The following is a 129767-nucleotide window of genomic DNA, read 5'->3' as shown; positions in this document are numbered from 1 at the left end:
AGCATTCTGCCATAATTAACTCAAAAAATGGCATGTAGTGCAAGACTTGCAGCGCAACATTTGTTCTTTGGTATGTATTTCATGTGTAAGTTATTTATTAAGAATAAAAAATAATGACATTTTCTGCCTGCTTTGGGATTTACTTTAGCAGTTATCTTCTAAGAACTGACAAAAATAAAATGTTTTGCAGATCTTGCAAGATCATAGTCCAAGAGTGAAAGCTGCCTGTCACAGTAATTTCAATGCTACTTATAGATAGATATGCTATGGGTGATATTGTCTTCTCTACTTGTGTCCTTTAAGTAGGATCCTTCTTACAGATTCTGTGACCTTGGGTATCAGCAGCTTGAAAAGAATACACAAGAAATGTAATATGAACTACATCTATTTGCTAAAGTAAAAGTGAAACCTACAAGGTCATGAGTGGAGCACAGGTCTTACAAGGAGTGGCTGAGGGAACTGGAGTTGTTTAGTCTGGAGAAGAGGAGGCTGAGGGGAGACCTCATCGCCCTCTACAACTACCTGAAAGGAGGTTGCAGAGAGCTGGGGATGAGTCTCTTGAACCAAGTAACAAGCAATAGGACAAGAGGTAATGGCCTCAGGTTGCACCAGGGATGGTTTAGACTGGATATTAGGAAGTATTTCTTTATAGAACAGGTTGTTAGGAGTTGGAATGGGCTGCCCAGGGAGGTGGTGGAGTCCCCATCCCTGGAGGTGTTTAAAAGTAAGGTTGACTTAGCATTTAGGGATATGGTGTAGTTGGGAACTGTCAGTGTTAGGTTAATGGTTGGACTAGATGATTTTCAAGGTCTTTTCCAACCTAGATGATTCTGTGATTCTGTGAACTTTGCTTGGTCTTAGCTAGCTAAATTTAAATTAGACCTGTTGCTGTTAGAATACAAAAATGAGGTACTTTAGGTTGTGATTGTCAAAGAAAGTGATAAATCCATAAAAGATACATTCTATCATTATCATTAATGTGGATGTTGAAACTATGTTTATGGGGTTTTTATTTGTTCATTGCTGATATTTGTCAAAAGGAAACTTAATTAGATTCAGCCTAGATAGCCTAAACCATCTGTCATCCTTGTAAGAGTTGACCTGAATCCTGAAGTAATGCCATGTAACTTTTGTGTCAGTCTGGTGCAGCCATGTGGAACTTCTGGTTCATTTTAGAACTGTAGGTTTTCTTGGGTTACATAATAAAGTCAGTACAAAGTTAACTGTATTATTTGGTTTTCAATATATTCAGTATATGTTACGTTGTGCTTCACTTTTTAGTGTGGTGCAGAATTTTATACTGGAAACAAGTAACTGCGGCATTGATTTGTGCAGGTGAATAAATCTGACCTGCAAACGGGGCTGCATTTGTATCAAGAAGAACTAGAAGTACACAGCTGCAAAATCTCTCTGCTACTGTAGAGAGCCGGTGCTAGCTTAGACCCTTGGACTGAAGTCATCCGGGACGGGACTGGGTCCTCACTGTTGTTGACTTTCAAGAAGGCAAGTACACTATTTTCATTCCCTTTCCATTCACTTTTATATTTTTTCCTTATTCTGTGTTTTATTTTATCCCTGACACAATCATGTGTCGCGAAGTTTCAGGAGATGGAAGGGTTCTGGAAGGAGGAACCTTTCAGTACCCCAACAGGTAATTTAGGTACAATTCTTTATGCCCATCACTTAAAGTGATCAAACCACAAAGAGTGTGTCCTTGAAAAGGACTTATAAAACAGTATTAATAGAGTATCATAAGAAGGTAAGTTCACAACTATACAGTACCTGGAAGGAGAAGGTGGTCTGAGCTTGTATTTTAGCAGTGTTCCTGCTTTAACTTTTTTGGTTACACAAATGTAACATGGGGAGCTGAGGGCGTACACAGATTCCTCTGTCAACCACTATTGTGTTTCAGAAGGAGATCTACCAGTGTTCAGGTGCTGCCATTCAGGGAGCATAACAACACTGCAGTCACCACTGGGACTTGCCTACTGCAGCTGATTAGCATAGTCTTCAAACACTCCCAAGAATCTAAATAAGCACTTGGGAAATTAGTTAATGTTGAGTTATGCTTAGCCATAGTTACACTGCTTCAAACATCTAAACTAGCTATTTTGAAGTCCGTGCAGCTATATTAACCAAGCTTTGCCATAGTGGGATTGCAGCATAAACTTGCAGTAATAGTTCAGTCACCACTAGCATGGGAATTTTTGTTACTTTAGAACAAGAAATATTAAAAGGTTTACTGTACTATTTGTTTTGTTTCATGCAAAGTTGTATACAAGAATTTATAGTTAGGAAGAGGTCTGTGGCCAGCATGGGCAAATAATGTATTGGGCTAACAAGAGGTTTGTGGGCTGGGTTTTTTTTCCTTTTTTTGCTTTCTTTTTTTTTCTTTTCTCTTTTTTCTTTTCCCTTTTTTCTTCTTTTTTCTTTTTTCCTTTTTTCCTTTTCATTCTTTTTTCTTTTCCCTTCTCCCCTTTCCCTTCTCCCTTTTCCCTTCTCCCTTTTCCCTTCTTCCCTCTTTCTTCTCTTTCTTCTCTCCTCTTTCTTCTCTCCTCTTTCTTTGCTTTTATTTTTCTTGGACATTTTTCCAAGTCACCATGTACAGTTTGTAAATTTTATTGGGGGTGCCCAAAAAATTTCTGTATGTTCTAAAGTGTAGAAACATGGCCATGTTCTTGGCTGATCAATATTAGGAGTGTTGTAGTTTGCACTGGCAATGTTTTGAGCAAAGTCGGCACCGAGATGTTTATTTAGTGTGATAGCTGGTGAGCTATATATGCAGGTGTTTCAGTGGACATTCAGTTATACCATTTTGTTTTTCAGCTTGTCTGTTCTAGAGAGATTCTGCTAATGTAGCTGTGTGGGTATGGTTACACAGGTAGACTTTTCTGTGGAGGTGCAGTGTATCTTGCAAAAAGAAGCTTTTCTGGTGATGCATAGGAAAGTATAGATTGATGCAAAACATAATTAACTAAGCTGACAACAGCACTCCCCTGCTAACTTAGCTACGCTCACACCAGAAGGATTTGCTGATAAAGTCATGTAAGCAAGGGAGTGTGCTTTTTCATGCTTATCCTTACATCGCTGTGTCAGCAACACACTCTAATGTAGATGCAACTGCAAGGTGTGGTTTAAACTGACTTATTCTACAAGCTAACAGGACTACATTCTCTATATGCAATTTTTTGTTTGCTTTAATCAATAAGGAAAAAAAATTAAACTGAATTCAAATGAGGCACTTCCATGTTGAAGCATTAGTTTCTGCACATGTTTTTACTGCTTTAACAAATTGGTGGAAGTGCTTCTGAATGTAGCACACAGGACTTTATATGGTGGCTAATCGATTACTGTTTCTGCTTGGTCCATGTACGTGCCTTTCTACCAAGCCATTGTATCCATATGCTTTATTATAAATATCATGGAAGAAGCAGTTCTTTAAAATAAAATTTAGCAAAGGGAGTGAAGTTGCCAAGCAAGCTAACCCAAAACCAGCATTCTGCACAAAAAAAAAAAAAAAAAGAAGTAGTAGAAACAGAGAGTGCCACTTATGTAGGGAAGACAACAATCCCAGAGGGTACAGTGCTTGGTGACAAAAAGATACGGGGCAAGGTAAGATAAATGGGAGAAGTAGTCATGTAGAACCATGGAAGAAAGAACAAAGAGATATTAAAGAAGAGGGATAGCCAGTAGCTAGATTGAAAGAGGTTAGACATGGTCCAGCAAATCGCAGAGTCACAACAGCTCTTTCAGTGCAGTGCAATTTTTCTCCAGAAAATTGGAGAGGAAAACAGGAGGAAGGAATCAACATGAAAGAGTCATGGCCAGAAGGAGTCATCATTGCAGACAAGCAGTCATCATAACATTTTGTAACTTTTTCTGTATAACTGGCATTACCTATTGCACATGAATTCAACAAGATTTTGAAAATAAGAGTGGACTTGCCAAAATATACTTACACTGGTAGTGCATATGTATGGAATTGTGCACACTCACATTGTATTCAGTAACAGTGAAAGAAGACTTGGCTTTTTTTTTAAAGTATCACCTGTAATTAACTGGAATGCAAAACCAGATTTGGGCATGTAATATGGGAGTGAGTAGGGCTCTGAGATCCCTTAGGTTTCTTTTTGGAACAGCCATACTCATCTTGCTAAGTGGCCTCACTTTTTTTCTTCTTTTCAAAGTTTTTATTACTGAATTTTTCAGAGAAAGTACCCGAAACTGTGTCTTGTAACTCTAACAAGGAATTTAACAGCAGATTTAGGTGCTTTGGTTCAGCCTCTCAGTTTTGGTCATTTTGGTTTTAATGGAAAACTTCTCAAATTTAGGAAATGCACCAGGCGTGGAGCGAAGTATTTCTCAGCATTATTTACTTTTTGGTTATCCTGCTTCTGTGACTGCTGATACTGACCTACTCTGACCTGTGGTTTGTAACAACCTCTGATTAACTTGTATGTAGATCCTTGAGCCTTCTTCAGTACTGGAAACCTCCAGACCTATAAAAGGCTATAAAAGACATGTTCCCTTTAGTTCATTCCTTGCCCAGTCTGTGCTTCTTCTCCTGTTTGATCCATAGTTCTCAGAAGATGTATGCAGCATGAAGACATTGCATTTGGCATGCCACTAGCATCAATCATGTCTTTGCCCCATTCCAGTTTTTGGTCAAAAAAAAGCTATCTAGAAGTGAATCTTTAACTCCTCCCATGTAAGAAGAATGGAGACATAATACTACACTGAAATTTTTATGGATTATATTCAGAAGATATTTTCAGGTGTTAGAAAGCATAAAGCTGTGTGTTAATCAGCATCTACAGTTTATCCTGAGAGCATACGTTTATTCTCTGACAATATTCATGACTGACTGACGCAGGGTTTGGTTGGTTTTTTTTTTCCTCTAGTCTTGTCTTTGACCATCCAGCTCCATCACCAGTGTTTTTTGAAATTCCATTTGTGGTTTCTCCCTGAATCTGTACATCTAATTTAAGTCTACCACTAACTTCTCTTTTCATGCCTCAAAACCACCGTTAGTGCCTTTTTCATGTCATTCATGTCTGTGTGAGGGATTAGTCTTTGCTGGTGTTTCTTGAGGACAGCAAAACCTTACCGTGCTATTCAACCCCATTTCTCTCTTAATTAATTCCTCTTTGATCCAAATGTATATTAGAAGGTAATTAAGTTTCACTGTTTGCTTTTTAATCTGTTTCTGAGTTTATCTGTATAGCAGTTAAAATGCACACTTAAACTGAAAACAGCCTTCTTCCCTTTTTTAGTGTTCCACATATTTTCAGTATTGAAATCCTATTAATACAAATTCTCTAGAAAAGGATTAGTGGTAGAGTTCAGGTAGTGTAAGGTGAATGACAAGTACAGGATGGACTATAAATTCACAGTTGGTCTTGCAGTGTGTTGCATAGATATAATTTCCAAAATTATCTTCAGTATAATACATTATAGTTATTATTCAAGTCAAAGCTATGTTTTCTTTTTTTCTTAAAGAGGAATGGAATTTGTTACTTTAGAGGTATGTCTATATCAGGTCTCATTAACTGTTCTTTATTACTTGAATTTTTATTGCTGTTCTTGTGGTTTGTGTATGCTCTTGTTTGAATGAGAGCATATGTAAACATGAGCGATGAGTCTAATGAAGCTATTGCAGTTGGAATTCTAGTAACAGGATCCTTCCAGCATGACTTTCAGTAGAAAAGAGTTACTGAGTGCTTCTGCAGTAATGCTGTTGACTGAGCTGCCCATTTTACTAGTGAAAGTGTTGAGGAGTCTTATGGTTTAGCAACAGAGGGACTAAGAGCTTAGTGAAAGAGACATAAGCAAAATTATATTGCAAAGAAAATGAGAGTAACTCCAGATATTTGAGTGAAAAGATATGATAAAGGTAACAAAGTATTATATAATTTACTTTAAAGCATTGCTGCTCCTTATCCAAGAGGTATACTCTGTTAGTGAATTGGATTTACAAAGTCCTCATTAGCTGAAGAGGATAAATGTTTTCCCAAATTTAAGAATGTTTGTGGAATTGGAAAAAAATCAAAACCTGCATAGTTTTGTTCTTTTTAGACCTTTCTTTTTTTACGTTTGAGAAAGGTGCAGGAATAGTACAAGTTTTTCAGCTAAGGGGAAAAAAGAAAACTCAGACTAAAAAGTGAGAATGAAGCATTTTGCTATTCATATCACTTTCTTGTATAACACAGCATGTAGCATCAGGTTTTAAAGTAATAAAAGAAAGAACAGCTTAGCTTCTAAACCTTGAAATGAAAATTTGCAATTTCACTTGAATGGTCTTGACAGTTGTTTCAGGACTGGCAATCTTAGTGCAAGAAATGAACTAAGAATACTGACATAAAACCACCAGAGAGTCCCTGAGTATTGAAGAGAAAATGATAAGGCAATCACAGGCAGCTCCTCAGAAGTTAAAGCCATTTTAAATAGAAAGAGCTCAAAGGATTAATCTCTTCTACTTGAAATCCTGAAGTATAGTGGTAATAATTCTAGTATGCATGGTCATTAAAATAAGATTTCACAAGTAGTCAGAGGAAATAAATACGTTATGCATTATTTTTCAAAAATCTCTCGTAACTCTGAAAATCAGCCATGGGCTACAGAACAGGAACAATATTGAAATACCAATGAAGCTTGAAAATTTCTGTGTTTTCTCTTTTTTGGCTTTGTTTTGTGAGATGAAAGATTTGCTCAAGGAGATAGTATCCTACACTAGACTAACTAATGTAGCCAAAGGAAGAATAGATAGGTTTCTACCAGACACACTCTTAAAAAAACCCCAAGAATTTCTTTGATACTGAAAAATAAAGCATAACAAAAACTTTAAATTCATAGTTCATGTCATGCTGTATTCTTGTTCCCACATTAATGATGCTATAATTATTAATATTATTAATATCAAGCTGATCCCATACCATCTTTGTTGTCTATTATTTATATTAATTTGTATGTGGTACCCTTCTGTTTGTACCAGTTCTCAGATTAGCCAACATTCTTACTAATGCTCTAAAAATTCAAAATCACCGGTGCTGTGCATTTGCAGGTGGCAAAAATTAAGAGTTGCAAATAATGATAATGGCAAACACTACTAAAGAACGTAGCAGTCATAACATGATGTAATGGTTGGAAATGAATATTAGAAGAAGTTAAGGGGAAATACTATCTAAAGAGTGAAGATAAGCAATTGCATCATTGAGTAGGGGATGTAGGAGCTTCTTCGTAAGTTTAGTTCTTTAAATTAAGACAGGATGTCTTACTGAAAAATATGCTGTACTTCAGCTACAAGTCATTGGGCTTGATTGAGGTTTTTACTGTGTGACAAATCTTTGTTCTTTGTGCAGAAAATCAGAGGAGATGATCATAACAGTCCTTTGGGCTGTACAACATATGAATTGCTCTCAAAGCTATTCCCTTTTGAATTTCTTCCTATTATTCATATCTCTTTTGGCTTGTATTACTTAAACTCTCTACAATAGAGAAACAGTTACATTACAATGTTTTAGGCATGGCATATGTATATATGTATATATATGAATGCACATTAGATACAGATGCTTAATCGTATATAGAAATCAAATTAAAATGTGGCTTTGTTAGAGTATCACTAAGAATAGTGGGCTTTTCTTCTTTGTGGCAAGAGGAGATTTAATGGAACAAATTTATTTAAGCTGATGTGTCTAAAAATCATCTTTCCTATGTTTGTATAGATGAAGAAAGGGGGCCGCCTATGCGTAGTCTTTAGTCCAGCTAAAATCTAAACTGCTGTCTGGAAATGTGCTCTGTCTCTCTTCAGTGAAAAGTCGGGAGAATTGGCTCCTTCTGTAACATGGCTAATGAGATGGGATCTTTATCGGGGCCTTTTACTTAGGAAAAAGTAACTCAGGCAATTTCTTCATAGCTCTTAAATAATTAGCCAGTTGAAGTGTGAACATATGGGAGCAGTGAAGGAATAAATCACCACAGCAGCAGCTATACGAGCTTTTTATAGTATTCCAATTTTCTGTCTGTTACACACTGCACAATAGAAGAAAATGTCCACTTTATTTCAGTGTTAATAGTTGGCAGTATGCTCAAAACCAGTAAAATTAATGAGAAAATTATTATGGTAGAGAAATAGCAGTCAGTTTTCATCTAGTGCTTAGAAATGATGGATCTAGGATAAAACTGCCTTCAGTAGGCTTTGAGTTTGGCCATGATGTTTTTCATAGCACCCTTGTTGTTCAGTAATCTTTCAGTATCTCACTTAGCTTAGGAAATTTTCTGTTGTGTTTTATAAGCTGGGTTGAAGCTTGAAGTTTATGTGCTTTTGTTTTTACTCATCTCAAAATGTGAAAGAAGCTTTTATGTTAATAAATCCTTGTTTGCATTCAGGTTCTCCTTTCTTGAAGGCAAAGGACTATTCATCAGCACTCTGCATCTCATTGCTCTTTTCAATGTGCTCAAGCGTGTCTGGAGAGGGGCTGAGGTGCCCTTGGCTCCACTGGAAACATTATGTCATCATCTCAACAAGATGTTGTAATGCCAGGAAAGAATCAATACTTTGATGAGGAGCTGCTGGCTCAAAACCACGTTGTTATTTGATAAAGGACCACTTGGAACACTTTCCAAAGCATTTCCCATGGTATGAAGCTCTAGGGACTTGATTTGTCTCTCTGCCTAGGAAACGGAGTTGATTCATCTGTAAATACGTGTCTGCCAACCTCAGATAACAAGAAAAATTGCACCTTCTGCCCACGTTAGGCTTCAGCCTTTCATCCATTTCAATAGTGAAGGAAGTACTTCACATACCAACAATTCATTCAGTGGGGAAGGGAGGAAAAGGTTTTAGCTTTTTTCCTGCTGCCGACACCAGGCAAGTCTAGTATTTAGTCTGTATGGCCTCACAGCCCTGGGAGCGCTGCACTGCAGGGCGCAGGGGCTGGCAGCCCCACGGGAGGGTCAGGTGCTGCCGCCCTTCCATCTGGCCGCAGCCGGCTTCCCTGCTGGGTAGCAGTGCCAGTGCTGTCAACCCTGTCCGCCTCAGCATCTCCAGCTGAGACAAACCAGGACAGCCGTGTGCCTCTGGGTGAATGTGTTGTGAAAGGCAGGACAGCTAGAGCTGAAGTGCTCTCCTTTGAGAAACAAGTCTCGGAAGAGATTAGAGTTGTTCAGGGTGCTAAACCAACATCTCTTTGGATAATATCACTAGTACACAACAATCAAGGATTATGAAACTGGTGAGTGAAATGGATTAAAAAAAACCAAACAACCATTTAGACTTTTTGTATCCTCTTCATGCAGTCAGAGATGGCTTTAGCAGAAATGCTGTATGGAAGTCCCATAGCTCCTTATGAACAGCCTGTCATCTGAGGGGAAAGCACTATCTTGCTAGATATTGCAGCTGACACATTTAACCCTCCTGTTGGCTCAAGTCCTAAGTAACCCAATTTGAGGATTTATATGCCCAAAGACAAGGAATTATTTTGTGAAGGTTTTTTTCTTTTTTTCATTGAAGACGAAAATAATGACTCAACCTTAAGAAATATGGAAGAGGAAAAAGGGAGGACTCAATATCTTTTCATGATATATAGATGTACGTATGACTTTTTATGTTAATTGTTTATACTATGGTTGATAAAAACTCAGTACCTAGTGCATTTTTGAATGATTTTGAATTGTTTTAATAGAGAAAAGTTTCTCACTGGTGTTATCATAGTAAACAGGTATTTACCTTGACAGAAGGTAAGCTTAATAATGTCAAATCATTCTATCATAACTTGTTCAGGTCTAATTGGATAAAAATGCTCCTTCTTTTTTCCTTGTGTTCTGGGGTGCTGAAAATCTTGAAGAATTCATGTCCATTCTAGCTCAATTTAACTGTTATATATCACTACTGAAATGTTGCTTGTAACATCGGGATTGTAAGAGCTTCAGAATTATTGACAAAAACATTGCTTCATCTTACTTTCTTCAAACCTAAACAATGCAGAACCTGCTTTTCACACAGAAACAATGGGATTCTCTACATCTGGAAGGCAAGAGGCCTGAATACTTCACCTTAAAAGAATTGCTCTGTGTTTATTCATTATTTTGTTTCTTTCAACGGTGAAGCCATATAATCTTTTCCTCTAGGGGAAGAAACAGGCAAGCAACTTTGTCAGTGCTGTTGTGAAAAGCCTTTCATAGAATATATCAGCTCCCGCAAAGTTCAGTGGGATTGTTCATCTCTTTGATACCAAGAAAAAAGGATCAATATCTGAGAGTTCTTCTGTAGGCCTAGAAGTCCTGGAGAAATCAGTCAGCAATAGGCATCTGTGGTTCTCTGAACGTTTATTCTTCCATGCAGTCTTTTTTTTTGTTGTTGTTGTCACCTGCTCATCTAACCTGCATTGCTATAGATTTTTTTCCCTGACAGGTAGGCGTCAGTATACACATATGCAATGCCTGGGAGAAACTGAGCCTAGTTGGTAAGGTTTCATGCTGCTCTGAGAAATGCTGATTTTTATAAACAGCCCAGATACAGATATTATGGTTTCTAAGGATTGTAACCTTGAACAAAGACATTTTTTTCTCTGAAATATTCTGAGAACTTTTATAGCAGCCACAAGAAAGAAGAACCTTGTGTGCTTTTGAGAGAGGACTGGGCTTCATGACTTTTCTGTTACAAATAGTCTACTTCATTTGTCCTCTATTGTGCAATAAAACGAACTTATTGTAGCATCACTGTGTAAGTAGCTCTCACTATAATTTCATACAGGATCAATGCTTTTTCCCATCTATGCAGGCAAAAATAAAAATTCCACTTACTACGCCTCATATAAAATTATCATCAAAGCCCACTGACTTGGTTTCAGTTCTCTGTTGACCAAGTATTGGACTTTCACTGTACAATTCTTCCTATCAAAGGAAGCACATAGCTCAGGAGCATCTTTCCATTAGCAGAGGAGGACCCAGGGAATACTTTCCTTGTCACCGACATTTCCATCCTGTACACTACGATAAATGGAGTTTTGCAGTTACTGGTAATTCCTCTTTGAGACAGAGCAAGCAGTTTCCTCTGAGGTTGCTATTAATACCTCATTATGAGATTATGATAAGAGGTCTCCCTGGAGTCTGCCAGCAAACCAGCTGTTGGAGTAGATGTGTTGGTACTGCTCAGTGTTGTAATGATTTGGTAATCTCATTCTTCAAGATCAGTTATCATTTGCAGCATGTCCAGGTGTCAGTCAGCGGAAGACCAAAGAGTTCTGGCATGATGTTTGAACCTGGCCTTTTTCATCTCAGCATGACCACTGGGCTGCTAATGTGAATCTGCATTTTTGGAACCTACCTACTTTGATAGTAACATTAGTGTATTAGGAGGCAAAGTCTGTATAGTACAGTAACTGCAACATTGACAACATTATTATTGAAAAATGTTAATATGGAAAAGGAGAAAAACAGTCCTTCCTGAAGTTTAAAGAGCACATCCTACTCTACCCCACAATCAGAACTGTTGCCCTTATATATAGATGGGTGATTGGAGGGGGGATTTCTGCTTGAGACAAGTGAAAAATTCTGTATGTTTGTTTATCTATTTTTAAGAGGGTGTTTGTCAATTCATATCTTCCCTACACATGCTTTCCAGAGATTTAGCAAAAGAATATTGACTTAAAAAAGGATTCTTTCTAATTCCATTGCTGTGATAGCTGTGCCCATACAAACCCATACGAAAGCTGCTTGAGCAGCAGTAGTAAAAACTGTGCCAAATATATTCAGCTGTTTACTTTCGAGCTAAGCAGTGCTACAGGGATCTTGGCATATGGCCCCCACTATTTGAAATCTGAGGAAATTCCCACTGGGCTGGAGACCAAACACTTTCCTGCAGCCATTTGGTGGGCTTTTACTACTGCAGTGTTTTAAAAGGCTGATGGTTAGCAGCTTCTCACTGCTCATGAATCCAGCTGAGATGCTTCACAGAGTGCTGTTCAGCTTGCCTTGGTTGCAAACACAATTCAGCCACTCCCAGCTGTGTTCTGCCCACTTACAGCAATGATTAATTTCTTCCCAAGACTTCAATATAAAAGTCATCTGCTCTGAGTGATGTGCAGCGCTTCTGTTCCTCTTTGCTACATTTTTTAATATCAGGGCGGTGAATGATTGTCTTTTCACATTAGAATTTTCAGAAATATCATCTCTTACATTCCCGTTATTATTCTAGTGTCCCTACAGAAGGAGGCTGAAGACAAATCTGTAACTGAAAATTGTACTTTTATGTAAGAGGCAACTTTTAATCTCTTTAAACAGTACATACTACATATAATTTAATACATAATTAATACATATTAATACAAAAGTGTTCATAAAGTCTGAGTAAAAACTGCCTTCCTTTCTGTTTATTCATTTTTCACCAGTTTGGTGTTTCTAATACGTGTTTCTTCTAAGTTGGGTTCAGGCCATTATAGGGGTTAACACATGATAATGCCAATAAAGGGTAGAGAAGTTGATTGTACACCATAAAGTTGATAGGCCAAACACTTTGTACATTTATTCAGAATAATTACAGGTGCCAAAGGTAGTATCCCCATAACTTCTCATGGCAACTGCAGTGCTGAAGTTCAGACTTGTGCCCAACTGCATAGAGAGGTCAACTGCACTGCAACCCAAGGAATGAAGAAGTAGAAAAATTAAAAGACATTCATGCCAAGTCTCCTAGAATATTGTAATAAAATAAAGCAAGCTTCTGTAATTGAAATATGTTCCAACAACCCATCGAACTATTCTTACAACTGCATCATTTTGCATCCGAGAGAAAAATCTTATAATCTGTTGAATATCCATTTATTTGATGAAAGATCTTGACCTCTCAGAAATAGACTGAATTTCAAAGCATGATGGAAGGTCCTGGCTGCCTGAGAGAGCTTCCCTCAGGTGCTGTAAAGGTCAACAGAATTCCAAGCCAACCATTTCTCTGCAACAAATAGTAGCAAGTGAGATTGCATCTTAGGGACTGCATTGTTCGTGCTATTTTGTGTATTTGTGCTATGCAGTGCCCTAAAACAACCAACAGCGTTTACTTCTGAACTATTCCAGGCTACAAAAACTCATGTAGGATTTGATCATTCACTAGTAGCCTGCTCTAAACAAGATATCATTTGCAGTCTGATTTTCTGCTTCTACTATCAGCTTTCAAATACTGATGACTCCAGGGAAACAAAAGATTATATGCTGAAGAGGAAAATACATTATGCCTTCCAAATTCATTGGTAGAAATAAACTTGAAATTTTATATGTATATGCAGTTCAGCTATTGCATCAGAGTGAAAGTAGCTTCTTCACCAAATTAAAGTGACACAGTACTTCTGTGCTTACCATGCTCCTGTATGAGTCAGAGATTTTGCATAGAAGATGTATCCACCCATGGATTCCCACTTGTGGAAAACTGCCATGGGAGGATTCTGTGTACCTGCTCTTAATGAAATTGTATGACACCCTTTTGGTTTTGGTCGGATTGATTGAATTCTTATTGAGCCACTAATAACAATGTCCCAGCAGCACTGGGTAGTAGATGTGGTTTGGATAGACTATACATAAGTGACCAAGCAATTCCTGTACAGTAAGCTGAAACACGTGAAAAGGAGGATGGATGGTAAGATAACACTTCAAAGATATCCTAGAAGCAAATTTGACTGAACACACCCTGACAGCTAATGCTTCTGGATTCCTAAACCAAAGAGTCTTCAACACAGGGTTAAAAGTGGCTACAGGTGTTAGCATGTTAACACCTACCTCCTTATGGCAACAGCATCTTTCACTCTGAGACCATGATAATGGTCAACATGATTCTGATTTCACAGAACTGCCATTTCACTAGTTGTCCATTACATCTTTCAATGAAAAATAGATACGAAAGGAATTAGAGATTCTATACTATTTATATAAGGTGCTGTAGAATATGATTTGTAGAAGTGGACAAATAAGCAGTATTACTGGTGGACTGGGGAAGAACAAATCATGAGGTAAGTTACACAGCCAAATACTGATGCTGTAGGGATGTCTCTATTGATTCAATCCCAGATGGGTTAATACAAGATTTACTTAGGCATGATAATAGCTTCACCATTGCAAAACTGTTAAAAACCTGGATATTTTAATTTGGTGTTTAACAAACGGTTTCTACATTAGCTGCTCTGTCTTGATGGTACCGAGATATCAATTTAAGGCCATTATAATTCAGCCAGCATTTTGCTTGAAACCTGTTTGGTTCTTTGAATATCTGTACTGTAGCAGGAACTTGAAATGCAGTCATGAAACTATGAAAGATCAGGTAGTGGCCATCAACTCTGAGTTGCCCTAACCCCTCTGATACAAAGGAGGTATCTTTTGCTGGTTGCCAATGGAGATTTGGAGCCTGGAAATTCCTCAGGTGATGTACAAAGACAAGTAGTCAGGAGAGGGGTTTTTTTAAAAGATAATGTTTTCTAAACCATGGAAGCTATTTCACCAAGCAGTGAAGCTGATAAAACAATAAAAGTGGTCTGGCCTAGTAGCCCTGTGCCAAATCTAAGTTTTGAATGTACAGTGTAACCAGGTCTACATTAGAGACTTGGGTCAGAGCAGTAATGCAGTTTTGAAGCAAATCCCTTGATTATCTCCATGTGCTGTGTATTAGTTCTGAGGACAGTTGTGGTACCCATGAAACAAATTCTCTTTGGAAGGAAACTAAATCAGAAAGGTCACTCCAGAAGTGTTGCAGTGCTCTTCAGGAACAATAGGTTCCTAACTTATTTGGGGACTATACCAACACAAGGTCTTCCAGTTTGTGGCTATCACTTTTCCCTGAACATTGAACCACCTACATAGGGGAGATGTTTGACCCGGGAACCTAGCCAACATCTAAATCAGGGTGAGCATCCTGAGCTTCATATAACAGAGGTGTAAGTAGCCTTAGCATCAATCACTTTGATCTGCTCATTGCACTTCTAGTAGGGGACAACATGTGTCTAAATTATTAGAAGTAACCTTGGCTAAGACATTAATCCCAGGATTAAGGAGACAAAACTCTTGAAGTCTCCCTGCTAGAGAGTGTTATCAGACATAGGGAGTGATACTCCATTGCACAAACCTAGGCATTTAGTGCTATTTTAGATGTAGAGTAGCTGTAGGGTATCCACCCCAGATACCAGCTGCTGCTTCAGAGCATGTGGCTCTTTTCTGAGGCCCTGTGTCATATCTGCCCATCCCAGGCAGACCTCTTGGCCACCCGAAGGCTTCTTGATTGGCATTAGGCACTTTGGTTTAGGTAGTGAGATCACAATTGGGTTCAGCACCCAGGTGTGTGCCAAACAAAAAAATCTGAGAAAAATCTAGAGCTTTGAACAATGGAACTCCACAAATAAGACCAGGTTAGAAATCCAGTAGCTCCCATGACTTGGGTCCAAGCACACACAGCATTTTGGGTTCTGTCGAGGAAGAAGGATAGGGGTAGAGAGTGATGGTGAGGGCTTTCATTTTAAGTCTGCTTTACCCACATGTGTTTATGCCTTTCCAAAGAGCAAGCCACTTATTCATACATTTGAAACTAATTTTAGGAGGCAATACTCTAACACTCTCATTAGGCTGTATCTCACTTTCTGTGAAGCAAGCATTATTTATTCCCATATATCATACTCTCTGTACAGCTAATTAGATTACCAGAGAGAAGAACACAGGAAGGGGAAACTTTTAAGATTTTTAGGATTAGCAAATTAAGTTTCAAAGGTAAAGAAGTCTAGCTGCATTATATTTTCATTACTCTGAAGTGTAAAGTAGTGGGTGAGGTTTTAGCATCATTATTACCCAGTGAATTTGAAGATTCAGGTAAATGTTTTTTCACCTGGCTGTACATGCATACCTGCATGCATACCCATGCACTTTGTAGTCATAGTGTCTTCAGAGAGTGAAGGGAATTAATGTCTTTCTTCAGAGTTATTTTGTCATTACTCTCGTTGCTTTTCATATGAGAGTTTTCAGAGAGCCACACTAACATTGATTCAGTTACGTAGGAACACTCTGTGTGTTTTAACCCAACTTCAAACTATGTTGCTGTCAACCATGCAATGTGTGTTTCTCTAATCAACCGCATGCAACATTGCTTGTCTTCTGAAACAGTGCATTGTAAATAGGGTTTTCTGTTGGTAAAAAAGGGAAGATGTAGGTTTTTATCTCCTCCTACTCTCATCCTGTCTGTAGTTGGGTACTGTCAGCTTCTGTTAAGGCTATAGTTGTGCTTCTGTTTTTTACTGAGAAAGTCCATAGCACACTTCTCTATTTCTCTCTCCCCACTTCATGTTCTATCCCACAGTGTTTCAAAACACATTCTTCCAAAACCAGAACATTTGTGATGTTGAGATTATCAACCACATGATATAGCAAGTCACACGTTTTCTCAGTAGCCAGTGATTGCTGACTGTGAAAGATACACATAGCATTGCATTAGTTTCTGTCCTATGAATTCTAGTCACAGTCTCAAAATTTGCTAAAAAAAGCAAGAGGAATGAAATGTTGTACAAGTTCATTTTAGACTGAATATTTATTTCAACTCAATATTACTTCTCTCATTTCTATTATAGTTGCTGTTCTGGCCCTTCATACGTTTATTGTACACCGACCCTACTGTGACGGAGGAGGAAGTTTCTCACAGCTAAATCTAGTATGAATGTGTTAATAGTTCGAGTTTCATTATTGCATTTCCTTTTCTAATCAAGGCAAAGAATCTGCTGTTAACATGTAATCTCTTTTCCTGTTGACTTGCTCTTATAGATACAACCATAAAAGCAATTGGTTTGAATGGCTCCTTTGCACTCAGGTTCTTTTTCAAAACACTGATTACTCCTAATTGTCGTTTCTTAGCCACAGTGATTTAAAACTATGTCTTTCAGAGTCATGATTCTCACAAAACTATTTGTATTAGACTGTCTGGAGATAGTTTGGAGGTGATTGATTTTTCAAAGCGTTGCAGTGAAGTTTGATTCATAGTTCTGACTAAATGAGCTGGTTGACTAAAACCCTGTGCAATCTTTTGAAAATGAATCACTTTCATCAAAACCTACAATTTCTATAAATTGTATTTAGAATGACATGTAGACTAGTCAGCTCTAAATAAGTTTCCAATAAAATGGTGTGCTCCAAATTAATTTGTCAGCCATTGCCACCTGACAAGACAAAGAGATTACAAATGTTTATCAGGTTACTCCTCAGTTTTTGCATTTTCTTTTCAATATATTCAGAACTATTCCCAGGATGACTGTCATCGCTTTGAACAGCTATGAAGTCTGGTACAGCAAAGTTCCTTAAATATATTTGTTTGTTAGAATTAAATATTGAACTTCAGTTATATAAAGATCCTTTTGTTCTCCATTGCCCTCCTTTTTGTGTAGCTTGTATGATTTTATATTCTGTTCTTAGCTTTCCATCTGATTTTGATACCAGAAAATCAAAAAGAGAGGGCGCCAATTCAAGTCAACATGCGTGCTGAGATGTCAAACGGCATAGTGCAGAAATAGCTCTGCTTTCTGGATTTTATGCAAAGTATTGGCATGTATTTGTGTATCACTGATTCAGACAACTTCATACCAGCTGTCATCATCTCTACTACAGTAGTCAGATGAAAAGTAATCAAAGAGAAAATTACTCAGTTCAGAAAAACTGCTTCATTCCATCTTTGATCTGATCATTCAGAATCTTGGTCTTTGAAAGAGAATTTCACTTGCATTTCTAAGTATTTACTTTAGGTTTATATTGTACTTTTACAATACTGTACTAACCACAGAAAGTAACACTGTTAATTAAATCACATGAGTTAATTAAACCAGTTTCAAGGAGACAATTCACTGGCATTTAAAGATTAAAAAACCCTTCTTCCACTTTAAATCCACAAATGCAACTTTAAAAGAATTACAACCAGGATCTTTGTCTTTGCAAAGGTAGATGTTGTTAAAATATAAATTTATGCACCTGTGAACTTTCCAATTATATAATGAATTAATAACAAGACTGATAAGACTCTGTCCAAAGAGTGATATGTTGAGAAAACCTATATATTTTTTTTATTTCATATACTCTTATTTTTTCTGAACTAATATTGTTCTGGTGAAGGTATTGTGTAGGATTGCTTTTTTCTGCTGCAACTGAAATGGTCGGATAGTTTGAATGAAAATATGAAACTATAAATCCTAAGTATAAATCATGAATTTTTCAACACAGACTTTCAGGAAAGTCAAGTCTGTGATCTAATGCTACTTGACTTCAAAATGACAGTATTCACAAGAAAGAGAGAGTTTAATGCATCAATTTTTTTTTAGTTTAGTCAAATGTCTTTGCCCTTCTGAGCATCCCTCTTCCTCATATAGCAACTCTGCTATCTTGTAAATAGTGGTTATGTCTTAGAACATATCTTGCTCTTGTAAGAAGATGGACCTCAAGATCCATCTTTACTGCAATTATTCGTAGTCTTGTGGAGGTACTGAATAAAGCATGAGCTTGTGAATATCAGGTCAAAAGTAGATGTCTTCCAAGAAGACTGGTGTGAATGTTTATGTTTCAGGGTACATTTGATAGGTGATAATTTACAAAGAACAAAAATTGATTAAAGCATTGGAGAACCATCCAAATGTTAAGAAAGGAGCAGGAGGACCTTTTGGTAACTGGTGATTAGACATTTCACTAGCTTCTGAGTGAGATCAATCTACCTGTGATCACAGGTGTGATAAGAAAAAAAAATTGAAAATTATTTAAAATAATAACATAAATTAGGTTTATGTTTCATCTGCTTCAGTGTGTATCTGCTGGAGTTTTAATTCTGGCACCTATACAGAGTCAAGAACTTTCTTAAAGAATAAAGAATTCTTCACAGATACATTGTGATTTCTGTGTTTTTTATGGTTTTTGAAGTTATTAACATTGGGAGGCTACAGATATGTTCACTGATTCTTGGAAATGAAGAAATTAATTAGGTTTCTTGGATAACATTGCTGTTCAAATTATTTTATTTTATTTTATTTTATTTTATTTTATTTTATTTTATGTAAGATGATAAAGACCATAGTTGGTGCTTACAGAGATGCTTACATGGTTGTCTAAGTACTAGGTACTTTATCTGGGTTTATGTGCTAGGTTAATTAGTCTAACTAAGCACATCTTAGGTAATAGCTGGTCTGGAGTATCATGATAAATAATGGGGCTGTGCTTCTCACGTGCTTATTTACTTGTGTTGATAATCTGATTATCTGTATTTTTATTTAGTTCCTATGTTGTTAATAAGGATATCCAGAACTGAAGGAAGTAAATCGTATTTTCCAGTGTAATGGCTTCTATATTGACACTGTTTTATTTTCAAATTATTTCAGTAGTTGATTACTTTAAGTCTGATAAATATACTCTCCAGATTTTCCTCTTCTCTTTCAGAGAATCTTGCTTCTAATTTGGTTTATGTTCTCTTTGCAAAGGAACTGTTTCTACAGCCTCCATAGTCTGTGTGACTTTTTTTTTTCTATGCTTTCTTGTTCTTTTACCTGGAGCATTGATTAGTAGTTTTACAGTGTGTTCTGCTAAACATAGCATAAAAATATGTCTCTCCATCTTAAATGGAAGAATAATCTTACTTATTTACTTCATGAAGGCCACACTTTCTGATATAAGTTAGAAGAGTCCTGATATGGATTAGAAGCCTGCCTGCTGAAGCAGAAAATCAGAGAAGCACTCTGAGAATAAAAAGGTCCAGTTAAAATGGATGAACTTAGAGGTCTAAAAATGAGTTGGTAAACAAAATATTGCTTTGGTGATGGTAGGAATTTTTATGCTAATAATTCTTTCACCCTGAAGCTCTTTTATTGCATAGATTGGAGCCCACACTTGAAATTTGTCAATAGTGTCACGCTGGTGGCACACATGTGCCCTGTAATTGTGTAAAAAACTCTCCAGGCAGAGTTATAAACCTTCAAAGAATCTTACTGTTGTTACACTCAGTAAGTATAAGAGTTAGTATATATGATGGTGGTTACTATTGAACATGATATGTAGTTTGATAATAGTTTGATACCTGAACTATAAAAAAATGTCTGCCTACCCAGATTACTGTCCTTAGAGCTCTTCTTGAGAACTGATCCATATCCATGGCTTTGCAAAAAAGCATGTGGGCATGCTCTAGTCAAGGTCTGCATGGGCCTGGTAAGGAGCAATTTTTCTGCAGCTTTGAGGTACTGGGAATATCAGCACAGCATAGCTTGCAGAGAGAAATATACTATTTTATTAGAACAACTGACATAGTTGAGGGTTGGACAGAAGAGAGAAACTTTTGGATATTACCAGCATTTTTTCAGTTCTGCCTCTTCAGTTATCCTTGCCTACAAGCACTGCAGAGAAAGACCTACTGCACCTACTCAGGCATTCTTACCAGACCAGAGAAAACATTTCTTACGCACACTTCTACACACCCTGTACTGCGCAAGGCCATCAAGAAGATAACAAAACTCAGATTCCTGTATTGATCTCTTAAAATAGAGGAATAAAGGGCTGCAATCATCTTTTTTGACAAGCCTTAAAAACTGCTTTTTTCCAGATCATTTCCAATAATAACTGTAATTTAAACTTTTATGATAAAAGCATAGAAGTGCTTTAAAATAGCTCAGGTATTTTTCCAGAGAAGGTGATGTAATTCTTTCCATCAGCAGCAAGAATATTCCACTCATGCTTTAGTCTTTGTTTGCTGATAAGTAGAAAAGCAATTAGAACATTAGTCAGTTTTTTGATATTTAAAATGAATTATTTCCCTCTGTTCTATTATCTTTGTCAGTTAGTTTCCATTTTCCAAAAGTATTTCAATTGCCAAATTTGGTCTTTGGGTGTATTTACACTGTTCTAATGGGACTTGCATGTGTGTACTTGAGAACAGAATTTGATTCATGTGGAAGTACTTCAATTTGCCTGAAATGCACTGAGATAAAAATTTTTGATATTTCCCAAGTATCTGTCTACAAACTTTCTTGGGGCATTCTCTCTGTGGAAGAAAGGAAATATTTTTATCAACGGGCAGCAAAAAGTATGCAAAAAAATTAAAAAACTTTTATTGATTTTGGTTTCAGTTTTAAATTCCTGAGCAATGATATTAAAGTTTCAGTTCTGCACTAGCTGTCATTTGGACAAGACCACAGCTGGCTCTCACGTATATATTCAAGGGACATATTAAGAACATATTCACTGATCTTAAACTTTCTTCTCTTCCCACAGTGGGACTGAACACCATTGCAGATGTTCCTTGGGACATGGAGTCCCTGAGCCTGGAGCCATCTCCCTGGGACCACAGGTCATAGCAGCTGAAGGGCTCCATCACATGGCTGTGATTGTGTTTTCCAGAGTTCTTGGTAAAAATCTGTGATTTCCTCTAAACTTCCAACACAGAACTGAGTAGAGTGGCAAAAATATGGTGGAATATGATTCTTCTTTGGTCTCCAGCACACTTGTGTGGGTATTATCCAGCTTTCACTTTGGTTAAGATATTTTACATATTTTACCTTTAGACTCACTCTCTCAGATAAGGTTGGATACATAGTACTTTCTACTTCTGCCAAGGTACTACAAGGGCATGCTTGATTTTCACTGTGGAAAAATTAGTTGCAGTGTCCTAATGAAGAAGTACATCTCTAAAAGATTTGGAAGAGAGATAGCTCGAGTTTGTAATGATTTAAAACAATTTTTTAGTAATGCAGATCATGCTGAAGAATACCTGTCTGTTCCTATTGATCAAAAAGAGGTACCTGCTTAGAAGTGTTCTTTAATTGATTGCGCACATTATCATGTAATGATCCTGTTTGGTACAACATAAAGTTGCTCGGAGTAAGTACTTTTTATAGAGCTCATAGACTCATAGAATGGTTTGGGTTGGAAGGGACCTTTAAAGATCTAGTCCAACCCCCCTGCCATGGGCAGGGGTGCCTTCCACTAGAGCAGGTTGCTCAAAGCCCCGTCCAACCTGGCCTTGAACACTGCCAGGGAGGGGGCAGCCACAGCTTCTCTGGGCAACCTGTTCCAGTGTCTCACTACCCTCACAGTGAAGAATTTCTTCCTTATGTCAATCTAAGTCTACCATCTTTCAGCTTAAAACCATTACCCCAGTCCTATTACTACAGGTCCTGCTAAAAAGTCTGTCCCATCTCTCTTATAAAGCCACCTTTAAGTATTGAAAGGCTGCAATAAGGTCTCCCCGGAGCCTTCTCTTCTCCAGGCTGAAAAACCGCAACTCTCTCAGCCTGTCCTCACAGGGGAGGTGCTCCAGCCCCCTGACCATCTTCATGGCCCTCCTCTGCTCAGGCAGATCCATGTCTTTCTTGTGCTGGGAGCCCCAGAAGTGGACACAGCACTGCAGGTGGGGTCTCACAAGAACAGAGTAGAAGGGGAGAATCACCTCCCTTGACCTGCTGGCCACACTTCTCTTGATGCAGCCCAGGATACGGTTGGCTATCTATCTGGGCTGCGAGCGCACGTTGCTGGGTCATGTTCAATTTTTCATCCACCAGTATCCCCAAGTCCTCCTTCACGGGGTGGTCTCAATCCACTCATCCCCCAGCCTGTGCTGATACTGGTGATTGCCCTGACTCAGGTGTTGGATCTTGCACTTGGCCTTGTTGAACTTCATGAGGTTCACACAAGGCCACTCCTCAAGTCTATCCAGGTCCCTCTGGATGGCATCCCTTCCCTGAAGAGTATCAGCTGCACCACACAGGTTGGTGTCATTCAAGGCAAATGACCTATTATAAAATCAGACACTGAGGAGAGAAAGCTGGCTTTAAAAGTTATGTTGTTTGCTAGGTAAGTAGTGAATGGGTCATAGAGATAAACCTTTTAAGTTGTGTTACCTTCCTGCATTCTTCCCATTTGACATTGTGAATTGTACTTGTTACAGAATGTATTATTGTCCCCAAGTTAACTAAAATTGCAACCCTTCCTGTGGCCTCTGCAAACCTGTGAACAAAGTGAGGTGCTTCTACAACCATGCCATTTCTCAGGGTGGAGCCCTGTGATCAGCCATCTTTAGCACCAAGATTTTAGGCTCTAAATCCTGCAGTTTACTGGCATTGCTGCATCTGCAGTTCTGTCCCTTTAGTGGTAATTAAAGGCTTATGTAATAAGCAGTAAAACAATAATTAACATGTGTATACTTTAGCCTACCAAGTCAGTCATCCTTTAGAAATTCTTTCTCTGTTAGAGTCAGGGAAGAAAATCATAAAGTACTAAAACTGATTGCGAAACATGCTGTGTTGGCTCAAAGTTGACATTTATTTTCTAGGGACAGAAGCACATGCTGGTAGTCAGGGGACTACCAGAGTGCCAGAGCTGACCAAACACAGCACTGGTAAGAATTCCTGCAAGACATTCCTGTAGTAGCGTGGGCTGTTACACTAAAATAGTGTACAAGGAAGAAGTGGTTTCTTCTTGTCTAAACAAATAAGAAATGGGGATGGGGATGCCATTCCTGCTAGTGGTGCTAGTACACCTTTGTAGGCTTCTGAGAGAAGATCAGAGAATATTTTATCAATTCTGTGTTTTACACTTGAAGGCTTTAGCCTTAGCTAAGCCAAAAATAGTTGTCAAATTAATAAGAATAAAAGGAAATAATCACAGGCAAGAGTGCTAAAAAAATGAACTTTTTACTTCTTCAGCTAGCATGGATCACAGTGTAAGAATATTGATTTGGGTGACTGTAGACTATAAAAGGTTAGAACTAATTTTCCCAGTGGAGAAATGATAAATAAGTACCCCTGTGTAATATTTTTAAGAATACAGCTTTATATAAGTGATCCATTAGGTCCTGGAGCATATCTGAAGTGGTCAACAGTGAATGTCTCTGTTGCATTGTGAGCATGAGGCTGTGGTTTCCACACAGCTGTTCTGGCTTGCAGAGGGGGTTACAAATAATGGAAATGAAATGTGTTAGATACGGTACAACCCAAAACAAAAGTATGTTCCTGGCCCAGGGATCGTACCACCCAGGTGTAAGAGGGGTGATAACAAATGACGTAGCTGGCAAAATGCAAAGAACCAGTGAGACGCTAATGGCTGCTCCGCAGTGGATTTGGCAGACTAATGGTCACAACAGATTTTTGCAACAAACAAACTTTACTTTAAGCCTCAATATGAAATGCTTTATGGCCGTTTGTGGAGGGATGGATTAAAAAATGTAAAGGGCAATACAACTGACAGAAACAAAGAGTTCCTTGAAATTGTGAAAAGTGTGGCATACCTTGGTATTTTCAACAATAAAGGGGGCAACATCATGTCTTCAAAGGCTGGAGGAAAGAATGTTGCAGTAATCGAGGTGGAAGATGACAAGTATCCATGGCACAAGAAGACTATCTTGAACAAATAACTTGGATGACAGTGCCCAGCTCCTTTGTTTTCAGAAAATGGAATGAGAGTACCTTGCAAGCTTCAGAGCAGAGCTCAGGTGCAGAAGCCTTTTATCCCTGTACTGACTCTCAGCAAAGGCAGCTGGAGTGTCTGTATCATCCTCATGAAGCAGAGAACTGGCCTCAGGCTGGACCCGTGTAAGAACAGACCAGTGACATTTTTCTCTAACCTCTGTAGAAAATGTTTAGAACCAGTAGGTCTGAAGTGAGGTCAGAGGCCGAGCAACTGCTGCTCACTCTGGCCTGTATTTTGGGTAGGATGTGATGATGGTTATGGTGGTAAGGTTCGGGAGCACCATGGAAGACCTGAAAGGCAGCAAATAGTTAAGAGTTTCATCGTAGTGAATTATTGTCAGTATCTTTAAGGCAAACCCAAAATGTTTTTATGGAAAAGAGGGCAAGGTTAGATCGAAAGGTTTGTGGTCCCAGATGTTTGTGGTAGATGTGTTTGTTACATTTTTGCTGTCTCAACGACGGGAGAGTTTGTCGCCACTGTGATGGGTGCTTGGTCCTCCCGCACAAGCACGAAAGCAACCCGCAGACGTTAAGGTGCCAACCCCAGTTTCCCCGCCCGGAGCCCTGCCCGTGGCGCCGGCGGTTCCCGGGGCTCGGGCCGGGCGAGCCTCCCCCGCGGGTCGCAGAGCACGTGGCTCCCGCCAGCGGCTTGAGGAGACAAAGCGGGCCGGGCCGCTCTCCGCCCCCCTCCTCCGGCGCCGCGGGCAGCTTGCCCGCAGGGGGCCGGCACAGGTGCGGGCCGGCAAGGCGTTAGCCGCCCGGCCCCGCTGCCCCGGCCCGCCCCGCGCAGCCGGTCGCCGTGCCGGGGAGCCGCGGCCCCCGCAGGCCCCGCCCCGGCGGCGCTGGCGTAGCCGGTGACGCCGCGCCCCGCCCGGGGACAGGCCGGCTAGCGGCGGGCCAGGGGCGCCGTTAGCTACCGGGCTCGCCCCGCGGCGGCCGCCCGCTCCACCGGGCCATGCGGTAGCGGGCAGCGGCGGGCCCGGGCTCTCGGCGGCCATGGAGCAGCTCCCGGGCGGCCGGCGGCCCCGGCTGGTCTCCTCGCTGGGGCTGGGGCAGCGCTCCTGGGAGGTCACCTTAGACGAGGAGCGGGGGCGGCTGACCTGGCGCGACCCCCGCCCGCCGCGCCGCGCCGCCGGTGAGTGGGGCAGGAGGACGGGCGGCCGCTCGCGCACCTGCCGCGGCCTCGCGCGGGCCGGGGCCGCCGGAGGGGCCGCCGCTCCTGAGCGGCGGGGGAAGGGCGTCCGCAGCGGCCCCGGCGGCGTGGGGCGGGGCGGGGAGGGGGGCGGCGGGGCCGGCCTGCAGCCGGGCCTGCCCCCGCCGGGCGCCGCCGGAGCTGGGTCCGAGGGTGGCGGCGTGCGGCTGTGGCCGGCCCCGAGCGCGTGGGGCGCGGAGCGCGTTGTGTCGGCGCTGAGTGTTTCCTGTACTAGGGCGCCGTTCGCACTCCGAAGGCTGGGCGGCCGCCGGTGTCAGCCGGTGGCGGCGGCAGCGGCAGTCGGCTCTGGGGTTCAGAGTCCGGCGGTGAAGGGACGGAGGGCGGCTGAACCAGGCGGGCCCGGGCCGGGCGGTGCGGGAGCGGGGGGGCTGAAGCCGGGGACGGAGCGGGGACGGGACTGTCGCTGGCAGGCAGCCGGCCGGGCCGAGCGCCTCAGCCGGGTAATCGGCTTGTGAGTCTCGGAACAAAGCTGAAAGCTGCTGGGGATGAGCCGCGCACGGTGCGTGCGGGTGCAGCAAGGTCCCTGTTTGTCGGAGAAAGCAATTCAGGCGTCTGTCCTGAGAGTCTGCGTCTGGCACCAAGGGTAGGAAACCCGTCCCTGCAGCTGGATGCGGAAAGCACAGATTTGTTTAGCTGAAGCCTATTGTTTCTTGGCACTGTGAGTAAGTAGCAGCGTGTAGTTTGCAATGTTGTATTCAAATCAATCGTAGCAGGACCTAGGAGACTTACAGAGCTTTAAAAGCAGCTTTTTTATTTTTAGTTACATGACTTAGTTGTGGTTAAAAAACGCTTTCATACTGAGGCAGGGTTTCGGGCAATTTATTTTTTTTTTCAAATGAGGTTTTTTTTAAAGCTCTTTGCTTTCTAGAGGGCTCCATGGAAACTTTCAAAGAAAGTTTAATTTTTGTGACTTATTGTTTTGGAAGTATTTAATGTACGCTAATAGTTCATAATGAGGTAACAAAGCTGTTTGTGGTTCCCCTTTTGTGCAATTAGAATAGTGCCCACTTACAAAACGGGAGAGGTTACTGCTGAAAATACCTGACAGAATTTCAGGATAACTTCTGAAAACACCTGTATATCAAGCTTTCTACTACACTTAAGGTGGTATTTTGTCAGAGTCTTTCACTTTGGGGTTTTTAAATAGTAACTATTCCCATTATTAATATAGCCCTATTAGTACGGTATGTGAACATCTGAAAATCTGTAATATCCTTCCTTTCACAGCACCTACTATAGAGTGGAAAACTGCTGTCACCCTCACTTTAGAGGTTGGAGGAACTGCGACAGAAAGAAACTAATAATAGAAGGGGTGACTAGAAGTTTATCTGAGAAAGGTTTGAATACAGATGTCTCCAGTCCCAGGCAAGTTCCCAAACTTAAACAGATAAATAGTTCATAGAATCATAGAATGGTTTGGGTTGGAAGGGACCTTTAAAGATCACCTGGTTCCAACCCCCCTGCCACGGGCAGGGACACCTTCCACTAGAGCAGGTTGCTCAAAGCCCCATCCAACCTGGCCTTGAACACTTCCAGGGAGGGGACAGCCACAACATCTCTGGGCAACCTGTTCCAGTGTCTCACCACCCTCATAGTGAAGACTTTCTTCCTCGTATCTAATCTAAATCTACCATCTTTCAGTTTAAAACCATTACCTCTCATCCCATCACTATGCTTCCTGATAAAGAGTCCCTCCCCATCTTTCCTGTAGCCCCCTTTAAGTACTGGAAGGTTGCTATAAGGTCTCCCTGGAGCCTTCTCTTCTCCAGGCTGAACAACCCCAGCTGTCTCAGCATGTCCTCATAGGGGAGGTGCTCCAGCCCCTGATCATCTTTGTGATCCTCCTCTGGACCTGCTCGAGCAGGTCCCTGTCCTTCTTATGTTGGGGGCCCCAGAACTGAACACAGTACTCCAGGTGGGGTCTCACAAGAGCAGAGTAGAGGGTGAGAATCCCCTCCTTCGACCTGCTGTCCACACTTCTCTTGATGCAGCCAAGGATACCATTGTCTTTCTGGGCTGCGAGCGCACATTGCTGGGTCATGCTCAGTTTTCCATCCACTAATACCCCCAAGTCCTTCTCCTCAGGGCTGCTCTCAATCCACTCGTTGCCCAGCCTGTATTTGTGCTTGGAATTGCCCCGACCCATGTGCAGGACCTTGCACTTGGCTTTGTTGAACTTCATGAGGCTTGCACAGGCCTGCCTCTCCAGCCTGTCCAGGTCCCTCTGGGTGGCACATCCCTTCCCTCTAGTGTGTTGACCACACCAGACACCTTGGTGTCATTGGCAGACTTGCTGAGGGTGCACTCAATCCCACTGTCCATGTTGTTGACAAAGATGTTAAACAGCGCCGGTCCCAATACCGACCCCTGAGAAATGTCACTCATCACTGGTCTCCACTTGGACATCGAGCTGTTGATCACAACTCTTTGAGTGTGACCATCCAGCCAATTCCTTATCCACTGAGTGGTCCATCCATCAAATCCATGTTCTCCAATTTAGAGACAATGATGTCATGCAGGACTGTGTCAAATGCTTTGCACAAGTCCAGGTAGATGGCATCAGTTGCTTTTCCCTTATCCACTGATGCTGTAACTCTGTTGTAGAAGGCCACCAAATTTGTCAGGCACAATTTGCCCTTAGTGAAGCCATGCTGGCTGTCACCAGTCACCTCCTTATTTTCCATGTGCTCTAGCATAGTTTCCAGGAGGATCTGCTCCATGATCTTGCCAAGCACAGAGGTGAGAGTGACTGGCCTGTAGTTCCCAGGTCTTCCTTTTTTCCCTTTTTGAAAATAGGGATTATGTTGCCCTTTTTCCAGTTAACAGGAACTTCACTGGGCTGCCACGACTTCTCAGATATGATGGGTGGTGGCTTAGCCACTTCATCCACCAGTTCCCTCAGGACCCATGGATGTGTCTCATCTGGTCCCATGGACTTGTGCACCTTTAGGTTCCTTAGATGGTATCAAACTTGATCTTTTCCTACAGTGGGCAGTTCTTCATTCTTCCAGTTCTTTCTTTTGCCTTCTGTGTCTTGGGCGGTGTGGCTGGAGCCCTTGCCAGTGAAGACTGAGGCAAAAATGTTGTTGAATACCTCAGCCTTCTCCATACCCTGGGTAACCAGGTCTCCCATTTCCTTCCAGAGAGGGCCCACGTTTTTCCTAGTCTTCCTTTTATTACCAACATACCTATAGAAGCTTTTCTTGTTGCCCTTGACATCCCTGGCCAGATTTAATTCTATCAGGGCTTTGGCCTTCCTTTCCTGATCCCTGGCGGCTTAGACAGTTTCTCTGTACTCCTCCCAGGCTACTTGTCCTTGCTTTCACCCTCTGTAGGCTTGCTTTTTATGTTTGAGTTTGTCCAGGAGCTCCCTGTTCATCCACGCAGGCCTCCTGGTGTTTTTACCCGACTTCCTCTTTGTTGAGATGCATCTCTCCTGAGCTTAGAGGTGATCCTTGAATATTAATCAGCTTTCTTGGGCCCCTCTTCCCTCCAGGGCTTTATCCCATGCTACTCTACCAAGCAGATCCTTGAAGAGGCCAAAGTCTGCTCTCCTGAAGTAAGTCCAGGGTAGTGAGCTTGCTGTGCACCCTCCTCACTGCCCTAAGGATATTGAACTCCACCATTTCATTGTCACTGCAGCCAAGGCTGCTCTTGAGCTTCACATTCCCCACCAGCCCCTCCTTGTTGTTGAGAACAAGGTTCAGCATAGCACCTCTCCATACTGGCTCCTCTGTCACTTGGAGAAGGAAGTTATCATCAATGCATTCCAGGGACCTCTTGGATTGCTTGTGTCCTGTTGTGTTTTCCCTCCAACAGATATCAGGGTGGTTGCAGTCCCTCATGCGGACCAGGACTTGTGAACATGAGGCTGCTTCTATGTGTTTATAAACAGAGGATGACACCCCTTCCTTGTCTCTCCTGCCTGTCCTTACCAAAAGGTCTGTATCCTTCCATGCCTACAATCCAGTCAAAAGACCAATCCCACCACCTCTCCATGATGCCAGGAAGATCATAGCCCTCCAGGCTTGTGCATGTCTCTTAATTCGTCTTGTTTTTTCCCCATGCTATGTGTGTTTGCATAGAGGCATTTAAGCTGGGCCTCCGGTGAAGCTGAATTACTGGCTGGAACTCCTTTGTGTTGCTCTTCAGGTGCTCTCCTGATGACCTGAGATCCCTCTCCAGGCTCTGGGCATCTTTTGCTGGTGCTGGCATTGAACTGATAGGAGTGGGATGGATCGAGGTTCTGCTCCCCCGGCAACTTTAAAGTCCTCTTCACCACTCTGGCAAGCCTATGACCAAAGATGCTCTTCCTCTCCTCTGACAGATGGACCCCATCAGCCCCCAGTAGATCAGGTTTCTCAGAGCAAGTTCCATGGTCTCAGTAGCCAAACCTCTGACTGTGGCACCAGTCCCGTAACCAATTGTTGATTTGCCAGATTCAACTGGCCCTTTCAAACCCTTTCCCTTTGCCTGGGGGCTTGGTGAAAAAACTACCTGTGCTCCAGAGTCCCTTACCACCGCTCCCAGGGCTCTGTGGTCCCTCTTGATACTCCTCAGACTGCTCCTGGCTGTATCCTTGGTGCCTACATGAAACAACAGCAGCAGATAAGTCAGTGGAGTGTACAAGGCTCAGTAGTCTCTTAGTGACATCCCTGATATGAGCCCCCGGTAAGCAGCACACCTCTCTACAGAGTGCGTCAGGTCAGCAGATGGGTGCCCCCATACCTCTTGGAAGAGAGTCACCTACTAGTATCACCTGTCACCTTTTCTTAGTTGCACAGGTTGCTGTACGGGGGGCGAATCGGACTGTGTTACTCAACTCCAGTTACTCCTGATGTGACAGGTCGTTCTTCTTCTGTCTGCAGAACAGAGAAGCAGTTCTGCAAGGGCACCTCAGGCTTTGGGGAAAGTCTCTTCCTCCTGCAGGTCCTCGTTGTTGCAAGCTTCCATTCTTTTGCATTATTGGCCCTGCTCCCTTCTGTGTGTGCAGGTGGGAGAGTTTTTGGCTGTGTGGCTGTGGGTCCACTGCAGACTGCAGTTGGAACCAGCCATCTAACTCCTTCGCAGCCTCTCTGATGCTACACAACCTTCTCACCACCTGCACCTCAGCCACCTGCTGCAGGAGGTCCTCCACCTGGGCACGCCTTCTGCAGGCAGGTCTGCTGCCTGTCCCTGCCCCAGGAGAAAGGTCCAGGCACTTCCCGCAGTCTCAGGTTGACACTGCAGCCTCTCCCTTCAACAGCTCTGTCTGGGGGGAGGCATTGGCCACTGCTGGGGTGGATGGTGCGGAACCCCAAACAGAGCTGCAGCCTTTGCTCTCAGATGACTGCCTGCCCTGAGGATCAGGTAGGATGAGTGCCCTTGGCCTGTGCAGGTGGTCACAGAACAGAACTCCCTTCCAAAGTGTCCACTTCCCCACTCAGTTTGGTATCATCAGCAAACTTCATCAGGGTACACTTGACCCCATCATCCAGATCGCTAATGAAGACATTAAACAGTGTTGGGCCCAGTACTGATTCCTGGGGGACCCCACTTGTGACAGGTTGCAGTTTGAGGAAGAGCTATTTACCACCACCCTCTGGGTGCAGCTTGTCAGCCAGTTCCCCACCCACTGCACGGACCACTCGTCTAGACCGTAGCGCGTCAGTTCCTCTAGGAGGAGGCTGTGGGGAACCATACTGAAAGCCTTGGAGAAATCCAGGTAGACTATATCCACTGCTTGCCCCACATCAACTGAGTAGGTCACTTTGTCCTAAAAGGTGATCAGGTCTGTCAAGCACAATTTGCCTCTGGTGACTCCAAGCTGGCTTTTCCCAATCACGTGCTTCATTTGACTTGTGTTTGCTCCCAGGAGAATTCGTTCCATGACTTTCCCAGGGATTGAAGTAAGACTGATGGGCCCATAATTTCCTGGATCCTTCTTTAAGCCCTTCTTGTAGATGGGGGTGACATTAGCCTTCTTCCAGTCTTCTGGGACATCCCCCGATCTCCATGACTTCTCAAAGATGTTTCCTTGAAACAGTGTCAGCCAGCTCTCTTAACACCCTCGGGTGGATAACGTCAGGGCCCATCGATCTGTAGAGGTCAAGCTCCTGTAATATTTTGCATACCTACTCTTCCTTCACTGACAGTGGGTCTGTCTGCATCAACCTGGGATTTTGTTCCCAAGGCCTGGGGCCCAACAGTGCTGGTAAAGACAGAGGTGAAGAAAGTGTTGAGAACGTCTGCCTTGTCAGTGTTGTTGGTGACTAATCTACCTCTCCTGTTCCACAGAGCACCAGTATTTTCCTTTTGTTTCTGCTTGTGGTTTATATACTTGAAGAGCCCTTTCTTGTCGTTTTTGACATTTCTGTCCAATTTCAATTTGAGCTGGGCTTTTGCTCTTCAAACTGCCTCTCTGCATGCTGTGGCAATGCCCTTGGAGTTCTCAATGGGTATTTGTCCACTTTTCCATCTCTAGTATGCTTCTCTTGGTTTTGAGCAGACTCAGAAGCTCGCAGTTAAGCCAAGGGTGTCTCTTGCTCTGCCTACTTCCCTTTAAAGGGGGTGAACTTTGTGCTTCCAGGAGAATATTCTTGAAAAAGTCCCAGCACTCCCTAACTCCTTTATTCTTCATGGAAGCTTCCTGTGGAATCCCTCCCAACTGAGCTCTGAGCAAGCTGAAGTTTGCTCTTCTAAAATCCGAAACCTTTGTCTTGAAACTAACCTTCAGCATGCTCAGCAGGATCCCAAACTCCATAATATTGTGATCACTGCAGCCAAGGCTGTCACTAAGTGAGGTATCATAAAGCAGGTTTTCTTGGTTTATGAGTAGCAAGTCGAGCAATTCCTCATTCCTGGTTGGCACGTCTAACATTTGTATGAGGAAGCAGTCCTCTATGCATTCCAAGAATATGGATGACATGTAGCCGCTGAATTATTCTTCCAACAAATGTCTGGGTAGTTGAAGTCACCCATAAGAACCAGGTTCTGTTAACCTATAGCTTAAGTGACCCAAATACTGCTTCGTTGGCCTTATCGTCTTGGTTTGGAGGTTGATAGCAGATGCCTACTGTAAGATTCCCCCTTGGAGACAACCCCTCTGATCTTGACTCAGAGGCATTCAGTAGGACTTCCACAATCGCTGTAGCTGACTTTATACTCAAGGTTTTCCTTAACATAGAGTGTGATTCCTCCTTCTCTTCTCCCCTGCCTGCCTTTATGAAAACAGCTTATAGCCATCCATTGTGATCCTCCAGTCAGGTGAGTTGTCCCACCATGTTTCAATTATTCCTATGATACCATAACTTTCTGACTGGGTATGGAGTTCCAGTTCCTCCCGTTTGTTCCCCAGACTCCATGCATTGATATACATACACTTGAGGTGGATGATCTTTTGGCTCACATCTTGGGAGGCAGCTAAGCAACGTTTGTTACTGCTCTAGCTGGCTGGGCTTATTCTCCAGTTGATTGCAATGGCGTGAGTGTTGCCACTTAAGATACCCCTCCCCCTGCCCAGCAAGTCCTTCAGTTTAAAGCCCACCTCACCCAAGTTGGCCAGCCTGCTGCCAAAGATTCTGTTGCCTCTTCTAGACAGGTGGATCCCATCCATCCCTAGCAGGCTATAGTCATTGGAGAATGTCCCATTGTCATAAAAGCCAAAATCCTTACGATGGCATCAGCCATGAAGCCAGAAGTTGATTTGCATTATATGTCTGTTTCTGGCGGCACCCTTTCCTCTAACTGGTAGAATGGAAGAAAAGAGAACTTGAGCATCAAAACTTTTTGCTTGTACGCCCAGGGCTTTGTAGTCTTCAATACTATCACAGTTCTATATTTTTCCTGCTCTGTTGTCTTTAAGCTCTTTTAAGACCTGGGATGGCTTATGGTGTTCTCTACAATTATTTTGGAAATATGAGCAACATACATGACAGTATATAAAAAACCCTTTATAATATGGAAGATGGTTAGTTAGAAGCATATAATTTCAGAGGAGTTGCTTGACCAAGATTGCTATCTTTCTGCCATTTAGCCTTTGACTACGTGACTACTGTGCAGTATGCCTAAATACAGACTTAATTATGCAGTATAAAAGTGCTATATTTTTTGTTTAATAGGTAGTTATTACAGTGAAACAGTTTGTCTTTAAACTGAAAAACTCAGTGAGGGCTGCTTATTTTCTGAGTATTTATTACTGTCTTGAATTTAGCTACAGAAATAAAAATAGTTTGGTCTCTATTTTGCCAAGGTTTTCAGGCTTTGACAGGTAAGGAACTAGACCTATAGTTAGGTGTATTGTAGAAGTGTTGAAATATCTACCTCTCCCTGTTGCATCCAAATTCAGGGACAGATAAGAAACAACAGAGACTTTGTCCTATTGTCCAGGAAAATATAGTTTTACAGAATATGGGGAGATTCTTGTGTTTTCTCATCTTTGTACAATTATGTTAAAAAATACTTTTTTTTTTTTAAACCCATTCTGACAAAATGCATTTTGTGAATAAAGACGTATTAGTTCAGAAGAATTATTTTTAATGCTATCATCGAGAAGATGCCAACAATAACAAAAACATAAAATGTTTGTTCATGTTATGGTATGTTTTTAAAACCTTAAATCCTAAATACTGTTTACTTTCCTTCCTACTGTTAAACCTTGTTTAACAGCATCATATTTTCAAGTTCTGTCCTCGGTGTAATGAGGTTCCCATTTCCTGTTGTTGGGTTGGTTAGACTTGTTTGAACTTAGAGGGAAAATTTTTATCTGAAATTTTTCATGTGTTTCTCTGTTACTTTTAGCTATGCACCTTTTTTTCCTAGGCATGCCTTCATCTTCAAATATTCTGAAGAAGATTATTTTTCAACCTTGTAAGACTTCACTGTGAGATTTAGTTGATCTGAAGAGCTGGGCAGATCAACTGTTTTATTATTTCCTCATGTTGATGGCACAGTCAGGTTTTTCCTCAAGTACCATGTGATAAAACTTTATGTATCAAATTTCATAGCAAATTATGTATTGTACATATGTATTTATAGGTATTTTAGAAGTATTGGCTAAGACTACATCATGCCTAGTACTAAGGGATTACAAACACAGAATGAAATGCTCTTTTGACATTTTTCTGTTTTTTTAATTGTAAAGTACAAGCGTGAAGGGGATGATCCAACTAGGCACTGGACTGTATGCCTTCACTCATTGTGTGCACTTTCTTTTAAAGCTTCTGTTTCTCCCTTCAGAATTCTGGCATGTCTTTTCCAGCTTTCCCCCCAAAACAACCACTTGAAGAAGCCTCAGTACTAACGTTCACAAGACTGATGCCATTCTGATGTTGTGGATTCTAAAGAATTCTCAATTTGATAAATACAGTACTGAGACAACAGAGATGGGCCTGCTTAGAATCAAGGTCTGTCCAGCACCTGTGATGTGTTGGCATATCCTTACTGAAGGTCAATTTTCTTCAGTTGTTCCCAAATGGCAATGGGCACATGTACAAATCTGAACCATGTTTTTCTCTAGGCAGTTCCACTGACTACATTGAACCAGTGGGATGCGGGGAATAATAGCTGTAGAAGGCATTGTTTCTTTGGAATTCAAATATAGATGCATACTACATTAAACAATACATGTTTTTCAGCATACGCCTCTTTGGTGGTTTTTTTTTTTCCCTTAAGGTGAAGAAGTGCATCTTACTTCTTGCTTTACCATTGAAATAGTGATAGTGAAGTTGAAAAGATTTAATTTGAAAATTAAAAAAATTAATCAATAGGAAAACATTCAGTAGTAGGATCTAAATATGCAAAGTGATCCAAGTTCAAATGTCTGCGATTTGGTTCAAATTCAGATATGTGATGTGAAGTAGCAACTGTGTGTCTGTTCGTATTAGGAACTGATCTATTGTCTATTAGTTTACAAAGTACTTGAAGATTTACTTCTAAAAAAAAAAAGCCGATTTCCCTATACATGGCTGCATATTGTGAAATCATGGCCTTCAGATATCTGACTCTTTCACATTTTTAGTTAAATCATATATTCATGACAGCTTTTTTTCTTCCCCTTACCCCAGGATGTGAATTCTCTGTAACTCTATGTCACTATCCACCATCTTCTCTTATTCTGGTCCATGATCAATACACTGCAGTGCACCTTCTGATAGAAAACGTACTTATTTTCTTGCTTCTAGGTGAAAGAAAAGTTGTTAATGTTTTCAAGTCACAAGAGTATACTAATAAATTAATTCTGAATGCTGCTGCATCCATGGGCCTAAGCTGAATTTTAAAAATAAACCAAGTGCTGTTTATTTAAACCAAATCAGTGATGTTTGTATGCTTTTGCACATGTCTGTGTTGCTTTGAGCTAACCCATGTCTGAGGGAGGAATTTGGCCTGCAGATATAGCTGGCAGTGATGAATGAACAAACCTTGACTGGAGTTCTGAGTGAGTTTACATATTAACTCAGGAGGTGTTCTGTGGGAGTGGCAGGCAGCGATGCTGCACTGAAAAAAGCCTTTCTTAACACAGAAGAACACATTTGACAACTGCCAGCTACATTTTTCACAAAGAAAGCCCACTGTTGGTGTGCTTACCTTGTGCTTCTTTTTCTCCCACTTGCTTAATGTGGGGAAAAGTAGTATGCATCTAATTCAGTATTTTGCTGATTTGCACTTCAAGAAGAGTGTCTGGTAAGACTGTAAGAGCACTGTGACTCAGAATGAGTCGTGACTGACACAGCCAGTGTGCTGGGAAGACTGTCACCTGTCCATTGTATTTTTTGTTTGGTTTTTTTTTTTTTTTTGCCTTGCCCCTTCGTCTGGTTGCTTTGGATGGACAACTCATTATCTTTAGTATGTCATGTATGCTAGACGTTGAACGAGGTGAGACATGAAAACACAACTGTGTGAAGATCTTTGAGATAAAGAAAATTGATATGTACTTCAGTATTTCTAAACTCAAAATTCAGTCTCTTGAATCTAGATGTATATGTTGAAAAAGTTATGGTATTTGGCCTGGAAGTTTGTCTAGTAACTGTTGTGTGCTACTTAGTTGAGTGTATTGTCCTAAGCCAAGTGAAATTCTTTGTTTGGTATGGTCTGAGCTCATAGCTCAACTTTTTTCATTAATATTGATCTCGTAGTGCTGGTAGAAGTGCCAATTTTTGTTAATGTGTCAGTAAGATTTTCCATGTTTGGGTGGTTTTTTTTGTTAATGTGTCAATAAGATTTTTCCATGTTTGGGGCCTTTATGAGTGGACACCTTTATGCCAAATCAGTGAAATAAATGGCTCATACTACTTAATAATAGGGTAACTGCTACAAAAGTAGGTGTGGGAAAGAACTATAATTAGTACATATGTGAACTTTGTTGACTTCTCAAAAGAGGGCAGGGTAGACCTACTTATTTTTATGGGGCGGGTTTTGGTGATTAAATGGCAGATGAGGGCTTTGTGTTTATAGGAGCAGGATTGTGCTACTTGTACTGAAGATCTCTGATTTCTTTCCACTGGAAGCTTCTCCCTTCTGGGGAAAAGGGGGGATGGTGGGACTAAGTAGTTGATTTGCTTTCTGATTAAAGAATATACTGTATAATACTAAGTCACATAGTGATAGATTCATATTTGGACTGATAGAAATTCTTGAGCTCTATTCAAACACAAATGCCACTGCGTTCAGATTTGTTCTCATAAGCTGTAGGGAATGTTCTGAATAACATGCTTGTATTTGAGAGAGCCTTGCGTCTTTCTGGCCCTCTGCAGTTTCTGTATTAGGTAGTGTGTGGTTTTGACTGCCTTAAGCTTGGAGTATGCTATCAGGGCAGTGAAGTTATTTGCTGCTTGTACAGTGCAAGTAGTACTGAGGGCCACAGTTGGTGTAGCTGGTATCCACAGAACAGAAACTTCTCAGACTTTTACCAAACCCAGAGATTTACAGAGGGAAGGTGGGATCACTCTGTTCTTTGCTTTTGTTTTGTTCCTTTTTTGTTTTGTTTTTGTTTGGGTTTTTTTTCTGGAATCTGTTATTTCAGATATGTAACTCTTGTGGGTTAGAATAAAAAAAATGCACATATATAACTAAAACATTTACTCTTGGCTTTTTTGCCACGTGTATGTGAGGAGATTTGCATGAAAAGCAGAACTTCCAGTCATGCGACTGTTGGAGAACACATCTGAAAAATTAGGGAAGCTTAGTAGAAGTGGTTTCAAGGTCTACAGTGGTTAATGTAAGCTGTGTAATATGTGCTAAAATGTATGCTCCAAAGAAATTATTTCAGTGATACAGTTTTGGAAGTGCTTTTTTAATCTGATTCCTATCTGTACAGTTAGACATCTTTCTCTATTATACAGAAAATGCCTAATAAAACAATGATTTTTGTTGCTGTTCCTAGTGTATGTGCTAATAAGTATCCAGAACGTATTTCCCAAAATGTTCATTAGACCATTGTCATTTAAATTTTAATTAAATGTAGTTTGTCAGTTTTGTACCATATCTGTGAGCAACAACAAAATGAGTTACCACTTAAGTGCAATCTTTCTAAATGCAACAAGCTTTCTTTTCATATTCTGGCATATGGAGAGGTGGCACAGACAGTAGAAAAATGAGAACTAAAAGTAGTTCTGGGAAAGAAAGGTTAAAGAACATGTTCCCTTCCCTTAAAATATTGTTCCATCTCTGTTCTGTATTTTTTTTTCCTTGAATAAATGAATAGGTGGATAATCTTACTGAGATCCCGTAGCAGATCCTGTTTCTGAATGTTAGGAAAACCAATTAACTGTTGCTATCCAATAATAAATACTTTATATAGTCTTATATGTGTATATGTATGATATCTATATCTGTATGCAAGTAAAATGTTTTTAGTGAGTTCATCTCTGCTGTTGGATCTTTATAAATCCATTCTGTGACTGCTGCGTTTCTTCATCATGCCTTAAGTATAGTAAATGGAATTATGAGCCAAAATTGGTTTTGTAAGTAGTTAAAACATTCAAATACAGCCAGATTCCTGAAAGACCTCACTGTAAAATTTGGAGGCTACATTTGTTTGGAATAGAGCTAAAAGCCTCTGGGAAGATAAAATTCCTAAAGGAATATAAAGTCAAACACCTGTAAAGGAAAAAACCCCTTGTGTGTGTAGTCCACAACATGTCAGTAGGTAACAACTCTGACTAAAAGGAATAGGACAGGGGAAAAAAAATAAAATTGAACTAGTGGCAAATGAATTGTAGTCACCAATGTGAAGAGCTCAGGAAAAATTTTTGGCTTTTTTTACATTCCTCACCACCACTATGGTACTTCTGCGAAATAGTGAGGAAGATGAAATATAGGCTAAAACCCAGCAACAGCAGTATTAGTGTTTGTATTTTATGTGTTTAGTGTTTCTTCTATCTATATATGAGAGAAACAAGTGTATTATACTTATTATTATATGAGATTATATTATTATAATAATCTTATGAAATTAAATGTTTTCTACATGTGTGTATATACACAGAGCACTTGCTTGTACATAAATACAAAGCATGCATTTTCAGTTCCACTTTTTTTTTTCTTGAGGTAACGTAAAAGCAGAGAAATTTTGAAATCAGTAATGAAAATGAGACAAAATCCTCAATTTGAGAGGAGTTGAGACTGAGATGGTGTTGGGAATACAGGAGAAAAAAGAGCGAGGGTGGAGGAGATTCTTTCATAGTGTAAGAACAAGAGGCCTTTAATTCTGAAAAACAATAGTTTTGAAGTTGATATAAGGTAAATATATTTAACATGGCATCTAGAATTTGCTTCTTAGGAGATCCTGAAGTTTAAAAGCTTAGTGGGATTTAGTCTTAAGAATTCATATGAATGCCCTTCTTTCATAAGCCAGCTACTTACTTGAGAGTAACAAATAGCCTCTGTAGTCTCTGCACTAGATCTAGTTGCACATTCTTTGTGTGCAATAGCTTATGCTGTTCGCTGTCAAATATGTGGACTAGGCGTTATTGAAGGGTCAATATCATTACTCTGAAATCAATGTTTCTGGATTTTGGCTTCAAGCAAAAATGTTTTTATACTCAATACTTTCTGAGAAATCGTAGACACTTAATGTATTATTCGGGCTAGTTCATAGGTGGTTATGGATTATGTGCTTTGACTAAAGGCAAAAGGAAGTTGAAAATATTCAGCAAATTTCTACTTACACTCTTGGATGTACTTATTGAACAGCTGCTCTAATTGTATGTCTATATCAGATTACGTGTAGAAATAATCATTCTGGTGCTATTTTAAGATGTTAATGTGGAAGATCTTGTGTTCATACAGAAAACTGTTTTGTACCAACCTCTGAGATAATTGCTGTAGAAGAAACTGAACTTAACAAGAAACAGCGTAATATTGGCAAATGGCAAAAAATGGCAAAGCCACATGCTTTCACAGGTAAGGCAAATACAGTCTCGGGATGCTTGTGCTAATTACTTTGTTGGAGGTACTTTAGGTCAGACTCAAAAAGGAATCTTCAGAACTTTTTTTAACAGAAGTAATGCATTTAAAAAACAAAACAAAACAAATCACCACCCCCCAAAACCCAGCAAAATCCCCCCAACCAAAAACACCAGAAAAACAAATAAACAAAAAAAACCCACCAAAAATCTGCCAGTTTACATATAAAGATTCTTATTTTGGAAAATAAACCCCTTCCTTTAAGAACACATGCTGTGTTTAGTTATTTAATTAAGACCTAACTAATGTCTTGCGTTTCTGCTGCTGAATGACTTTGCAGCAAGGACACTTGCTTTCTAGTACTCAACTAGAAAATCGAGAGGGCTGCTGGAAAAATGAGTCCTAAATGTTTGCTTCTTTAAAAAAATATCCCTAGCCGTCAGAATTTGTGCATGTAAATGTCCTTCATATTATTGCCTGCATTCTTAAAAGAAAGTTCCAGAAATAAATTTGTTTGTTTTGGGGAAAGAGTGGTGACTTCTGTGCTGCAAAGCTGAGGCAAATATGATTGCTTCCATGCCAAAATTTTATGTTGTGGAGTACTTTCCTTGCTTTAGTCCTTCAGTAACAACGAGTGGTGATACTCTAGATGGAGGGGTAAGGGTGGTTCTTGTCTCACCAGCCTGGTTCTTAACACACAGGAAAACTCTAAATATTTTTTCTCAAATTTCAGCTTTATGAAATTAAATTTACCCTGTTGGTTACATGGGAGCTGATGTGAGGGTTTGGATTATCCTCTTAAGCTTATGGCATTTTATATTATGTAGACATTGCAGACTAATACGGATAAAATTATATATAAGCTCAGTGAACTTTTGTATGAGTATGTCTTTAATCAGTTTATGGAAAATGGATTGGTTTTGGTTTAAAAAGAAGTTTATGTTTAGGTATCTGCTATAAGGTGATGACCTAGAGCAAGTGTTTTCATTTATATATTCATTTTGACTTTTTACAAATGTCTTGTTCACACCCTGAATGCTTCTGTTATTTGCAGAAGCATCTAGTGAGGGTTAATTACCACTTTTCCAAAGGTAGATATTTTGGAGACCTCTTTGAAATATGTTTGTCATTTCACACAACTGTCCCATTGTGCCTCTTATTTTTTTTTTTTTTTTAATTTAAATAGTATATTACGTGAAGAAAGCTCGAAATCACCGCTGGCGGTGCAGTGATGTGACGTTTTGGTGTGTTGATGAGCACTTGTGTAATCAGTGGATACAGGCACTGAAAGAGTTACTTGAAATGCAGAGTAAGTTTGACTAAACTACTAACACTTGCACCATCATTTTACAGGCTTGTACGTCAATTAATATTATTTTGATATATCTGCCTTTTTAAACTCTTTAAGAGCAACTTATGCTCCAAAGTTGAGGGAGCTGAGAGTTGAAGTGTCTTACTCTTATCACTACTTTTATATCTTGCATATTTGCTAAGTTGTACTCAGTGTTTTACTCTAATCAGTCAGGACTATGGATGTCTTATAATTTTGCCCATATGTAAAATGTTTTCACAAAACAGGGACACATGAGAAGCTTAGCAGAGGCTTCAAAATGACTGTAGTTTTGGATAAAGTAAAGAGCAGCTGTATGCTCAGGGATTTGAGGTACTCTGGAGAGCTGAGGACAAGGATTGTAGCAATTGTAAGATTTATGGGTGGCTTTTTGTGTGTCTGTCTTGCCTTTCCAGTCTCTCTCATCAACAATGTGCTTTATGAAGTAAGAGCTCCCATTAATCATTTCTGGGGCTCTTGGACATCTGTTTCTTGGAAGGCTAAAAGTAGTTTTGCAGTAGTTATTCCTGAAAGAGATACCTTGATAGATGTCAGGGAGTGGTAGGAGCAGAGCAACTCCATGACAGAAGGGTGGTCAAGGATAACCGTAGCACAGGGTGCAGTCCCACCATATCAGAGCAGGGTGGGCAGAGCAGGGATGGGGACAGCAGCAGGTCCCATTTACAGCCCAGATGAGATAAAGCAATCAGGTCTGTCCAGGAGCAGCAGGAGGTGGAGATGGAGGCAGGACTGGAGATAAGCTACCTACAGCGTAGGTCTGAGGTCCCTCTGAGAGACAGAGCCAGAGAAGGGTCACCTATGATATGACTCAAGCAAGTACTTAAGGCTCACAGAATAGAAATGGATATTTAACAGAAAATGTTCTTCTGAACAGGCATTGGAAGCATGCATCTTACTAATGTTTTTGTTTCGTATATGTTACGTGAGGTATCTGGTTTCCAATAAAATATTTCAAGAAAATGGGGTTTGCACACCAACTCAGTGCACCTATGAGAGATGTGGCCTTGGGTGGTCATCTCCATTTGAGTGCAGCGTTCATTGTACTGGTAACAAACTATTTCAGAGAAGGTAACTGGTTCTCCGAGAGGATGAATGGCGCTTTGGGTGTGTGGCAGCTTTAAACCATTCAAACAGTCTAGGTTGGGTGGATTTATTACACAAGTGTGCTGGTCTAATAACTGTTTGTTCTTTCCTTTTAAAATAATAATTTGGACTGCCATCTGAGGAAGTGCGAATGTTATAACAGGTCTTCGTGTTTTATACAAAAAAGAAGGCTCTCCAGGTGCAGCAAGCACTACCATTTTGTGTATCTGTTAGTATAGAGGTGTAATAATTGTTTCCATTGCCACCACCAGTGTAAATCTGTAACTGAACAAACTTGAGACAGTAATATCCAAGGTGTTTTCTGGGAGGAAGGGGTTACACTATAAGGCAAGCGCTTGCTGTGCAGCTTGTAGTTTAGTGAGGTATTCTTATTGTGCCTTTGTCACGGAAAGGAAATGCATTTTAGCTATGTTAACAAAGCAGGAACATTATTTAAAGAAATTAATGTAAAAGTGTTTCTATGTATGCTTCACTCACAAGTGCCCTTCCTATTGCTGCCCTTGGTTTGTCTTTTGTATGCCTGTGATACTAATGTGATTTAGTGGGAAGCTACTGCAAGAATAATATGCATAAGATCGTGAGACATGGAGTCAGATGAAATGATTCTGACTTTCACCTGCTGTCTTATTACCAATTTGTTCCATACTGTCAGTATCCTCAGGATAAATAAAGAGGATAGATCAAGCAGGTTTTTATAGCTCTTTGATAAAGAGTTACAGAGTTGTAAGAGTTATAAAAGGCTTGTATGCTGTGTTCACTTTGATGTTTACAGGTTTGTTTTTGTATAGCTTGTTGAATTTTTGTTTTGTGTACAAAAGCAGTATACTAGAATATTTTTCCTTACTGCAGAGTCTAGACCAAAGCAGTTGCTTGTGTATATTAATCCGTGTGGAGGAAAACGACAAGGGAAGAGTATTTATGAACAGAAAGTTGCTCCACTCTTCAGTCTGGCTTCTATTTCCACTGATGTTGTTAGTGAGTAATGAATATTTTAATTTCCTAATAAACACAATATGAACTCTTTAAAACATATGTGGGTAGCTTAAGTTCCTCTTGCCACCTTTTCTTACTAAGGAAATGAAACTAAGTGGTAAAGAGGGAATGTTTTCTAATTAAAGCGTAGGTAGCCAGATAAATGGTGACCTTATATGAATTTTCTGCTTACTAAACTAAAACCTTTGGTATTTCTGAGCTATCTGAGCTCTTAATTTATAAGTTACTAGCTTTTTCAGTTTCACTGTTAAAACCAATTGTTCATTTGCACAATTTTTTAGTGAAATATTTTTCCGTATATATTGCAGTGCATATCTCTTTCAATTTTTACCTTGGCATAAGTATTTTGAAACACATTTTATGGGCAGGCTGTTTCATGGTCACATTGGTAATAGAATAATGGTTATTAATGAGCTAATAATAAAATTTTTATAATTGTATATTATATACCATTTTATAATCATATTTTTATAATAGTAATTTTTTATGTGTTTTTCTTCATAGTAACTGAACATGCTAACCATGCTAAGGACAATTTATTTGAAGTTAATATTAATAAATATGATGGGTAAGTAACTTCACTTGCCTTTTTTTCTTTTCTAACTGATATATTCTGTAATCTGTCTGTTCTTGTCTGTAAATTACAATAGTAGCCTTCACTGCTGATACATTTATTACAACAGCTGAAAGTTCTGGGGCGTATTCCTTTCCATAGGAGATCCACATTTAGGAGTATCAAAGGAAAACCAAACTGTTTCAGTAAACCCGTTCAACACACAACATATTCAAGTGTAGTATAACAGTGTGTACATGAGATTTGTGTTCAAAAGGTGAATGTAAGATTAATTCTGTTCGTCCTGAAGTTGAGCATTCTGTGATAGCTCAAAAGCTACCCTCAAATGTATTGTGGTATAGGTGATGTATACATGAGTCCAGAACACTGCATCAGTAGCATTCAGCCTGTGTGTAAAAACCATGAACTGTTTAGAAACGTTTCAGATAGTTCCTCTTGGTAGGGCTGTTCAAATAATGGCTACATCATTTGGCTTTATATGTGTTTGTTCTGTTGTGGAATTACTGTTTTAAAAGAAGACCTAACTGAATGGTGAAATTACATTCCATTATTAAATCTACTGTAGAAGCAGAATATTTTAATAAATAAACTAGTCATTCCAGTTTCTGGTTCATGACATAAAACAAGTTACATGACTGGAAAGTCATGAAAATGTATGCAGAACCCATGCAGATAAACTCTCTGAACTGTAGTATTTTAAAATAGTATCTTGTTGTACCTGTTGACAGGTATGTTTAAACTGGTAAGTTGTAAAACTAAAACACTTTCAGAGTGCTTTTATTAGGGTAGCAGATCTATATGCATTGTATAAATCGAGTGAGAGCATGATGTTGACAAATTGTGGTAGTAAGAAACTACATTCACAGCTTGAGTTTCTAGATTTCACCTGCTTTAAAATGAGTTGACTTTAAGGAGTTTTGACTGTACTGGGATTTTTCTTCATTTTGCAGAAGTACAAGGAAGGGAATCTTCTTTTCATTTGACTTAAGTGATTTGAAGTAGATAATAGTGACAGCTGGTGAAATTTCAATGCAGAGCAGAAAAGGGAAGCAAGTGAGCCCATGTCGTCTCCCAGCAAATTGTGTTTTTCACAAGTGGCAGTGACCAATTGTAATGGTACCTGAAGTCTTTTTGACAGATTCAAACAGTCTCTTATTGTAATTTTTTTTTTGGCTTTGGTGGGGTGTTTTCGTTTTCTCTCTCTTAACCTGACTGAACTAAACAATTGGCGAGAGAACTACATCTTTTTAGAATCTCATGACTCTTCTACTCCCAGGCTAGGCCTTAATGGCAACTGGCTTGGGAACTGCAGTCTCTTTCCAAGCCTGATTTTTGTCCATCATATACAAGTCTGTTTCTGTGGTGAACAGTGATGTTAGGAAGGAGTTCCTGTATTAATACTACTTTTAAAATAACAGTGCTTATCTGGGAGATTTTTATGGTTGTGTTTCTTCAAGTTTGATTGACTCTTCTCACATACAAGAAAAGCTTCTTTGGATTCTTGCATCCAATTGTTGTTCACCTGTCCTCTTAATTCAGTGATGAGTTTCTTCATTTAATCTCCAGATTCCCTGTTTGGCAATGCCATGCCTGTAATTTTGGAACTAGATACAGGATTCTTAATGATAACTGCTTTGCTGTTTTCCAAGTGTATTTACTTGAGACAGCTTATTTAAAACTCTTGTGCGTGCTTCCTGTTCGTTCTTCCCATTTCCCCTTATAAGAATTTCTTATGGTGAGTGTACTAATTAATGCAGTGACAGAACAGCTTCTCTTTAAAGACAGTTACTTAAAATAGTACTCTGTTACAATATAGGAGGTTTTTGTACATCATTGTGCAGAACAACTAGAGAGAGCATGCTGTAATATTGTGCAGGTAATGACCATGTTTAGAATAAGTCTGACATGTCTGACACTGTGCTTCCTTATCCATACACCTCTTGCACAAGCCTTTGTAAAACTGTTTCAGGTTGGTTTTTTTCCTAGTTCTTGAATTAGTTCACAGAATGGTTGAAATTAGAAGGGACCATAGTTCTTTTAAAACTCATTTGTCTTGTGGACTTGCTTCTCCCGAAGTCCTTTAGCATATGTAGTTTACTGTTATCATCTGTCTAAAAAGTGAAATGGTAGTCCATTAGAAAAATAAACCCATAATGTAAGAATTGCTCTAAGATCTCTCTTACAGTAGTGCTTCACTAGGGGCCTTCACACGACTCACACACATGGGTGATTTGCACGTGTCATCTGATGTTTGCAATGAATTTGGTCATGCTGATACTGTGTATGTAAACTTCTTTATTTGTCAAATTTTCCCCTTGATAGGTATAGACATTCATATTGTCATCTCTGAGCCTGGATATAGTATTTGTTATAAACAGAACACTACTTAGACAACATTGACCTTGAACTGATACGGAAATTTTTGTCCATTTAACCTCTTTTCTAGTCTGCAGAGAAAGATGAGACAGGCTAAAGTTGAGGAATAATGTACTTAAGCTATGAGAAATTAGTTATAAAAATGAAAAAACCAAACATCCTTTTTGCCTTCTCCCCCAGTCTCATAGGTTTTGACTTAGAGTTGGACAGTGTATATTTTTAAGACTGTCCTTTCCACTCATAAAAAAACAACTGGGTTTTTTCAAGCTTTCCTTCTGGTGAAGATACAATAATAACTAAATTTGAATCATGAGGACTTAAAAATTAAATAAACTAACTTGTCCTATGAAGTAAGTGCTCACTCTGCAATATCTGTTGCTGACAATGTGGAAGAGTAAGTATTAGTTTAGACATTGGAAGTGATTGCTATAGATAACAGTAAACATTCCTAAACGTGTATGCTGGTGACTACATGCATAATTTTGTATTTGTCATGTGTTCCTTTAAAGTGTATTTGAATCAGTTTTTCAGTTAAAGAATGTTTATGCTTTTAGAGTTCAGGGTGTGCATTTGATTATTGTGCATGAAATGTATACTGCTGTAAAATAGTCTTTTACTTCCTAGTATTTGCTTGGCTGTGGACTCTCTGCTGAGCTTTAACATATTGAGGATCTGTGTAGCTGCTGCACCAGCTCTGACCCGAATTAAGTTTGCAAAACAAAGTTTTGCATCTGGTAACATTTAGAACTCTGTGTTTCATTATGAATGGTTATGTAGATATACATGACTTCTGTCTGTTTGGGCTCTCAGCATGTTCAAAAGAGCATGCAAGCATGCACTTTTCTGTTTTCTGACTTTCATATAATGTATATCCCTATTAAATTAATAGTATAAAATATACTTCTGCCTGAAGCCACAAATATTAACTCTTCCCTTTTTAGTAAAGGTACCCGATTTCCATTTTGTTTACTTAGAAAGTTGTATGTACAGTCCTGTTCAGTGTTTTCCTTGTATAGTGAATTTCCACTGATATTTGTCTGTCTGCACACAGCAATAGAGAATAAAGATTTTTTTTTTTTAGGTTGCGTTCCAACGTTTTTTTCTAATGTTAGAGACATGTCTAGGTGCATTTGCAGTTGTGTAGCTTGAATTTTTTTTTTCTGCTTTTTGTTAATTGCCAAGCTGGCTGTGGGCTACTATATCCTGTAAAAATGGAGGAGAGACTAGAACAACTATTTTTGATGTGCCCAGTGCATGCCCTAAGTAGAACACTTGCCGTGTTGTTTATTGACTGTTAGTGTGCATTCTAATTTGTGTTTCCTGGCAGTGTTGTTTGTGTTGGTGGGGACGGCATGTTCAGTGAAGTGATGCATGGTCTCATTGGAAGAATGCAGAAGGACTCTGGCATAGACCAAAATAATCCCAAAGCACCGTTAGTCCAGTGCAATATAAGGATTGGCATAATTCCTGCTGGTAAGAAAGGGTTAACTTTCAGTTTACTTAATTCATTTATTCTTGAAATTTCTTCTTATTCATAACATCTTGAATTTAGGCCTAAGTATAAGATATGAACAATGATACTCCATAAGGACACCTAGCTAAAGCTGTTTCTATCCCAGTATAATTATTAATCAAATGCAACTTTATTTGGGAAGGGTACTTTGTAAAGGAAATCAAATCTTAATGTGCAACTCCAGAATTTAATTACTACTTTTTTTTGTGGCTTATTGCGTGTTAATACAAGATAAGATGTTGACAGTTACACCTTTGCCCTGCTGAACGCATTAGTGAGTGAAATTTGCTGAACAGAGACTTACCTGAAAAATATCTCTACAGTTCTAAATGCTCCACAAATTTAGCTAGAATTGTAATGAGAACCTCCCACTGGTCTGGCAAACTCCAAACAAATGCTAAGATTTCTTCTCTCCCCTGCCCTACTCACTCCCTCCCCCAGGTGGTCATCACAGAAAGCATAAGGCAACCATAGCTGAGGAACAGTCCTCAGGTTCCATACCAAGTTGCAGTTTCTGCCCCTTTTTAGAGGTGCTATACCTTTACAGTTCTCAATGTAGCCACTTTTTCAGGCAATCCTGACTACTGTCATTAAGAGGCATTGAGAGAACTTACTCTTGGAATTCAGGTCTTTGGTGATGAACTTTTTTATTGACCATAGGCACTCTTTGGATCAATCTTGCTGTTAAATCTAGTGTTGCCTCACCCTGCCCAGTTGGTCCCCAAGATTCCTTCAGAAGTAGACTTACAAGGTGACTCTCTCTTCCAGAACTGGATTCAGTGTTGCAACTCTTTAATAGCTTGTGCAATTTTGAGGGCTCTGTGGAAAGACAAATGGACAGTTCAGTGTCTTCTCTATGCTGCTCTCTTTTTCTTGTCAGATGTTTGAGATTTGAATTAAAGAACTGGGATATGAAATGAGCATTATGAGCTTCTGACTAGAACTAAACCACGGATTTTATGAGAAAATTTCGCACAAGTTGTAAAAAATACACCAAGAGAAATAGTGGATTTGTACCCTCAGGCTTTAGGTGATTAATTTTATACTCATTATATCTTTGTGAAGAATGTATCCAAACCCAAATGGTCTGAATTGTTGCTTGGAAGAAGCTTAACCCTTTCTGCTTGCAGTACAGTAAGGGTTAGATATCTAAAAGCTGCAATGTGAATATCCCCTTATGGTTTTTCATTCTCCTTCTTAGCTAGCACACTAAGGGTTCTATATAACAGAATTACTATATTTAAGTATATTCTGATTTTATTTGTTAAAGCTTTGTATTAAAATCAGTTTGTATAATAAACTTGACAAGAACAGAATTTGAAGTGCTCTACCCCTTGTTTGCTTTATTTGGGCAAATTTCTTGGAATAAAAGTTTTGGTTACATGGTTGGTTTCAGATTTTGCCTACTGGTGACGTTAGTGACTATAACAAGATACAACTGGAAAAAACAGAAGCTCAATATTAAAAAGCTATTCCTTTATCCTTAGGAAATTAACTATAAGCATGTTAAAATTTAACCTTGCTTTTTCAACAATTTCTTAATGCATTTTTTCCAATTGCAACCAAAAAGTATGATCTTCACTGATATTTTAATATTACTAACATGTATCAAGACACACTTTAGTGTTTTGCTTGTTGTGTTTTGTCCACTGTTGCTGTGTGCTATTTGAAGGTATACTGCATGCTATATTCCTTGAACTAACACAAGGTACAGCCTTGTACTCAGAGCTATGATTCCAATATTTTCTCTAAGTCATTATTCAGATCCCTCAAAAATTATTTTTAATGGTATATAAGGAAGCTGGCCTTGAAGTTCTGTTAAGTTTTTGGAAGTAGAGAGGATAATATATATCTTGATCTGTTTGTAGATTATGCAATATTTGAAATGATCCATTACTGAAAATATGGGGAAGTGTTTATTTACTGAAAAAGGGAGTCAAATCACTGAATAAATCTTAACTCTTTATTAACATATCTAGCCATCACAGGGACCTTAAATTTTGTATGAAATAGCTAAACTCATGCATTGCATGGTGGCCAGGAAGGCAGCAAGAGGTTTTTTTCCCCCAGCTCTTGGTGAAGCTGCTCTCTGACCATGTATCAATGCCAACAGATCCCCTAGTTCCCAGACTAGTGCAAGAAGTCTGTTCCAAAATAAGTGAGATCCTTAAAAAGACTTTTTCTTGGTAAACTAAACTGGCAGTCCTAAAATACAAGTCAAAAGGAATAATGAAATATAAATCATGCATCTAGAAAAACTTCATCTATTATGCTCTTCTTAATTCTTTATGACCAATCTTTTTCTTAACATCCTGAGAACTCATTAACAGATACTGAAAACAAACACTATCCATAGTTTAGAGATTAAGTTCTAAAGCTCTGTGTGTCTTCTGATACATGGAGACAGTTTACTTAGTGAGGACAGAAGCCTGGGGTAAGATGACTCTAAATCAGTGTTTTTGCCTTTTTTTATCATTTAGTTCTAATGTCAAACTGTGTTAACAGAAACATGACAGGTTGTGGTTTGTGGTTGTGATTAAACAGTGTCTGTATTCAAAATAACATTAAATTTAGCAGACTTAATCTTTGCTCACAAACTGTCAATTTAATTGTACAAAAGTTTGAACTTACAAATGAAAGAGATTTAACACTAAAATGTTCTCACCTCTATGACCATTTTTTAATAACTATTTTTATGTCATAGGCAGAATCCCATTGTGCAGGCTTTTTTCTTTAATGTTGGATGCTACTTGTAAATCATGATTCTAACTTTCTAGAGCAAGGCCCTGTTTGCCGCCCCCCCCCCCCCCCCCTTTTTTTTTTTAACAGAGGTGTCTGATTCCAGATAGTATCTTTCTTAGTGTGTCTTCTGGTTAAAATTTATTCTTATGCTTTATGGCACACTTATGAAATAACTTGTGTTTTTATTGACATGAATAAAGGCTGCTACTCAAATGGTAGTTTTAACTTCTGAACTTCGGAATTTCTCTTAGTTGCAGCCGTTCCTCAAATCTGCCAGTGTAAATTGACTGATTGCTGTTGTAAACAGATTTGCTGTGAAGAGTACTTAGAGGTTGTAGCAACCTGACAAAGTTTTGCACTGCAACGTGGTAACTACAAGTCAGCGTGCATACGAAAACCTCTGTTTAGTTATTACTTTCTTCTAGTGCCATCTAGCCTTAAAAGCACATTCAGCCATGGTTTCTCACTGTATTCAGAGTGGTAGTATGCCTCCACAGAACTTAAAAACAGAGAATCATTTCTCTTACAACATGCGGCACTGAGGTTTCATCCACATGTTTTAAGTATTAAAATTATACCCTCTGGAGTAAGCCAAAGTAATTTGTTCTTCTTAGTAAACCTGGCATAGAACAGGAGGACAAAGCTGTCAACTGCTGTCAGAGGACTCTTTAGTAAAAGAGAAAGGATTAGATTAAATGCTCATGATCTCATAAGGTAGAAGAAAAAAATCCTACTTTGCTCTATGCTGTGGTGTAATATTAATGCATTCATTCTTCCAAAAACCAAGACTGCCAGTCTACCCTGGGGATAGGGGAAAAATCTTCCAAGCACTAAGAAAGATTGAGTAAAGTGTAGAAACAAAGTGTTAATTGCTATAGTGATTTAGGTTTCTAGTGTATCCAGATTCCTCTTGCTTTTGTTGTGGTCAAGGTATGAACTCAAATATCTAGGACTGAAGCATGCAGTATGATTATAACAGCATGTTGATGTGTAGCTGTAGAAGTTAAGAAGCCTGTGCCATCTTTAGCATTCTTACGTGAAGGTTGTACAGAAAAATGGTGGAGGATTCATTCACAAATTTAAAAACCAGATGCAAGTAAAATCATGAAGTATGACTGGACTCTTATACTATTGTCTTCTAGGCTGTAAAATTTCACTTTGAAAATATTTTAAAGCATAGCATAAAAAGCTATCTAATTATTTTTGTAAATGACTCCAAGTGATGTGCCCACAGCCTTCCCTGTTACAACGTTTGTAGTATTTAATGATCTTTGCAGTTTAGTTAGCATCTCATTTCAAGGTTCAGTATGTCCAGTTTGAAATCTGAAGTGCAATGTTTTGTGTTCCTCCTTCAGCATTTTAATTCTGGAAATGACAGTCTTAGAGCTAAATACTGCATGTGATATGGTGGGGTTGCTCTGAAGACAACTAAGTCAAGATTACTTTTCCCTGTGATGTTAATGCCATTTCTGAAATTTGCCATTGTTGTATTAATCCATTTTTGTTGTACTGTGGTACTGAACTTCTGCCGAAGTGATTATTGACCAAAAACACCCATCCCAAAGTTCCGAGCTGTTTCTTTTTTTAAGCCAGTTTGTCATTATGCAGGTGTTAAACTTGATTTCTTGGTTTCTGGATGCAGAAAGGAATGTACATGAAACTTTATATAGGAACATATCTGTATGCCCAGGCCATTAATCCCTCCCTGTAATGGTAGCTTCTCCCCTTACTTTTGAATGTGTCAGATCCTTGTAATTTGAAAATCACTTCCCAGAAAAGTCACCATCTACATTTTTTAAAATACTAAATGCTGCTTGACCAAGAGTATGCAGTTAGTCTGTTAACACGACTCACCAGGTATTTCATCACTGAGGTGACTGCATGGATTGTGACTTCACAAAAATACTACAAACATACAGGACCCACACTGAAGTTGTTATTCTGCCTGTTTGCAGTACAGAATCCTGTTGCCATGCTAATTGATCTCTGAGGATTCTGAGTGTCCTGTGGGAGCACCTTCCCCTGTCAAGGGTATCTCACATAGAACAGTGCTTATGAGCACTAAGGGTATTTCTGTTTCTTTATTAAATTCACTCTTTTCTATAGGATCAACATCTAGCAGACTGTTGCTTCTGTCATCTGCTTAGTTTAGTACTACAGTGATGGTCTTCCAGTTCTTTGGAATTTGTTTAGTTTTCCATCAATAAAAGCACAAAAATGAATACTTATAGCCCACAGCATGCATGTGTTTTGGTTTAAGAAAACTTACAAGTTAGTAGTTTTAATCATTTTTCAGATTACTGTTTCTAGCACTTTGCCCTCTCATTTATTACAGATAGTAAATACTGATTTTTCTAAACATTTTTTTCTTCCACAGAATCATATGATATGAACCCTTCCATACAACCAGTAAATCATGTGTTTTTATTTATCGCTTTGGTGGTTCTGTGACCTATTTAAAGCTTGTTAGGTGGTCTGAGCACCTGTATGCATGATTTATCTATTCACGAATATCTAGCAATATTTGCATGCGAAGGAGAAATCTGGTGATTTAGGTGTACTGTATTCTATGTAGTGCTGTCTATCACTTTGGTTTCTTTAATCTTGCTTTAGCGAAATGTTTTGTGGGGATTACATACTCTTTAATATTTTAAATACATGTCTTGATCATTTGTCCTTGAGTAATTAAAAGGAAGGATTTCCTTGATAATTTTTAAATCATTAAACATTGTAATTTTTAAAATAAATTTAAATTTGGGGAGAGTAAGAACATAGAACTTGATTATATAACAACTATGTGGCTGTATGATGCCTCCTATTAACAAATGGACTTTGGGGAAAATGGATAATGAAACAGGGCTCTAGTGTACCTAATGTATGGTAAAGATTTAAAGTAATTATACTTATTTTAACAAAGACACTTCATACTTTCAGTAGGCTCTTAATATCAAAATATCTGTGAATGAGAGCTTTCTTTAACTGGGAGGCTTCAGACGTTTAGTTTGGGATTCAGCTATCTACATATGGTGGTATGGTGCCACCATTGTTGAAAACTGCAAGACAACTAATGTGCTAGAGTAGCAGGTGGAAGCCAAGCAGAGTAATCTGCAGCACTCGAACGCTGGTGGTTGGTGTCATTTTAGGTAAAGGAGTTACTCTTTTTAGGGTGAGTTTCAATTTGAAATTGATACCCAAATTTTTATGCTTACCTTTAGATGTCTGCAGGTGAGATGGGCATCTAAACTCATGTTATAGCCAGGGGGCATCTGGTCAGTATGGTCAGTAGAGCCTGTAGATCTTATGTTGCATCTGCCTGTCTGGTGCAGATGTCTTGTTTCCTAAGGCCCTTCAAATGGCGCCTGTGTGTAAGTACCTTGAATCAAGCCCAAGCTGCTATCAGCATTCCTGACAAGATCTCCTTGACCAGAATCGAAGCTTCAACATAGTCTGCAGTGTTACATGTACACATGTAGCTACTTCCAGATGTCTTAACCTGAAACTTATCCCTTGCATGCCGATTTTCTTCTACCATAGCAATGCAAAAATTAGTGTCCACACTGAAGATCTTCCTTTTTCAATGAATTAGGGCTCAGTTAACAAGCAGTCTGAGTGCTTTCTTCTCATTTGCATGTAGTTCTGTGCAACCCATAAAAAACTCTTTTTCTTTTCCTTAACTAAGTTGGGCTGTTGCCTTTACAAATCCCCAAACAAAATCTGGCAGAGTATGTGTATAGTTTTTCTGTTCATTTAACCAGAACAAACAACACCTACACATAACATTAGTGAAGAGTCATGCTCTGTGAAAGCTTCTTGCCCAAATCGAGTGCTCTGGCAATCCTAAGCTATTAATCAAGGCATGTTAGTCAAGCTATATTTACATTCTAATCCTGCTTTCTGTGTCAGAGTTACACTGATGAAATAAGCCAGATTTTGGTGGGTTTTGCATGTGCATCTCTTCAGAGTGCTGTTTCAGCAGTAGTAGATTGCAAATCTATTCAAGACCCACCTAATTTAAAACTAAGGAGAGAACCAATTTTTGTCTGAAATGTTCTAGAATTCATGTTTGGTTATGAAGCATTCAAAGAGATTCAAATCCTCAGATATTATGAACATTTTTGTGACCTCTAAATTAGTGCTGTTAGCTTCATGCTTGGGGTGGTGTTACAACCAGTTACATTCTTTTGGAATGTATGTAAGGAATGATACTGGTTTTGTTGCTCCATACTACTGGCTCAGAGAGAAAAAGCCCAACATTTTACTGTTTATAGTTGGTACTCCACTGGCATGTCTGAGAACAAGGCATGATCTGACAGTTGGTAAACACTGCTGGCGTCTTCCCCAGTCTCCCATTTTAGAATCTTAGAATTAATTTCAGACTTCAGATCTAATTTTAGCCCTCCCTTGCTAGTTAATAAATAGAAATGAAAATAAGTTCTATAAAATTGACCAGCAGATAAATCAGCTTGTAACTGACTACAGAAGAGTATAGGGAGATAAGCCTCCAGTGTTAAAATGCAGTTTGCATGAATTCCCCTCTTCCCCTCCAACCTTATAGTGTAAGACTACTTAGAAGCTCTGTTTACAAGACAAATGTGACTAAGCTTATTCTAGCAGCAGAATGCAAACAGATCTTGAAGAAATGAGAAAGGTTGGATGAAATGTCAGGCTTGTACATTCAGCAGTAAAAGGTCAGGTCAGATCTTTTAGTGGCTGTTTTTTTGTTTGTTTTTCTTTTCAAAAGAAGTGAGAATTTTCTGCCTAAGTGAAATTCATGAGTGTAGGAGGCAAAATGAAACTGAAAAAATTGTCAGTAAAGCATAGCTTCACTATGTGAAGTCTGGTTAATATTTTCTGCTATAAAACACGAAATGTGGCATGGTATCATCCGTGTACCTTTCTTGTTATGATACTGAGAGAAACTGGAGTCGTTTCCTGTGCAGCAGCATGTACACTGGTATCTGGTGAATGGTACACTTTCACCATCTTGAACCTCAACCTTGCAGACAGAGATCTCTTTACCTTATAGAGAGAGATCTCTTCAGTCACGCTGTTTCTTTTGTTCTGCGGGTCTGCTGTATTTATATTTTCTTTAACTGGCTCCTGGAGCTGCTCCGTTCACTGTGGCTGGCTTCTGCATAGTGTTTACTTGACAGAAGCTTCTCTCATGCCCTTGGTAGGGAAAGTGGTGTCCATTTCCTAAGTGAGTTGGAGGGGAAAGGATTTTCTTTACTCCTGTTGACAACTGTATATGCCCGGACTTTTCTTGAAGTGAGAAAGAACCAAAAGTGGATTTTAAATAGTGATTGCTCATTCCTCCATTTTTAGTTTTCTATTTCAATTAGATTAGGCCTCAGAAATTAAGTACTCTGTATTTCAGCTGCTCTACATCTAGTGTGTCAGTAGCAAATCCAAGCACATATATGTGGACAAAGTAATTTTTTGTTTTCTGACTTCCAGCCTTGACTTTAAAGGAATTCATTTTCAGGGAAGGGATGGGAGAAACTACAAGATAAATCTGAAGTTAGATGGTGCAACAGATATGCTTAGGTACGTCTGGCCCTGACTTCCAAGTCTCTGATGCAGAGTAGAAATCAGAACCCTACATTAGGCTCTTAGATTGATTTTTATAGGGATCAGGGTTTCTAAACAGTACCTAAAATACTGAGTGAACGAACTGACTGAGGAGTGGCCTGAAGGTAGTTAGTAACAAGGACAGAATATAGGTGAAACCTAAAGCTTTCTCCTTTTCTTCTTGTAGGTGTTTTGCTCAAGACTGTAAAGGCACATTATCCACTTTGCTCCCTTATCTATAAACTAATTTGTGAAAGCAAGCATTTACTAATTTTCAAATAATAGAACTAAGCGGGGGTTTCTGGTTTAAGATGTAGCTGGAGGAGGAGAGCAAGTTGACAGCCTGGAATTTAGATCAGTGCCCCAAAAACCAGGAGACCAGTCAGATTCTTTTCATGAGATCTCGATGAATAAGAAATCTTAAGCAAAGGAGAATCTGCCTATGCCTCCCTTCCCCTCCATCCTTAATTGATATAAAAGCTGCAATGTAATCCTGAAATTTTTCATGTGAATTAACTTATTTCCCTTCACTAACTGCTATATATTTATTGCTTATATAGTGAAAATCCTTGTGCTTTGTATGGAGAGAAATAAATTCTACTCATTTTGGGGGAAAAAAGGTTACAATTTAAATCATAATATTTGTGTCCTTGTATTTACTTTGTTCCATAAAATAGAGAGGGGCAAGCCAAAGGAACATAATGCTTTTATCTGGAGGACTGTGCCAAAGGAACATAATGCTTTTATTTGGAGGACCAAGCAATAATACTTGTTTTGAAAAGATACAAATTAATCTCTAGTTTTTTATTTTTCAGGATCAACAGATTGCATATGCTATTCAACTGTTGGCATTTCTGATCCAGTAACATCAGCTCTTCATATTATTGTAGGTGGGTGGTCATAGTTGACTGTTTTGTTACGAAAATGATGAAAGTAGCCAAACCCAGTAACTTCATTTAGTTCTTTCTATATGTCTGTGAAATATAATTTGAACATAATGGCTGAGTTGAAGTAGAGAGTTTTTGTCTGAGATTTAAGTCTCTGATTTGGAATACAGGAGGTTAAAAATTAATTGCTTTCTCTACTGTTATTCATTGTTTTCAAGGGATCATAGTGTTTTGAAACTTTATGTCTGGTGCTTAAGTTTTCATACATTCTGGCACACTTTTGAAAATAGCAGTAAATTACAATAAGCAGTGTAAGTTGTTGGACTATATCTCTCTTTATATATACATATCTATCTTGAAGAAAGCTATGACACTTGAATAGTAGTATTTTGTACTAGTTGTCCAGTTGTCCTGGGCAATTCAATGCTTCCATGCCAAGTTAGAAGTATGGCTTCTGCTTGACTGGAATTAGCTGATAATTTCCCATTTTTACCATCTGTAAGTCATATATTTGAAGACGAACTAGGGAGGAAAACAACTACTCTTCAATAAATGCTTTTTGATATGTTGTCATCAGTAGGGATGCTGACATGGCTACTTCTCAAAGTCGTCTAGTAATGGAGTCCTTGAACTGCATGTGGGCTGAAGGAGACAGCTTGGCATATTCAGTGCATTGTGATTTGTGATGTCCATCCTATCTTGCCACATACTTGTCACCCAGTTCTTAATGCTGAATTTGAAAAATTGTGCAAGGTGGTCTTCAGTTCTAACAATGTTGCGTAAACATAAAGGATAGAATTTCCAAATAACGATTATTTCATTATCACTTGTTATTCAGTGCTTAACAGTTGCAGTTTTAGGAGGTGGTGTTGCAAAGGTTTACACGTGTGCTTCTCTGTTACTAACCTATGGTTAACTCTGTTCAGCATATGTAGAGTTCACGCCACTGGACTAGGATTAGACAGAGAGATGGATTTAGTATATCATAGTATTTTAGCGGGATTATTAAATGTGCAGATATACACAGATATTGAGATTCTTAAACATTGCTCACTAACATAAGGGGTTCTTCACAGTAGTGCATGGTGGAAGGATGAGAGACAATGGACATAAAGTGAAACAGATGGGGAAAAAAAAGAAAACCAAAACCAAACAAAATACCAAAAAAACAAGCAAAGAAACAACACACGCCCCCCCAAACCTCCCAAAACCCACCACCACACCAAACCTTACACTATGAGGACATCAGAGAGGTGGTGTTCTTAGGGATTTTCAGGACTTTCAAACTGGATAAGCCCTGAGTAACCTGATCTGACCTCATAGCTGAACCTACTTTGAGTGGGATGTTTGATAAGAAACTTACTAAGGCCCCTTCCACCTTGAATTATCCTCTGATAGTATGATATATAGGATTAAGTAGTGCCTGAGAGATGTACAGATACTGCACTGATCTCTTCTGTAACATCCCCTCTTACTACCACACGGTAAATGAGTGTAAATTCTTCATTATATATTTTCAGCATACTGACCTTTTTCTTCTCACCTAGTGCTTAATGCTTTTTAAATATTAAATCCAATTACAATTAAAAATTATTTTTCCCTTTCTGCATGTATAAGAAATACATATGGATATATGACATACGTTATGACATAAATACAGCATATTTAAAAAAAAAAAATTGTGACATTAAAGGTCCTGTTGTGTTTGCAGTTGCAAACAAAATAAGCCTTAATAGAACCTTGCACTTCTGATCTTCATAGGTGACTGTCAGCCTCTGGATGTCTCTTCTGTACATCACAACAACACGTTTTTAAAGTACTCTGTATCATTGTTGGGTTACGGCTTTTATGGAGATATATTAAAAGATAGTGAAAAGAAGCGGTGGATGGGTCCGATGAGATATGATTACTCAGGTAATTATTATGTTCTTTTGTCAGCATGTAAACATACTAAATCAGTTGATATACTCTTTCCAAACCAACCTTCTCTGAAGCTTTTACACATCAGAAGCAGACTGAACCTGATTTTAAACAACTTGTAGTACCGAATACATTGGATCACATTATGTAAAGCTGCCTAACTTTGGGGATAGCATTAACAGTATGCTCACTAAAGTTGTGTTCAATATATGTCATCTAGTGATAGCTGCCTAAAAAGTAATATATTTTCTGTGATAATCATACTGATTTTCTTTTCAATCAGTTAGAGACAGGCACTCCTCTATCTTGGGACATTCAGCTGATGAAATGAATTGTTAATTTTGTCCTTCTTCCAGCACTGATTATAGAGATGAGTGGTTTAGATTAGTTAGCTAATACTTGGGTAAATCCTATGCTACTGTGAAGTATTTTTTTGCCTTCTTTGATTTATCTTGTGTTAGGGAAAGAAGATGCAAAACCAGAATGTAAGTAGTGTAGGCCAATTGTAAGATTCCGCAGTGATGTATAGCTAAAATTTTTAGTTGACTTTTAAAGATGTCAAGCAAAGTAATGGCATCAGCGAATTTTAAAAAGTTGTGGGGGTGGTGTGGTATTGCTTTGTCCTTTACAGTCTAAAACATCATAACACAAAGAGCTGTGAGCTTGGGGAGGGCAACTATTGTTTTGCAGTCCTTAGAGAAAGAAAGAGAGGAACAATCAAGAGATGTATGCAGAGATGTTTGCAATGTGGATTTATAATGACTTAATGCTGCTTAATACCTTTTTTATGTAGGCTTCAAGACGTTTCTTTCTCATCATTACTATGAAGGAACAATTTCTTTTCAACCAGCAAAACACACAGTGGGATCTCCACGAGATAAAGATAGCTGCAGAACAGGGTAGGCTAATGTTTATCTCTGGATATTTAACATGAACTATTTGAAAAGGCCTGTACATAAATAGAGGTCACAGAAATGTTGTTTTTAATATCAAAACACTTACTCTGAAAGAAATAAGCTTGTAAAAAAGTTTATTGACTCATTAAACAGAACACCTCATTTTATCAGGTCAGTAAACAAAAATGTAATAAAATTTTGTTAGCTGGTCTCCCCCTGCCCCAATTTTAAATGAAGCAAAGTATAACAGTCCACTACACAGTTACGAGATGCTGAGGGTACTATGCTGTGTTACTGCTAATATATTAAAAGTCTGGATGCCGCACAGCTTTTACAAATGGAAATAATTATTCAAAAATTCTCAAATGTTCACATTGTAATTGGATCTAGCAATTTTAGTGATTGTTTTAGTGCCATGACAACAGCTGGCATGGATTGTCCTGAGGATAGGTCCTCTCAGGAATCAGCCTATTTAGCCTTTTTCATAGACTACTACTATGCTCTATAAGTTCTGTGTGATATTCTTCACTTGTCTCTCTCCAATCATGGGGGCCTACCTTAATCTCCCAGTGTTCCTTCCTTTCTCTTTGCTTTCACCTGCTTGAAGTTATGCACTAGTATTTATTATTCTTCTTTATATATGAATGTAGCTATTGTAGATATAGTAGTTGTTACAGCAGCAAATAGCACAGCAGGATACAGGGGAGCTGGAAACTTTGGCCAGAAACTGCATGGAACTTGTTGAGACTGTACTGCGTTAGTGCTGTGACATGCTACTCATCACAGTCTCCAGTACTAGCTGGAGCAACTATCCTGATCCATCAGGTGCCTTGATGCAGGGGAAACTCCAGAGGAAGAAAGCTGTCATCCAGGTCTCAGTCAGGGTGTAAAGAGCACCTAGTGCCTCACAGGGGATTTTATACATCTTGATAATTCCTGGAAGGGCAATAGGGCTGGGCACAAGCAATTCAGGTGAATCCTGGAGTGTGGTGATAACAGTGATCATGCAGGTGATTGACAAGCTGACTAGGAGAAATGCTCTGCTGGTCTTGTTACAGAAGAGGAAAGTGGGAGATGTGACGGTTGAGGGCAGTCTTGGCAGCAGTGACTGTGAGATTATAGAGTTTAAAATCCTGAGAGAAGTAAGCAAGACAAAAAGTAGAATTGCAACCCTGAACTTCAGGAGAGCAGGTTTTGGTTTATTCAGGAATCTTGGCAAGATTCTGTGGGAGACTGCCCTGGAGGACAAAGAGGCCCAGGAGATTTGGTTGGTACCTCCTCAAAACACAAGAATGAACAGTCCATTCTGATACGCAGAAACTTGAGTAAGCATGATAGAAAAACAGTGTGGATGAGTAAGGATCTGAGAAGTAAAGAGGAGGTGGAAGTGGAATGGGTTACTTTGGAAGAACACAGAGACATTGCCTAAACATGCAGGGATGGAACTGAGAAAGCGAAAGCTCAGGTGGAGTTGAAATCAGTGAGGGCTGTGAAGGGTGTTGCTTCTTACAAAGGGATTATGTAAGTATACCAATCATAACAAAAGGCTAAAGAAACTGTGGTCTTGCTGCTTAGTGGTATGGGGAACCTAGTGATAAAGATACAGAAAAGGGTGGAAAATTACTCCTTTACCCCAGTTTTCACTGATGTATTCTGTCCCCAAGCCTGTGGATGAGGGGGAAACAGTGTGTGTTACGTACCTTGACTTTAGCAAGGCCTTTAGTACTGTTTCCTGTAGTACCAAATTGATGAGATGTGCACTAGATAAGTGGATGGGTGGAAAACTGGCTAGGCTACCTAGAAAGGGTAGAGTACCAAGTCCAACTGGCAGTCAATTACTTGAGGATCAGTACTGGGCCTAATACTGTGCAACCTCTTTATTAAGGACTGGGACAGTGGCAGAGAGCGCACTCATGTTCAGTGGATGATACCAGATTGGGAGGAGTGGTTTACATGTTGAACGTCAGGGCTGCTATTCAGAGGGACCTTGGTGGGCTGAAGAAATGGCTGATAGGAACCTCCTGAAGTTCAGGAGAGGGCAATATTGTATACCTGGGGTGGAATAGTCCCATGCAACAGTACTGGCTGGGCACTGACTGGCTGGAAGGCAGCTCTGCTGAAAAGGACTTTGGGATTCTGGTGGAGAACAGCTGTACCTGAGTTAGCAGTGTCCTTGCAGCAAGGAAGGCCAACCTTATATTGAGCTTTCTAAGCAAAAGAGGAGCCAACAAGTCCTGAGAAGTGATTTTTTTTCCCCTGTACTCAGCACTTGTGAGATGAAGGACTAGCTCTAGTATGTAGTGTGTTTCACTGTTACAGCAGTCAAATATTGGAACAAATTGCCCAGAGGTCTTGTGGACTCTACCCTTGCAGGTGTTCAGAACTTTACTGAACAAGATGCTGAACATCCTGATCCTGTAAGACTTGCTTTGAGCAGAGCTTTGGACCACATCAGAGGTCCCTTCCAACCTATGTGATCTTATGGCTCTGTGATACAGTTATTTCTGTCATCCAGTAATCTTCAACACTGTACTTAAGTACCTATACTGTCTGCAGGGCCATCATGATTCATGCCACATCAGGGTTGTCACTACCATGATGCTGCTTGTGGTGGAGAAAGATCTTGTAATGATTGAGTAAAACAAAAAAGTTGAACTGAATAATAGTTTTGTTTTCAGGAACTGAACGGTATTTTTGTTTTCAGATGTTACATTTGCAAGAAAAGTGAGCAACAGCTGGCAGAACAGCACAAGGAATGTGGATTAAAACATGAAGGTAATTTGTCATAAAAAGTAAGATGGTGTAGCACTATACAAAGTATTTTTCAGAATGTATCAGTTCAGGTGTGTGTTGGGGTTTTTTTAAGCATTGTGAGTTACTAGATGATTGTCCTGGTTTAACCAGGATAGGGTTAAGTTTCCCCAGCAGTGGGGGGGAGCTCTAGCCGGGTTATTCAGATACCATGCGGACGTCACATCCTGGCAGGTCACATTTTCCTGGCACGGAGCGCGGTGCACTCGTGGTTTTGTACATCGTGCTTCAAACTGCTGTATTTGGTAGCTATTTTGCTCTGTTCATTGCTGTCACTATTACTGTTATTGTTATTGTTGTTGTTGGTTGTGTTGCTGTTGCATTGTTGTATTAAACCTTTCCTTATTTCAGTCTTGGGGCTTTGTATTTCACTCCCTTTGTGGGGGAGGGGCAGCGGCCGCGTGGTCTCAGACCCCGGGAGAGGCTGAACCACCACAATGATCCATTGTTTCTTAAAGTTTAAGGACAATACATGAAAAAGATGTAAGGTGTCTCCTTCAGCCAAACCTCAGAAAATTCTGATAAATTTATACTAATTACTCGTATATTTCAATGTATTGAATTTCTTTAGGAAGAGTATTCTGTGAGCTAGGACTCTGTTCTTATTGTGAGAAGTACTTAACTGATAAACTGTGAGGTAGTATATAAGGAAGCAGTTAAGATGACTTTTAGAATAGATCAGGATTAAAAATTTGTGTCTATTAGCGCAGAAGTCACCCTGTGTAAAGCTGTTTATTAAATAAATATGAGGCTGTGAACTTGGGCAACTAATAACTGATCTAGTGGACTTAAGTGGACAATACCCCACGAATATGCAGTATAAATGATAAATGAGATTCCTCTCCTCTTTCTCTAGTTATGCTATCCTTGTTATCTTTTTTTCCCCATTCCAACCCCTGTGTACACTTCCATGGATTTTTTTATGGGCATAACTTTTCCTCCCTTTTGTTAAAACAACTGTTAATATACTGGATTCTGTGCAGTCATCCTCCTCGTTGTATCTCTTTATGTCTGACTACTACATCCTAATGGGAGGCACTGATATTGATACACTTGTGACCTTGCTGGAGTGAGATATGCAGATTCAGTTGGCTGAGTTTCACCTCTCATCTCAGTTCATAGTCTTGGATAAACCCCTCTTAAACAGTACATAGCCTTCCCATGGGTGCTTGCTGGTGCTTTTACTCTTTTTTTTTTTTCTTTTCTTGTAGAGTCCAGTGCATAAAGCCATAATTTTTTTGACACAAACATTGGTCCTTATGACCTAGATTATCTTATAATTACAGTTATTTCACACAGTATCTGTGCCAGGTTTCAGCCATTTGTTAGCAAAAAGAGTATCATCATACTACAGAGATTCATTGGTAGCATAAAGGCTGTATATAGATTCCTATGTCAACTTGAATTCCTGTTACACATGCTTATATACAGTTCTTTCATCCCAGCTACTGCTTTCAGATCTTTGATATAGTCAACAGATGGCCAGATAGGAGTATTTCTTGAGTTGTTTTCATTTATGCCCAGATTCAGCTAAAGAAATTGCTTTACATAGTATTTTCTTAGGAGCTAAATCTGATAGCAGACTTTTTTGGTATGAAAAAAATCTGTCTTTTTGAGAAATAAATGTAGTTAGAAATTGCCAAACCTTTTTTCTTTTGTTTGAGGGGTTATTATGTTTGGTATTGTTTTGTTTTATTGTGTTTGGGGTTTTTCTGGAAATCTGCCACTTTTGTTAGTTTTGATCCAGCAAAGGTGGAAGAAAGCTACAGCTTAGTGAGCAATCAAGACTGTTTGAGCCAGCATTGCACAAGACATTAAACAGCTGATTATGTAGGATGTTGTTTAAATCCATTTTACTTCTGGTAACCAGTTTTCTTTGCAGTTCAGTCTCTTCTCTATGCAGTATCGGTAAGCAAACAATAACAATCAGCTACTCTTGATTTGTAATAAAATGTATTTTAAATTGCCACCTCAGATGAGTTTTTTACTCAGCAGGATGTATTGACTGACTCCTTTATTGTGCATGCTTGGTTTGTGTACAATTCAGATAAGATTAGAAGGATGCTTGCATTGGCTGTCCCTGAACCTATTTCTTTGTATTGTGCAGAAGTCTATGTCCATGTGCTGAGTAAACTTTGAGTGTTAGTACTTTATGCTGATTTCAGCAACTTGCAGTATATAGTCACAATAGACAGTTGAAATGAGTGCCATTTATGCTCTCCCAGCTTATGATTGCTCTATTGTATGAAAGATACTTTGGGCGAATAATTTGTGCTTTATACTGATGCACCCTGCAGAATGGTTATGAAAACAGTTGGTCATTTAAAATGTGGTAAAAACCCTCACTTTGTTCTTAACTTGAGCAATGAAATTTTTTTTGAGTAACATGCTGAAATTTATACTGAACAGTACTTTTCCACTAGGTGAAAACAATCTATTACAGTAACATATATAAGCATTCTACCTTAAGTAATTTGAGACTTATTTATTACAGTGAGCATGCTCCAAAAGTTAACATGTATCTAGACATACTATAGACTGAATTATTAGTGCTTTTCAGATAAACAAGAAAAGCATTTATCAGTAAAGGGTGTTGTTTTCATTTTGTGGCTTGTATATCAGAAAATGACAGGTTTTCTTGTAAATAAGTGCTTGTGTAGTTCTGGACACAGATGTTTCTAGTTCCAGTAGTTCCTTATGTTCTGTTGAGTTACCTTCATCTCCAAGGAGGGCCTTGTCATTTGTCTGCAGCCTGAACAAAGTAGTTCTGTAGTTTGACATTTAAGTCTTCCTCATCTCTCTTAAGATACATATTTTGAATCTGATTTAAATTATTTCTTTCTGTAATGTCCTGTTTGAAAGCAACATAAAAAGATCAGCAGTAAAGCAAACAATGCTAAAACAGCTCTGGCAAATGATGTGAAAATATTGAATTTGAGCTGCATTTTTTTCTTGTTACAACTGATTTATTTATCAGGAGATAGAGAGGATAGTCTAGATGGGAAAAGAATAAAGTTTTTAGTTTCCTTTAAGTTTTTTGTCACATTGTAATCCTACTCTATTTTTCCTGGATTTCTGTTTTTCTTGGCTCTATTACTAAAGACTGGATGGTAAGAAGTTCCAATTAATAAAAATTCAAGGAAGCGAGAAAAGTTTAAAGAGCAACGGATAACTACAGAATACTTTCCAAACAAATTTTTTCTTATTTTTCTGATGAATAAAGATTGAAAGAGGTAATTCAAAATGAATGCATCATAGACTTTAGGTCCAAAATTACCTAGGCTATTGTAATAATAATTCTCTAAAGTAAATGAGAAGTTCCTACAACTAAGACAGTAAAGAATATCAGAATTGCAGGATGTGAAATATATAGCATAAATGTCATCTATAGTCCCATCAGAGAAACACCTTACAAATAACTGTAAGGTAACCCAAACATGGGGAACTGACAAATGTTAGATTTCTAAGTCTGTACCAGTTAATATGCCTCAAAACTTCTACCTTGCCATGTGGTTTGATGGTCAAACTTGAACAAGCTTATATAAACAATCTTTATAATTTTTTGTTCATTCCTTAATTTTACCCCCATCATCAACAATGACACTTCACTCCTGAACTCCAGTCTTAGAACCACGGGTATCTCCATAGACTATTCTGCAATCATTATTTCTGTGGAGTTGTTTTTTTGAAATATCTGAGTCCACTTATATTAGGAGGAGGAAAGGAGTGTTATGGCTGCTTTATGGGTTTCTCTTATTGTAGTGAGGAAGGCAACAATGTGTAATCTAAAAATGCAAAGGCATTGTTTAATCTATTTTTATCCATATTAAAGAAAATACAGTTTAGATGACAACTCTCTTCAGTGCCCGCCAGTGTTTTTTTTTATTCCAGAAAATTCCTCTGCTCTTCACAGTACTGATGCCATCACACATTCAAGCTCAGTCTATGGCTAGTCTCCAACAGAACGGTTTCACATTGTTGAAAACAGACTTTTGTACTGTTTTCCAGAAATATCTGAAGATTTACACCCAGGAAAGTTCAACTCTGTTAATAGTATTCACCTTCAGACATTTGGGGTTGGGGTGGAAACAGACTCCTGAGCTGCTGCCTGCTGGTCCTTGCTGAACCCTGAGTCATCTCTTAGCTTTCTGTCTTTTTTTAAAAAAATATAATTTGTGGCATTGAGGCAGAAGACGAATATTGATTCAGAAGCCAAATACTAAACCACTGTCTTTGTACATCATTGTTTATTTAAGATAAACATGTTGAAGAGCAAGAATAAAATTTTTAAAAAGTTAAAAATCCCCCTGAACTTTCACATGACGAGAGTTGTAACTTCCCTCTGTCTTTTCCCTGCCTAAGGTATTGTAGGTTTACCCATATTAACATTGATCCTGAATTTAACGTGCATATGTCAGAAATTAGTAGATAATCACAGTCTGCGAAGGGAGAAAGCAACTTTCTCTTTTAGTATATGACAAATATATATTTTAAATGCAGTTTATTTTAGATATGTATTTACAGTGCATGAATATGCCCAGTAAAAACTTCTAAGTTGCCAAGAATGGTTTCTTTTTAGTGTGCTTGTGAGTAGATCAAATAACCTATTTCCATGCCTTTACTGATGTGTTTCAGAAGATGAAGAAGAATGGAAGGTTATTAAAGGGAAATTTCTAGCCATCAATGCAGTAAATATGAGCTGTGCCTGTCCACGAAGTCCAAAAGGTCTTTCACCAGCAGCTCATTTGGCAGATGGTTCAGCTGACCTCATTCTAGTTCGTAAATGCTCCAGATTTGATTTCCTACGGTATCTTGTCAGACATACAAACCAAGATGATCAGGTGTGTATTCCCTTTGACAGTGAATTCTCCAGTGTGGAGTTTGACAACTTCACAGTTTGTTTATGGTTAAAAGCTGTGGGAACTTAAGCCCTAGGAGGTCCCTTCAACTCTGATGCTTTTTGTGATTGCTACTGTGGCCATTCCCCTTCCAGTGCTTCCCAACTGTTTCTCTCTGGGCTATGTTGGTTTTGCAGTGTAGATTAAATGCAGGGTTGTACATATGTCCTCACCTTGGGTTAGTGTCTACCATAATAGTGGGAAACCCTGTTTGAAAACTTAAGAAAGTGTCAAAAGAAAAAGGAAGAAAAGGGTGACTGTATGTTAATACAGACTGGTTTATGAGTAAACTTACGTTGTTCGCTTTTGTTTCCTTGGCATCCACTTCCCATAGATGCATACAGACATACTCCATTACCTTTGCTAAACAACGTGTCTGTATTTATTACAGCTTGATAAATGTTTAAGTCCATATCAGTTAAGTTACTTTCAGGGCAGGTGGGGACACACTCTAATTTGATTGTTCCTTTAATTTACAAAGCCTGTTTTAAAGCATTTGTACAATAATGTAGTGTAATGCAACCTCTGTTATAAAAGCATCTCTTAATTGTCCTACTTTTTCTAGCTGAATTAATTAGTTAAAATTATTTTTGTTTTGTTGAATGTAATAATATTGCCCTTTTATTCTTATTTTCGTATACACCCAGCTCTGATGCGATCACACTGCCACGGATTTCTCACCTTCAGGGCATTGTTCCAAATGCAGAAGTGCAAGGCTTTCAGAAAAGCCCATGTGTCTTAAGGACTGTAGTTGGACAGGTCCTGAGGGTAGTACAGATATCCAATCCAAACCTCTTTGACTTTGATTCCATGTATAATGGTTTTTATAAGGTATTTTTAATAGTTTTTATACCCTATTTACTCATAATCTCAGGATCTGTTATGTGATAATCTATAAAGTGGCAGTATTGCAGCTACTTGAAGAGGACCATTGAAAAGTAAGGTTCCATTTTGGCTTTATTGTTTCTGACTTGTGCAGTTTTTTAAAAACAAAAATCACTGTGCCTCAGGTAAGCTCCTCTAGAAAATTGAAGTGGATGGACTTTCTTGAATACAAAATGCTGCATGCTGAATTGCTTTACATATCAAAGGTACTTAATTGTAATTGCCTGTTTTGATTTATTTTTTTCTGTGTAGTTTGACTTCTCATTTGTAGATGTTTATCGGGTGAAGAGTTTTCAGTTTACATCAAAGCTTTCAGAAGACAATGAAAGCAACGTCACAGATATAGGAAAGAAACGTTTTGGCCAGTTCTGCAGAGATCATCCAGCCTGTTGCTGTAATATTGCTAATAGCACCTGGAATTGTGATGGAGAAACTCTGGACAGTTCAGCAATTCAAGTGAGGTAAGCATCAATTTTTCTGTTCATATACCAGAAAACATTAAGTCTTTTCACTGATTTTAAAGATGCTCATAAAGATATGCCAAAAAGGTGCCTCTGCATAGCAAATTTGAGTCTTCTGATAATAAACAATATTTTTTGTTACTTTTTTGAGTCCTTTCCGGAGAATACTCCAACCATGTATATTGTAGACAATCGCTCTGACTGAGATAGATGGATGGCCCTACCTTTGAAGTCATACTTATTTCTCAGGAACTGATACGTGCTTGAAGTGCTGAAGATGAAGGTGGTGTTGGGAGCATTCTTTTTAAATGAGTGGAGTACCTCATCACTTTGAGCAATAGCTTCTCCTATGAAACTTAAGCTTAAGTAAGCATCTTTGTCTTACATAAATACTTATTATGTCCCATACTTTGGTTTTTGACACACAGCACACAGTCTTATCTCCACCCTTGGCATATGGAGAAAGAAATTTGCAGTTGTGCAAATAATCAAATTAGAAGGGAATAGAGGTTTGTGAAATTTGAAGGGCTTTTTTCTTTCTTGTTTGGAGCTTTTTTGGTTAATTGTTTGTTTTTAGAACAAAGGGAACCAAAAACACAATACAAAATATTTATACGTGTGTTCCACTAAAATATAATCACTTAGCAATCCAAATTGTTTTTTGTAAATATCGTATATTGTATAAGATCAGCTCATCTAAGTGCCCCATAGAACTTTTTGTGTGGAAGAGAGGAATAACAGGAGTGATGGATACGTGAAAACATCCAGCCTTCTTTGCAGGGTAGGATTTTATCAAGAATGAGAGTGCGGTTTCTGTCATCTGGAGCAAGGGACTTTGTCCAACTGCTTGAAATTCATGCATTATTAGCAATAAATATGTAGTACTCCTTTCTTATTAATTGATTTCTGTATTTTTCAGGGTTCACTGCCAGTTTGTGAAACTATTTGCAAGGGGAATTGAGGAAAACTCTAAAGATGAAGCTGCCTACAGCCAGAGTAGCATTGAACAATTACTATAGACATTGTTCCTCCAGTGGGGAGAAGAAAAAATAAAAGCTCAAGGAAATTGAGTAAATATGCATTTTAGTCAAATTGACAAGTATTTCAAAATTTTAGATTTTTTTTTGGTGTCAGTATAATTTTAGACATTTTATTGCATTGTGTCATTTTTTAAAAAACATTGTAATCATTAAAATATATCTTGGAGCAATGTAATCTAGGTTACGTTAGAAAAGAGAGGATTGGCGTATATATATGTATTCACAATGACTGATAAATTCTCTGTGCTTTTCTAGAGAGCTAATTTAGCAGTTGTGTTGCAATAATATCTAAATGTTATGAAACATTGGACTTCCCATTGTTCAAACCAGGATATCAAGACAAGATATTTTCAGTGTCTTGAGAAGACATTTTCTGCTGGGAGTGTTATGTAGTTGCATGCAGCTTAAATTCTGGACAACAGTGTTGTCATTCGCATCTTTTTAGTAAAATCTTTCATTTTGTAATTCTGACTATACCTTGCAACTTATCAATGCAATTCAAACACACATTCCTGGCTTTAAGTAATAACAATAAGACTTTAGAAATACTTTGAAAAATAAAAGCACATCTGTATACAGATCATACCTTATCCTATGTATTCTATTTATAAAGGCTTTCTTGCATTTTTGGGATTATAAAGGGTTTTATGACTGTTTGGATGATACCAAATACCACACACTGCAACTGAAATGTCTTGCAAGCAACTCGCAGGAATACTTATATAATAGCAGGAAGGCACAGGCAAAGGAAAATATAGATACCTTCTGAAACACCAGCAAGTTTTAATTTTTTTAAAATATCTAAAATATATTAAAAGCTTTCCACTTCAGTATACTATTCTTTGGAGATTCTACTACATACGTTAAAATGTCTTTGCAAAATAAGATGTTGGAATGTTAAGTTTAAAAATATGATCTGATGATTGAAAGTTTTTAAAATAATGGTTTTTTAACTAAGTATGAAACAAAATAATTTGTTTTGTGAAGTCAAGGGAAGAAACTGGCATCTGATAAATCATGAATTCACTGTGCCGATTTGTTTTTATAGCAAAAAACAGACTATCATATATAGTGATGGAGTGATTATTTAAGTTGTGTATGGATTTGTGTATTGTGGCACATACATGTTCTGTGTGTAGATTTGGGGCTAAATTTTGCTCTTGTACAGATTTATTCCTGTTTGAGGATCAGAAGTTAGCCCCTGCTCTCTTCTATCTTAAGTGTGTAGTTCTCTGTAAAACTTACTGCGTCTGAGGGTGTTACTGTGTCTGAACAGCTAATGATTCTCTATTCATGCATATTTATTGGCACTTCTGTTATTCAGCTTGTATTAGTTTCATGTTTCTCGTGGTCTATGTAAGCCATGGTGATTGGTCATTTTATTACTGAAGCACTTGAAAATTGTTATAAATGGCAGATTTTTTTTCTGTTGAAGTTATTTACATTCCAGTTTTGTTAATATTAAAATGGTGTGCTATATCTTTGCTACAAAGTATTATTCATAATTCTCTGTATGACAGAAAGCACTTGCAAATTATGGTTGCCTAAAGTACAGTCATACGACATTTAGGATCTTTTTTTTTATATATAGTATTTCAGGGAAATACTTGAATACTTTTCTAAAGGTACTGCTGTTTACTTTCCTTATTAATGCAATGAGTTGAAATGTTGATTGCTCCAATGTTATTCAGACATTTGTAACACAAGTGTTATGTATACTGTATTTTTAAAGCCATGTTTAATAGTGGAATAGTACTTTTGAACTAAGAATCCCATTAAAATAAGATTATGCAGTTCATAGAATCATAGGATGATTTGGGTTGGAAGGGACCTTAAAGATCATCTGGTTCCAACTCCCCTGCCATGGGCAGGGACACCTTCCACTAGATCACTAGTTCTACAAATACAAATATTTTTTGAAAGTGTCCTGTGTTTAAAAAGTTCCACAGTTATTGTGGTCTATCCATGAATATTGGGAGAGAACCCAGACTTCAAGTTGCTGTATTTCTTGTGCAGGATATGATGGTACACACTCAGCTTACCAACAGATGAAGGCATTTATGAGGCATTACAGCTATCCAGATCACGTTCTCATAAATGAGAACGGGAGTAAATACTAACTAGCAACTTTCCATTAGTTTACTAGAATGAAAAATGGTGGCTTAATCTCATTGTGAATGTATATTGATATGCTTTGAATTTTTTTAATATCTAAAACTGAGTGCTTGGTGTTTCCAAACAGCCACAGTGAAGGCCCTCTTTCTGAGAAACAAGCTACTGGAAAAGAAGGAGGAAAGATCATTCTGTAGTATAGTAATAAAGTATGAAGTAGATAATAACGGTGTTGCAACGTAATAAAATGAAAAGGTCTTAGGTAATAGAAAAGCTGCATAGTTGCATTTGAATAATTCTATTTGTAGCATATTGTACTAGCAAACCACCATATGTGAGTTGTATGACATGTCCAGTTTATTTTTGAGAGCTGTGTAAGTAATGCTTGCTTACATTTTAATTCTAGGGGTTTTTTTCTCTGAATGTAGTCTCAATATGGAAATTACATATAAGAAAACCAAGCTCAATTTTTCTTTTTTTCCCAATCTTGCTGGCTTCAAGATTAGAAAATGTGTTCTATGACGCTAGGGCATTTCATTGAAAAAATAAAATTACATCGTACAGCAGTGGTTTTTTTCTTCTTTTCACAACCTGATTTGAAAAAATACCTACCTTTGTTTGGCAGAGATCTGGCAGTAGTGTGCTCAGTGTAACCAATGAGGGCAGATTAAACCAGGTGGAGAAGTAATTCATAAGCTTCCCTTGGGGTTGGCCACAGCTTTGTAGTAAGTGTGAGTGGACAAACACTAAGGGTGAAGGAAAGCAACTATTGAAGCTGGACTTACACTAAAACTAAGCAACTCTACCAAGGTAAATGAAAGATTAAAAGGGAAAAAAAGAAAGTTATAGTGCAAGTATTTAGAGTTATTTATTATGGAAAAATCTAAACTGCAAAAATTGAAGGAAATATATAGTAAATGGATGGGGGCTTTTAGAATTTCATTGCAATAATAATTACAGATGCAGTAAAATACGTTCATTGTAGAGGAATAGCGGGCACAGGAGAAAATGCTTTTCAGCACTGTAGACTTCTGCTGTTCACAGAATCACAGAATCATCTAGGTTGGAAAGGACCTTGAAGATCATCTAGTCCAACCATTAACCTAACACTGACAGTTCCCAACTACACCATATCCCTCAGCGCTATGTCGACCCTACTCTTAAACACCTCCAGGGATGGGGATTCTACCACTGCCCTGGGCAGCCCATTCCAACACCTAACAACCCGTTCTGTAAAGAAATGCTTCCTAATATCCAGTCTAAACCTTCCCTGGTGCAACTTGAGGCCATTACCTCTTGTCCTATCGCTTGTTACTTGGTTAAAGAGACTCATCCCCAGTTCTCTGTAACCTCCTTTCAGGTAGTTGTAGAGGGCGATGAGGTCTCCCCTCAGCCTCCTCTTCTCCAGACTAAACAACCCCAGTTCCCTCAGCCGCTCCTCGTACGACATGTGCTCCAGACCCTTCACCAGCTTCATTGCCCTTCTCTGGACACGCTTGAGTAATTCAATGTCCTTTTTGTAGTGAGGGGCCCAAAACTGAACACAGTAATCGAGGTGCGGCCTCACCAGTGCCGAGTCCAGGGGTAAGATCACTTCCCTGTCCCTGCTGGCCATGCTATTTCTGATACAAGCCAGGATGCCATTGGCCTTCTTGGTCACCTGGGCACACTGCTGGCTCATGTTCAGCCGGCTGTCAATCAACACCCCCAGGTCCCTCTCTGACTGGCAGCTCTCCAGCCACTCCTCCCCAAGCCTGTAGCGCTGCTGGGGGTTGTGGCCGAAATGCAGCACCCGGCATTTGGCCTTATTGAAACTCATACAGTGAGTGTATTGAAGTGTATTGGGTTTACGTGGCAAGGTTTTGGTAGCTGGGGGAGCTGCATGTGTGGCTTCTGTGAGAAGACACCGGAAGCTGCCCCCATGTTGGACAGTCAGTTCCAGCCAGCTCCAAGATGGACCTGCCACTGGCCAAAGCTGAGCTGATTGGTGACGTTGGTAGCACTTCTGTGATGGCATACTTAAGAAAGGGTAGAAATCACTGCACAGCAACTGTGAAAGGAGTGAGGAGAAAATAAAGAAACAGCTCTGCAGACACCAGGGTGAGTGAATAAGGAGGAGGAGGAGGAGGTGCTTGAGGCACCACAGCCGAGATTCCCCTGCAGCCCGTGGTGCAGCCCATGGTGAGGCAGCTCTGCCCTGCACCCATGGAGATTAATGGTGGAGCAGATCTCCACCTGGAGCCTGTGAATAGCCCATGCTGGAGCAAGTTTCCTGTAGGAGCTACAGATGTGGAGAGGAGCACATGCATGAGCAGGTTTTTTGGCAGGAACTGTGGCCCATGGGGGGACCCAAGTAGGAGAAGTTCATGAAGAAGGAAGGAGTGGGAGAAGAGATGAATTGACCACAATCCCCATTTCCCATGCCTCTGTTCCGGTCAAGGTGGGAAGAGTACGTTTGTTGTGGTTTGAACTTGGTCGGTAGCCAATCACCATGTGATCAGTTGTTTACTCCCTGCCTGCCCCCGCACCCCCCCGCTGAAATAGGGGAGGGACAAAAAAAAAAAAAAAATCAATTGAGTAAAAAAAAGCACTTTAGTAATAGTAACAAAACAACAGTAACAAGAGTAAGTCCAAATGGTAGAATACTGCAGTGGCTCACACTTACCAGCAACCAGTACGCAGCCCGCCCCAAGCAGCAATACCAACTGCACCAGAAATCCTGCAGCGCCAAGTGGGAAACTGAAATGGGGCATGAGAGAGCACACGTCTGCCTATACTGAGCATGAAGTCCCATGATATGGAATACTCCAATGACCCATCCGGTCCCAGTCCTCTAGCTGTGCTCCCTCTCAGCCCAAGGAAAGTTAACTCTATCCTGGCTGAAACCAGGACAGTCTCCACCCCTTATTCCCTACCATTTACGTTATGCTTAGGTTCCAAATACATTCTAAGGAATCACCACCCCTTCTGGGTCTCACAGATATCATTCCCTTAGTCTATGGGCCATCCTTCCAAAATGTCTACTGAGTTCATTTAGTCTGTAACTTTGGGTTCCATCTGTCATAACAGTCTATAAGGCTGGAGGAATGAGGCAGAGTTGGCTCAGTCAGTGGAGCAGGAGGCTTTGGATGTGGCAGGAGGATGTTGCAAGGCACCAGTTTCAATAACAGGGTTATTTGACAGTCCGGTTCATTGGCTATTCTCACCTAAAATGAAATCTCCTTGAGGCACACATCAGACTTCTCCATCCTTCTGCATTACCCACCAAGTGCACCCCGGTCCTTGGGCAAAAGTAATCCCACGCATAGGTTTACCTTTACTCAATGCAGGAGTAACCCAGACGGCCTTCCCCAGCATATTTTTAATGCGCACTACGGGGGCTTTACCCCCATCCACAGTATGTAGGAGGTTTGGTTGAGCAGGGCCAGCTTGCTTGGCAGATTGTCTGGTATTGACTAACCAGGTGGCTTTTGCTAAATGCATGTCACAGTGTTTAAAAGTTCCACCACCCATTGCTCTCAGTGTAGTTTTCAGCAATCCATTGTATCGCTCAATTTTCCCAGAGGCTGGTGCATGGTAAGGAATGTGATATATCCACTCAATACCATGTTCTTTGGCCCAAGCATCTATGAGATTGTTTCAGAAATGTGTCCCATTATCTGACTCAATCCTTTCTGGCGTGCCATGCTGCCATAAGACTTTCTCTTCAAGGCCTAAAATGGTGTTCCGGGCAGTGGCATGGGGCACGGCATAAGTTTCCAAAAACCGGTGGCTGCATCCACCATTGTAAGCACATAGTGTTTGCCATGCCGAGTTTGTGGGAGTGTGATATAATCAATCTGCCAGGCCTCCCCATATTTATATTTTAACCATCGTCCTCCATACCAAATGGGCTTTAACCATTTGGCTTGCTTGATTGTAGCACGTCTCACATTCATGGATTACCTGTGCAATAATTGGTTAAGGACTTGGTTAAGTCCACCCCTCGGTCACAGGCCCATCTATATGTTGCATCTCTGCCCTGATGGCCTGAGGAGTCATGGACCCAGTGAGCCATAAATTGTTCACCCTTATGTTGACAGTCCAGATCTTCTTGAGCCACCTTAATCTTAGCAGCTTGATCCACCTGTTGGTTGTTCTGATGTTCTTCAGTGGCCCAGCTCTTGGGTACATGAGCATCTACATGGTGTACTTTCACAACCAGATTCTCTACTCGAGCAGCAATGTCTTGCCATAATTCAGCAGCCCAGATGGGTTTGCCTCTGTGCTGCCAGTTGCTCCATTTCCACTGCTGTAACTACCCCCACAGTGCATTTGCCACCATCCATGAGTCAGTATAGAGGTAGAGCATTGGCCACTTTTCTCGCTCAGTGATATTCAAGGCCAGCTGGATGGCTTTCACCTCTGTGAACTGACTCGATTCACCTTCTCCTTCAGCAGCTTCAGCGACCCGTCGTGTGGGGCTCCACACAGCTGCCTTCCACCTTTGATGTTTCCCCACAATGCAACAGAACCCATCAGTAAACAGGGCACATCGCTTCTCATTATCCAGCAGTTTATTGTATGGTGGGGCCTCTTCAGCACATGTTACCTCTTCCTCTGGCACCATTCCAAAATCTTTGCCTTCTGCCCAATTTGTAATCACTTCTGGTATTCCTGGACGGCTGGGACTCCCTGTTCGAGCCTGTTGTGTGATTAATGTAACCCATTTACTCCACATGCCATCAGTTGCATGGTGTGTAGAGGGGACACTCCCTTTGAACATCCAGCCCAGCACTGGCAGTCGGGGTGCCAGGAGGAGCTGTGCTTCAGTCCCGATCACCTCTGAAGCAGCTCAGACCCCTTCATATGCTGCCAGTATCTCCTTTTTGGTTGGAGTACAGTGGTCCTCGGATCCTCTGTATCCTCGACTCCAAAACCCCAGGGGTCAACCCAGAGTCTCCCCTGGTGCTCTCTGCCAGAGACTCCAGGTAGAGTCCTCCAGCATTCTTCCCAGCTGAAGTGTAGAGCATATTTTTAACATCTTGCCCTGTCCGAACTGGCCCGAGGGCTACTGCATGAACTATTTCCTGTTTAATTTGTTCAAAATCTTGTCGTTGCTCTGGGCCCCATATAAAATCATTCTTTTTCCTGGTCACTTGATAGAGATGGCTGACAATCTGACTGTAATTGGGAATGTGCAGTCTCCAGAAACCCACAACACCCAAGAAAGCTTGAGTTTCCTTTCTGTTAGTCGGTGGGGACATAGCTGTTATTTTATTAATCACCTCCATTGGAATCTGACAACATCCGTCTTGCCATTTTATTCCTAAAAACTGAATCTCTTGTGCAGGTCCCTTGACCTTACCACGCTTTATGGCAAAAACAACTCAGAAGGATTTGGATTATTTTCTCCCCTTTCTCAAAAACTTCTGCTGCTGTATTACCCCATGTAATGATGCCATCAATGTACTGTAAATGTTCTGGGGCTTCACCCTGTTCCAGTGCAGTCTGGATCAGTCCATGGCAAATGGTGGGGCTGTGTTTCCACCCCTGGGGCAGTCGATTCCAAGTGTATTGGACACCCCTCCAGGTAAAAGAAAACTGCAGCCTGCATTCTGCTGCCAGAGAGATGGAGAAAAATGCATTGGCAATATCAATCGTGGCGTACCACTTGCCTGCGTTCGACTCTAGCTCATACTGAAGTTCTAGCATGTCTGGCACGGCAGCACTCAGCAGTGGTGTGACTTCATTCAGGCCACAATAGTCTACTGTCCATCTCCACTCTCCATTAGACTTTTGCACTGGCCATATGGGGATGTTAAAGGGGGAGCGCGTCTTGCTGATGACTCCTTGGCTCTCTAGCTGATGAATCAGTTTATGGATAGGGATTACAGAGTCTCGATTGGTGGACCGATGACTGCACCCTGTCATAGATCAGCATTACACAGTACAGCAAAAACAAAAATCTTAACCCAACTCTCACAGATGGTGAGCAACAACATGGGAAATACATATTGCAAATGAGGTGATAAAATTTTAAGGAGGCAAGAAATCAACATTATTACCTGTTCTGTTATTATCTCAAACCTCAGGCCCCACCTTGGGTGCTAAAAGACTGTCATGGATTGAACTCGGCCGGTAGCCAATCACCACGTGGCCAGTTTTTTACTCCCTCCCCAGGTGAAATAAGGGAGGGACAAAAAAAAGAAATTCATAGGTTGAATTAAAAAAAAAAAAATAGTAATAGTAACAATAGTAAGTCCAAACAGATAAAATACAGCAGTGGCTCACGCTTACCGGTGAGCAGTACGCAGCCCGCCCCCAGCAGTGATCCCGAGTGCACCAGAAATCCCGCTGCGCCAAGTGGGAAACCGAAACCAAAAAACGGGCCGTGAGAGAGCACACGTCTGCCTTTACTGAGCATGATGTCACATGATATGGAATACTCCAATGACCGATCCGGGCCCGGCCCTCTAGCTGTGCTCCCTCTCAGCCCAAGGAAAGTTAACTCTATCCTGGACGAAACCAGGACATTGTAGAAGAGTTAGGAGTGAAGTCGGGCCTGGGAAGAAGGAGGGGAGGGAGGAGGGGAGAAGATGGTTTTAGTTTTGGTTTTATTTCTGACTATCTTACTCTGTTATTAACTGACAGTAAATTAAATTAATCTTCCCCAAGTCGAGTCTGTTCTGCCCCTGACTGTAATTGCTGAGTGATCTCCCTGTCCTTATCTTGACTCATGAGCTTTTCATCATATTTTCTCATGCTGTCCTGCTGAGGAGGGAGAAGGACAGAGCAGCTGGGTGGGCACCTGACTGTCAGCCAAGTCAACCCACCACGTGCAGTTATGCAACAGGGCAGTGTTTGCAGTGATGTCTTATGGCACGAACGGGAAGATGGTGTGTAGAATCAGAAATTTCTCTGAACAACTCTGTCTTGCAATTCAAGTATTATTTCCTTAGAACTCCTGCCTTAATCCTTATGAAGTAAATGAGTAATAGGAATTCATCATTTTTATTCTCATTAGTCACATTGCTCTTATTTCAAATTTTCAACAGGATAGTTAAGTAAATTTAATAGATTCTAACTGGTGTTTAAGTTGCAGTAAATTAATTCTGTCCGTAATGAAGCAACAGTCTCCCCAGACTTTTGTCTTACCCACTGACATGCACATGATGTACATCTTGCAAAGGCTTATGCATGTTTTAATTAATGTGTGACTAGTCCCATTAATTAGAAGGAGGTGAGGCATTCATTCTGCAATCAGTCATGCCTTTCAAATCCTCTGCAATGAGAGGAGTAACAGGTTTTTTTATTCCATTTCCTACTGTTTAGAAATGTTTCCTAATACGTACCTACCAAAATTGCCAACAAGAGGTTGTCTTCAAAAGGTGTTTTCTCCTTTAAGACTCTTACATGTCTGAAAGGGTGACTTGCTCTTGTTGGTAGCTGTTTCACCTAAAGTGTAATTTTGTGCCTTAATTCATAGGAATCCTCCAGTAATAAATAAAATTAATAGGTTTTTTTCTTTTCTTTTGGTTTTTTTTTTTTTTTTTGGTTTTTTTTTGCATGTAGAGAAGACTTCGACAGTGTAGAATAGGAAAAATGCTGACAGAATAACAGAAAGGATGCAAATTAAAAAATCCATGGAGACTAAATTCTGGAAAGGATGAAAGAGAACGACTGCAAAATAAATTCTAAAAAGAAGAAATATAAAAGAAGAAATAGCAAAACAAAATACAGATTATTTTTTTTAAATTTATTTTGCTGGAAAGCATTGGCCAGGCACGTGTACTTTAACTGCACAGTAAAGCTAGCACTGAAGGTTTGAGTAGATTGCTAGAAGTCTGACAATTTACAACTGGTAGACAGAATAAAAGCTTTGTCACTGTTGTGAAGACATATTTCTAAAAAAAATGTTGGTTCATGTTCTCTATCTCCGCTCACAAACTTTATCAAAATAGCAGCATCGCTAGAAGAAATGTTAAAGAAGAATCGTAAAAGCAGCTTCTTGTAGCAATGTACAGTGTTCTGAAATAACTGTTCAATTTAATCAGCCAAATATTTATTTTCCATGTTAATATTTAGCAGCTGTATTTTAGGAAAGGGGAGATTGGGCAGCAAGAAGAAATGCTAGGTTAGTACTTCAATACTGCTGAAGTTAAGGTGGTGGGATAGCAACTCACACCAGCTAAGGGTCTGCCCCACAGACCTTGTAACATCAGGGAAAGTTCCTACAGAAGATGATTGCATACAGAAATACCTATGCCATTTCTGGTAGATATTCGTGTAACCTCTTCTTCTGAGCTTTCAGTGATGTATATTCTACAAAGCAGTTTAGCCATCAAAACAGGTTGCTTAAAGATTTTTATCGTTAGAAAACTTCGGTTATTCACTTAACTGAATCTCCCTCGCTGTGTTTATTTGTGCTTTCTCCGTCCTCAGTGGACACAGAGAACAGCTTATTGCCTTCAGGAGAATTCCCTACCTATGCTATTGTGTTCCCTCTCAGTTTTCTGTTCTTTGCCGAAACAGTATTAATATTCAGACAGAGAAAGAAAAAACCACAATATTCGAGCACATATCAATATCAAGAAAACCTGCTTGAAGCTGATTTCTGTTTACCACCAAAGAAGGGACTCTATAGAAAGAGAGCTGGTATTGACAGGATTGCTTCAAAAAAGGAACGAGTATCTGCATAAAGTTTTCAATCCAATCAGATACTGTTAGTTCCTAGATACCATGTTTTCACAGAATGCTGACTAAATCTCTGATGGATGCATTTATAGTAGATATCTCCCCTCAGCAATACATATCAGAAAAATAACTACTCTGCTGGTAGATGCTGCCCTGCCCTTAGCTCAAGAAGAATCAACCCAATAAAATAAGTAGCTCTCAGGTGGTTGGAGCCTCCCATTTCCATTTCATTTCATAGTGCTGGAATTTTCTAGGGAAGACAGGCAAAACCTGAACACCCAGGTGTTGCTGTGGTTGCAATTTCTTAGTAAAGGCTTTCAGAAAATCCTCAACACATTGGTAGCAGGATCAGGAAAGAGTAAACATAGGTGTTTTCTCTCACTAGAACAGCAGATTGTGTTGTTTGTTCTGTTCTGTGTGTAGGCAAAGCTTTCAGCTAACAGAATAATTTGGTTTTTTGCCTGCATAAAAGAGTTTACAGACTTGGTGGAGGAAGGTCAGGCAGGGAGGAAGCACAGGCCTGCTGCCCTCTGTGCTCAGAGGAGTCCATCCTGAGGCTGTTATGGTGGGAACAGCAGGCACTAATGCTTCCTCTGGATGGACTCATGCAGAAGAGGGATGGGGTGAGCAGGAATATCAAAAGATCTGTGGCTGTGCAGCCTCAGCAGTCAAACTCACACTCCAGTCAACAAAACGTTGCACTGCACCTGTGTAGATTGCTCGGGTTTTGGGACTGAAGGCCATTGCTGTCTGCCCTGCCTTCATTTGTTGAAGGAAATTTCACTGGTCTGGGATAAATCTGTCCTGTAACACTGCTGTGAAAAAGCACAGCAGGAATTTATTAGCAAAGTAGCCTGTGTTCAGTTTTTTCTCCAGAGCTAAAAGAGAGTCAAAGGGAGGTGGTGAAAGGACTGTTGATTCACCCTGTCCCTTACTGAAGGAACCTGACACAATGCATCTTACATTACACGTGCAAGGGGAGTGGGAGGCTACTGCTGCTTGCATTGATTTCTACCAGGGTTTCTGATTTCTGCCTTCCAACAAAGGCTACTGAAATACCAGAGCTCTTTTCTCTATTTGACATGGGTGGGGGCTAAGGAAATGAATGCTATACCCATTCAGTAGCACAAATAGCTTTATTTGAATTCTCTTTGGTCCCATACAGCATACATCCCCCAGTGGTGACAGCCAGAGCTTCCTGTGGAGTGGAAAATGTCTCCCTATGCTCTTAGTGCAGGGCAGCGATGAAAGGAAGTACAGTAACTGTGGTTTTAATGTTTCTCCTAAAGCTACTTGGGTAGGAATGCATCTCTGTTGTCTTCATAAAGACTGGAAAACACACATCAGGTCATGATGACCACTGCAGTGCCCTTTCTGTTGAAATCAACTGATGTCTTAGTACCAACAGACTGTGGGCCATGTGAAGGTGCAACCAGAAGACATCTATCAGGAAACAAGGTTGCCATTATCTTGAAGCTAAGACCACAGACATTTTAGCAGAAGATGTATTGCTGATGACTGTGCAGTTGTTATCTCTCATACATGTTGAAATGTGTGCTGGGAAACCCTGGTATATACCAAGGGAAAGATGTGTGTATCCTCTATGGCTGCGCAGGCAATACTGATGAGCAGGAATGGCCTGTAGTCATCAGGAGCACTGATGTGGAGTATGACTCGCAAAGGACCTTAGGTTAGGGTGTGAATCTCATTGATGGCTCTGACAAAAGTCACACTCTGCCTCCAGAATGCAAAATTGACACTGGGAGCATCAACCAACAGGGAGCAGACAAAACAGGTTATACAAACTAGAGGAAATGACAGAGATCATGTTAATGATGTCTATAATGGACTTGCTGACTGTGAACTGCTCTGTGACAGAGTTGCAGGGGCTGAGCACAGCCAGCTCACTGAAGGCAATGCTCACTCACTTAGTTGAGGGTGAGGGCCTGGAAACAAGTGCAGTGGCACTCCAGATCTTATGGCAGTTCTTGGCCAAAGATCTAAAAAATAACCACTTCCAGGTCATTATGCTGTGCCAGGAAGGTTGAAAGGTCCTGATGCAAGTCACAGATCTCTAAGACATAGCAAGCCTGATCTCATGAGTGGTGGCCTCCAGCAACTTCACCATCCTCTCTTGTTTAAAAAATGGCTAAGGCAGCATGACTCCCGAGATGCAGTGGGGTGTTTAGTGTAGTGGCTCTCCTACCTAAAGCTCTCTCCAGCCTCCTGTTTCCCTTTTTGCCCTTTTCTCCTCACATGAGTACCAGCCTGTTTCAACGTACTAATAAGCAGGAAGAATATCAACACTGAGAGGTTACCACCTCAGGACCTTTTACACAGGGCAGTGGGGTCTAAGTGGTGCAGAAGAGTTCAGATAGAGGAGCAGTCTTGTCCTTTGGGTTTGTGTCACATGCCAGGTGTCATGGCTGTGTCTTGGGGGGACCTACTGCCATGAAGCAGCCATCAGGAGTGACTGAAGAGCAACCCTACTGCTGCTGCCCCAGTGTTACAGCATATTTGTGACTCTGAGTATTTAGGAGCAATTTGACATGACACCTTGTGACAAAGGTGTATTTTCAAAGCCTCTTCATGTGGGTCTGCTGGAGGAGATGCTCAACTCTAAACAACAATCTCAGGCACATTCTTGGATGCAGTCTGAGACCTGTAAATAACATTGGATATTTTGTTGTAACCTCATTTTCCTCTGTTCAGGCACCTGTCAAGGTCTTGTTTTTCAGTCTTGGCTGACACTGCCAACACAGTGGTGTCAGTGCAGAGAAGGCTCACTAACACTGAGTGACGCTGAACATCTGTAAACGACACAGAGCTTCAGATGTTGCTAACTGGCCTCCCTTGGTAGAACGGTGTCAGGAGGAAAAAGGCTCAGTGCATGTTGAGTCTAAAGGATAACGCTTGAAAATTACACAGCTAGAGAAAATTGCACACGCACAAGAATTGCCTTTGGGTAGAAGTAGATTATTTTGCATACAAATACGAGATGTTAGAGACAGCACAGATAACTCTGCCTATTGCTCTCCCATGTGCACATTGAATCTGTGAATCTGCAGTCTATGGTTACCATATTGGAAATATTACCACTAACTTTCAATAAGGAAAGAAATATAGCTTTGTTTTGGTTTTGGAGTCTTTGTATCACAAATCAGTGTCCATAGCCCAGGAAAAGAGAAGGTTATTTTTCAGTAAAACATCAAACAACACCTTTACATGCAGCTATATACGTCACTAGTTTTCTCCACACCCTAAGCTGCAGCGGAGAGTTCTAAAGTTTAAATCATTTTATGATAATAAGCTCTCTGGTACACTGTTTAATAATTCTGCATGTTAATGTAAATACTTTTTTTATCTACCTTACTGCAGTGAATGCTATTCAGTGTTTTAAGTCTGACCTGATCCTGCAGCTCCCTCTACTGAAAATTATTTCTCTTGAAAATAACTACATTTCAAAATACAGCAGTCATTTTTAAGGTAGTCTGGCAAATCCATTTCCTATGGTCCCCTATGGATGAGATCTGCAGTAATGTGCTTCAGTTCGAATTACATGTTACTTCACACTGGTAATTTCTACTTTAATGTCTTTACAGGATTCAATGTGATCAGTGATAGATGCTGCACAGTTATTTTTTGTTCCAAACAACTGAACAATTTGAACAATGTCTTCATGAAAAAAAAAAGACAGAAACGTAGGTCAAATAGGAGAAAAGTATAACTGTAAATTTTAGCATCTGGGGCCCTTAGATTCTAATTCAGGTATCAACTTTCTCAGCTCAGGAGAATTTGCCTGTGCTGCAAGTGTGTTGGGCACATATTAGAGGTGGCTTAATTGTTTCCACCATGTCTCAGGTAGTTCTAGTTCTCAGTAAATGAGAGTTAGCTGTGCTCTGCCCTAAGCAAGCATGGAAAAATGTAATAAATAAAGAGAATAATCTTCCATATCTGTTAAGCTGATAGCCTGCAAGGACAGACCATATCATGTATCATTTTCACTCAGGGCCACATGGCATATGGGAGGCTGGGGTAAACCTGACTAGATCTAGTGTTGCTTTTCCTCTCCCTGTCAGTTCCTGGCTCTCAGGCTCAGCCCCGTTTGCTCCTTTTATGGCCATAGCAGCTTTTCTGAGCGTTCCTGGTCTCCCCTAGCTTTTCCTCTTCCTCATTGCTATCCTGACCTTTCACTATTCCCATTGCTTTCTTTCACTGGCTCCTTCTGGTGTTCAGGGATGGTACCTGTAGTACTGGCCTGATGACAGTTCTCTCTGTTCCTTTGCTTTCCTTTGCTCCACCTTTGGTACTCCCTTGTTCTGGCTGCCTACTGCTCCAGCACACAGGCTCTCAAGCTCTTCTCTATGTCATTTCGCTTCTCAAACTTTTCTGTTTGATTTTGTGATGCAGACTTACATCTGAAACAAGGGACTGACTTACTTGAACATCTCCGAGAAGAGATGTTTGGCATCTGGACCTGTCCTTGGGCCCCCAAGTGTTTTATGTTACAGTATATCCAAGCCATACAGATCAGTTTCGGGTTTGTGGGTTTGCGAGTGTTTTGCTGCCTGAGTGTTTGAAAATTCCCCAGAACTCCTTTTATCAAGGGGAAATATTGATGTATAATAAATGAATGACAAGAGCAATAGAAAATTATTATTTATTATGTGGAATTCAATTGCAAATAAGTGCATATTCTCCAAGGAAGCATTTAAAAGCCAAGTACCACTGACATGAGGCTACATAACATCACCGTCGGGGTAATGCACTGCCATATCCATACTTCTTTTCTGTCTAAAAGACTGTGTTAAAAAAAGCACGTCACTGTGAACAGTGAGCTTTTCTTACTTATTTCTACATTAAAAGGAATCTCCAAGGAAACAGAAGTACTGTCTGCCTCTGCTAAGATGTTTGTTCCCTCTCTTAACCTTCCAACAGCCATCTTTATTGAAAGCCTTTAAAAAAAATAATTATTTCTTTAGCATGTACAAGTATGGACAATATAAATGTCAATATTTATGCTCTACATATTTTCTCCTGTATAGCAGAGCAATGATATATGTGTAAAAGCAATTTTGCAGAAAATAGGATAGAGTGATTTCAGTGCGAATGTTCCTAGCATTTATTTCTATGAGCTGGCTTGTTTACAATGGGATCCATAATCCACACAACACTTGATTGAAGTGCATCCTAATGTTTGTAACTGGATTTCATCAGAAACCATAAGCTGTAAAAAGGAAAATGGCTGTTCCTACGGCCAAAAGGGCTGTGTAGTCTGGGCTGCGTGTGGACGTCTTTTAAATTCAGGAGTATTTAGATCCCAGGGGCCTGTAGTGGAAAATGATGAGAGAGAACACGCCACTATCAAAAAGGTATCAGGAGAAGTACCAATCCCTCTGCTCTGGGGAGAGGAGTAGGGGAATGATACATTGCAGGGAAAAGCACAACCCGAAACCAGACCTCTGCGTGTTTGTGTGTCCCAGGTCATGTTGAAGGTTCAGCCAGTGGCATGTGATTACAAAATCCAAACTGACTGCACTTTGGAGACCTTGGCATGTGACCACTCCTCTTCAACAGCCTTACATAAACATTTTGAAATTCTGCTTCTCAACAGAGCCTTTGGAGGTAAGTGCCACGCTGAACACCAGAGTGTTCCCTCCTTTTCTGAACGGCAAAGGGACAAGATATGGGTGACAGGTTCCATCCTCAGATGAGGGAAATCAACTCCTTTGATTTTTTAATAGAGCCACATCAGTTTACTATAGATGAAGATCTGCTGCTCTGCTTAGCTGATATACATGTTTAATTCAAACATATGTCAGGAAGTATTGTACCAAAACTATGAACAGGCTTTGCATCCATGGTGTGACCTCTGAAACTCTGTTTTGTCAGCTCTAGCAAAGAAGTAACTTTCTATTCTACTTCAGTATACTCTGAACCAGAGTAACTAGACTAATACGAGTGTTAGGTTCATTTCCAGCTGGGTCTCGAGCAAGGCAAATTTGCATTTTCTATTGAATACACAAGCCCATCTAAACAGAGGCAAGGAGAAGACAGTCTATTGACATTATGTAAAGGCGGCATATCAGTTTAAAGGGTTCTGTTTGCCTAGAAGAGTGTGAAGGAAACTATTTAATTACCTGTCTAGGGTTGACAAAGATAAACACCCTGTTATTATTCTATGTATTTACTTGTAACTCAATTAAGGATGTGTACTTAATTGTATCACCAATATGAAGAAATAAGTGTTAAGGTGTTTGAAAGCTAGAGGAAATGAGATGTCCCTCAAGAAACATGAAAGGTCAGGGAGTAGAGAAAGCAAGGAAGCATAAAATTATGGCATTGGTATTCAACTAAGATCAGAAGTGAATGACTGTGTTATCTGAATTCCCAATTGTAAGGTTGAATTGAGGAGTTAACAGAAAAAGTGCAGACTTACAAAGCAGAGCGACACAGCACAGCGGCATGAACTAAATCAAATACGTCTAGCTATTCTGTCAGTGGTGAAGGAGAGCTTATGTTCTCGAGTTATTTCGGTTACATTGAATCATCCTTGACACATCTACAATATTTGCTGTCTTCTGTGTACAACACTCTTGAATGATAACAGTTAGTGCATGGCACTAAGTGATCAGCCTATTTCATTTTTCTGTTTTCCCGTATTAATTTTGCGATTAAAAATACAGAAACAACAAAGGAGATGAGGTTGTTTGAGGTTTTTTTTTCAAATTTAAGATTAATACACAGGGCTGTCTGATCATCTCCCTACCTGTCCATTTTAATGTGTTAAGTCTTTAGCATGGATTATAATTGCATATATCATATAAGTCAAATTGGTTAGCCCCACCTTCACCCATACACATTAGCCTTGATGTTTTGAATAGGAAACACTGAGGAACAGGACATATTTCCCTGTAGAGGTGTACTCTTTGTAATCCTGCCTCTCGGACACTGGCTGTTCCTGCCAGCACCAGCACAGTCAGGTGATCCCAGCCCACCAACACCAAGGCAGTGGCAGGAGAAATTATACGATACAACAGCAAAACACAGCCACGTGTTGCCCCTGTCATACGGCCCCCCAGCAGGACAGCCAGTGCCGGTCGATGTCCCATAACTGCACCCAGAGATGTCATTTTAGGAGCAGACTCAGAAGAGTAAGTCATTAGGTGACTTCTTACTGTTTCTGACTATTTTCCCTCTTTCTGCAGAATCAAGTGTTCTCATCAGTACAAGTCTGAGGGGGGCAGAAAGCAGGCAGGGGATGTTATTTGGCCACATTGGGTGGGAGATGGCCCTTCTGGGATGCTGTAACAGCAGAGAACTGTGGGGAAGGCTCTTCCCTGCTTCTCCTTTGCCATTACAATGTCTCCATGTAATCTTCCTTTTGACACAACTGACAGTATAAACATGTTCTTTGCAACCCCAGGAGACTTCCCCAGCTGCAATTTATCATTGAAATAGTTTGATTAAATTTAATTTCGTTCTTTATAATTTTTTCTTAAATTACCTCAGCACTTTCAGAGGAAACCGGGATTTTTTTAATCCTTCTGACATCTGATTGTTTTGAGGGTTTTTTTTACAACATCTGACACAGCTGACACCACTGTTCTTATCATAAATATCTGCCACATTAGTTTAAAGCTGTGATTAAAGCTGCTCCACATTCTGCTGGCAAGGCAGCTGGACCTGCACGAATTACGATAATAACCACAGAAGCTCCTTCCTGAGAAGAGTGCTGTTTTGTAGCCATGTCAGACAAGTGCTGCCTTTTAAGAATGATTGCTCAGCTCTAAATGACATTTTTGGCTTTCTTTTAGAAAAGTAAGTTATTTATTTTCCTGTGATTTTAACTAAAGAACACTATCATCCCTAGAGAACAATTTTGTTTTTCAGCACCGGAGCAATTACTTTCAGCTGTATCAAGTGCCTGATGTTTAAAAGTCTGTGTGGTTTCATGGGTTTGAAAAATGCCTTCTCTTAAGGACTCCTAAGCTAGTTTCTCTGTGGCTCTCACCGCTCCCACAATCTCAGAAGTAAATAGCTGCATATCACCTGGCCAACACTCCTTTACCATTCACCATTTGTGAGAAAATACATATGTAACCAGAAGATGGTTATACTCAAAGTCAAAGCAGATGATTGTGTATGGTTATGATGCCATTATTAAGACAACAGAACTTTGTCTGAAAAAGCTGTTCTCATACAAGACAATAATCACAGAGTCATAGAACAGCCCAGGTTAGAAGGGAACTTGAAAGATCATCTGATCCAACCTTTTGTAGGAAAGGGAGCATCCTGTCCAATTGCATCTTGAAAACCTCCAATGATGGGGAGTCTACCACATTCCTGGAGAGGTTGTTCCAGTGAATGATTGCTCTCATTGTAAAAAATTTCTTTCTTATGTTGAGATGAAACCTCTCCTGGTGCAACTTGTACCTCTTGTACCTGTTTCCCCTTGTTTTCTCCACGTGGCTCCTTGTGAGGAGAGAGGAGAACCTCGGTCCTCTTTGTAGCTGCCCTTTATGTACTGGGATACTGTGATAAGGTCCACCCTGAGCATTCTCTTCTCTTGGGACTATAAACCTAACTCCTTCAGTTGTTGCTCAAAGGACAGGTTCTCCAGCCCTTTGATCATTTTCATGGCCCTCCTTGGGACCCTCCAGTCTGTCCACATCTTTCTTGAATTGTGGGGAGCAGAAGTGGATGCAGTACTCTGGGTGTGGCCTGACAAGTGCTGGGAGGAGTCACGGAGACTGCAGGAAGGCAGCAGATGGAGAAATTACAAATTCCACAGGAAATGAGGACCTTCTGCTTTCCACAGGGGCAAATACCACTGACTGACAGCAGCTTGTGTCTCTGAGTGGCAACATCTCCCATGTCCTGCCTCTGCCAAATTTCTACCAGGCAGCTTTCCCTGCACTTGGGTAGGCTGCTAGGGGACCACCGCACTGACAGGACTCTGGCATGTCTCAGAGAGTCCCAGCACCTTCTAAGCAGAGAGAGAGGGCACCAACTCCCCTTCCAGTAGTCAGCACAGTGCACGAGCTTTAGTGCTGCACTGCCCAGAGCAAGGAGGTAAGCAATGAGACCTTTGGTGGCCATGTCACGTGTGGCTGTGGCCACTGTATAGGTAGCACGTCAATTCCTGAATAGGTCCAGTCCCTGATGCTGGAGCAAGGAGAGCAGGACTGTGGAGCTGAAAGCAAGACGCCCTGCCAATGGCAGAGCGTGCACCTGCACTGATAGTTGATTACTGACATGAATCAGGATTGTATTGATGAACAATCCACTGAGGGAAAGTCTTAAAAGCGCAACTCATAAGAACAAAACATGTATATATCCAGATCAATCTATAATTCATACTTACCAGAGGCATTTTGACACTCAATTCTTGCCACAATGAATAATTAATATATTCTTTGTGGTAGAAGTAAATAATGTACGTGGAACATATCATCCACAAAATGGTATTAAATGCATAAGACCATGCTATTGTCATCTTCTCATGCCAACATCTGAAAAAAAACCCAACCTCCAAAACCAGAATGGCAAATAATGACAAAGCAAAAAATAACAATACTTGTAATCTGGGTCATTCTTAGGTTCTTACAGGTTTTCAGACAAAACACATAGCCACCAGCTAGAGTCAATGTTCATGGCTTGCAAATCAATTTGTTGTCATGTCTTCCCATCCTTTAGCAGTATTGCACTTCAGTGCAAGCCTCAGTAAGTGTAAGCCTTCAGTGATACAGAGCCCAGTCGTTCAGGCCCAGATGGCTTACCCAGGTGGAGTCCACAGCACTGGAGTTCACAGTTCTTGCCATAGCAGCTGCTTTGTTTGAGTCCTGTGCTCAGCTGAAAACTCAGTTGTCACTGTCTTGGTCTGTTTAGATCACTTGGATTAGAAAGTATTGGAGAAAAAAATAACAACAAATGTTTTAAGCAGATAAAATCAATTATATGATTGGTGTAAATAAGCTGGTTGCATGTGCTGGCAGGGATTCATTGCACTGGGGAGAGCACTAAGGCTGTGGGGCAGGGTGACAGTATATGGTCTATGTGGGGCTGGCCAGGGAAGGGTCATGACCTGGACAGGGGAGCAGAAGGAGGGGGTTCTACCTGGGGACACAGGAGACAAAAAACAGGTCCTGAATGCAAGCTGCCATAATGGCCTGGTGCATTTATCACTAATTAATGCTCAGAGGATCTAAAGGAGCAGGCTTGGACCTGGCAGGAGACTGTCTGGTTGCTAAATCCTCTGACTTTCATCTGCAATCTAGCTTTCAGGTCTCATGGACAAGGCCTGCATCAAAAACCTCAGGCCAAGCAGGGCATGTGCATTATGCAGTGTCTTTGCAATGGCCTCTAGAAAGGCTGTCAGCAGAATTGCTGTCACCACCTCTCCTGAGATGTCTGTGAAACCTACCGTAAGTATTCTGGCCGCTGGCTCTTTTCCGTGCATGCCCAGGCTGATGACTAGTATCAGTTAGTGGGTGATCTCTGAGGAAATTTGTGAACGTGCTCTGCAAGTACAAGCTATTAATTTGTTAGCATACCTTCTAACATGAGGCCAAAATTAGACCCTGAGTTCCTTCTCATCCCATTAACCTGGGACTGAGGGATGGAAAGGACTGGTGAGCCAGCCCCATGATGCTGTTTCCACATTTAGACACCATGACAGCAATGGCCGATTGCTGTGAGCAGCGATACTGCACACACAAACCTACGCCAAACTCCTGATGATGCCTCCTGTCCTTCTGTGGCAGTCAGTCCCAGCCCACTGTCACTGAGTCAGTCAGAGCAACAGCCATGACTTCTTTTTCTTCTCCTCCATTAGCTCCTTCCACATGTACCCTCTTCGTCCTTGGATCTTCACCTCCTCCAAGCTCTTTGAATCGTGCCCACTGCTCGCTGGGGAAGTGGGCAGGCTGGCATGCACAGGGCGAGACGAGCTGACCACCTCCCAAGAATTAGGGTCTGCAGGGATCCACAGGCTGTGCAGGTGGCTTGTTTCTGTGCCTGGGAAGCCAAATGCATGGGAGCTTCTGCCTAAAGGGGAAAAAGATCTAGTGTGGTCTATAATAGCAGAATATTTCATGATATGGCATGGGTGGGGGGAAGGCTTGCTAGAGATGCAACTGGGTTAGGATATGAAGCTCCTGCGTGACTCTCTGATGCATCTGGGGACTTCTGCCTCCCTGGGCTCCTCTATGGGCAGTACCTGTGAGGAGTGGGGAGCCGAGTGTGGGAAACTCTTTCTTTCCTGCATAACCTCCAAATATTCTCTGTAGTTTCCTACTTCTCTTGGCCTCAACTTACTCCAGAAGAATTAAAGCCCACAGTGTGTGCATGTTCCCATCTCTTTCCAGTGGTAGCCTGAAAACATGGACATTACAACATGGTTGAAGGATGGGGTCCAAGTAACCCAAGCTGGAATATGCGCAGTGAGGAACTGCTTGCCTCTCTAGAGACTGGTGCTGGAGTAGCACTTGTGGCTGGGGAAGGCAGCTTGCCAGGCAGCCCCATCCTTAATCAGGCTTTCCAACAGATGGAGAACTGTGGCAGAGCTTTCAGATCTGTGGCCAGACCCTTTTCTGTCCATGCTGTGCACCTTCACTGCCTGATGGACACTTGTGATACAAAGGAGTGGGTCTGTATGTCAAGATGAGGAAAGACAGGGGATGAGAGTGCCGGGTGATGGACGACATGTCTTGCAATCAACTCTCAGGCATGAGGGTGCTAGCTAGAAAATGAGCCTCAATGGGGCTGAGCTGCTTGAAATAAATACCTAGACATTTGGGCTGTTATTAGCAATCTGGGGGAATTAGATTTGTAGTCTGGGACAATTGCATCGTAACAAAATGTAAGCTCATACCCAGAGGGAGAAGTTTACTTTACTTTGAGAGCCTAAACTAGGGTAGAAGAAACTCAGTCACTGGGTCTATATACAATTAATAATACTCTCAATATATTTAGACCATTTTTCTCTTTGTCTTTTATTCCAGAACAGACACTCTTTCTTATTATATTAACTTTCTCATATAACTTAAAAATGTAATTCATGTACAGAGTAGATTACTGCCAATATGGCTTGATGAAATGGCTATGAAAGCTCGCCCATAGCGTGAAGAGCAGTGTGAGGCCGAATGATGCGCCTCAGAGGTGCTGCCTGCCCCAGCTGTACTGTAGGAAGGTCCCAGCATCGGCCCAGCATGTACCTAGCCTTGGCCCAAAGTCTACCCTTAGGAGGAACACAGCGGGATTATATTCTCTTAAAAATATTACAAATATCACAGGCTTTTATTGATTCTGTGAGTTCTTATAAATTGGGCAAATAATTCTATTTCTAATACAGTCTATAATGTCTTGAGGGGACCGGGCCATTTAAAAGCAAAGGGGTAAAAAAGGGATTTTACTCCTTGTTGTAGGATATATTATGTCATTTCAGGTTATCAGTTTTCACAACTTTGTTCCTGTTCTTAAAAAATGTTTCATGTGGGTGTTTTGACCTCACAAACCAGATGTTGGTATTACTCCCTGCAGCTTCATTGTGGGGTAGGGGGGTGGTGTTGCTGTTTTCTGTGATTATTATGGGAGTTTATTACTTGAGTACAGTTTGTGTCTGGCTAACGCACATTTTCTCCACAGCCATGACTTTCAAAGCATCTTTTTAATTTGTTCCACTTTCTTAAACCCTGTGCTCAAAGGTTTCTATTTATGCTTTCTGCTTCCCACCAGCTGTTCAGGCCAGTTCTCAAAATGAAAACACACACCTTTCTGGACATAGGCTGCACTGGACATACAGATGTCCATCTATACAGTGTGTTGTGTATTTAAATTAATCAAGAAAACAGGAAAATGCATCATCATTCTTTTTTTTTTTCTTTCTTTCTAAATATTTTCAAGTGACAGATCATGGAACAAAGCAATAATTATAAAATGACACACTATTATAATAACAAAGCAATGAATATTTATAATTAATTAAAATTAACAAAGGAAGGATTAGAATATAGGAATTGTCTAAAACAACAGCTGAGATGATGTTTGCGGCAGCTGGACAGGGTGCATTGCTCCTCTCCCAGCACGAGGTCTTCAGGAGGTGCTGGGGTGTGGATTGCAAGTGTCCCTCTGTGCTGTGCTCTGGGAGGGGGACATTAAATATGTTGCCAGACACAGTTAAAAAGAACAAGTGTTTACTCTTGTTAATTTGACTGTAGAACACTTACCGTCAACCTCCCCCAATGCTTGCTGTTGAAAGCAAATTATTCTGAGAGCATTTTTAATGTGGCTTCTTTGCAACTTGCTGAAATCCTTACCTCTTATTTAGTAAGACTGGTGGCTTGAGACTGACCAATAGACCCCAGCAATGGAAGAAGGCTCACATAGAGTATAAAAGCTAGACAGCTAGCAAAAGTATTTCAGAGCAATGACCTTGAGCTGGCTTCAACCCACACATTTGTTCTCGGTGATTGGGAACATCCTCCATCATAACATCATTTTATAGAGACTGGTAACGGGAATAACATTGGTATTGTGATTGAACTGTGCATGGCAATTGCTATATTTTGCGAAATGCTTTTTATATTTGTATTGTGTTTTCAGTATATTTTGTATCACTCTGCTAAATCAGAAATCCTATGTAACATCTTCAACTAAGTAACTTTGACATTAAGTATTACATCATCCACCCGTGGCATATCCAAAAGAAGCTGGTCAGAGAGTACTGAACTCCAACATGGATGTTCAATAATAATACTATTTTGTAATTATGTTGTTCATAAGTTTACATGGCTTTGACTTTTGTCACATAGTTTCTCATCAGAGAAACTTACTTAACTAAATGCTAGCAGCAGTGACAACTGGCAACTATAATTACACTTGACAGAGTACAAGACAGTCTTTTTTTCTTTCTACCAGATGCTTCCACTGCTGCGAGCTCCCTCATCTACTAATTCCTGCCCCCAGTAGAACTTATTAAGACACGCACCTGTCATTTGGGACATCACAAATATCTGGCAAGACATGTAAAGTGTAGCAACATGCAGCAGAAGTGCCAGCGTAAACAGCCTCTCTCTGTCACAGAAGACTACCTTCAGAAGTGAGGACGTACACAGGGTAGATGCTTGTCACTAAGGTGAAGTGATGGTTCTGCAGCGGAGCCAGACGGGGGGTCGCATCCGAAAAGGTATCAGAGTGCATCCCTGTCCAAGTGCTTTAGGGTTGATGTGCTCCTCTGATCTTCACGCAGTCATTTCTGCACCTTACCCGCCCAAGTGGTCTCACAGACTCATGCTTGATTAAGTAGCAGAGGCAGACAGGATGATCTGATGACTGCTGTGGTATGATACAGCAAGGTAGACTGGCTGGATGATTCTATTCCAGATAAATCACAACATAACAATCTGTTAACATGCACAGATATATTTTCTCATTTTTCTTTGGTGTATGAATTTTTGTTTAATATCACATTAATTTGCCTTCAATGTATAGAAAGAAGTGACCTAATTTTGCTGCAGGGCATAGGGAAGGCAGAACAATAAAGGAGTTCTGTGGGGGAAAGAAAACACGCCATATTTCAAAGAACAAGAAATGACCACACACTGATAAGGAGGTTAGTAGTGAGACACTGACAAGTTAAAATGTCACATTATTGGGAGAAACCCAAGCAATACCTCACCAACTGATTAATTCATCTGTGATTCTGACTAACATACACCGTTGTGAACTATTTTCCACTTGTCCCAACTGCTATCTACTGCTAGTGCTTATGAATTCTGGAAATTACTGAGACAAGCAGATCTTTAGAGGAAGTTTGCCCAGTTTTGTGTGAGTTTGTGTGAGTACAAATCCACTATGATCTAACTGGGGAAGAGGCACATGTGCTGGTGCTGATGGAGAGGCAATATCCCCTTATCTTCATTCCTTCTTCCTAATAAATCTGTCCCAAATGATACTCACAATTCAAAAACTGAAATTTGATTAGAGCATTATGGGCTGTTATTTTTTTCCACTTTATGCAGAAAGAGATTTTGGGAGGTCTAGAAGAGCAGCTCAGCAATTTTGTGCTATCTGGGGAAGTAACATGAGTGCATCTTCTCTTATGTATTTGCTGCAGGCAAAAATCAGGACGTTCCTCCTCAGTTTTGTTTCTGTGGTTGTGAGAACTAAGTCAGTCCATGAGCTTGTTACAGAAAAACAATCAACCAATGAGAAAGCAAAATTTAAACAACCTGCTTCGAAAGTTTTGGAGAGAGTTTGATAGTTTAGAAGGTATATTTTTCATATCTTCCCATCTCAAGAGCCAACAGCTTTCATGATTACTAGTCCAGATATTTTGATCCCAGAAGTAGCCGTAACATTTCAAAATAGGTTTTATATGCTTTAAAATAATTCATACTTTAATGGTCAGATATCTCTGGGCCTGGCAGACCGGGAATTTTTCTTTTCCATTGGCATAAAGATTTCAATTTCTAGTCATACCCAATACAGTATATATAGGGCATTAAAGCTCTGACATTTCTAGGCAAAGAAAATTTGTCACTGTAGTAGCACTGATTTTTACCTTTCCAATAGCTCACACAGGTGTCATTTTAGGAGAAACTTCATGTCTGAAATGAAAAAGAGGAAATATTAGCTATAGGGAGCTGTTCCTATTTGGGGACTATTGAAATAAATCCTAGGTGATCGGGTTTGAGAAGCAGATAAAGTGGTCAAAGGTGTATGATAAATTCAAATCTAACATATCACTGTAATTTAACACCCCATCTCAAAATGCACCTCTATGTATCATCAGTCAGAGGTCTCTGTGTGAGCTCTCTTGATTGAGTCTCAAAGGACTGGGAGAGGCAGCAAATACAAAACTCGACAGCGGACAATTAGGGGCAGATTGATCTAAAGCTGTTGAGCAGGAGGTTCTCCTTCCCCACATCCTCCCCAGGAAAGCAGCCCATGTCCCAGTTCTCACACCCTTCCTGATGCAGAACTCACAGGGTGCAGCACCGGGACCATGCTAGTTGTCTCTCTGTCCCCTCAGCACACTGGTCCCTGGGCACTCAGCAAAAGAACAGGCTGGATTTCTACAAACACCCGCTTTCTTCCTCCAGCCATTTTGCTAATTTTGGTAATAGCTTCAGCTGTCAGGCAGGGTTTGAGTAACTGTTAATTAGTCATTACAGCAGTGATGAAAGGGTTTCACTGGGTCAGGACTTCATGAGGCTGGACAACACAATCCCTGTCCCAAATCGCACCCAAGAGAGCTCAATTGCTGTATTGATTATTTGTTTACCCTGCTAGCATGTGCTTCCACTGTGGACCTGAGGAAGATAATACATATGGGCTTTCTTACTCGTCAGCTGATACAGATTCCCAGTGATGGTCTGAGTGAAATGGGAGAAATTATTTTTTGTGGTAGTTTTTATTCTGAGTGCTAAATGCATACAGAATACATCTAGGTTTTTAAGTCTGGGTGATGAGATTACTAAATTGTTACGATATTAAATAAATAAACATGTGGAATGTGAGTATGTAGTATTGAACAGTCACTTCTCTGGACTTTTTGCACATATAAATATAGCCCAGCCCTTGGTGCCTTTGCTTTATCTATGTGAACATACTGCTTTTAATGATAATGTACTCCCTAATTTGTTCTCCCACTGGTTTACATTTCCTATAGCTAGTTTTTCAAATACACAATGGCACCATAGAGCTTAGGCAATTATTTCCAATGTCTGAGCATATTTATCAGGTGAAATCAAGTATTGATCATCTGTAGAGAAGGTCTCAGCATTCCTTCACATTTTCTGGCTGGCTGGGTGGGGGGGAAGTTAATCTTATCAGTGAATTGAAAGTTGGGTTTATATTCCTGTGTTTAGACAAAACTCACTGGGCCTTGTGGTTTCAGGTTCATAACAAAAAACGGTTATACCACCTGCTTTTCACAACTGCTGGAACTGATTTATTTGGCTGCTCTGTTTCAAATTTGACACATCACGTTTTTATCATGTATAGATCAAAAGAGTTAGTGTGAAAGGAGATAACTACTTTGTATGACAAAGATTATTCTAAGGTTTTAATGGTAAGTATTTCATACAATGTTTTTGTTAATTTCTTTTTTGTCTGCATGTCAGCTAACTCAGCCAGATCAAATTTCTGTCACCTAAATACCTCTTGCCAGGAGTATCCTGCTGCTTTCAAGGATGAAACGATTTGCCAGGTTCAGCATCACACCAGTACTAATAACCAGTGTTGGCTTTGCTCTTCAGCATTCGCTGCTGAGGTCCTTATTGCCAAATGGTTTTAAAGAATTGTGAAATTGCTGCAGACTCATAACACTCTAATACAGCAAAAGTGTATTACTACCTTTGTTTTACAGAAGAAAGAGCACAAAATTAGAGGAAAATAGTAAATTAACCCAAAATCTTACTGAATATCCTGTGGGGAAACCATGAGTCTGTGTCCTGCTCTCCTTGTCTGTGTCTTAACCATAGACGCATCATTTCCATTTATTTCAAACATGTGTTTGTACTATTACTACAGCTGCTAATACCACTGTTTCAACAGATGCCCTGCTTAACTGATGGAGAAAAGTGTTCCACCTCCAAATTTTTCCCCTCTGTCCTGTACGTTGCCATGCAAAGGAATTTTTGGGGAAAAAATGTTATCTAAGAATAGGTGTAACCAAATCCTTGGAGCATTCACAAGGACAAATTTTCATTTCTGTAATGTGCATTCCATGGGATATCTCATCACATATTTCCACTGAAAAACCTTCTGTGCAGCAGACTGCAGGAATGGAGCGTAAGAGCTATTAACACAGATAATTCATGGAAAACTTTAAAATGACATTTTTATACCAATTTCCTGAGATTTGCTGTTTGTTTTGTGCGTATGTAACCACATGTTAAGAGGCGGGGGAGTTCCTAAGAAGAAACCAGAAGCCACAGCAGATTAGCTCACAGCTGGGAGGTGTCTATCAGCCGCAGGGTAACTGGTGAGGCAGGGGGCCAGATCCTCAGCACTTCTCGGGCACTGCTGTACTTGGCAGTATAAGGACTATGCTGACATGACTCAGCCTTGAGACGGGTGTGCAGGCTACCCTTACAGATACTTAATTTTTCATATTCCACTCTATTGTCTAATATTTAAGTAACAGAATCGTCCTCTTTGGCCAGTAAATGTTTGGCTGTGTCTTCCTTTCTGTGCCGGAGGTGCAGGGTGTTGTGCAGGACTGGCAGTGGGTACTGCGCCTGCAGCATGGCAACGACGAGGGAGGCGGCCGAATCAGTCACAAACAGAGGGATTACGTAAACCGAAAGCTAGAAATACACTGTGAGCCACTTCTATATTCTCCGTCCATTTTATTACCACATGATGTGTCCGCTCTGCTTTTAAATCATTTTAGAGATGTGACTTCTAACACTTTTCTTGGGAAGCTATTTCACAGTCTATTAGATGTCCTTGTTAAAATTTTGGCTGGATAGTCAACTCAAATCTCCGTTTGCTCAGTTTCCTACCTTTATATGCAATTATACCCCTGAGAAGTGCTCTAAACAATCTCCCTAATGCCTTGTTGTTTGTATCTTTCAAGCACATGTAAACAGTTATAGCAATTTTGGACACTATGTGGGGCATCTTAAAATATTTAGCTCTTAGAGTCTTTTTCCATGGATCATCCGCTATAGCCCTTATGTTAGGCATTTTATTCTTCTTAAACTTCCTTATAATTTGTCATCATCTTCCTAGGTAGGCTGGTGCCCAGGTCTGCATGCAAGCTATAATTTGTACAACAAAGATTTCATATTCATAATGTTTCTAGGCTGCACATAGTTTTAAATTCTGCTCAGTGCCCTAATTTCACCAGCAATTGTATCTTTTTTTTTTTTTTTGTTATACAGAGAGAGAAGTGAGCAGCTTTTCATTTTAATTAGTTTGGTTTCTGACAGCTTTAATGTGTAATGCTGTAAAGAACTGCAAGGTTAAAAGATTTTCCTGGGGTCCATAGAACTGCAAAGAAAAATAAACACATTTTGCTTATAAAACAGAAGCAACGCTATATGGGATATTAAAATATTTTCCTCTCTTTGTTTTCTTAAAGCACAGAACTGCTCATTTTTGAGTGTAAAATAGGAACATGGGTTTGTCATCCTAGGTCCTAAAATATCCATGCATAAATGTATTCATAGTACCATCCAGATATTTTTCACGACAGCATGACAGTCAGATGTCACAGGCAAGATGTTGTCTGTTGGTACTCAGAACATTCAGTGTCACTGCATGGCAGGAGCTCTTTCTGCATAACAAAATGTGTAAGGACTCTATAGATGTTACTTGTAATGTTTTGGTAGAAAATTCTGTCTGGGAACTGATAAATGACACATTTTATTTGAAAAAAAAAAAAAGTATACATGAATTGATAACAATACCTGACTTCTAAATAGGCTTATTCTTAATGTGAGAAACTATCAAAAAAAGAGAAATGTGGTTCCAGATCCAAATTTTGAAAATTATGTTAATTGTACTAAAAAAGAGCTGCAACAATAGTCTAAAGACTACAGGGTGGTTTATGGCAGTTGGGATGAAAATAACCTGGAATGATTCTGTATAATTATTAATAATAATGATAATACAATAATAATAATAATAATCAGAAAAGATTATGCAGAAGCTTGTGAGAGATGACTTGTAAAAACAGGCCTGTGAGAAACATGGACTGAGAAAAACAGCCTGAGAAAGAGATAAAAGTTAGCAGGGGGAGAGGAAGCCCTCCGAGCTAAGGAATGTCTCCAACACTCGCAAGTAGTGAATCTATAGTCACGGGGTGGATAGCGTGGAGGTCGAAGCTGCTAAGGCTGCCTGAATAACACAGGATGCAACTGTATGGGGGAGCCCTGTGAAGGCAGGACGGCTCTGCTCTGGTGCACCTGGTCAAATTTCAAGGGACATCTGTCCAGTGAATGACCTTTGCTTCATTATCCACGAAATGCATATTAAAGTTAACACCCTGAATATGCCAACGAAGACTAACAAATTACATCATCCCATGGAACACCTTACCCCTCCCTATACATGGGATATGTAGGTATGTGGGTTGACCTAGGGGATGGACCCAAGGAAAGTGTGTAAATCGAGGGGGAGCAAAAGGGGAGGGGGGGCGTGGTGTGGAGAGTGAAGTGAAGCGAAGAAGATGGACGCCTTCTGGAACCCTCGTTGGCGGGATCGACACAGGAACCCAGACCGGTGATCTCTGTTCCTCTATTCTCTTCATCTCCCTCCTTTCCTTTTTCCCCTTTTCCTTCACTACCATTAAGAAATGCAAGGCATACTGTATTGCTTGCCACAACTCGTTATATACTTAGCCAATTATCGTGTATCCAGTTAGTCAATTGTGGGTAGTTGATAAATGTTTGGACTTTGAGACTTGTCTCACTGTTGTCCACTCCGTTGGGGATTTATGAATCTGAGACACTTGTCTCCCTCATCTGAGCAGGATGTGACAAAGCTCAAGTCAGGACCTGAGCTCCACAGTGCTAAACAAATACAAATTTGTTGTCATATACCTACTACAGGATCACCTGGACTCTCCAGTTTCTCACAAAAAGAAGGATAACTATAGTTGTTCCTTCAACTCAGCAGCATCTTTGAAGAGCTCTAAGCACAGCTACTATCATATCCATCTTCTTCCCTCATTCAGTACAGTAAGATAAAATAATATGAACAAAATTGTGAGGAAAAAATAAATGAAAACCACAGATGATATCTTTTTATGAATAGCATAGTAGAATCCAAGTTTTGAAAGATATCTTTTTATTACTTCTTCCTAGTGTACTTTCATTTGACAATATTTCTACCTCTGACCTTTTCAGCAAAATTTTACTCTCCTCAGTATTAATTTTCTGGTGTCTGGTTTCCATCTTGCTGCTGACTGGCACCCCAAAATCTAAAATACTGCCTGCAAATTCCAGATCACTTAGAGCTACTGATCTGTGTTAATGTAGCCACCTTTCCCCTTTCACCCAAGCTCTTCTTCATTGGAATGAAGAGGGGTCACAGAGGAAAGCTGAAGCTTTCTTCGGCAGTCCCTTAAATTAGCCATGAGCTACACAATGGGAGCCAGCTACAGATCGCATCATGATCGAAACTGCTTCTGTGAGAAAGTGAGCAGGGATGCAATTTCAGGAGATGGTCTGATTAAAGCAGATGAGCCCTTCATCTCTGTTTTGATGCTTGCTTTCAGATCGCGGTGCACCAAACTGCTGTGGAAAGCATCTGGACAAAAGAGACTCAGGCACCTCTAAGGTGAGAGATAGGGATGAATTTAAAGAGGAAAATAATATTTTTTTTTAATTACTCTTTTAAATGGAGAGAAATAAGCTTTTGTATTTATTTTTTTTATTTTACTTTTTTGGAAAGGAGAGAGACAAAATATTGACATGGGACCATAACTCATAAGCAGAAGAAGGGATTCACATAGACCATGTCTTCAAGGTATGTTACAAAAGAGGCCCACCTACCACTCTTCTTTTTGCATGGCTGTCACACATGGGTCATATCTGCTTACAAACTGTCAGAACCTGTACATGAGAAGACAAAGACATGAATGGCCCAATGTGGGCCTCTTCTGAATGGGATTTACCTGGAGATCTTTCTCCTGGTGTTTCTTTTGAGTACTTCTGAATGCCGAAAGAAATTCATTAATGAGAATCACCCTCAATGTGTAGCAGTCATAGGCAGAAGGCTGCAGACAACTCCTGGTGTGGTGCTTGAAGCAACAGCAATGCAATGCTATTATTTTTCCTAAGTGATGCAGCATAAGGCTGGATTCTGGCAGGATCTGGTGCTCCTCGATACTTGGGTTGACTAATTTGAATGGGAGAAAAATTCAGCCATTTCTACAGATGGAAGATACTGAAGCATTTTTTCTTCCCATGGAAGTTATTTATGTCATATTGGAGTGAATTTACTTTGGCAAAATTCCTTCTTCCTTGTGCTTTCTGTAGACTCTACAGTTATTAAATCTGATGCGGGTGTTCACAGACAGTACATTTCAATACCTGTTTTGTTCTATATTAGCTTTTATGTCTTACTCAGCAGTGTCAAACCCAAAAGCCTTCCCACAGAGCATAAAACAATTTGATGACTATCTATTTGTCACATTTGCTCTGTCCATCTTCCTCAAGAGAAGGTTGTCTGCCATGTAGCACATAATACGCCTGCACACACAACACTTCCCTGCCACTGCTGGGGTATGTTGTGGCTGGCAGTGACAAGTGCTGGGGAGGGCCCAGGGGATAGGAATGGGTGTCCCTTCCTCATCCTTTGGGAGGAAGAGACCTTCTGTCAGCATCTCAACACTTCAGTTCCACATCTCAAGATAAATACAAATTTCACTGAATCTTAGATATTAGCTACCAGTTAGCAGCAATGTTTTCATAAACAGATCTATACGCTGAATGGATCAGAACCAGCATCATGGTCATCAGTGAATAAGTCCTCCGAAAAAGTGCATTAATTACATCTAAAAATTACCTAAAAGGAACATCTAAAATGTTCAGTACTTAGAATAGAAGGAAATATCCTCCTCTGAAAAGTCTGTTTGACCGCTTACATTTTGTACAAGGGTGGAAATAAAGAAACCTGAATATTGTTTTACATAACAGGTTGTGGAAAAGCTGAATGTATTCAATGCTTCTGATAGAAGATTTTGTCTAATATGCAATTTGTATTCTTTCCAACACTGCTTACATCCTAATCTTTATCATAGAAAAATTAACATTGGAGAAAAGCTTCATGATCACTGAGATGGACACTCAGAAAATAATAACCATTAATTCAGGAAATGAATTAGCATGTAATTCATCATAACTTCTCAACTCTAGCTAGTTAAGAGGACTCTATACTCTCAGTCACCCTTTTTTTTCTCCTTATTTTTCATTAAAGTCACTTCTATTTCCCTTCAAAACCTTCAGGTTGTGTTTAGCAAAGTGGATGCTTTACATACAGGGCTCCTCATGTAATGCAGAATGGCCAGGAGCTCTCCTGTAATTAGCTCTGCCAGCATGACTGTGCATTTTAATTCGAATACTTGACTGCTCTTCCTCCACTTTTGAGAGGTGGCCTTCACATGCACTTTTTGCAGATATGGAGACCAAAAAAACCCCCAACAATTTCCTAACTGTGTTTTTTCTTTATCTTAGCATATTTTTGAATTAAATCTGGCTATCAGGTTTCTAACAGTCCCCAAAATGTTCTGTGATAGAGTTCCAGTGTTTAGTACTGCCATGAGACCAAGGAATGAATACACCAGGGAACAAGGGAGCCCAGTCTGTGCCAGTTTTACTAGTAAAGATCTGGTTTCCGGATTCTGTCAAGGGATTGTGCTTAACACATGCACACAGAAATACTGATGTCATTGCTGTTTGGCGGGTGTGCAGCTCCCCGTTGTCGTGCACAGTGCTGATAACCCCGAGGCTGGTGTGCTTACCATAGCAGTCCATGGGAGTCTGGAGCTGCTAGCAAGGAGCAAGGCCCAGCCCTCATCAAATGTACCATATATTTCAAACGTACACAGCATGCAAAGTTGCTGGGAGAAATCAGCATCAGTGGGTGGTGCAATACTGTATATTTTAATGTAAATTTACTCTCTTACTGAGTTTGTGGAAGTGATTAAGAAAGATGGGGTAGAACCAGATTGCCAGTAGGCTTTCACCTCCCAGCAGCTAACACAAAGCTAACACAAATTTAAACAGTTGTTCCTTCTGGAACCACAGTTGCTTGGAGACATAGATGCAAAAATGTTTGACAGATAATGTTGTCACGACTAATGAGCAGGGCTGCCCTGAGCTGGAAGAGCAAAGTGCTGGAGCCAACCACCAGGAAGCCATGGGACTGGAATAAAGCCTGGATAGTTCAGTCTGTGCTTTACCAGTAGCTTAGCATCTTCAGAAAGTAACCTCTCTGTGCTGCAGAGAGGCAGCTGCTGTGGGTTAAAAGCACTGCCAAACCCTGCAGAAGAGGTAGAGATGTGCCCCACAGCAGTGAGAGCTAGACCAGGTACACATCAACTACCTAAAGCACGGGGCAGTCCATGACTCTGACACCCAGAACTGCTTCATATCCACCAGCCTGTGCTGAGCCCATGTAGGAAGCCATTGTGGGTTTGGCCATCCTCTCTGAGAAAGAAGAATCAGACTTGTACACATGAAATGCAAAATCTTCCTTACTTGGCCAGCTGCCCTCTGACTTGCTTACAGAGGATCGCAGGAGCATAGGCAGGGTGCCGGGTAGTTAACAGTGTCTAATCCAGTACCCTTTGGACTTGCGTCAAGGGCAGCATCTCTCCCTGCTGCTGAGCTGTTGTCCTCATGGCTTTTGTCTCTGCTTAAACCCTGACCTGTCGTTTGTCACCGGTGTGCTTAACAGCAGCGTACTGTGACTCCGGTTATACTTTGCCCTGCAGGGTAACTACCGTGATTTAGAAAACTGTAATTCCTACACTAGGTCTGATGTGTGGCAAAGCAATAAAATACTTCTCATTATTGTCATCCATGGGGTTGTTTTGCTGGTCCAACCTATTACCTAACATATGTCTTCAAGTGCATGCAGGCGCAAACACCAGGAAAATAGTTTTCAGCTCAACCTGGATCTTCTCCCCAGGAATGCGATAATCCTGATTAGTTGATACTGCAGACAGACTTCACTTCCTTGTCAAATAAGCTCTATCACTTAATGAAATGAACAAATCCACTTCCAACCTCAAAGGGGAGTTTAACTTGCTGTTTCTTTAAATTAAGCCTGCACTGCCTCAAACTTCTGTTGAAGTGTCAGCAGGTATATTCCAAAAATGACATCTGTAAAAATGACTGCCTTCCCCCCTGCTATTCTCTATTCACCCATGTAGAATCTAATTCTGAAAAATAAAGTTATCTTCTAATAATGGTGATCTAATCTCTATTCTGAGATCTGGAAATCTGCAGGGCTGGCTTTAACAACCTGGGTGAAGTGATTACAACTCAGTGATGTACCGAAACACAGGGTAGATCCACACTTTGTCCAATCTGTTATTTTGCTCCAGGCTGCTTATCAAAAGCAAAGATTTATGTTGTGGTACTGTCCAGTCTTGCAGCAAAAATTTCCTAGATTTTTTTTTCATAGTTCTGTGAAAATTAGTTGCATAATGTGCTGCTGCATTTCAAACTTGTCTTTATTTGAAGGGTTGTGTCCACTTTTCAACTGTTCTTATGTTAGTGACACCTTAATAATAATTACAGTGAATATCAGCCTCAGGAAGCATTAGTATGAGAGATTGCAGGAAGGAGGAAGGTGAGGTGTTTTCTCCCACTGGCACATGGATGATGTACGTACATAATTTCCTCAAGCGTTTAAAGATTGTTCTTGTATGTCTGTTCCCCCTGCAGAGATGAGACACACTGTCTGACACCCGCATGTCTTTGATTGCAAGAGCAGTGGTTTCATTTATAGAAACCAGGAACGAACAAAACCCAGCAGGTTCACCGGGAGGCTTAAGTCAGACAAATCTCCAAGGAGGGCTTTCTGCAGTCAGGTTTGATGCATGTGTCTGAGCGACGGTGCTGCAGTGAGGAGATGCGCATCCTTCAGCAAGAACATTCAGCTTTTGAATATATTTTACCCCAGTTAAATGCCCTTTGCCTGGTTCCTGCAGGAGACATGCCGCCCTGAACACCCCTGGCACCACTCTGCGCCTGTCTTCTCAGGGAAGCTTGCCATGCTGCTTTCCATGAGATTATGTTAGAAATCTCTCAGAAGGAATAAAGGTTTGTTAATCTAGGAAGGGGGGTGGTGAACACACAGATGTGGGAAGTTGTAATGTATCCTCGCATCCTCCCAGCCCGGGATGTGCCCAACACCAGCTCTCCTGGCTGCCCAAGCTGCTGCGCTGGCACCTGGAGGCATCTGCTGGTGGGGGCCCCTCTGCATCATGGTTATCTCCTGGGGGGTCTGGAGTGGCAAAACCCTCTTCTGGGAACAGCACCAAGCCACTCTGTGCTGCACAGGTCTCACTACTATAACAGGGATGAGAAACTCATTTTCCAAGAAGTCTTTGTAGTTTGGGGGATTTTTTGTTTTCTCTTTTCCATCAAATAAAAATTACATCTCCACTCTAAATGAAATGGAAACTCAGTGAATATCTCTTTCTTGAATCGGTATAGATCTAGGTGTGATTTTGTGCGTTTAGAGATTTCTGTTCTGAGGGTGCTTGGAATTTTGCTGAAGTGTTTTCCATCTGTACACACATTTTGGTTTATAACTTTCTTTAGTTTCTGGTATATTCTGCAGTTACATTTTGCAAGGCAATTCAAAGACTTCTGGGTATGAGGTCTATTTATATGTTTCTTCTATTCATAAACAATTTAATGACATATGCCAGACGGTACAAAGAGATGATCATTTCAATAACTAAATTTTCTGAAGAAGGCTAAGCTACACTACTCCTGCTTGACACCTTAAAACAGTTTTTAAGAGGGAAATTTATTCTGATTTGAAAAGACTAAAACACTGTATTCTAGGAAAGGTAAATCAATCTGTCTTTCAATTTACTTAATGCTATAAAACTCCATAGTTCACCTCATTCCTGTTTTTTAAAATAGCAGGCAGTAAGAAAAGTGAGAAATAAATGGCTGCTATTTAAGAAATGATGACACTACTGAGGCTTCAGTGCTCTCCGGGGCCTGCTCAGCATGTAAAGCCAAAGTCGGGGAGCAGCTCAGGGAGGCTCTTGGCACCTGGTACTTCAGCCCGCTGGCAGCAGGCAGTGCTCAGTGGTGGCACAGGCACTGCCTGAGTTTGAAGGGAGGAGGCAGACCTGGGCCAAGAGCAGGCAAATCCAACAGGGGTCTCTGGAGCAAAACCCGCTGCTGGAAAACTGCAACATGAACCACAGAACCGACTGAGGCTGAGAAGATGGACAATGTGTATGCATATAGGTATGCACCTATCATCTCCCCAAATAGAGCACATCTAGGCTGGAGGTACAAGGTCCTTTGGATACAGAATGAAAAACCCGTCAGTACTGCAGTTGCAATCAGCAGAAGAAATTTACTGACGACACTTTATGGTGCAGTGTAGAAAAGAAAAACTATTTTTTCCTTCCAAAGATGGATGTATTGCAATCTTCCTTTAATAGATATGGAATGCAGCTTGGATAAAGTTTATCAGAGGGCTGAACTGCTTGGTGAAACTGGATATGCACAGGTTTAAGAAAAACTATTTTCAGGCATTTATGGGGATGATAGATATCTGTGTATGAAAAAAAAGGGTACAGTAGCAAAATAGACTAATCTGAATGGATCCTGCTTCCCTATATGTATTAAGAATGTATCTGAGATTACTTGAATAATCCTTAAAAATTGCTTGGGTGTTGTGCTTCGAATAAATGCAGAACTTTTTCTTCAGTGATTTGTGTTCATCATATCCTGGATAAGAAAGATCATGTTGTTCAGTTGATTTGCGTGATTCAAAATTTTAAATTCAAAACACACATACAAAGTCATCTTTTTTAATAGAAGTTTTAACTGAAGTATCTTAAAATCAACCAACAGAGGGATCATCTCCTGTGACTGAATATTAAAGTTATATCCATAGCAGTGTATGTATGACCACCAAATCTTCCCAGAGATTAAGTACTGTGATGTGCTCATCCTCCTGTCACAGAATCACAGAGTGGTTGAGGTTGGAGGGGACCTCTGGTTGGACCTCTGGTCCAACCCCCCCTGCTCAAGCAGGGCCACATAAAGCTAGTTGCCCAGGCCCATGGCCAGACGGCGTCTGAGTATCTCCAAGGATGGAGACTCCACAACAACTCCCTGGACAACCTGTGCCAGTGCTCAGTCACCCTCACAGTGAAAAAGTGTTTCCTGATGTTCAGAGGGAACCTCCTGTGTTTCAGTTTGTGCCCACTGCCTCTGGTACTGTCACTGGGCACTGCTGAGAAGAGCCTGGCTCTGCCCTCTTTACACCCTCCCTTCAGGTATTTTATATATTTATAAGATCCCTCTGAGCCTTCTCTTCTCCAGGCTGAACAGTCCCAGGTCTCTCAACCTTTCCCCTTAGGAGAGATGCTTCAGTCCCTTCATCATCTTGTGCCCTTCATTGAACTCTCTCTTGCATGTCCTTGTCTCTCTTATACTGTGGAGCCCAAAACTAGGCACAGGACTCCAGGTTTGGCCTCACCAGCGCTGAATAAAACAGAAGGATCACCTCCCTCCACCTGCTGCCAAATGCAGCCCAGGATACCATTGGCCTTCTTTGCAGTAAACATATTACTGGCTCATGTTCAACTTGGTGTCCATGAAGACCCCAGGTCCTTTTCTGCCAAGCTGCTTTCCAGCTGCGTGGTCCTGGCATGTACTGGTGCCTGCAGTTCCTCCTCCTCAGGTGCATGACTTTTTGCCTTCTTGTCAAACTTCATGTGGTTCACACCAGCCCATTTCTCCAGCCTGTCGAGGTCCCTCTGTGTGGCAGCACATCCCTCTGGCATATTAGCCACTCCTTCCAGTTTTGTGTCATCAGCAAACTTGCTGAGGGTACATTTTGTCCCTCAAAAGTGGTCATTCAAATAATTAATGAAGATGCTGAACAGGTTTGGATGCACTATTGACCCCTGGGGTATACCACGAGTGACTCACCTCCAAGTGGACTTCATGCCACTGATCACCACACTTTGGGCTTTACCCTTTAGCCAGTTTTCAACTCACCTCACTGTCTCCTCATCGAGCCCATAGCTCATCAGATTATGAGGATTTTACAGCAGACAGTGTTCAAAACCCTACTGAAGTTCAGGTAGACAATATCCACTGCTCTCTCCTCATCTACCAGGACAGACATTTCATCACAGAAGGTTAGAAAATTGGTCAAGCATGATTTCCCCTTGGTAAATCCATGCTGACTGCTTCCACTGTCATTAGAGACGTTTGTCTCTTACCTTTTGTCATGCTGGGCTGTGAGCCTGGTACCTTCATCTTTGCGTATATTCTCATTTGCAACAGTAATACCACTGACAAGAAACTTTCTACTAGTCTTGTACTACCGTTGATACTGTGGGTTTTTTTCATTTCCTTTATGGGGTCTTCATTTGTGGTGGCCTTCCTGGTTCCCACTCATCTTTTCTTGTACCTGTTTTATGTAGCCAGCTACTTCAGAAAGAAGAGTGTTTATATTCGGCATATTTAAGGCACTGCAGCAATGTATGTTGCAATAAAAACTAATACAATTAATGAAATGGATCTTAGATTGAATTATAACTGCCCAAGTATCAATGGATTTTTACTCATACTGGTACACCACAGGATGGATACAGGTCTCCTCTGAAACTACCTGCTTATGGGACTGACATTTACAGCCAGATGACAACTGCAGTTTATAAACTCATAACCAACATGCTGTGGTTTTTACAGTCTTTAATTTCACTACTGCTTTCCATGTAGCTTATTGCTGTACAGTTTCTGTATTTTGCTTTCATTGTTCCCTGTCTGCTTTTTTCCAGACTGAATCTCATTTTATTGCCTAGTTATATCTCTAAATTCTGCAGGTCTCTTTTTATTATTCTGTCATCTATCCTGGGTTTTGCAACACCTTACAATTTAGTATGATCTGTAAATTTAATTAATGTCATGTTTGCCAAAGACCATAAGGAACCAAGTCAATTACACAGCCAAAAAAGAAAAAAGGAAACCTTTATTATGCTATAAATGCTCTGCTAAACATCCCACTCAATAAGGAAACATTATAATGTTTCTTGGCCTTCATAGATGTAATTGAAAAGGCATCTAGATGTTTTACCCTTGTCATTTGTGGCATTTCAAAATTTAAAGTATATTATTACCAAAGTAAATGACAAAGAAATGAAAAATAGCAACTTATTTCCTTTCTATGTAACTGAAATGTACTGGACAGGGTTAGACAAACATTCATAGTACACATTTTGGTACGACATGTAAATTAAACCTACCACAGTGTTACTTAAGCAGAATTGCAGAATTGCCTCAAATTGATTTACACATTAAGGGCAAATGCAGGCAGCCAATTAATAATTTATTTTATTTAGAATGTCTGGGGTTTTTATTGTTGGGTTTTTTTTCTCCAGTATTTCCAATGTGTGTTATGTGTATAGTGCAATTGTGTAATGCCTCAGCCCAGTCTGACAACATTTGAGAAAAGTGTATAATTCGCTGTCATTATTATCTCTAGGCTATTATGATGCTGGTAGGAATTAGAGCAGAGCAACCTCCATCATTCGACTAGGAACAACAACAATTACTACTTTGGTCTCTGACTGAGGTTAGAACAGATAAATTGAACTAGATAATTATTACCATTTCTCAAATTCATCATTAGCTATAACTGCATTTCTAATGCAGAAGGCCAGATTATTGGGCCTGACCATGATAGCTGCTCCTGATTTACCCTACAGAAACATTACTAAGCTCACTCACTCTTTAATCAAGCCTCTTGTTCTTAAAGAGCTCCACCTGAGATACTCTAATAGGTATTAACGTTTATGAAGTAATTCAAGACTTTGAAAACCCATTTTGAATGTTCAGCCTGAACACTTGGTTTTCAGTCAGGGCTGCTCTCCACTGGCAGAGAAGAAATAAAAAGGGGAAAAGTTTACTCCTTTAGTATTTAAAAGATGGATCCCACTTTCAAGTAAAATAAAACATATGCAGAATGTAATTTGATTAATGAAACTATGTAAACTAAGATGGGTAATTAGCAAGTTATGAATGTGCCTTAGTCCCACTGACATCAATGTTTTGCCCATAAATTCAGAGTACATGCAAATTTCTCCACGGAAAAGTTGATTTTATATCCTTAGTTTAACCTGTAATTAATTGCTTTTAGCTTTTAAGCATTTGTTTCCCCAACTTATTTTGCCTGTAACTATATTCCAAAACCAGTGTCTTATTGATGGTGCGATGCAAAGTTACAAGTGTGAGAGAAGACCAGCCAAGTGTTGGGAGCTAAACAAGCTCAGGGCATTAGTGAGCTGTCTTGGGAGCCTGAGCTCCTGTAGCTGCTCACATCAATGTCTGTCTGTCCTGCAAGGACTGTTGGACAGGATGTAAAGAAAAACCCTTTCATACTGTCAAGGGTGTAAAATATAAGACTTCAGTTGCTTGATCCTGTTGCCCAAGCACAGGCATCCAGTGTCATGTAAAGAACCCAAGGGTCTGGGGAACATTCGTGTGGGGCCCATGGGGATGACACAAGATCCTCTTTCCCTCACAGATTTGTTCTCCTCTGTGGAGACAGCTGGATGATCTAATGTCGACACCCAAGGGTACTGCAAAGGGCATTTGATGGTTGTGTTTACTGCTCTCAGTAGTCTTCCAGACATCATGATGGCTGCAAAGATCCCGGGCATTCAGGCACATTAATTTTACACTTTTGGTAAATGTTTTGTCCCATTTTTTAGAGAGAGATAGCTGACACAGAGAATTAGCAAATTGTCCTAATCAATACAAGCGCCTACTATCAGCTTAAAAACCACTAGGTGTTAATTATGAGACACTGCAAACACATCACTCAGGCGACTCCTCAGCAGAAGCGCCTGTGCTCTGCTCAGCTCTGAGCCCACGCACTCTCCCTCCCTCCTTCCATCTCACCTCAGTCAGTAACAATCGCTTTTGTGAGACACTTGTCATTTCACAGTTTCAAGTTTCTGACTTGAAGTTCTGCCCTTCAAACTCTTAAACGAAGTAACAGCTAATTTCTGCTCTCACCCACCTGTGGTACTGTGTAGATGGCGCTTGTCATTCCAAAACTATTTGAGGAGGTTTCTGCTGGGCTTTGACTTGTTGTCATGGTTCAACCCCAGCCAGCAACTAAGACCCACACAGTCGCTCACTCCCCCCCTGGTGGGAGTGGGGAGGGAATCAGAGGAGTAAAAGTAAGAACACTTACGGGTTGAGATCAGAACAGTTTAATAGGTAAAGCAAAAGCCATGTGCACAAGCAAAACAAAACAAGGAATTCATTCACCGCTTCCTGTCGGCAGGCAGGTGTTGTCATCTCCAGGAAAGCAGGGCTACATCACACAAAATGGTTACTTGGGAAGAAAAATGCCATCACTCTGAACTTCCCCCCTTCATTCTTCTTCCCCCAGCTTTTACTGCTGAGAATGACACCATATGGTATGGGATATCCCTTTGGTCAGCTGAGGTCAGCTGTCCCAACTCTGTCCCCTCCCAACTCCTTGTGCATGCCCAGCCTACTCACTGGTGGGGTGGTGCGAGAAGCAGAAAAGGCCTTGACTCTGTGTAAGCACTGCTCAGCAACAGCAAAAACATCCCTGTGTTATCAACACTGTTTCCAGCACAAATCCAAAACATAGCCCCCTGCTAGCTACTGTGAAGAAAATTAACTCTACCCCAGACAAAACCAGCACACTTGTGTATGTTTATCAACCTCTCATGGAAGGCAGTGCAGATGTTGGGGACTGGGGAAAGAGAAGTTACCTAGGATGTATGAGGGGAAAGCATTTAGAAAACTACATCACAGGGGCCTCCAGGAAAGGAGGCATCTTGTGGGAAATATGAAGTGAAATGGTATAGATGAGGGAGAGGAGGAGACACAGTGAAACACATGAAAGATGGCTGTTGATTTTATCATGTGTTGTTTCCGTAAGGCATTCATATGCCATGGTGATAGGTATGATAATCAGAGTAGGTCAGAGAAAGTTGTAAACTAAAACCAGTCTTTCTGCAGATGCAATCTGCTGTGGAGGGTCCGGGAGGGCTCTGGTGCATTCAAAGGCTGAAGGAACACCTGGGGATGGGAGACGGCCAGAGGCCGGGTGAGCATGCCAATGGGCACGCACAGAGTGCAAAATCAAGCACTTCTTCCTATCCTTCATAGACAGGCACAATGTACATGAGAGACAATACAAAAATTGGTGTGTTACAGAGTGGTCTGATGAAAATGTTGCAGCTGCCACTCAAACATTTCCTCTCTGCTCAGAGACTCACTGACTGTGGTCAGCAGTTGTGTTGAGACTCTGTGATGTGTGAGGGCATTGCAGGTAAAGTTCAGCATAAGCTGAGTTAAATGTGGGTTTAGAAATGAGTATCTAGGTCTAGCTCAGGCAGAGCCACAGAAATGTTATGTGACTTGCCCTAGTCTTCAGGTCTGACATGTGGAAAGAAGATGAGGTCCTGAAAACATCAGCCCTCCCTGTCACCCGCTGAGAAAACAAAAATAATTGAAAATTATTTACAAATTGAGCTGGATTGTTTGATTTTATAGATAACAATAATGTTTTAGCTATTCTAATTACAAGTAGTAATTAGGCAGCTGAACCAGATCAGTGTTGGAGTACAAACACCTGCTTGTGTGCTTCCAGCAGTTCTCCACTGGAATTATTAACAAATATGTTGTGTAGACATTTTAGAGGCATTTCAAGATCACCACCATTTTCTTTCACATCTCTTCTGAAGAACACACTCTGCTCTAGAGTTTACTCAGAGAAAGAAAGCTGGTGCCTAGGCAATGATAGCATTTAAGAATTCCCTGGCTTTTCTTTCTTTTGTGTAATCATTTTTCACACCTGAAGAAAACATAACATGAAAAGCAGACAGAAGTAGCAGATAATGAAACAACAGCTTAATTCAAATGGGTGAAGGCGGTTTATTCATTCCTAAATGAGAGAGGATGCCAAAAGACTGCTGTAAATCTGAATGTCAAAATTGCTCAGAGCTCAGTCTACCCCACCACAGCAGCAGTGAGCTTTCTGTACAGCTTTCTGACACTTACAGAGCTATTCACAAATATTTCTAAGCAAGGGTTGCAGTCACCTATTATCCTGTTTATTCCAGAAGCGCTCAGGGGCTGGCTGAAAGCAGAGCCCTGTTGTGCCGAGCTTTGTACAGACAAAGCCATGGAGACAGCCACTGCCTTGCTGGCTTTACTCAGCTATTGTTTTGCTGAAATGCAATTTAAAATGTGATGCAATTCTTCTGGTTGTTAACAAGAGGAGAAAATAACTATTTCTTGATCTGTGTCAGTTTGTTAGATGGATTTAGGGCAAGCAAATACAAATGAAGCTACATATTTTTATGTATTTAGGACAAATGTTTAGTTAAAACCAATAACTCATGTGAGACTCTCAATTCATTTGACATTGGAAGGATTTATTCAGAGAGTTGCAAGTGGGGAGATGATGGAGGTGATGAGGAGGGATGGTGATGTTCAACCCTGCGCCTGAATGACTCCCCATTTGTTCTGACCCAGGAAGACCTCCAGTACATCTCATATGAAATATATTCAACTCATTTCTTCACTGAAATACAAACATTTTTCTACTCTTCTTTTTCACTGAGGCAGAGTCCTGGTACCAGCAATGAGGCTGAAGGAGAACAAGGTCAATGTGGCTAGATCCCACCTCTCCAACATGCCTCCCAGAAGTGTCCCAGTGATGCACCTTTCAGAGACGGTCCTATGTGTTTCCTTGAAAACAACAATCCTATGTGCTAGCATGAATGACAGCATCTATCTCACACTATTTTTAGACCAGTCCTTTGGTATCAGTGACAAAGGAGATAAGATAGAGAATCACATGGGCAGACTGACTTTCTCGAGATTTACACTATGGGCTTTCTTGCACTGACAGTGGTTCAGCACTGGGAGACTCGAGCTCAGAGCAGATCCTGCTGTGCCCTCAACATGCTCCTTTCTCAAGCAAAACCAGGAATCCATGGCTGCCAAACTCCACTGTCAGCATGGGGCTGCTGGAGGCCATCAGGAGCTCAGCTGAACTTCATCCTGACCTCATAGGCGAGTGACAAGAAACAGGAATCAGAGTTTTGCTATTTTGTTGAGGCAGAAGTTGCAGGCACAGAGAGACACTCTAAAGGGCAGGGTATTTTCTGGTTTTTACTACTCCACTGTTTTTATGTAATGATTTTTCCTGCTGTCTGACTCCATAGAATTTAAAATTAGAACAAGTTTCATAACCAAGTACAGAATTTGGGCTGGGGAAGGTATCCAAAGGGTCTTTTTGTCATACAGTTTCAGGCACAACTGGGTGAGGGAGGTGCCAATGTCTCACTATCTGAATGTTACATTTCTTTAATTAGGGAAAGAAAGGAACCAAATCTCCACCCTCCAAACATCTTTTCACTTTTTAATGTAATTTTCTTATCTGCTTTCTTCACACTCACCATGCCCCATCATTTCTTCACATTTGCCTCTCTGTTCATGTGTTGAGGGGTGCCTGGCCTATGTAGCCGGTGCAGAGCAGCTGGAGCTGCAAGCGTCAGCCCTGGGGATGTGGATGTGACAATCATGCCGGATGTGAAAGCTCGTTACTGGATGTGAACTTTTCTCTTGGGAAAGGTGCCAAGCACCCCTCTGTGAGCAATGTGGTATTCCAGAGGACTCATGCCAGGTTATCTCAGCACTTGGGACCTTCCCTCGCTTTTAGCAGAAACATGGGGACAGACTGGCAGTGCTATGGCATATGGGTAGAAAACAGATCTCAAAACTCCCTGCTAGTTAATAGGCATCTAAACATATTTGAAGCACTTGAATGTCTGTCAGGCTGTGGGAAGAGAGCACTGAAACAGTTTAATCATCTGGGGACACAGGTATCTACAGGGTTGTGAGACAGTAAACGGCCATCATTTCCAACTAGCTGAAGGTACATCTCTATGGGATCTCCTGGTCAAACAAACACAAGGTACCAATTCTGGTGCCAATGCCCTGGTAATGCAGAATGAGGGCATGGAGAGAAAGAAAATTTCTTTTGGTCTGGTGGGCAGGGTACCAGGGTAAATGGCGTGCCTGTGCTGGCTCAGCTGTGGCTGTTCCCAGACATGGAGAAATCATTCCTCTCCCCTGCTCCATAAGCAAGAAAGGGGCTTAAGGTGACTGGTATCAACATTGACCGGGTCACTGCAGGAGGGGCAATTTTTACAGTGAGAAAACACACTGCAAATCATCATTTTTTGTTACTTCTTAAAATATATGCCAATGACACAGTATCATCATACGCTTTCTTAAATCTCTACCATGCATCTTTTGGCACAAAAGTGACCCTGCAAGTTTCTCAGACAGGAGGGCTTTGTTCAATAACTTTCTTCTGTGTATCAGTTTGTCATGAAACATTGAACATGTGTTGTTTAATGTCAGGCAGAAGCACAGCTTGGCTACTGCTTATGCTCCTTCACCATTTCCCTTCTCATCAAAGTCTGCTCATTTCCTGAGCAAGTGTTCATTTCACCTGTGCGCTTTCAGTAAGCACCGAGTAAAACCTACCTATTCTAAAAAAACCTTTGGGGAAAAAACAACACAACTATAATTTTCTGAGTAATGAATTTAAAATGGCCCCAGGAGAAGTTGCTGGCAACACCAAAAGGAAAACTGGGATGTGTGATAACTTTCTGTTTACCTGCCTTTGCAAAGTATGTTGGGATATATCCTCATCTCCTCTGGGATTAGGAAGGAAAGATGCTAAACATTTACTTCAGTTTTAAGAGAGATGGATGCTTTTCCCAGGTAGTGGATCTCATATGTATATGAAGTACTTGTTTGTAGCCACCAGAAGCTATGATTTCTGTACAGGACTTCTGTATTTTTTTTCTTCCTCCAGAATAAGGGAAAGTAAAAGTGTTTTGACTTTGCGAGATCCAGGAATACAGGCATCTGTGGCACTGGTGAAAGATGAGTTCTAAATAAAACCTTCTCAGAATCAGAGAGGGATAATCATGACAAGTGAAGATTTTTGTTTTCTAACAACAAATGACATCTGGATTAAGACATCAGGTCACCCATGCCTGGAGCACTTACTCAAGTTTTTCATTTCCTAATATTCCACTGGCAGCAAGGACCTCTGCCTGAGTTATTCTGATGTCTTCGGTACTAATCCTTGTGGCATGCAGTAAATAATCTTTTTGCAAATGCAGTTCACATTATTCACCCACCAAAAATATTCAGACCTCAGTTCTGACAATCTGCAAAGTGTATGCAACGTGGCTTGGAGTCATGTGATAAATTTATCTTCCAGAAACATCTGTGCCCACTAAAACAATTGCCCACCAAGGTAACGCACGCTGCTTCCTGTCCAACAACTTTTGCAAATTGCTTTCTTGCACTAAAAAACCAAAACCATAGAAATGCTGATTATTCTAAATCCAAAAGACATAGTGAAAACACATTCTGCAAAATGACAATTAGGCAGTAGAGCTTTATTTATAGTTGTGAAATAAACATCAGTTAATCATCACCAGGAGCACCAATTTCTAACCTCTGTTTAGGTGAGGTTTCAGATGCCTAACTCATTATCAGCTTTCAGCAATGCCTGCTCAGCAGCAGCAGTCACATTAGACAAAATACAATGCATACGATATGGCAGTAATTAAATCATACTCCGGGGAAGAGGTAACAGTGAATTATAAGGTATCTTGAGAAGTGATAATAATTGCTCCATAGGGGTTCCATTCTATTAGGGTTTAAATACTTTTAAGATTTTGTAGAAAAGAGTTAATCTGAAAAAAACCTGCTAAAGGTGAAAATAAACAAAAACTAAGTGCTGTTAATCTTATCTATCACACACATCTCTGGCACTATTTCATCCCTTTAGCTTTAACTTTAGCCCCAAAGTGCTTTAGCTTGCTTTTGGAAACCAGTGTATTATTCACCAAAATTGAAGCAGACAGGAGTTAAATATTGATTGTGTCTTGATAGCTCCTGCACAGATGAGAAGCTTGGCCAAAGCCAAGAACACTCAGCCAAAGGGAGAAACTCCACCAGGGAGTGGAGTGAGGAGCCCAATATCTAGAAAGGGGATCTAAAATAGAGAGAGCAATAAAGAGCTAGAAAAATCCAGAGTCTGGGAGATGGAAGCAGAGGCCAAACCTGATTATTTCCTGATAAAATTTAAGTTATACTGATCTGGAAAAAGAATGAGACTTGTCTTAATCCCATCTCTGTTGAACAGCACTGGATCTCTAGGAGCTGCTCCTGCATTCAGCACGTCAGTAGGAATTATAAGTCTTGTCCTCTTCTATTAGTATCAATGGTTTGGATGTTTCATTTCCTCTTGGTTTCCTTCAAAGCAACACTACATTCTTAAGGAATTATAGTAATATGAAAATTAGATAAGACATTCCTACTCATGTCATTTATGCAATGTTCTAATATATAGCAACTGCACTAGATTCATATTAGTATTGGATATTTCATATAAAGTGTACAATGAATGTGAAAGAAAAAATACATGTCTTTTGTCAGTGTTTATTGGAAGGAATGTGAGAAGCTCAGATCTTACAATGCCTCATTTGATCTTTTTCACAGAGTCTTTTTCTGGTAAAGAAATCACACTTGGCTGTGTCAGAGACCCAGAGCCCTGAACCTATTTGCCACCTTTTCTTTTTCTGGTTCAATGAACAATTTGTGACAGTTACTACACAACTCTTGGACACGCACTTTGTGACCCTGGTGACACTACCACTAATTCTGTCAGTTTAGTTTACAATCATTCCAATATCACCATTCCAATGTGAGACGATTCGCCTTCTCTGATGCAAATAATCCATTTTGCTCTTCTGCTGTGTCATTACTTACCTTGAACCAAAGTCATTCTGCACTTTGATTATCCATCGGGCCCTCTAATTCTTTGACTGGTCAAAGGTAAATGGCAAAAGCAAGTTAGCACAGATAGTCCCAAAAATGTGTAAGAAGAGTTGCTCCAGTTGTTTGCTTTCTAGTTTTACAAAGTAATGTGTTTCTGTGAGATTCTTTGCACATAATTTAAGTGCATTTTCAACCTATAAAGACCTGTTAACTCAAAACTATACCACCTCCTTATGAAGAATTAAACTTACTTAAAAGTCTTTTATAACAAATACAAATAGAGAGAAACTTACAATGAAAGAAAATATAGTAGCATCCAAACAGCATTGAATATTGGATATCAAAGTAATAAAAATTCCATGCCATGTTTTTTTTAAGAATATGAAAGAAATACAACATGCTTTCTTCTGAGACTTTCCTTGGGAGACAAGCATTTTGTAGAACACATTCCTCTGATGATACAGCAGTATTTCACATCGCCAGCGGCTCGGCTGGATCTGGCTTATTAATATTGCATGATAACAGGTAAACTCTAAAACGAACACACCATTGTATAGGTATTACTCTATGCACCTTATCAGCGTCTATAATGTTTGTGAGATAGCATCAACTATGCCATAACTCTGTGACAGCAATTAATGGATATCCAACAAGTCTAGGTAGATGAGAAACAGCTATGGGGCAAAGTGGGGGACAGCACCCATCACAACCGAGCTGTGAACCAAATGCTGTCTTGTTTCCATTGTAAGCATTTTGATGCCGATTGTGGAGCTATGTGCAGTAGTGGTGCCAGTACTTAAACTTCTGCTTAACTCTACAGCTGCACCAGGCAGTCTTCTGATAACTCGGATGAGAGACACACACATCTAATGTTGTCAGAAACAGAGAGCCATGTACATGTTTATGCTAGGCTCTGTTGACTCTCCAGACATGTACTTCTCTTGAAGGATCCTCCATTGCCATCTAAAAAGTTTTATTTTTTTTAAAAGTTAGTAGTGCTGTTCTCTAGGCTCATGTATGATTCTAAACTGCTGTAGCTGTGTTAGGTGCCAGGACATCAAAATGCATTTTCACCTTGTAGAGATGGTTACTGGCTGGCCCACACAGAAAAAAATGAAGTATTTTAAACTCAGAGGAGATGAACAAGTCTTTTCACTCCTTAAACCCACACTAGAGAAGAACCGGGAAAGGATGGGCATAGCAAAAGCTGGATGGCTCATACTCAAATATGCACAGATGCTGAGGTTTGTTCCTTGTACTTCATGGGCCTGTTCCTTTAATGACTCTATTCAGAAGCACAAGTATCAAAATTCAGAGAGAAATCCTTTGCTTGAATATAGTTTTGACTCAGGAAACATCAAAAGAAAACCTGATCAAAGCAGCACAGATAAATGTCTGTAATATTACCCTGACTGATCTCCTTCTGAATCGCCAACATACACATTATGTGCTATCTGAACAAACACTTGTGCCTTGAGTAGATCTAATATATATATGTACATACTTTCAGATTGTCAAAACTGATTTTTCCCTGGTTTTTTTTTTTTTTTTCATTAAATACATACTTTCCTTCAACAGATATTGAGGTTGCATTCACTGTTCTGGGAAGATCTCCAGATCAACAGAGCTGGGGACTGAAAGGAGTGTTGACTGCATGCTCTCAGCAGATCATATTTGCCCCATTGTCCACCCTGAACACTCTACAGGAATGGCTTTGTCATTCAATCATTTAATAAACTCCTAACTGGACTTGCTATTCAGGATCTCCATATTTTGAAGAGCTTTGTGGATGACACATGCATTAACGCATTTTTCTTTTTTTGGATATGAGGCATCACGTAGCAACACTGATGTGGGGTGGATGTGAACTTTCACTTACAAATGGTCTCTGTCATCTATTATCAGTGACTCCATACTGCTGATCCCTGTTTTCCCTATTTTCAAACCTTTTAATTTTTAAATGTCAGTCAGCTCCATTCTCAGTACAACTTCTGGACATCTGGCTTGCTTATAAGCAACAGAACATCATTCAGTCCCAGCAGCTAGCTGTCTATGTTTACAGCTCTTCTTTTTTTTCCATTTCATCTTAACTCTGGTAGCATCCATGGTTCAAAGCTGTCATGGCCATCCAGTGTGGCCCTGTTGCCCTAGCTGGCTGGGCAGGTGCTAGGATGCCGGTCTCCAGCTCTGGCCCGCAGCTCATCAGGGAGCACAAGCTCTTTTTCATCCCTCTGCAATGGTCTAATATATAAACTTGGACTGTCAATGGGAACCTTTGTGCAATACTGAGGAGCAGAAACAAACCCAAGCCCAGACATATGCAGCACATCTGCTTTCATCCCAGCAGTGGGCAGCAGGCTGGCGATCTCCAGGATGCACCTAGCAGATTTAACACACAAGGGGAAGCTCAGGTTTCTCCTTCATTAAAAGGATCAGCCCTGGCTTTCCACACCCTCCTCCAGAAGTAAATGGCATCTCTTCCACCTCCTCCTTGTAGAGAGATGGCAAAGTCTACCTCTTCAAATCACTGCATCTCCCTGTCACCGGTCAAGCTGTGTCAGCAAACATCACTGTCAACGCTGCTCTGCATTCGGGCAGCCTCCCAGGCAGGGTCCTTCCCCAGGACGCCCAGGAATCTGGTAGGCCCCTGGAATCTCATCTCCCTTTGCAAAGGGGTTAGAAATTTCAGTTGAGCAAATGCTCTTCATGTGATCCAATCTTCCTCTTCTGTATTTCTGCCTGTACCCACCTCCCTTCATCAAAAAGCAAAATGAGCACCACTGGAAAGGCACTTGTGTTCAGATGGCCATTACTGGCTGGCACCAGGATGTATGGGCTCTCCGTCAAAGGCTAACAAGGCTTGTTGGCCAAAAGACCTGCCCATTTCTGGGGCCACATTCCCTTGCACGGCTGCAGCCCAGCCTGGTGAGACACCAGGTTCTGCCCTCAACTATTCGCCTGGGTGGGAAGCAGGGACTGTGCCTTTCTGCCTGGTCAATGGCAGGCAGGGCTTTGCCTTCTGCCCTGTCAGGGACTGCAGAGATTTCGAGTCCAGTCTGCAGTTGAGCATCACTCTGCGCAGCGCTCAGGGGTGCACCAGGCTGTTCTTGCCAACAGCAGCCTTGTTTTAATTAGAAGATGAACATTAGTCAAAAAGCAAAACCTGAACACCCTATCTCCAAAGTTTCACCGTTTACCCTAGGTTTAAATTTCCAGTTTTAATCTTCTCCCACACAAGATAATTTCAACCAGGCAGAAGCAGTACCTTTTTATTTCTGTTGCAAAGTTGCTGGAACACTTTCAGGAGCTGGGAAATAAATTAAGTCGGGGTTAGCCCCTGTGCAGGCAGCCAGCTGGGCATGCAGCAGTTTGTTGCGGTACCTGGGTGAACAAAGGAGCACAGCCCCATGGCTGGGCCCAGGACAAACCTGTATCCAAACCTGCTCAGCTTATGACCTGCATGTGATCATGGAGACCTTTATTTTGTCATTCTGTGATGGAGATTTCCCAGCCATAAATTGAGGATAAATGACATTTTTGCAAGTGTCCAGCTACATATGCATAAACAGCACTCAGCATTCTTGGTCCTCCCCTGCATTCGATTAACATGTATTTTAATGGCTGCATTAACACTTGTTCCACTGCCTTACTCCCACTCTCCAACGCTGTCGTGGACCATCTTCCCAGGATAACATTTCTCAAAATCACCTTTCCAAAAGAAAACTCCCCCCTTTTGGGGTAGGTGCAGACAGGTTCGTGGGTTGCTGCAGTCACTCTTATACCCACACCAACCCTGTTCCCCACACCGCCACCAGCTTGTTCAAATTGGGCGATACCTACTGAGTGCATTTCTTCAAAATGCTACAATCCCAATGACAGCTATTTATCAAGCCTACAAGATTCGAAACTGCAAGACCCTGAATTTCATAGTCATTTGCAGCGTCAGAAGCTGCTAATGGCCCATAAAATTTAGCAACTTCTCCATAAGCTGCTGGTTAATGAAAAATCGGTTAAATTGTTCACAGATCAGCTGGCATGGTGCCCTCTGATTTACAGGATGCTTTCCCTGGCAAGGGTTATGTTAACTGTGCTGGGGAAGCAAGGAGAGGAGTTGGGGCGGTTTTCCAGAGGATGTGGCTTCTCCCAGGCAGGACAGGGGCAGAGGACCCCTGTGCTGGCGGGATGGGTGCAGAGGACCCTTGCACCAGCCATGTGGGATGGGACCCTCTCAGCCACGGTGCTGAGCAGTCTCTGGCATTGCCCTGGTACAGGTGCCCAAGCTGTCATTGCTGGGATTAAAGCCAGGCTGCATGATAGTGGAGGAGTTCAATTTAGTGAGGCAGTTTTGCTTGTTGAGACGGATGCACACAGTGAATCCCTATTCTGGTTTTTAACTGAATCCGTAAGGAGGAGCTGACTTTCCCCTCACCAGGACAGCTCTGCACTGAGCAACAGGGAGTCCCTGCCTTCACATTCCTGCAGCACTTTGGCTGATGGAGGCTGAGATGAAAGGACATCACAGCACTTAGCCGGCCTCCTGCAGAACCTGTATTTGCCTTCTGCTGCCCCTGCTGCTGCTGCTGTTGCCTCTCACAGCAACTGCTGCTGTAACTTGTGCCAGTTTCACATGAAACACACGCTGCCCTGCGTTTGGATGCAATACTCTGGCTGCAATACAAAGCAAGGATTTGGCATTCACGCCTAGGAAGTGGTCTGATGTCAGCACAAATTAATGCTGTTCACCATGCTGACATTGCAAGGCCTCAACTGTCAATGCTGGCATTTATGATGCTGTGTATTTTAACTAATTAGGCACTCACAGCCCAGCCGGTTCAACCCATCCATCTTACGAATGCTGGATGTTTTTGCACTGGCATATGCTACAATAATGAGAATCAATGTAGCTAATGACTTTGAGCAGCCCATTTTTCAGTCACCTTTACAAATCCACATTATGCTGGAAACGCACAGAGGAGAAAACACTGGCTTTGAAATGCCAAAGGTGCATTTCTGCAGAACAAACTCCAGGCTTGCCTCGCTCTGGCATGACTGGAGCACTGTGGCAGAGGAGCTGCTCCCACTAAAGCAGCTATGCAACTCTGAGAAAGCAATTTCTATTACAGACACTGGAACAGATGAGATTTCCAAGGTCAAAGCCCTTAAACATGTTTCAGTGAATTTCCTCAGATTCAGTCTTCCTTGGGCAAGCTTTCAAGTTTTCTCTGTTGGTGAGTAGCTGCCCCTTTTTCTCACCCCAACCTGTAAGTTAAAGCTATCCTCTTTCCCCAGTGGGGGAGCAGATGTGGGACCAGCCCATCGGGTGGCAAGGATGTTGGCTACCTTTCAGCATTAGAGGCTTCGAAAAGCAGCAGCTGCCTGCAGCAGTCAAGAAAAGAGAATTCCTTCCTTTGCCTTCAAAAGCACCATCCCCTCCTCAAGAGATTTACCAGATGTTCTGATTAAGGCAGTTCAATTGCAGTGTTTAAAAGCCTCTTCCACCTGCTCCCTGCAAGTTCCTCTCCGTGGGCAAGAGAAGCTCTAATTAAAAATTCCCTCCTGCTGTGAGGACTCCTTCCTCACCTTCCCAGAAACCAGCCTTGTACAGACAACCCCCCAGGACTGCTCTGCAGAGGATGATTCCCCTCCCTTTTGTTTTATCATCCCCTGCAGTGGAAATCAAAATTTAGGGGACTTGAAACCTAGGTAGTGTGGGTCAGGAGAGCTCCTACCCGAAGCTCTCCCTCCAGCACGGGCCACTACTCAGAAACCCCCGTGCCCAACCTCGGGTAGCACCTGCCCTCAGTCTTTTTAGCAGCCACTACCCCCTGGAAATACTCTCAGCTTGTAGTGAGAAGCCTGAAGTCCCACAACCCTTCAGCATCCAATGTGCAGTCTAACTCATCAGCATCAAGACTGCTTCATGCCAGTCCCCACCTCACAGCAAAGCACCACACTCAGGTGGTGGTTCGTCAGAGACCAGGGTCTCGCTCTAGCTGGCTACTTTTGGGGCTGAGTCTGGAGGGAGGGACTGGACGGTGGAGGGCACCAAAATGTAGCATGAGAACAAGGGAGGTAGACAACCCAGGTGCAAAATTTGTTGGTGCAAAATTTGTTGTTACAAAATTCAGGCTGCTCTTGCCTTTGTAGGGTCTTCTGTACTCTGGCACTGTCAGGAAGAAAACCCTTGGCCCTTTCCTCCTGAGGAGCCCTATGGCTTTGATGTATGAATAAACAGATATAGAGGGTCCTACCCCTCTTGCTGAAATAAATGGGTTTTTACCCTCAGCCAGAGCACACAGGGAGCCCACCCCATAAAGTCCTCCATGCCCATCAGTCCCTTTTTTCACATATTCCAATAGAAATCAGACCCAGGTTGCTTTCAATGTGCTGTGGAGACCCTGGTTGTTTGCCTTTGAGGGTTGCCCCACCACAAAGGGGGATCCAGCAGGACCAGTAAAACACCATCCCTGGCCTCAAGCCCCACCACGGCCACAAGCCACAGCCAGGCAGCCCCTTGCCTCCACGCACATTTGCTGGTGCCTTCTCATTAGCTGAGCCTCCATTTTTATTTCCCTTGCTGGGCAGACTTCCCCGAGCTGCCCACCAGCTGCCGGTGCAGACTCACCCCTCCTTGAAAAGGCGAAGATAGAAAATCTTAAGCGAATCCTCTGCTGATAAGTGCTACTCAGATGATGGGATTAATATTTTCCCTACTTTGGAGCCACTCAATCATGCAGCTGAATATATGCCCATTTAGCATATTTTTGAGCAGTAAATATGCTTTCCCCCCTCAAAAGGTTCTCTGCCTTTTAACCCTCCCAGGATGACTAGGTGCAAGCCTGGGATTTTACTGTCACAGGACTTGGTGGAGCCAATCCCCATAGTAACAGGGCATCCACGCATGAATCCAGAACTGCAGCAGGTCCAAGTGCTGCAGCATTCAGTTTAGGCACACATTCAGCATCAGCATATACATGTTGATAAGTATATATAAAATTAATCTGTGATTGCTCAGCAAATACAGTAGGTGCACAAGACAGGTAAATGATGGTAAAAGTGCAACCCCCTTCACGTGCAGAGCTTGCATCTGTGCTATGGCCAGTAACAGTAAAAATGGCTAAGGAATCAAACACTGCTCTGTCAAACATGCCTATCACAACCCTAAAATGATCAGAGGATGGTTTCCCAAGTTGTGTTGTTCAAACAGTTTATATTTGCATTTTTTCATCAGAGAATATAACCCTTTAAAATGGGACCTGCTGTAGCCTTACCATTAATTTTCATGGAAGGACTACAAAACTGTGCAGCTAGCACCACTTACTGGCAAAGCTACAGACACAGGCATTTAACAATTTCACTTTGCAGGCTTCTTGCACAGTAATGCTGAACACAAATCCTAGCACTAGTGTTTGAATGAAATAAACAAATGTAGGACATGATTTCTCCCTTCCTCTACTGAAAAAAGATAAAGAAAAAAAATAAGGAAGAAACTGAAATTTCCCTCTAAAACAGTCTCCAAATATCTTCCAGTAGCAATAGGCCTTGCAATAAAGATCTGTAAACTTTGACTCAATCTGTTATATCCCTGTGTGCTGGTAACTCCTCTACTTTCAGTCCTACCTCTACAGCAATGGACAAAAATCAATGGCCAGCTTGTGAGCAAGGGAGGTGGGTCTGCATCTTTGCTTTCAATACTTCAAAAGAGTAGTGTGTATCACTCAGATGCATATATATTTATATATGTGTGTGTGTTCATCTGCCAGGGCCATGGATGGGCAACTGCGTCCATCATTTTTAAGACCCCAAGAAAATCAATCCCATTTTGAGACATTCTCCTTCCCTGAACTATTCCTCATAATTGATAAGCTGATGAGTGACCTCATGGTCCCACTTGTGGGGCAGATGCCTTCAAATTTATTGACATTCCTTTAATCATGGCCAATGGTTTCTGCTTCTTGACAGAGGGTCTTTACAGCCACCCTCTAAGCTGACTCCTCCTTCAGTAGCTGATTTATTTGGGAAACAAAGCATCACTGCAGTAACTTCAACGTGAAGGTCCCTCTACTGCACTTGGCTGCATCTCTGACTTTGCTTTACAAATATATCTTCACTCTCCCCACACTGTCTGTGTTAGACACATTTATTTAAATTCAGAAAAACAGGCTAATAGAAAGGAAAATGTTTAAGCTTCTTGAAAGCTTCTGCTTAGGACAGAACTTACCCCAGTTTTGTAAGCTTTTAGGCAGCAGCTGTACATGCTGTTTTAGACCAACATCCATAAAGGTGGTTCACAGCCGCCTGCTCTCCAGACTGGCTGGACCCCTGCGCCCCATTCATGCCAGCCACGCAGAGAGTTAGTCATGGTGCAAGTTTCATTTTTTTCATTCTCTAACTGGAGAGGGTTTTTAGGTGCCCGATCTTCAATGAGTATGAAAAACTCACATTTTAGAGCCTTGTCATTTAAAAGGATCATCTTGAAAAAGAAGATTCATTAATTAGTTACACTGGCAGTCTCTTTAATTAGACATTGCTGAGTACCTTCAGCCTTTGTGATCTTCGGCATTCTTCGCTTGTTGTACTTTATTTACATATTTTTTGGACATGTACGTAATTCCTAATTAACACTGTAGAGTCTACTCCAGCTATTTCAAGATGTCACGTACTGTAGATCCTCAGACGTGTTTACCAGATGTCTGCTGAATTTAAATTACTCCTTTAATCAGACCAGAAAACCTGCATCCTTTTTTGGGGTACAAGAACACCCGCCAGAGACATCCAGGGGAAGGTAATCCAGTTTCCAGGAGGTTTCAGTATGGAAGCAAATGAAAGATGCTTACAATATGAAACCTTTCAAAAGACATTTCTGTCAGGAATTTTAAAAAGAGACTTTGCCTGCAGGGAAATCCTTCTGACAGCAGGCTGTCAAAGGCACATCCCCACCAGGGTGGTCTGTGGGAAAGAGTTGAACAGCGCGGATCGTGTTGGGATTTCAGGAGATTCAGGCAAGCACAATGTTTCTTGAAGAAAGTGGAAGCTTTGTTAACCTAATGGAAAAGCAAGCATTCACATATTAGACGTGACCCACAGCCCTCAAATGATAAATCTTAGCAAGGGTAACCTGAGGAAATAAGGAGTACTCCTCTAGTTTTGTTTCCCCTGTATTGAACTAAGCAATCCTTTAAAGAAAAGATCTTCATCTTCTCTTTGAGCTGTGTCCCTCCTCTGCACCAGTATGGCCAAATGTATTTTTGTTAATGCCTCCACCCTGATATCCAGTTTCTGTCTACTCAATTTTTATTTTAGAGGCAGCAGAGAGGAGATTTTGCAGGGGACAATCCTACAGAGACAGACAATTGAAGGAGAGGACGAGAATATTATGTCTCCTCCCTGTCTAGCTTGCCTGATCCTAACAAAACTCTGTTTTATCCTTCCTAGCTTACTCTGATCTATCAGCCCCAATTTTATCCATCAATGTAGTACATTGCTCTTTACACTTATTGGTAACAGTGATCAACATACAATAACAGCACCTTTCTGAAAAGTCTGTGCTCTTTGTTTCTCAAGACTTTCTCCCACTGCTTTCTCCAGATTTAACCTTGTCTTTCATAGATGCTTATCTCCCCCTGAGATAAGGCTTGAGCTTATACCTTACACTGGCTGGCTACTGCCCTTACATTAACAGATAATCATATAAATAAAATGGGTGAATATTTCTGCACCACCTCCACAGCTTACACCACCCCAGTTCATAAGTGCATAAATAAAGTCTGATGAACAGTCCCAGCAAAAGCACTTTCCCTTATCTTCAGAGATAAGAGAAAGAAGGAGAATATGAATAAGGTGTACAAATGATAAATCCTGCTCAGACGTTTACGCAGAACAGAGCTGGAAGGTCTGGACCTGGCGATCTCATTGCTAAAAGAAATGAGGTCCTGATTAGCACAGAGAGGTAGGAGGTGCTGTGATCCCTCCTCAGGTTACTGGGGTGAGTCAGCACCACTGGGGCTGCTGTACTCCACAGTTAATCATGCTGAGGCAGTTCTCCCTCCGACTCGTTAGCCATAAAATAAAGCTCTTTACTGCAGCAAATCTTTTAAATTCTGTATAAAAAACCAATCATGCTCAGGCTTCTCACATATACACAGAGCTGCACCTGGCAGTCACTTGACAGAAAAGAAAATAGTGGCTTAGGATGCGAATGCTGTAGGGAAAGGGCCATCCTTTTATCTTAGTCTTTCTGCAGTGTCCTGCATTGGGAACCCTGGTCTGTGAGTGCAATGATAACGCAAATACGTAAATAATGGTGACAGGAATAATAATAATAT

At 40.6% G+C, this 129767-nt stretch overlaps 1 protein-coding gene across 1 annotated transcript; it reads left to right on the top strand.

The window, feature by feature from the left end:
• Nucleotides 1-25308: 25308 nt before the first annotated feature.
• Nucleotides 25309-72726, top strand: CERK (ceramide kinase). Its single transcript, XM_074870045.1, has 13 exons — nt 25309-25566; nt 39910-40023; nt 41213-41335; nt 43331-43456; nt 43979-44042; nt 47752-47897; nt 57066-57140; nt 58899-59051; nt 59851-59956; nt 62658-62728; nt 67400-67605; nt 68800-69008; nt 69928-72726. The coding sequence occupies exons 1-13, from the start codon at nt 25428-25430 to the stop codon at nt 70025-70027; spliced, it is 1632 nt and encodes a 543-aa protein (XP_074726146.1). The 5' UTR covers nt 25309-25427; the 3' UTR covers nt 70028-72726.
• Nucleotides 72727-129767: the final 57041 nt, after the last annotated feature.

This window comes from Strix uralensis, chromosome 5 (genome assembly GCF_047716275.1).
Source record: "Strix uralensis isolate ZFMK-TIS-50842 chromosome 5, bStrUra1, whole genome shotgun sequence".
NCBI classification, from domain to species: Eukaryota; Metazoa; Chordata; class Aves; order Strigiformes; family Strigidae; genus Strix; species Strix uralensis.
Note: the sequence above shows the minus strand (reverse complement) of the source record. Positions and strands in the feature narration are given on the sequence as shown.

Coding starts and splice junctions, on each gene's coding strand:
- CERK (XM_074870045.1), top strand. CDS start 25,428: ATGGAGCAGCTCCCGGGCGGCCGGCGGCCCCGGCTGGTCTCCTCGCTG. Junction 67,606..68,799: donor ATACAAACCAAGATGATCAG/GTGTGTATTCCC, acceptor TTTTCTGTGTAG/TTTGACTTCTCATTTGTAGA. Junction 69,009..69,927: donor AGTTCAGCAATTCAAGTGAG/GTAAGCATCAAT, acceptor TGTATTTTTCAG/GGTTCACTGCCAGTTTGTGA.